Source organism: Magallana gigas, chromosome 5 (genome assembly GCF_963853765.1).
Source record: "Magallana gigas chromosome 5, xbMagGiga1.1, whole genome shotgun sequence".
Classification (NCBI taxonomy): domain Eukaryota; kingdom Metazoa; phylum Mollusca; class Bivalvia; order Ostreida; family Ostreidae; genus Magallana; species Magallana gigas.
In genome coordinates this window covers 36,933,420-37,077,598 of record NC_088857.1, presented here as the reverse complement: position 1 = coordinate 37,077,598, position 144,179 = coordinate 36,933,420, and the positions used below count along the sequence as shown (strand labels likewise).

The window sequence follows — 144,179 nt, the reverse complement described above, 5'->3', positions numbered from 1 at the left end:
AGTTATTGACTACCTGATTGAGAAAATTAAGATATATTACTGAAGATTTAGATTTATTCAGTGTATGCAGTCTTCTCTTTAAGGAAATGGCCAGAAAATTTGTTTGAATATTTTCCTTTAAGATACTGGAGATGAATACATCAGAGAATTAGTTTCCATAACTGCCACGGCATCGCTCTTGCTGTACCTCTGTGGAACCCTTTGCTATAGAGGATGAGTGGACTAGGTTCAAAACTGAACTTATAGCAAGGTTGGTCTCTAAGAGGAATATACACACACATCTGTTTATACTTGGATATGTACATATGTGTTTATATATGTCATGAGATCAAATTTAGAAATATCTGGTAGTTGACACTTCTTAAAAAAAACAAACATTTAATGATCATGAAATGTTACTGCATAGGCCAGGAATTCATATCTGAGTGATGTCCTGTATCATTTCTTTGATTAGGAACCAAAATATGAAGACAAGTGCTTTGTCCAACCTATTTACGATATATGGAGAATCCTTTCCCAATCTATTTTAACTGATGGATTATTTGCTAACTCTACCAGCATCATCAGTAGAGGCAGAGGGGGATTTTTATGGTTAGTCAGTTTGATTTTATTTTAATTGAAACATTTTGCAGTTATTTATTAATTTAAATGCTATTGCCATTTGTTTCGGGGGGTTTTTTAGCATAAAAATGGTAAAGACCGACTGGAGGAGTCGATTGGGGCAAAAAAAAAATCTATCAGATTTTATGATGGTTTCAACTGAATCAAAGGATATTGAATCCTTTGATCCATTACAAAGCATGAACTTGTGGATGTCTTCTGGAGAGAGGAGCAGAAGACCTTACGATAAAGATGAATGAAGGTACACAGGTTTTGAGTAGCTGCATGTCACAAAAATATTTAAGACAAGTCTTGAAGATGATAATCAGAACCTTTATTGCACCCTATTTAATGTTTACAGAGACCCATAAAAATTCCGGAAGTGCATGAAGAAGAAGAAGAAGAAGAAGAAGAAGAAGAAGAAGAAGAAACAGAAGAGGAAGGTGAAAATGACTCTGACCCAGATAATAGCATGCGTCAACAGGACTTAATCAGCATACAAAATAAAACATACAAGATGTTTCTTGACATAATGCACTACTGACTTAAAAGAAATGAAAGAAATCTTGGTATTGGTACTTTTTATTAGGCAAAATTCTTTTTAAGTAATATGCTTGCCTTTGTGAAATTTTTATCTTTCATTAAAGGAGAAATACTTTGTATTTAATTAAGTGACAAGTTTCCATTAAAAAACAGACAGAATGCAGGATTTTGCATGTTTATTTTCAAAAGTTTCCTGGGGTGGCCAACCGAACCCCCCTGCTGCTGGCGACTCAGCCATCAGCCTTCGGCTGATGGGCTACTAAACGAGAGACAGGGCTAGTAGTAATTAAAATTTGATAGCCCTGCAGACAACTAAGCCTTTAATGTTAGTGTCTACCCCTGTAAGACATCAGAATCCCCCAGATAGGGGCAAGATTAGGAAATTTTGTAGACATTTGAAAAGAAGTACCAGTGATGTACCAGAAAGGTTTACATCTTCAGTTCAAAACGTTTGTCCGCAGACAGCGGAGCACGAACTGCAATAATGAAGCAACAATTTATCAGGAGAGGTTAAAAGCTTATTAGAAAAAATGTTATACAACCCGTCAGACGTCAAGGATTTTACAGCACTTTCTACCTAGTTCCTAAGAAGGATGGAAGATTTGGACCAATACTGAACCTCAGAGTTCTGAATACTTACCTACATGAAGATATGCCCCATTTCAAAATGGAGATATTAGGAAGGGAAGTGTAGTGCAAGCCATGTTTCTAAGAGACTGTGCACTTTCTCTAGGTCTGAAGAATGCTTACCTTCACAAAGCCATATGTCCTGCACACCGCTGATTTCTGAGATTTGTTGGCAGGTTCAGCATTACCAAATCAAGGCAATGGTATTCGGGTTGGCCATAGCGCCAAGAATTTTTACCAAACTGATGGCAATTATCGGGAGTTTCTAAGAAAGAGAGAGATTCAATTGTTTATGTATTTGGACGATTTGCTGATCAGGAATCAAGACAGGACATTACTGTTGTGGCAGTTAGACGAATCTTTCAGTTAATTCAGAAGTTAGGTCTACTTGTCAACGTTCTGAAGTCGAACATGAACCCATCACAAGTACTTTATCTGAAGTCAGTGTTAAACACACGGATGGGCCTTGTTTTTCCTTCAGATGAGAGATACAAATAAATCGTAGAAAAGATTACTATAATATCAGAAATGAAGTGTGTTATAGCTCAGAAAATTTTACGACTCTAGGGATTGATGGCCTCGATTTAACCCCTTTGTCCAGATAACATATGCGCCCAATACAGTTTTACCTGATGTCTTTTTGACGCCCACTTAAAGACAGTTTAACGCAATCTCTTCCAATGAAAGAAGCATTACTTCGACACTTGGAAAGGTGAAAACAACCGGAAAACATTTTTCGGGTTGTGTCGTTACAAGAGGGCCAACCACACAATGTGAACTTGTCGACAGATGCTTCATCACACGGCTGGGCAGCCCTTCTAAACGATCTTCTGATTTCAGACACCTAGAGTTTTCAGAAGAGCAGTTGTTACTTAAACTGATTCGAAATGAGGGCTGTTCAGTTAGCTCTGATTCATTTCGGGAGCACATTGTTGAAAAGCAAAGTTCTATCGAGATGCGACAGTTGTGTTAGATTTCAACAGGGAAGAGGGGACAAAGGCCTTTCAACTGTGATGTTGGTTTGGGAGATATTTCAATGGAGCATTAGCTACAATTCATGCGGATCTGTCAGTTCTAATACAGACCTATCAAGTTTGATAAAAGGCATTTTTAACAGTAACCCATGTGTTGAACCTCTATATCCTAAACGGGACTTGCCTTTGGTTTTGTTAGCTTTATGTAAACCTCCATTTGAGCAATTGGAAACATGTCATTAAAAGTAATTGCAACTTCATGGGCCTTGTTCAATGCTTCCTAGAATTATTCAGGCAGCACACTGGGCTTCAAAAACAACGTTTACTGCCTTTTGCCTGATGGGTGTGGGCTCAGACGACAGCTTCTGTGTTGAAGACAGTTACTGGGTTAAAATAAAGAGGAGGAAATAAGCAGTGGGTGAGTGTTTGTTATATTGACTTAAAAACTACCCTCCTTCTTTGTCTTTTATTCTGCAAATTCTATTTATTATACCCCCCCCCCCAAACGAAGTTTGGGGGGGGGGGTATATAGGAATCACCTTGTCCGTCTGTCCGTCTGTCTGTCCGTCCGTCTGTCTGTGCAATCGTGTCCGGTCCATATCTTTCTTATGGAGAAACATTGGAAGTTCTTACTTCACACAAAGATTGCTTATGACCTAAGGGTCTGTCATGACCTTGACCCAAGGTCATTCGGGCAAGGTCAAGGTCACGCAGAAAAAAAAAATATATACAAAATTCGTGTCCGGTCCATATCTTTCTTATGAAGAATTATTGGAAGTTCTTACTTCACACAAAAATTGCTTATGACCTAAGAGTGTCATGACCTTGACCCAAGGTCATTCTGGCAAGGTCAAGGTCACTGGCAGAAAAAATACAAAATTCGTGTCCGGTCCATATCTTTCTAATGGAGAATCATTGGAAGTTCTTACTTCACACAAAGGTTGCTTATGACCTAAGGGTGTGTTATGACCTTGACCCAAGGTCATTTGGGCAAGGTCAAGGTCACTGGCAGAAAAAGTGCAAAATTTGTGTCCGGTCCATATCTTTCTTATGGAGAATCACTGGAAGTTTTAACTTCACACAAATGTTGCTTAGGACCAAAGGGTGTGTCATGACCTTGACCCAAGGTCATTTGGGTAAGGTCAAGGTCACTGGCAGAAAATGTTCAAAATTCGTGTCCGGTAATTATCTTTCTTATGGAGAAGCATTGAATGTTCTTTCCTCACACAAATATTGCTTATGACCAACAGTTTAAAAAAAATAGAGCAGTTGTTATTTATAGAAAATGGACGGTGAAATAGATTCATCCAATATTTTCTATAATTGGAAAAATACACGCATTATGATTTTTATCTTAGCGGGGGGTATCAATTGTGAGCTTGCTCACAGTACCTCTAGTTGTAAATGAATGACGCAGTTAAGTATTAATATTGAAATAAACTGTAGATTTTTAATGCGAAACCCTGTTGATAAGATATCAATACTTACCTGCATTCCAACACACCTCCCCAGTATAATAAAAGTATTCGCGATTTTTCAAAATGGCGACGTCATCGATATGCGATATGTTCGTAAAAAGGGAAATTTTTTTCTGATTAATGCCAGTTTATGCAGTGAAACTTTCATAGAGTTGTCTCTTGCTAAAAAGTGACGTAATAAATAAACTTCCGTCGTCTGTATTCTTGTATAATCGTAAACAAACATATCACTCATCATAACAAAAATTGAAAGAACTGCCAAACGATTTGATAAAATTGTTTGTGGAGATGAAGTTAGAGGGTTAGAAGCCATCTAAAATTGAAAATTTATTGGGAATATCGGAATCTACAATCAGATCAATTTGGAAAAAAAAACTAAATATGGTGGAGCTTAACAAAGCGAAAAGAAGCGGACGTCCTTCCGAAATTTCACAGTGGGATCAAAACCGGCTCGTTCGTCAAACAAAAAAAAACAGGGGACGTGTGTTAAGTGACATTACAAATAAATTTAACAGAAGCAGAGATGAAAACGGTCATATTCATCCACGGAAAGTACAAAATACAAAGATTTTTACATGGACTAGACGTAAAGCGACGAGTTCTGAGAAAAAAATGTTGTCACAACAGATCAACAGAAAAAACATGTTTCGTGGTGTCTTGCGAGAAGAAAAATCACTGTTAATAGTTAATGGAACACATTTATCCTTTCCGATGAAAGTCAGATAGTTTTAGGTGAAAATTACAGAGTTTACGTTTTGAGAATATAAAAAGTCCAAAACTAGCGCAATTTTTTGTGCGCCGTAAATTGCAGTTTTTTACTATGGGAGGCACTGTAGCTCCCAGGTCGTCCATCCGAATTTTTTCAGACCGGGAGCTACAGACCTGCAGCTACATTTTCTATAAAGTGTACTTTGCATGTTCCTATAAAAACTTGTAAGATGCTGTTTAAAAGATGTCTAATAATACTCAACTGTGTAGCTGAAAGAAACAGACAAACATCATTTCCTAATCGATGGGTCTTAAGACCTTCCATATCTCTTTAACTGCCAGCTGTTTCTTATGGCCAAAAAGGTTGTGACCGGATGAAACTTTAATACGTCTTATGAGGTATCACGAAGAAAATAAGAGGAAAGGGAAAACTGAAGTTGACTTCCATAACCAGAACAGTGCTTCGAAAAACGTCAAAGACAGCCGTCTGCTAGAACATTATCGGGTATCAGAACTAAAGTAAGGAACAGACCCCAGAAGTTAACAGATATATCACTTTTTTATCCAAAGTAAAATCCATGCAATCAAACACAACGTTAAGAAATCAAAAGATCGCAACTTAAATCTGCGGACATTTGCACATTCATATACTCATGCCCGGACTGTTGCGTTCACATTCGTTTGTCACCAAGTCTTATCAATGTCAAACATTTTACTGAGAGTATCATTATTCGATTCATTTCAAGACAAATATTGATAAATTAAGTCCCATTGTTTTATCAAATGCATGTGGATCTACGAACTAAGGTACTTATCATACCCCCGCTCCGAAGAAGAGGGGGTATACTGTTTTACCCTTGTGTGTCTGTCTGTCTGTCCGTGTGTCTGTCTGTCTGTCCGTCCGTCTGTCTGTCTGTCCGTCCGTAACAAAAATTTCTGTCGCATTTATCTCAGCAACTATTTATCGCAGATGCTTGAAATTTTAACACAGTGTTTGTTAAGGCATGCCATAACGTGGGATATATTTTTGTACCAATCGGATGCCAGCTTTCTGTTAAATGACGACTTTGTTTATTTTTAGCCAAAATTTTCAAATAGATTTTCCTCAAAGATTTCTCAGCAGCTATTTATCGCAGATGCTTGAAATTTTAACACACTATTTGTTTAGGCATGCCATATCGTGAGATGTATTTTTGTACCAATCAGACGTCAACTTCCTGTTAAATGACGACTTTGTTTATTTTGTGCCAAAATTTTCAAACAAATTTCCGTCAAAGATTTCTCAGCAGCTATTTATCGCAGATGCTTGAAATTTTAACACACTATTTGTTTTGGCATGCCATATTGTGGGATATATTTTTGTATCAATCGGACGTCAACTTCCTGTTAAATAATGACTTTGTTTATTTTTTGCCAAAATTTTCAAACAAATTTTTGTCAAAGATTTCTCAGCAGCTATTTATCGCAGATGCTTGAAATTTTTACACAGTGTTTGTTAAGGCATGCCATATTGTGGGATATATATATATATTTGTACCAATCGGACGTCATCTTCCTGTTAAATGAGTACTTTGTTTATTTTAGCCAAAATTTTCAAACAAATTTTCCTCAAAGATTTCTCAGCAGCTATTTATCGCAGATGCTTGAAATTTTAACACACTATTTGTTTAGGCATGCCATATTGTGGGATATATTTCTGTACCAATCGGATGCCAGCTTTCTGTTAAATGTCGACTTTGCTTATTTTGCATATTCACATCAGAGCGGGGGTATCACTAGTGAGCATTGGCTCACAGATATCTTGTTTTAATAGCATAACTACGAAAGAAGATTTGTGCACAAATTGAAAAGAAAAATATGGTGAGCTAAATAGTTAATAACTCCTACGTTTAACCGTGTCAAGGGAATTATTGTGACGAGGTTTTATTTTTTATTTTAATGAAAGTATTTTTTCAAATAGAATTCTAACCAGTTCATTTTAGAAATTATAAATATATGTTTAAGTTATCAAGTTATTTGGGCATAATGCGTAGTGTTCCTGAATTTTTAATCCCATATATGTCGTGTTTATATAATACTTGTAGAGGAGTATATTATAAAGGAACTGTAGATTATAAGGTTTTAACAGGAATACTGACAAAAACTCGTCAACATCGGGCCAAATTGGGGATCTGTAACGTCTCTATCACCCCTGTCCTTTTTCATGCGATTAATACGGAAAATTGAGACTGAGCGAATATGAATACAAAATTTGTAATAGGTATGTACTTGCTCATTTGAAATTTCACGAAGAGTTAAAATATGTAAATAAAAAACAATATTTACCTCCCTCCACAAAATGTATCGCCGCATTTGACCCAAATATAGTGCATGTAAAGGCTTAATCATATTGAAGGACACTCCATTTTCAAAGATTTCTTGTACATGTAAATGAATGTTTAATTCACATCGAATTTCCAGCTTTTCTTCATTCCTTAAAAAAAAGTTTCCTTAAAACAGAACATTTTAAATCAATGCCCGTTATTAGTAGGAAATATGAATGCAATCTCCTTAACTCATAAAGGCATATCCTGTATCACTAGTACTCCATACGCCAGCTGCGACCTAGTGAATTAAATCCGTTTAGACAGTATTTATCCTCTCTAATGGCAAAATTAAACAAAGTTTTTAAATTACCAAAGAGTTTGTCGTTCGTTTGGACTACAAATTTTAATAAGTTTAAATCAATTTTTATAAAGAGAGAAAATAATGTAAATCTGCTTATCAATAACTCGATATTGAAATGAACTCCTAATTACAGTCATTATTTCTCTAAATTTTCAGCTTAATGACTGGTTAGTGGTCAAAACCGTACGATATTACTTATTAAATGACCATCTGGTCATCGGCAGATAAGGTTATAAACTCAAAATTAAACAAAATGAAGTTATAATCGGGGCTATTATAAAGTCTCCCGACCGAACGAGACCATCATTGGGGGTAGGGATGACCCACATAGGTCATACTTTACAAGAAGATTTTAAAGGGGCATGGTCACGATTTTGGTCAAAAATTATTTTTCCGATTTTAATGCGTATGATGCTTCAGTACGGCATTTTCAATAAGCAACCAAAATTTGAGTGTCATTTGTTGAGTTATAAGCGAGTTACAGAGCTTACAATTCTTCGCTATGTAAACAAAGCTTTTGTTTACATTTTGAATGTTGAAGTGAACATTCCCGTTTTAGACCTACAGTGCATGTGTTAATCTTTAGGAACTGTTAACTTATGCTTAAAATGAATAGGAAAATAGACAGATCACCTTGAAAAAGAATTTTTACTGGTATATTGAACCTATGTAAATAAAAACAGGGCACGAGCCTTGTTTACATGACGAAGAATTGTGAGCCTTGTATCTTGCATAAAACTCATCGACTGGCACCCAAATTTCATTTGATCAATATGAATGCATTTCTAAAGCATTGTAAGTAATAAAAACAGAAAAATAAAATTTGACTAAAATCGTGACCATGCCCCTTTAAACTTTATCATTTCTATTTCTTAAATTTCATGATGTTCCACAGGGGTCATTTACTGTATATCAGGTGAATCGACGTGACCCTAGGAACAAGAATATGAATGATTCATAGGTAAAGATCTCGACCGTATTCAGGATATTTGGGCATTTCCTGTTTGAGGGGATCTGGACCACCCGGGAGTCTCATGACATCCATACCATTTGATGCCCCTAGAAACAAGAATGTTTAACGTTTATGTGTAACGGGATTTCCCGGCAATAATGAAGACAACCACTTTATCCAGATTTCTTTATTGATGTTATATTTTAGACTCAGTAATATATTATGATAAAATAAATATAACATAATTGTATAATATCAAGACATAAAATACATTTATACATTATTACAATAGAATTATCTTTAAATACATTTCCATTGAAATATACACATTTTATTATTCCCATATACATATAATTACATTTTATCCAAGATCAGAAAGACACAATTTAGGGAAATAACTCTAATCAATTTTAGAATACAAAAGTTATTTTTCTTTTACAATAAAATATTAAAATAAACAATTTTTAATTCCTACCAATTTATGGAATTGAGTCCGATTCCAAACACCGTTAAATTATCTTCTATTATTGATGTTAATTGATCTGAATATTAAATACATACATGTTCCTTACATATACTTCCTATTTACGATATAAAACACTTTAATATTTCCTTAGAAATATTTACTATTGTATATTAAGCTGTATTTACTGAATTTGTCCATCAGATTTATCTACATCTGATATAATTATAAAAAATACAATTATACTTATCAGATATATTTACATATGATATATACAATATTTACAAAGTAATTCCTTCTAAATTCTTAATCCTGGTAGTTCATATTATAAACTCAATTTTCAATAATGTTAGTAAATGATTAAAATAGGAACTTACATTGTCTGGATGTCTTCAGAATAAAATGAATAAAATATTTGGTAAACCATGAAAAGAAACTTCTCGGTTCAAATTCTGCGAGTGGTCTACCTGAATACTGTTAACTAGAAAATGAAAACTCATGACCAATTAAACCCGAGAATTTTCAATATCAACCAATGAATGTAAAATGTTTGAGTGTATGTGTGTGGATCTAAAGGGGTGGAAAGCTCAAACTAAATACCTTGTAAGTAGAAGAATGAATTAAAATTTATTTTACTTTAATTTGATAAACCTTTGTTTATTTACATTTATGTTTTATTTTATTTATTATTTTTAATTAGAAACACATCTACTACATATGGGTAGGGATCTCATCTGTTTACAATATATTCAGGCAATTCCCGTTCAAGTGATTTCAGGGCTACCTCAAAGTCCCATACCATTTGATACCCATTGACACAAGCAACAAGAAATCAATATATATGGTTCAGGGGTGGGAATCTCAACAATTTTCATGTTATTAAGACACCTCTTGATCGAAAGGGGTCAGGATCACCCCCGGGGCCCGCGGCCTACATACGTCGTTTTGGAAACGATTTTGTTTTTCTCTTGACCAAAACGAGTAACGTACATGTAAGAGGAAATGGAACATAAACTTCTGAAGTGCTAGACATGAACCAATAATTAAGATTGAAAGACTTTGTAGTCGGCCCAAATGCAATAATCTAACGCCAATAACATCAAAAGAAACTATTATATTAAAAATAGAAGTTACCATTGTTGATTTAATACTTATTTATAAAAAAAACTTCAATATAAATGCTTTGAGATAATGCTTTAATCATGTGTTAAAGGGAATTTAATGATACCATTTAGGACAATTTTTAACATGACAGACTCCGCGAACAAGAAAAATATTTACAAGCATATAGATGTGGCTGATATGTTCTATGTCGCTTGCATTTGTATATTTTATTATATATTTCGTAAATTTCCGGAATAAAAAAAACCATAACAAGCGACCTTACTTAACTAGTCACAGAAAACGTGCCAAAATATGGTATCGTCGTTGGCGTTTTCTTTATATTTTCGAAAAATAAAATAAAAATTATGATGTTTTGGGTAAACCTTTGTTCACCCCAAAATCGAAATTTACGGTAGGTATTATGCTTGAAAACTTCGTTTTTTAAAACAAGAGTTGTCAACCTAATTTAAAAAATAATTTCATTAAATATTGAATGATATAAAGTGAAAACCGATGATGCATGCCTAGTGGTGTAATTTTTTTTTAGTTTGGAAGCTGATGTAAACAAATACAAGTGATGCTGCTTTGAGCTTCAAGATCTAACAAAAATGTCGTCTGCATAATATATTATTGCATGGCTGATTGGTCTTAATTTCATACTTAATCTAAAACACTGTATATACGCATCACTTATATTGTCTTTTTCAACACGATTATAAATTGAAAACGGCCGAAAATCCCATAAAAGTAATAAAATCGGAATTTCTTAGTAACATACATTTCTACACATTGTGTCCTAAATACTTAAAAAGTTTTATGAAATTCCGAAGAATAAGATGGGTTGCAAAAAAATATTATAAACCAAAAGAAAACACAACACAAAGAATTTTTAAAAATGAGAGATTGTCTAGCTTTATAGACTATAACTTCATCTTTTTTTTTTTTTTTTTTTTTTTATTGAAAACAAAGAATTGTTTTTCATTTTGGGTCTAAATGTCCTACACATTTTCCAAAAAAAAGTTCCTTGTCCACCAGGACATCATCTATTTGTTTTTGCCTGTTTTGTTCATTCCATTCGTTGCAACATTAAGAAATTAATATATGGAAACCCGTGTCTAGCACCTGATTTACTGCCAGATGTGCTGCTTAAATCACCATGGAGATTCTTTAATTAATCAATAAAATTAGCGATGTTGCCCTGAAGAAATTTAAATCATTAAATTCACTTTAATGATGCATTCTAACAAAAAGTTGATTAACTGGAAATTACTTTCAGCTTAATCAAAATAAAGTAATGTTTTTATGTTCTAAAGACTTGAAATTACCGAATGACCCAAACCTTTGATAGAGTATTCTTTTCAGGCAAAACCTGGAGACAGTTACCTTTGCATTTTTATTTATTTTTTTTTTGGGGGGGGGGGGGGGGTAACCAAAATACTCCAGACCTTCGAGTTGGTAGCTCCCAAGAAAGGATAGATAGCCCAACCCATCTTATTTCCAAACATCGTTGTTGTTATAATCTACGCTTTCTTCTGTCGCCATTTTGTTTTCTTGTTAGTTTGGTTAGACATGCAAGAAAAGAATTTTAAGATTTCTTAAAATTCTTTATGTATTTTGATGTTACTGTCAAGTTTGTAAGAGTTATTTCTCTTGCAACACGATACCAAATTCTGTGGCATCTTAATATATGTTTATAAAAGTGATCTCGCAGCGTCAGTCACCACATGAAACTGAATGATACGAAAAGCATGCCCTTGTGTATCGAATTAACTGAGAAACAAAAACACCATATGCAGGTGATGAGCATTACCCAAGGAACAAGAATATATATATATAGCAAAGGGTTGTGGTTCCTAACCGTTTTCAAGATATTCGGGCATTTCCTTTTTGAGGGGAGGGGGTTAGCACCACCCCAGGACACATGACCTACATACCGTTTGATTCCCTTTTGCACAAGCATCAAGAATATATATGGTTAAGGGGCGGGGATCTCTACCATTTTCAAGATATTCGGGCATTTCCTGTTTAAAGGGGTCAGGATTACCCTCGGGGCCCATGACCTACATACCATTTGATGCCCCTTAACACATGGAACAAGAATATATATGGTTTAGGGGTGGGGTTCTTAACCGTCAAGATATTCGGGCACTTCCTGCTTGAGGGGGGTCAGGACCACCTCCGGGGCCCATGACCTACATTCTGTTTGAAGCCCCTTGAAACAAGGAACAAGAATATATGTGGTTTAGGGTTCTTAACCATTTTCTAGTTATTTGTGCACTTCCTGTTTGGGGGGAGGGGTGTCAGGACCACCTCCGGGGCCAATGATCTACATACTATTTGAAGCCCCTTAAGACATGGAACAAGAATTATTATGGTTTAGGGGTCAGGATTTTAACAGATAAATGGCCATTTCCAATTCCTGGGGGTGGGGATGACCCCAGTGAACAGATCTAATAAACCCTATATATTGCCTGTAACAGTTAATATATGATTCTGAGATCCCTATATTATTATCTTTGTCCGTTTTCAAGTTATAACCATTTACAATAGAGTCTACAATTTTTCCCCAAAAGGTTCAATGTTAGAGCCCACGACCTTTTGACCCCAAGAAACGTGGTTGGCCATCCCCAAATGAGAAAAACTAAACCATCGTGCACATCTAGATATGCAGGCCTATCGTATCCTAATGTTTTGTACAATTCTATTCAGCCATCTCCGAGAACGCGACAGACAAGTTCGTCACAATAGTGGCAGAGTACAACATACCCTTTTGTTTCTAGTTTTATTTTATACAGATGAAGGACTCAGTCGGTAAATATTACTGAAGGTGATTTTGGGACATTTTTAGTTATGGATAAATAATATTTGAATCAAAACTGATCAGCATATTGTTTTGGTTTTTTTTTTTGTTAATTTTTTTTTTTTTTGGGGGGGGGGCATCTTCGCTAGCCAAGGGTTTTCGGTCCACTTTGCTCCCCATAAACCCTTGGCGGATTTCATTGCGAAAACTCGGTGATGTGGTGGCGCTATCTAGCGAGCAACTTGAGTTGCGCCCCTTGCATATTTACATTTTAATCGAATTAAACAACGGGTTATATACACCATGTACACACTACGGCATTAATACAACTTGAAAACATGTTGACTACCGAATATCGGAACATAATTAACGAAGCTATTAAATACGAATTAAGTATAAACTAGGGAAAGCATGGAATGTTTTATTCGTAGTGTTTTGTAAGGACCCGTACCAGTAGTGAAAAAGTCGCCGATTTATATGAAAACTTTCATGTCATAAAACCAGGTATCGTTGTCGTAAATATTGTGAACCAAAGAAATTAAATAAAATAAATCTCATTGAGCCTTTAAAAGCAATAACCATAAGCAGGAACGTATATACTAACGGGATGGGCAGCTTCTACATGTACATTCGCCATGTTTACTTCCCATGCTATCACGCGAGCCTTGACAAGTATGTAGAACTATGTTCAATCCCAGTAAAATATATAGGTTTTTTAAGCGATCTGGTTAGACCATCGTTGGCGGCACTGTACTCGAGAACTTGTGTCTCAATTTGTTAAAAGCACCGAATGATTTACCTAAGAACACACACGTGTTTTCTTTTAAAGTTTATATTTACAAGCACTGCGATTGGATCAGCTACTCGCAGCTGCAGCCAATCATAAAACGGAGCTCGTCACCGAGTTCTCGCAATGAAATCCGCCAAGGGTTTATGGGGAGCAAAGTGGACCGAAAACCCTTGGCTAGCGAAGATGGGGGGGGGGGGGATATGTCGGCAATTTTTATTTCCAGATCTATTAGTAGCGTCGCGAGTCTCATAACGACAGATAATCTATCGTATGTGACAATCGTTTTATCACCACCGCACAATCTAATAGTAAGTGGATTGTGCATTTGCGATGGTATAACAGTTTGATACAGAAAAAACGTTCTACGATGAACGAGGGTTTTTGTAATATGTGTACCTGGATTTAAGTCTGTTTTGTTTCGTCTTTCATTGGGTATTCTTACCAGTGCTTGGTTGCCATATTATTTTTGTTCAAATGCGTTTCAGCAAATCTTTCTGTCTAATGTAACGTGTTCAGGTGAATATAATACCTGAATGCGATGAAGCATGCACAACGCTCTCGGCCTTATACGGGAGTGTGTAGCGATTAGCGTAACAATATAAACCGTGCCAACTCATAAAGAAAACATTTGCTTTGCTAAGAAAATATAATAATTCGAGCATTTTTTTTTTGAGAATTAATGAATGTATCAATTTTTGGGAGTTGATTTTAATCAACTCTCCTATGCACATACTCGGGCAAACCGAAAGTGAAACTGTTTGGACCTAAGCACAAATCAATACCGCTGACAACACTTAGTTTCTGAAAATAATCGATAAAATCGATGCAATGTATTCTGAAGCATTGTTTTTCAAGAACGCTCATTTATTAATACCTGAAAATTGTAAGATTTTAAATGGTACAAACAGTTTAGATATTTTTTAAAGTCGTATGCATGTATTCATACGCTAGACTTCAATGTTCTAGTCTCGTTCACCCAGACGCTCGGCTGTCTCCGTTAATATGCGACAAAACAGAGAGTCTCTCTTGCTAGTCGGAGATAAACGGAGACAGTCGAGCGTTTGGTTGAACAAAACTAGAGTTTAATCTTGCCTGGATCTATACAATTTCTCAGAAATAGTTCGATTACTGATACTACTTGCCATGCTAAATCACATATCGCTGATTTTAAAATAAACGATAATCTATAAAATCAACTTCCGTCAGCACTTCAGTACTTTGATTTTTATAGTGGCTTTGAACAGACACAAAAGACCAAAGCTCAAAGTTAACAGTTCATTAGCAATCTCTGTGTCAAGATATATTCTCTAATCATTTTTCCAATAGAAGATTTAATCTAGGCAGAAGTTATGCGGTTTTTTTAAAACAATGACCTTGAACTGGCACACACAACTGACCCTTGATCTTATTCATGACACACACCCAGATCATATGCAATCTTTTTGTGAAGCAGGCACTCCAAAACACGGTATTGATTAGACTAACCTGGTATATTATGAACTTTTTTCAGATGACTTTGTACTTGATCAAATGACTTTGGGTCAAATTCATGACACACCCCAAGGTGATAAGCAATCTTTGTGTGAAGTAAGAACTTTTATTGTTTCGATTCTCCATAGGAAAAAAATGGTCCGGACACGACTTTTGCATTATTCCTTCCAGTGATCTTGAACTTGCACAAATGGCATAAGTTTCTAATTATTACACATCCTCATGTTATAAGCAATCTTTGTCTAAGAACTCCCAATGTTCCTTTGTAAGAAAGATGGACCGGACACGATGGCACAGCTCAGTATTAAGCTTAAATCTTTTCCTCGTGTAAACCATTGAAATATACCGGCTAACTCTTTTACAGAGATTTTTATGGGGTAGCATATCGTCTAACACAGGATCCTCTGTGAATTTCGAGTCTTGTCTTATACATCATGTTTTGTACTCGTGACCTTTAGTAAAACACTAACTCTTACAGAAAGCAGATTTTTCATGGAACAAAATCAAGAGACTTGGGATTGGCATGTCCAGCATGTGTTCGATCTCTCCTTTAAGAAGGCATGTTTTTCGAGAGGGTAGTTTTCCTTGGATATAACGCTCAACGCTAGCACACACATTTCCTTAAATTCTGAACTATTCTGCAAAACTTGGAGAACAACATTGATGGGGGTTATGCATCAGCAAACATTCATTTCCATTGCAGTCTTACAAATAAATCTAAAGCGGAACTCAATAGTTTGTCTGACAGCATTTCTTCATGCTACAAAAAAGTGCTGATTCTTCCTCTTCTATCAAAGCGTCTTAATAGTTTATGAAGGGCCGTAACCCATGTTCCTACATTACTTGAAAATGCTATACATACATGGTATGCATTTTAAAAATATACAAGGTGCATCACTCCCTAGAATACAATAAAACCAAAACTTCCTGCAAATATCACATTTTCCCTTTTTTTTATTACTATTAAGAAAAAAGTTAACTGCTTGTCTGGAGCATATCTTCTCTCCCCTTGGCCCAATCTACCTCACACTTCACCCACAGAGTGCCTTTGGTTAAAGGGTGAGTAGTGACTTTGAACCATGTTTTTTAGATTTAAGGTTAAGGTCTTATACTTCACTCACATAGTGTCTATAAAAGTATAGTCTCTGTCCATTGCATGCAAGTGTCGTCCATTTAAAATTATTAAACTACTTCGTTTACACAGAGACAATAATTTTGAACTGTAGTTGTTTACAACTTCATCCGGGATGACATGTAATGATAGAATTTCATCTATTTCATGTTTACAGTTCAGACACTCCACTTAGTAATTTGCTATAAAATGGTTTTTTTGAGTTTCCAGTTCAGTAAAGAGATCACATTCGTGAAGCTGATATATTGATGAATCGTTTGAGGGAATAGACACATCAAAAGTATAGATCACTATTAAGGTCATATAGGAAACCACGAATCTTAAGCCATGTTATTGTGTCACATTGGTTGTTTACAAGTGAAACATGTTTGTGATTTATACTAATACTAATACGTAAGACTAATACGTATCACTGTTTCACCTCCTTGTACACTTTGCTTTTTAGTCTTGGGAAGGAACGATAATTAAACTCTTCATTATGCTCTTAATAGTCCTTTTTTAACTAACATTCAGTTAGGAGCAAGACCAAATGAGTACAGATAAAATGTTGGAAAATTTAATCGATAATTTTAGAAGAAAAATCATGATTTATGTTCCATGATATTATTTTTGCCTACCAATCAGGGGATTCTTCGGCTTGTCATGGTGTGCGTTCCTATTTTCTTCTCTTTCTGTATGATCTGGACAAAATTCTTCGTCATCAATATAAAGCCTGTCTTTGACAATAACAATAACAAACCGTGAACCATCTCAAAAATCCATAAAACGAAATACAAATTTAAAGCAGAGCAACTCGGACCTCCAAATAAATAGGTGTAGGATCAGGTGCCAAGGAGGAGTGAGCATCATCTGCTGACCAGTCACACCCACCGTGTGCTCTTTGTCTTAATCGGGGGAAAAATTGGAAAAGTCCGTAGACAATTAGGTAATTATGGTCTAACAATTACATGTAGTATGAAAAACGTCAGTCAGCATGCGACCCAGTGGAAGATTGTATTTGCTGACAAGGTCGTTGTATCGACCATAGAACTTAAAGCGAGACTGAAAGATAACTTCAAGCGAGACTGTTGATAGTCCATTTTTATCAACTTGTTTGTCAATCGCTTGCTTCGTCTTAGAAACTGTTCATACGAAGAGCATGCCCTTGTGTATTGAATCAACTGAGAGACTAAAACACCATATGCAGGTGATAAATGTATATTGCTACATATGTAAGGCAAGTTGACTGTAGAAAAATGAAGTCATCGCGTTTGTCATAAACTTTTGTTGCAAGGTTACCATCAACGTCCATGTACAGTAAAATATCGAAATATGTAAGAGATGACGCAGACTATGTGGTATCTTTTATTTCAAGTTCACTGAGATATATCGAGTCGACGTAAGTTTGGAATTAACAATTGTTAATTGATAATACGTCGTCGATATACCTGAATGTTGAGTTGAAGGCCACAACGAGCGATTTATTTTTTTCACATACAAGTTTTTGAATAAATTCTGCTTCTTAAGAATACAAAAATAGATCTGCTAACAATGGGGCACAATTGGTACTCATGGGAATTCCAACAGATTGTTGGAAGACTTGATTTCCAAAAAGTGCATAGATGTTGTCTATCCGAAACTCAAGCATCTTTTTAATGTCAACTTCAGAGTACTTGTGTGTGCAATCAGAATGGTTTTTCACAAAATAATTTTTTAGATTTCCAATGACAAGGTAAGCATTTTTAAGACTTCCATTTTTATTGAAGAACAACTGTTGATGATATCAAAAAGATTTTTATTTATCATGGGGAATGGTTGTATAAAGCGTTGAAAAATCGTACGTTTTGATGCTATTGATTTTGGTAAGATTTTGTGACCTCAAAGTTTCTAATAATTCTTTAGAGTTTTTTAATATCCACATCTGATTCACACCACTTCTGGAGTATATAGTTGTGCAGTACTCTTGAAGTTTCTCCTTCACTACTGTAAGATTTTAGTAAGGAGTAAAGAGAGAGGTTTGGTATAAAATTTACTGGAACCTGCTTTATATCTGTTTGTATGGACTTTTGTGAAGCTTTAGAATCCAGTATAAATAAGGTAAATCAAATTCATTTTGTGTATTGGGGATATTAAAGATATCCATTACAGATTTATGATTTTGAAGTATTTCCTGCTTGGAAAGGCTGCTATGGGTGTAGGTAGGATTACCATATGTAGAATCAAAACCTAGTTCTTTGAAAATGCAATTGATATAATGTGCCTTACAAACAAAGACAAATGTTGCCATTTTTTGGTTTTGTTTCGCTTCTTTCAATATAGGACACAACGTTATCCTTTTTTCTTGCTATTTCTTTTGGAACTGTTCCTGCTAGTTTCCGGGTTTGCTCACGGACTTTTTTCCTCACATCATGTATGACGAAAATTTCCTGACAATGGGTCGAAGGTGATCACTTTGACCACTCAGTGTTCCGATGCAATGCCCTTGTTCAATACTTCCACCTATATTTGAAATATACTTTTTTGAAACTTCGCAGAAGTCAAAACTCAATGTGGCGCACCTTTCTCGATGTTCACCTCCATATTCCCTAATCGAAAGAAAAGTACATTTTTTCTCATGCTTCTACATTGAATGTCTGATTCCTTTTCCTCCAATGATATGTTCTCTGTACTTTATGTAGGTAGTCGATCTGACCTTCGATGTCCTCTGTTGTTTTCTTCATCGGCCCAATAGTTACCCATATTTCCAGATGTTGTCTTTGGTTTTTTAAGTCTTTCTCTACAGTATCTACCCTTTATATATCATCTGCTTTCACCTACTTCAATGAATTGGACAACTTGGGGGGGGGGCATAAAGAAACAGTCGGTTTCTTATACTTGTTCACTAGCTAGTAAATGGCAAGACTCGCCATTTGCAACTTTGTTCATATTGTTCTCTCTATTGTAATCGTCCACGAACATTTCACTTGTGGCCATCTTGGATGGGTCCTCTTTGTTTGGGCTTTCATAGACCTTATACCTTACGTTTTCTAAATGTTTTTCTTCATCAGCTTGATTTTGGTACCATGAGATGTATGCGGCCTTGAAATTTTCATCAGAACATTCGGTGCATTTACTCACCGAGAAAAAAACCTACACCCGCCATGTACCATAGCAGATGACACATCTTTATCATAGCACGCGCCTTTACTGAGGTCACCTCCAAATTTCACTCCTCAATAGCCCCAAGCGGTAGAAATCCTTTCTCTGTTTTTACGCAAGTCCGGAGATCATCGATGCTAATATAGTGACTTTGAATTAAATCCGGTAAACAAAATCGCAGACAAACATTAAAGACCAACGCAAGACAGCGATTCAAAATTCTTCCTTTAAAAAGAACCACGTTACTTAGAAGACCGTCAAGACCTGTGGGCCTCTTGGTCTTCTTTGGGGGTTGGGGAGTGGGGGTTGGGGAGGCAAATATGGTAAAGTAGTGAACACGTTTTTTTAAAGTCACTTAAGTAATTCGGGTAACCTATTTGGTCGAGCGACGTCCGTCAACAATTTAACATTTTTTAACTTCTGACATCTTCAAAACGTTAAGGTAAATTGCTATTTTCCCGTTTTAATGATGTGTCACTCTGCTTAAAATTAGATCCTCGATGCTCCCGTTTTAATGATGTGTCGCTACGAGGATCTGAAGAAACCCGGTAAAGGGTCACCTCTTGGTGACCTTTACGATATAAATATTCATTAAAAATATAACCAATCAGAAACCTCGTAGCTACACATCATAAAACGGGAGCATCGAGAATCTGATTTTAATCAAATTGTACCATGAAGAAGTTTAATTTATATGTGTATTTAAACAGTTTAAAAACTCGAATGATAAAAATACTTCCATAACTCTTTTAATCATTTAACTCCTTAATTAAATTAAATTCAATGATTAATCACTAAATATGAACAAGTAAAGGGACATTATTTTATTATGAAGAAAACAAAGGAAGATAACTTCATTAACTGTTACAACCCCTTGAACTCTTTCAAAATCATTGATAGACAGATTCATTATTTCTCTTTTCTGAATATGAGAATTTTTAAATTGATGAACTCATTTCTTTAATTGAAATTCTTGAGTAGAATAAAACAATAAGGCATAAATGCAAATACTTCTCCTTTTTCCAGTCATAACCCTTGCCTTACAATGAGGTGACATGACATGTAAAGGTCTAAGCTCAATGAATTTTTTTTATTTTTTATAAATATGCAGTCAGTTTTTACTCTGGTTCAGCAGACGTAATTTTTAAACATCTCATATAAAAACTTACTGACCATTTTGACCCATCCTGCTTTAAGAACTTCTATCTTATACACAATATGAGTGTTTTGGTCCGCCCTAGATTCAAATCCTACATATTAAGAAATGAAATTTAGAATTTTAATAGATCTGAAGCCTTTATTTTCGTTCTTTATATGCAGTCAGTTTTTACTCAGTATCAGCAGAAGTAAAAAAGATGATTTTTACTTTTAGAAGAAAACCGTTTAATGCATTAACACTATATGGCTATTTTGCCCCCGCCCTAAAGTCAGAAACCCTACCTCGAGGACATGGAATTTATAATTTTGATAAATATGGCATGTCAAACTTTTCAATATTCGATCTTTTCCATTTGAATTGTATAAATAATCTTTGTATTGTATAATTTTCTATTTGTATTGTATAATTTTCCTTTTCTATTCTATAGTTTTCCATTTGTATTGTATAATTTCCATTTGTATTGTATAATTTTCCATTTGTATTGTATAATTTTCGTTCTATAATTTTCCATTTGTATTTTATAATTTTGGAAAATTATAGAATACAAATGGATAATTATACAATACAAATTAAAAATTGCATAATACAAATGAATATTTAAATACATGTAATATAAATGGAAAAGATCAAATATGGAAACGTTTGACATGCCATAAATAGAGGGCAACCTCGACTTTTCAATTATGAGTTCAGTTTTCCGTACAGGCGAGTAAAGAAGATAATTTTTTTTAAACATGAAATGCGTTTACACTATACATCCATTTTGGCCCCGCCCTAGATTTAAATCCCATACTCCAGGGGGGACATATGCTTCACAATTTTGGTACAGGACTTCCTCGTTAACATAATTATGAAGTCGTTTTTTAAACAATTTTGCATGAACTATTATGGCCATATACCCCCCCCCCCCCACGGTCTGAACCCCTGACCCAGGGGCCATGAATTTCACAATTTGGGTTCGTGGACATTATAACTATGAAAGCCATATGTGCATTGGCCCCGCCCTAGGGCCTAAACCCCTGTCACATTAATTTCACTATTAAGGTAGAAGACCTCATGGACATCATAACCATGCATTTAGTTTATAAAATATATATACGGCAGTAGAAAAATAGTTTGTTTTAAGATTTAATACATTTTTACCTTATAACCCAATTAGTCCCACCCGAAATCCTAAACCACTAACCCAGGGGTCTTGTCTTTCACAACTTTGGTAGAGGGCCTCATACACATAACCACGCGTTCAGTGTTTTTTTCCAGATGTGTGGGAGAAGGAAAGAAGATTTATGAATGTTTTTTTTTCATATTTGGCCCCGCCTTGTAAGCCCGGGGGTAGTAGAGCCATGAACTTCACATTTAAGATTCCTTCTACCATAGAAATGCATCTAACAAAAATAACAAAATTGGCCATGTAGTTTTCAAGAAGTTAAAAATGTAAATTTGTTAACGCTCACCGCACGACGCACACCTCACCACGACGGACGAAGATCCATTGCTATAGGTCAGGTTACTCTCCGACGTCTTACGTAAAGATTTTTTCCCCCTTGAAATAGACTTTAACTGATTTTAACCACCTCGAGAACGTTTTGAGATAAGACTCAATATGACTCCATGTCCGAAATTTCTAATGAAGGAGTTCGTCCAGGTCTGTCATTTGGTAATTTGTTTGCATCTAAAGTCAGCGCAATACCCGAGTCGTCAATATTATGTGGCAAGCTTCATGGCAAAATAGACGTGTTGTCAGCATTGAAAAAAGCCAATGACTTTCATCGCAACCAGCTGTCAGTTAACCCTTGTAATGAATTAAACAAGGTGAGCAGCATAACAGCTAACCAGATTACATGTATGTAAACATTGGCGTCGGAACCGGGGTGGATGGTGGGGGGTGGTAAGCCCCCCCCCCCCAACTTTTTGGCAAAGTTAGGCCTAACCATTAGGAACATAGCATCAGGGAGGGTCCCCCCCCCCCCCCCCCACTTTTTCTCGCAGCAAACCAAATTGTGCCTTGAAGATTGAAATATTAATAGTGATATTCAAAATGTCTGCCCCCCCCCCCCCCAACGGATTAGGAATTTCAAGATTTGTGAATTCTTGTCAAGATTTCTGATGTTTTGTCTAGCCCCCCCCCCCCCTCCCTCTTTCAATTTCCTTCCGAAGCCACTGTAATAAATACCAATAGGTTTTTACTATTTGATAAAATACATTTTTTTAGTATGCATCGACTTAAAATTCTTTGATAATTCAGATTTTGCACTGTAACGCTTGACTTACTAACTTCTAAAATATCTCATAAATTTTATGTCATAAAAAGACCAACCTATAAACAATTCTGATGATGTATCGCGTCTATAAGACAGATATTAACCAGTTAAAGAAATACCCATGGAAAAAAAGGTTAGGTACGTTTTCATTAAAATGATATTTTACCAGTGTGAAAATTTTATATTCTGGTAAGGTTCAAAACTTTAAAAAACACCAACCCAATGCTTTCATTACATGCATCTCTTCCGGAGGAAAAATACCCCAGGTTATATATATAATATATGGAGGTTTATAAAATATAATTTTTTCCATATATCATATAGCACCTTTTTCTATTACCAATAATTATTGTCGGTGGAATATGTTGCCTGTTGGGTGATACAAATTAAAAAAAAGTGGTTGTAAACTCTCTAGGCAATGGTTAATGCTGCTTTTTAGGAAACTGCTCCTTATACAGGTGAAAAAATGCTTCCTTAATTGGCACTAGCATAATCGCCCTTTTCCGTGTTCAATAGAAAATACTTCAAAAAAATTGCACTGAACCAGACTGAACGATGCGATTTTCTTCACGCTAAACGTCGTCTGCACATTGGACTTATTGAATAATGTTTTTTTCATTAGAATGTCTGCCTCTAACTGTCCATTTCCAACTTAATTGATATACAGTCAGAGGACTCGTTTATTGTCGTAGTGACCATTTCTTTCGTGGCTAACAGGATCTTTACAGGTCTGCAGGGACGTGAAATTCTCGTTTGTCTTTACGAATAATGAGCCAAAGACGAGTTTCATAATACGTTGAAGATATTATGGTCTTAAATACGACGCTCTGTAGTTATAAGACCATCCGTCCGAGATCACTTTACTTGAACAGCGGTTCTAGGTCAAGGTCGTAGCAGAATTATATGAAAAATCATTGGATGGATCTATCATTCACTCCCCATGGTCCAATCCGGCTCGAGCTCATACTTCATCCACAGAGTGCCTTTGGTCAATGGGTGACGTTCCTAGGTTAGTGGTAAAAGCGACGCAAAAACAATTCAGAGTGATCGAGGTCATATAAGATATTGCCAAAAAAAAAAACCCAGAGCATATTAACTACCCCATTAGCCTATCTTGCTCATACTTCACATAAACATCTTATGGTAAAACGACCTTTACCAAAAATTCAAGGTCAAATAGGAGGGTCATAGCAAATCTCTTAAAAATCAAGTTTTAGACCAACTGGCTTAATCTTGCTCATATTTAAAAGCCAAAAAAGCCGTTTGGTAAAGGGTAATGAGCTTAACATGAGATAACCAGAGAAAAGCTGTCAATGTGACCGCAAACCGGGTTTTCTTTTGTGTTAACATTATCTATAATCCATTTGTCAACCCTGAATTGATGAACACTACTTATCCATAAAATTGTGTACTCAGTATGCAGTACTTTCGATATATAAGCTGCTTCTGTGCATAAACTTCGGTGGATATCCCAAGTGATTATCCAGCTGTTGCATTTGCCTGTAAAATTAACAAAATTTTAATAGTCACTTAAACAGAACGATTTCCAACTGAACTGTTCGGCATATATAATGTTTTCCTTATTAAATAAAACAATGAACATCTAAAAGAATTTTTCAAGTATACTGAATAGATGTGGGGGGTTTAATATCAAAAAGATGATACTTGCGCACTATTCAGCATTAAACAAATCCTCAGAATCAACAAACCTTAATGACGGTGAAGCAGCAGGCATGATTCCAACTCCCAAATCATCAATTATACTTCCCATTTGTCCAGTTGCCTCCATCATTTCTTCATAAGAAACAAACCTACAAACATGTTCATACTAACATGTTTGTAAGTTGTAACTGTCAATTGTATAAAAACATTAAAATGATTAAAAAAATGCAAGCTATGTCAATGAAATACACCTAATCAATTTCTAGTCTGTAAGTTTCAGTGGTAGCCGATTCTTTGGATTGCTTTGCAGCCTCCTCCATTTTCTGTCCTGCTCGACATTCCATAGACTTCAGATTCTTTTGGTCAATGGGTTTAATATTCAAGGTAGATAAAATGTTGTTCTCCAGGTTTGGTGCGCCTAGGCTATCAATCATGACTATCATAAAAAATACTAGTTACTATAACAATGTATAAGTATTGTATACATACATTTATAATACTAGCCGATGATTTTGTAAACAATATTATAAAGAGTCCGCTCTCGCCCCAGATAGAATTTACTGACCATATATAGACCATTTTAGGTCAACTACAAAACCATGTAACGATTATATCTTACCGCCTGTCTTTTTTAAATGATCAAAAGTAAATAAAACAATGGAAATCAAGCTGCTATAATAATATTACAAGTTTCAATTTGAGTATGAAACCTGACGTCATAATGCTCTAAAATGACGTCATAATGCTCGATAGGGGTAATATTTTCTACTGACTATGTATGGAATATACATAGTCTCCACGTGACTACTGTTAGCCAAAGATTTTCTTACAATTTAGCAGGCGGTAAGATATCATGTTTCATGTTTGCAACAAAACTCACGGCATGCCTTTCTTCTTCTGGTGATGTGTTTTCCCATTTTGAACAATATTCACCTGTCCAGAGTCAGTGTTCATGCATCTTACATACAAATATTTCCCTAATCCTTTCTACATTAAACCCATAATGCTTTCAACAGTAAGTGGTACAGAACCTAGTCTGCCAAACTTGCAAGTCTTCAGACTTAAAAACAAGAGAAATAATTCAACGAGTCGGCGCCTTTCCTTCCAGCCTTCACTATTGACATGTTTTCCCATGTTTACGTCTTCAAACGTATCGTCACGACACTTTCCTGAAGAGGGCTGTCGGGGAAAATATTCATTGTGATCAGATCAATCTCGCATGACTGTTTCGCCTTTACAATAGACTTTGTTTGGTAAGTTTTCTCTTATTCAATTTGAATTTTTTTTTCTCCAACAGATTTACCGGTAATGTGAAGGGATTTTTCTTTAATTAAAATTAATTCTCCAACAGATATATCGGTAATAATGTGAAGAGAAAAGTTTTGCAGGAAATGGGAAAACTTTATGTTAAAGGTGGAATTTTATATAGAAAGGAGAAAATTTATGACAGAGAGAGATGAATCAGTTTGTTATCCCCAAGGTGTACCGGGAAGTAGTTCTTCAAGGAATCCTTAGAAATACAGGTCCTCCAGGTAAAAACAAGACTCTGTGGTCAGCGAGGCAAAGGTATTTTTGGCCAGGTATGGATCGGATGATTAGTAAGAAGGTTGAAGATTGCCCTAGATGTACAAGGTGCAAAACCCCAGCAAAGCCTTTCCCTGACTTAGTCCCAATTGAGAAAACACGTCCTATGCAGTAAGTGTGCATCGACTTTTTAAGACTTGAGAAAAGTAAAGGGGGACTGAGGATATACTGGATACAACTGACCATTTTACGCCTTTTGCGAAGGTCATGACTTGAAACAACCAAAGAGGTACGGTCACAGCAAAGGCATTGTATGAAAATGTTTTCCTGCATTATGGTTTGCGCAGAATAATATAATCTGGTTTATCCTTATGAGATTAACCCTATTAAACGAGACTCGTTATATATCATACTTTCTGGCATTCGGAAATTTTCCACTGCCTGATAAAATGATTATTAATAAAATCATTTCATGAAGTTTAGCAACTACCATTTTTTCAATTGAACAAAAATACAGACAAATACTTTAAGCTGACATGAATTCATAAAAGTATTTTGTCGCCATATTACTTTCGATCGCTCCTCTACTTTGTAGTTGAACAAATATGGTTTATACATGGTCAGTAAATTCCATATATAAACCATATTAAGTCAACTACAAACCATGTGACGATTACATCTTACCGCCTGTCTTTTTTAATGATAAAAATGTCAATAAAACAGTGGAAATCAAGCTGTTATTATAATATTACAAGTTTCATTTTGAGTATGAATCCTGACGTCATAATGCTCTAAAATTACGTCATAATGCTCGAAGGTGGTAATATTTTCTACTGACTATGTATGGAATATACATAGTCTCCACGTGACTGCTGTTAGCCAATGATTTTCTTACAATTTAGCAGGAGGTAAGATATTAAACTATACTCTCCATGCGCGGATCCAAAAATGTTTTTTTTTTGGGGGGGGGGGGGGGGGCTCTGACGATTATTTGAGTTAACCGGGGAGGGGGGCTGAAACACATTTAACTTTGGTAATTTTATAATGTTAATTTGAAGAAATTTGAACACCCCCCCCTTTCAGATCCGAGTCGTGTTCTACAACTCGAGCGCTCGCCTTGAAACAAAATGGCGACGAACTCGTAATTTATTATTTATATTAAAATTTTTGCAAGTATGTAGAGAGTTGCGATTTAAAGACACATCGATGATGATTACGGAATCATAAACCAGTTCTGATTCTATACTTTAACTATATGGGGGAGTTCCTGTTGGCATTTCAAAACAATTAGAATCTTTTCTCCGAAATATATCCAAGTCGTCATATGGAGAGATTTTGGATCAAAGGTAAGCCAAATCAAGAGATGTAATATATTGGGCTAATTGTAGTCAGCGCGCACATCTTATCTTTTTCATTCCAAGTAAAATCTTCCCGTAATAAAACACCCAAATGACGTCGATTTTTCTTTATTTTAAAGCATTATCGCTTAGTTTCATGTCAAGAAATGTCGACCCCGATAGTAATTACCTTGACAAATAGGTTTGATTCACTTTTATAACGGTAGGCGGTACAGCTTTTATAAATCGAAGATTTATTCTTTTGTGACACAAACCAAAGTTCTTTGCATTTTATTTTTAATTCATAATTTGACAATGGATATTGTCTATATTGCTATAACTTTGAGCGGTTAGAGCTTTTGCTTTTATTTTCGGCTTTGGACATCAACTAACATTTTTTTAAATCTTTGATATGACATTGATCCAGGAGTCCAGTCTACTTTTGTAAGACTAATCTTCGCAATAAATGCCAACAGAGACATAAATAACATAAACAGAATGTTTTTTTTATATCTCTGATGCCAAACCTGGTATCGGTGTTTTACAAACACATACTGTCCGTATTTATTAATACCAACTTAGAATATATAATCGTGTAGAAATTGGACTTGTTGACTCAATAGCCCAACTGGCCTAAACATTATGAGCCGGGGTATGGGGTCGTCCAGTATATAAATTTACATGTATAGCTAAGTGATTAAATCGCAAGATTTGTCCATACTGTCTTTAGTTTGAATGATATCAAATATAACTAGAACTGTCCTAATGGGACTAATACCCCCGCAAGGCTAATTTCAAATGGGACAAAAATAGAGGTTTGGAACACATACAAAAAAAAATTCTAGAATTGTAAAAAAAAAAAATTAGTTAAAGAAAAATTAAAATCAAAATTGTCAGAATCTCACTGTAAATACATATCTATAACAGTAATACATTTACAAATGTATGTATCTGATGATATATTTTTTTAAAATTTAATTGATTTAAAGAAAAACCAACAAAATGACAATAACCCCTCCTTTTGCAGTAAATGGAAATACCGGTAGCCAAGCAATGCTCATCTGTTGATAAAACTTTCAATATCTTTCTAATAAGAGTCTTGACACATGCAATTAGTTGCTTCAAATTTTCCTCACTTTCTCCTATGGCAAAATGGAACTCCATATCAGAAAATTGATCCCATAGGACTATGATTTTCTTTGATGAGCTTGTTAAATTTAATAAACTCCCAAAACATTACCATAATTACCATACTATGTAAAAATATGTAAAAAAAAAAAATAAATTTAAATATTACAAACAATTTTAAAATTACCAAAACACTACAATCATATCAGTAATTTTGAATTTCATTTAAATTAATGCCCAATAGGGTCACTTCATCAACTTACTTGACAAATAAATTTAAACAACCTCTAAAAATAGTTTAACTTCTTTATTAAAAATGATATAATTATTTATTTCCTTATAATGATAGAACTTTTTGTTTACATGAAACAGTTTTATAATAGCCCCAAAACCATCACCCATTTTACAGATTATCAATTTCCCCTAAACACATGCTCCATCTGAACCATGGCTCAGATAATGGCTCCCTTGGGACAAATGAATTCAGCCACACTTGTCTTTGATGTTCTTGTTAGCTCCTAAGAATTTATCACTGACAAACAACAACTTTGCATTGTCAGTTGATAGAATACTTATAAAAGAAAATTTTTTTTTTATTAATTAAGACATAAAGACAAAAAATCTCCATCTGGATGTATTTATATAAATATATTTTAGAGTGTTTTCTATTAATTAATTAATAAAATCTGTAAGGATTACCTCCCTTACTTTTCAACATCAGTGTACAATATATAGAATAAGGAAAATGAAAACTGTCATAAAATCATTAAATCTTGTCTGATCTAAAAAAAAATTGCAGGTGCACATCTTCAGATGTTGTTCAACATATGTACAAATTTTCAAACTGTTCCATGCAGTAATAAAAAATTCTATAGAGGGGACAAAGTTGCGTCTACAGACAGACAGACAGACGGACAGGGTGAAACCAATATACCCCCCTAAACTTCGTTTGCGGGGGTATAATTATGTTTACACACGGCTAACCGTCGTCTGAGAAATAACATCGTAAGGTTAATGACAAGAAGGCCCATGGCTTGTACAGACATTTTCTGTAATTTCAAATTTTCTCCCGCACCTATTCCCGATGTATTGTTATTTATCAAGTAAGATCTTCTTGCCAATTTAAATAATAATACAAAGTACTAGACTACTACACATAAGCGCACAGGATAACCAAATAATATTATGTTTATCTCTAACATCCTTGAACCTGTGATGATAATGGTACGATTCCACCGCGTGTATGGTGGCACAGATGTCTGACATTGTAATATTCATTTTAGAAATATGATAATTTTTTGTATTACAATAGTAATTATCGCAAGAAATATTTTTTACACCATCCATGCAGCTGCTTGTGCTTCCCTCTCGAGAAATAATAACGCTATTTCTAGTGGTATTTAGCATTATATGAAAATAACATGAAGTTTGATGACAAAAAACAATTTTACTTGATGACAAAAAACGTAAAATTGTAAAATCGTCAGTTCTTCAGTACTTTGATTAGATTTTTCTCTCATTCATTTATCATCTCCACATTCTCATATACTAAATGGTTCTAATAGATTTCTGTTGAAAAGGGCACCAAGTGCCCCATTTATATCAAACTCATTGAAATCACTGACAGGATATTTTATTACTTTATGCATCAATTACCATCGTTGTTCACTACTCATTCCGGCAGTGAAACATCGCGCCCGATGAAAATAAAATCGTATAATCGATAATCTAATTTACAAAGAAAATCTGTTGCGCGGACGCGCCGAATACGGTTTAATATATTGCACTATTTTTTGTATCTGTAATCATACGTTAAAATTACAGGGTAACATTTTAGTGGTTCGTCTGTTGCATCTCAAAATCGCCTGCTTCCATCCATCATGACTTCGAGCAGTGGTTCTCATAGAGTGGGGTAAGTATATGATTTTAATAGTATACCATCTAAAGAATGATTTAAAGAAATAGTGTTTGTGTAAATCAATGCTCTACAAAACTTTGTAAGTGTACCTCAAATAAGTTATTTTTGCAGAGATATTCTGTACTATAAACAGCACAGGCCTCTGAATTCTTATATGTAAGTGTGGGAATTAGAGAGATGTTTATACCATGTCTATAAATTGTATTTATATAAAGATAGGAAACACGCACATTTTGAAACACAATAAAATCCACAGTGGTTGGTGATTAAGTTTATGTATGGATGTAAAGATATAAATTTAAAAAAAACATGAAATATGTTCTATTTAGCTTAAGCACTTTCATTGAAGACATTGTAGAGGCCATGTCCCTGGAGTCCTTCAAGGATCCAGAAATATAAAGCTCCCTAAGGATGCAGTACACGAGGACTCCCCCATCCTGCACACGTCTTTTAATCAATGTAGGAAAATGCCGCAGCAGCAACCCTTCACCTCAATGGAGGAAGAAGAAAATATCATTTTTACAGATAATTCCATTTTGGTTTAAAATATGGATAAAATGTTTTTCTTTTTCCATGGTCTTTGAACATTACTCTCACTCAACAGTTGTGTTAAATTGTTTATTGCTACAGAAAACTCAAACTGTTATTACTGGTTCACTATTTAAATGATGTATTACTAAGGTACTTACATTCACAAATTTATTGCATAACTTAGAAAATTATCCAACTTTCTATTTTCAGAAACAACTAATGCTTATTGGGCCAGAAATGCTGCTAACTAAAACAGCGTCACTGGAGAGAGAAGAACATTGGCCTGTATATGGTATCTTGGAAATACAGAGACATTCCGCAGTGTTTTAGATTGATCTGGTGTAAAAATTCACAGAGGTCGTGCAGAGGCATCAGATTCTCAAAAATGATGTCCATGACTCTAGAGTCTGCAGAAATAACCCTCTTCCTGATGCTCTCCAGAATCTCCCAGGTATAGGACAAAATTGATTCGTAATCTTATTACACAGACACTGATATATATAGTCCAATAAATTCAAATGTTGCATTGTTGGGTTTGCATAGTTATTCATCTAATGTTAATTGTAGAACTGCTGAAAATTATATAAATATAAGAAATAAGGAATCATTCTCTTTGTGCTTCTTTGGATTTGATCACGCCCCGACCGACATTATCACCTCATCATGCTCAAACTATGTACTTGCATGGTTTGTCAGATATAAGACAATAATAGAAGAAACAGTGACACTGGATATGACTGCCAAACCATTATAACCAGATGGATGATCTATTAAGAAGTGACCCTGCGGTAAACCCCGTAAGTTTGGCATCATCGATGCAAGCTGAAGGTAAATAACCAACCAAAATGTTGCATGTTCAAGTTCATTTCATTCTCTCAATGCATACAATATACGTGAGGTACAATTTTATATGCCCATACATCCACACAAAAACATACCACACACAAACATTGTGTATCAGAGAAACAAAAGCAGCTAGGATTTGTTCATTAGTTACTGTAATCGACAGCACTATGTTCACATTGGAGAACCAACCACTAAATGATAACGCCAGAAAAAAGACGACAAGAAGAACCATCATGGATGGTGGCATAAAGAACAGAGTTAAAAGCCATGCACACAGAGCGCATGAAGTTAGAGAGGCCTCAGGGAGAAACTAAAACTAGAGGAAAGGAGGATTTACAAAAACTTGTAAAAGACAATTAAAATTCATAATAACTGATGTGTTCATTTATTTATATACCTAATTGATTATTTTTTTCTTCATTTATTTATTTTAATTTTTATTTATTTATTAGCATACATTTAATGTGTCAAATCCTCTCGTTCATATGATGTCATTGATAGCTACAGTTTACGTATCTAGAAAAAAACTAGATTAAAATAATAGACTCGAATTTTTGGGCTTCAATACAGAGAATTTGGAAGAGTACTGTCTTTTGTTTTATATATTTTAAACATCATTGGTACTTGAAGATTACCAATTTGTTTTTATTTTTTCTCAATCAAGCTTGGCTAATTAATAGTCAACGAAAATTTCTTTAAAAAATTCTGGAAATCATCTGAATTTTTTTGGTTTTACAATATTGCGCATGCGCATTACATTCAAGCTTAATATCACATTTGCATGGATAAACTCAGAAACGATAAAACAAATGCGTGTAAATTTTCATTGGAATTTTTTTTTCTGTTCAACAAAGAAAATACGGGAGATAAATCTTTAAGAGACTTTGACACGATTTGAGATCAAAAATTTTAGTTTATTATGTATAAAATAGTTAACTTGTGCATTTTAAATGATTGACAAAAATATTGAATGTTAAAGTCAAGTTACAAGCAAGATACAGAAGTAAGAATTGATTGTTACGTAAACAAAGCTCGAGTGTTGTAGATGTTTACAAAAAATGTAATGTCGAGAATAACCATATCTTAGACAAAATGGAATGTAAAAACAATTTAAACCAATTCGATATCCTCATAAATACTACTATCACAAAAGAAAGTTCCATTTGACTGAAACTTACACCAATGCAACACATATGTAAATCAGAGTACTGAAAGAACTGAAAGACGGGGTCAAATTTATCAATTTTACGATAAATTTTCTTTACCCATGCTATCTGGAAGTAGTTTTACTCCTTTTCATATATTCCTACGCTTGAAACTACTCGATCATTGTTCTTTTGTTCCGTTTTTTGTGATAAAATAATTTAGAATATTACATTTGCGAATCAAATTTGACGAGACTTCTAAAAAAAAAAAAAACCCCAAAAAACTCACTGAAATAAACTTTCATAGATAAAATCGTTGAATCAATTTAGAACTATTTCTTATGAGTCCGCGAATACTCCAAATGCATTCGTACATCATCGGGTCATTCCGTAGAAAGGCCGGGTGTAAATAGAGTAAGAAGTAGCATCAATCGCCTCATTCGTTTTTGTTTGAGTGAAATGTTAGACTAATCTTAGAAGCATTAAAAAAATGATTCAACTATTTTTCAAATATTGATTCATATTTATCAAATCTGTGTACAGAACGGTCATAGCAATTTCTGCACTATTTTTCTTAGCGTATATTCAATTGATGTGTTCTACGCGTGCCATCCGGTTTGAGTCTCCGACTGACAGTAAACTAATAGACGAGGGCACGTGACCCCGTCTAAAAATGACAATATTCGAGCTTTGTTTACAAAACAGAAATTATGAACTCTGTATCTTGCTTATAACTTGATATTTGACTTTCAAATTTTGAGATAGCATTATAATCCTCTATATTTATCATTATAAACATTGAAATTGGAAATATAAAATTTAAAAAGAAGATGGGGGGAATAAGATGGCGCAACTGCCTATTTGGTTTAGTCGTAAAATACAATGTTAAATTTAACATTTCATTTTTTCAATTAAATATATTTGATATGTTATAATACAAGTTTACAAAAGGGTAATTTCTAATTATATTCGATTCAGTTTGAAATATTTCAATAAACGATAAGAAAAAATAATAAACGTTAAGTTTTGGTGGTATCGAACCAACAACCTAAAAACCCAAGTTCTTAGAAGTTACCTAATTTCTAGTGCCATTTCATTCACAACAAATTGCGTTCTTTAAATGCTATATGAGACGTTGGCCAAGAATTTAAGGACTTGTATTATTTTTCTAAAACCTTCAATTGTTGAACTACAAAATGACATTTTTAAAGTATAGTGGGTCATCTCTCCACATTTTTGTTGATTAAAATCGGTTTAAATTCCATTTAACCGCATTTAAATATGGAGCTCAGACCCACTCTATAAAAGAAAAGGCAAGTTATAAAAATGACACTATTTCGAGGTTTTGACACCCATACGCCAGTTTAAATCAACCTATTGCAATTATTTAAAACATCTAAGAGTTACAAACCGATGTTACGTTAAATATCCATTGTTTTTTTTTTTATTATTTTTAAAAAAAAGTATCAGATTTAATGATATTTTAATTTTGCAGTATCTAATCATTCCTCAAATGGGTATTTTACACGCCTTATTCACCCATCTTCTTTAAGTCAAATCGTGTCCAAGTCCCTTTAACACAGTGCATTTACTATGGAAAAAAATCCCGAGAGTTTCGAATGTCAACATTGTGTGTAAAACTTTGTTGAAAAAATGTTGAATTCTGCAATTATAGAATTAAACTTTTCGAAGAAAGGTATTTACAGCTTCAAAATGGTTTGTTATGAACAATTTAACTGTTATTTAAAATGCATCTTTATTTTCTCAAAAATCGTTTTGGAGCGATTCTGCAATTTTCTGCTACATTACGGGTCAATGGGATGCATTTTTTTCTGTGGTGAAAGTCTTTTCCGAGCACAGTTAGATTATTCCAACTCAGCAGAATGTAGTTAAATCAATAGCATTATTGTCTGCATGGTTATGCAAATGTCAACAATATACGGTGTGTCGATGTATCTATTTCATAAATGTCCGATATTATATGCAGTGTCAACCACAGGTCAAAGTCTAGTTTAAAATAAAATTCTTAAGCGAATTTACAAATTCAGATATTTAATACATACATATTGTAGAGAAAAAAATACTTTACCTACATATAACTATCAATCAATTAATTACAGTGTAAAAAGATCATTATTCATGTATTATTTTTTGTAATTAAGTTAAGTTTTTGTAATTGATTAAGATGAGTGAGTTTAAACAATCGTTAAATTTGTTATGAAATTTTGAATGCAAATGATCAAAATAAAATAATGTATAAAGCCCTCTCGTATCCAATATTTTCATCTGATATTGTCAATTTCTGTTGTCACAAGTTACAAAATATGCTCCATCGATACAATTTTGATTGGTTCCGAAGAAAATAATAAATATCACAATGTTACTTTTAATTTGTTAATGTCTGAATTGAACGACCTCGTGTGGACAGAATGGCGGCATTCTAAGATCTATAGGCCAATGCAGGCATTTGACGACTGATGGTCTACACAGCCAATGCAGGCATTGGACGACTGATGATCAAGAGTCAATGCAGGCATTGAACAACTGATGGTCAACTAAGCCAGTGCATGCATTGGACGACTGATGATCAAGAGTCGATGCAAGCATTAGACGACTGATGGTAAAGAGTCAATGGCAATGCAGGCATTGGACGACTGATGGTCTACTAAGCCAATGCAGGCAATGGACGACTGTTGATCTAGAGTCAATGCAGGCATTGGACAACTGATGATCTAGAGCCAATCAGGCATTGGACTACTGATGATCTAGAGTCAAGACAGACATTGGACAACTGATGGTCTAGAGCCAATGCAGACACCGGCCAACTGATGATCTAGAGTCAATGCAGGCATTAGACGACTGATGATCTTGGGTCAATGCAGACATTGGACAACTGATGATTTAGAGCCAATGCAGACATTGGGCGACTGATGATCTAGCGTCAATGCAGGCATTGGACAACTGATGATCTAGAGCCAATGCAGACATTGGACAACTGATGGTCTAGAGTCAACGCAGGCATTGGACGACTGATGGTCTAGCGTCAATGCAGGCATTGGACGACTGATGATCTAGAGCTAATGCAGACATTGGACAACTGATGGTCTAGAGTCAATGCAGGCATTGGACGACTGATGGTCTAGCGTCAATGCAGACATTGGACAACTGATAGTTTAAAGCCAATGCAGGCATAGGACGACAGATGCAGGGGTGTGCAATTACAAAAATTGGCTACTAGCCCAGGGGCTACTGGCAGTAGCAAAGTAACTAGCCCAAAGTTAAAACTTACTAGCCCAACATTTTCTTCATATCAGTTGAATTAAAACTTTAAACAATGTCAAATAGATAATAATGCAAACTATAAAAAATTAGGTACTGTTATTTTATTTTTAATCAGTTTTATTGAATTACGATCAGTAGTATCCAACTGCTGATTATTGTTATCATCAAGGCGATCAAACGAACGTTTACGCTTACTTATCGTCAGGTACTTCTCCATGTTTAAAACAAAGCGTCATTGTCATGCGGACCAGCGATTAGTACGCACAATGAACATACATTAAAGCTAATGAGAAATCTTGATTTTGCATAACAGTTAAGTCGTACATAAAATCAGTCGACGTTATAATGACACTTTGACTTACGGAGTTCTGATTTCGTTTATCATCGTTATTATTTACTAGCCCGACGGGCTACCACAGTGAGGATTTCTGCTAGCCCGACCCCTAAAATCGGTAGCCCGGGCGTCGGGTGATGGTAATTGCTCACCCCTGAGATGGTTTAATTATTCTGGATTTAATGCAGGATTGTTTCACCTGGATGACATTTTGTTTGTTTAGTGATGTTTTTAATGTAGATAATCTAAGCATGAGATGTGCTTTTAGGGATATTAAGAATTAACGAAGAAAATGATTAGAAAAGTATTTTGAGTCATTGCTTGCTTTGAACATCCTATGCATAAAATAAGAAACTCCTACGTCTAACGTCCTTGTACATTTGTCTTTTTTGCTCAACAGGATACTGTATGTAACATAACGTCAACTTCTGAAACAGAGCTTGATTTTGATTTTAAAGAAATCAAAACACTTGTTTTAATTCATCGTTTTTAATAAAGTTTTCTATTACAAGACCGGACCATTTCATTCCTGGTGTCTACTCCAATTACAGTTAGACCTTTCTTCACTCCAGCTTGTGGTGCTTCACCTGAAAGACATAAATGTAATAAAGAAAAAAAAGGTTTACATGTGTATGCTGCCTTTAATGCACAGTTCCAAACCAGGTTATTACATGTATATCTAAATAGGTTTGTTTCTAATATGCTTTACCTTTTCCACAGTGAAGTACCATTAGATTTCCATTGTTTTTGGTGATGCGTGAAAGAGAAGCTTTTCATAGAACGCTGACTTAATATTTCCTTCGATCAGGGCTGACAAACCTTTGATGCCTGTTTTGCTGGATGTGATGCAGAGAAATTGCTGGGTGTAGTTACCTTTAATGTGTTTGCTCATGTTAAAATATTCAACTTAAAATTAGTTTCAGGTTCGAAATTACTTAATTCTTTTTTTTAAATGTGATGAATTACTTAAATAAGATTGATAAGTTTCATGTTACAAATGATTACAGATACAATGTTTTAATTGCAATGAATTGGGCCTATTTTATAGTTTAAAAGTTTGATGAAATGTTTTGTCTTCAAAAGATTTGCAACTGTACTCCCTTTTTCTGTTGAAGAGGACAACCACCAGTGTAACTTTGTTTGGATACATTAATTCTACTCCTTTCTTTGTGTCGCTGAGACTGGCCCACGATGTTATTAATACAAATGTGTGTTCCTCATAGTGAGGGGAGGTCCATACAGATTCTGAGAAGTGTTTGCCACTCGGAATTAATAGGTTTAAATAAAACATTTCTATAGTTTTGCATAAGTAAATATCAGTAAGTTGAATAAAAAAATTATAAATTCACAATGTAAATACCAGCAATTATTATAATCAATATATACAACTACGAGCATTAAATTAAAAAAAAAGAAGTGCTTATATTGCATGCCTAAAAAATCTTGTACAAAACAATATGTAGTTTACTGTTACAAAAAGTACTTACTATTTCCTCGTTGAATACAATGACATCAACAGGATTTTCTAGGCTGCCCCCTTTTAAGAAATTTAATGGATCACCTTGGAAAACCAAAGGTTTCGCCCTTAAAGAGGGATCTTTCAGTCTTCTTTCCACAAACTGGCAGAGCCTTTCTCCTGGAACACCCCTTTTAACATCACTGAAAAGAAAGAATATCAGGTGGTAAAACTTATGTAATTTAGGGCTATTTTTTACATCTTTCCTTCACCAGATTTGGAAGTGGACCTAATACATGTATACTTTATGTAAAATTATCTGATTAGTTTATAATAAATTTATAAAGACATGTATCAACTAGAGTATCCCGAATTGTTCTCCTATGTATTTAAGCTTTAAAAATTGGTCACATTCAAGCATATTTGCATGAGGTAAGATATGACTTTGTACCTACCCAATGAACTGACTAAGTTCTTCAGCCTCCTCCTCTGTTGACCAAAATATATCTAGCGGTTTTTTTCCCACGACATTTTGGTCAACTTACACAAAGCATACTCTATGTTCCTAGTGCCCCTTAGATATTCTGCTCCCTGTTTAAAATCATTTTGGAATCAGATGGTTTTTAAATGCCTTCTTTAAGAGGAATGGACAGTTGTGACCATCAAATTAGACTATAAAAATCCGACCTTAAAAAGAGCTTTGGGTAATGATATAGAGGGATATGTAATTCAAGGCTATAAATGAAATCTTTATAAATAACTAAAACTAAATAGCAGTTAATATGACTAAAATGATTCCATCTAAAAGGACTATATATGGTTTGAGCCTAAAATGGCCCCCTAAAATGAACAATGTCATTTTACTGTAATTCTTTGTTTCATTTGTACAAATATACATTTGAAGTTTTTTCATAATTTTCATTTTCATTTTAGTGCCCACAATTTAAAAAAATGACATCATAAAGTTTACCTTTTCCCGCCATTTTCTCATTTTTAGCATAAAGTGGCTTGTTTTGAGGCAGTTTTTCTTTAAGGAAACATTGAGCGACTGCTTGAACAAACAAAATATTTTCAACACAGACGTATCTCTCCAATACTTATAAGTGACTTAAAGTTCGTTCTTGTTCAAAGAGTCGCTCTATATTTCCCATTCGAAAAAAGATAAGAAAAATGTCAATTTTTGATTGATTTTGATTGAATTATAAAAATAGCGTCACTTCTGACGTCATATACAGCCAGTAAGTGCATATAAATCAAATAAATAGGTAAAAAACATATTTCATGTCAACTCTTTTATAAAATAACACACCAAAGTAATGTACCTGAATCATTTTAAAAATAGCGAATTTTGGGGGCCAAATTTGACTAATATCATATATAGTTCTTTAACAATTTAATTTGTTGACAATCACGCCACGTTGGAATACAGTAACATATATTCATGCAATATCAAATATTATCTTCAATATAGGTTTATAGGAGGAAAGATATTTGCAACTGTAAAATTAGCATCTTAAAAATATGTACCTTTGTCACTTCATCCAGATCATACTTTTACTGGTAACTTTAGTTACCATCTGTACAACAGTTTCCTCTGGTAAGGTCATTAAAGCTATCAAAGTGTCATATATATATATATATATATATATATATATATAATAGGCACAAACATTGCAATAACTCTCAAATTGACATATACCTGCCCATTGTGAATGATAAAGATACACATAAAGCACAGAGATATTCACCTTTTTGGAGCTCCACCTCCGCCCCGACCGGGGCTTGAACTCACGACCTCTGGAACCCATTCTCCTAGCAATGAACGGCCACCGCGCTAACCACTGGGCCATCTAGGCAAGACAAAAATCAAAAAAATCAAAAACTAGATGATGATGAGCTGACATCCACGGTTATTGAAACAACTGTAGTTCGTAAAAATGCATTTACAATTTTGACTTCTGCAGCCAATCATGCCAAATATTTACCAGATAAAAGAAAGGAAATCAACAATAAAACACGTATGTAAAACGATATTATAGAATGGCTGCGTAAAATGAATGTTGGATTCACATTAGTTAACATAGACACTTTTGGGATAGGACTTGTCAATTCCATGTCTCATGGTTTGTGGTACATACAAAGGAATCATGACACATTAGCAGACATGAAGCCCTGTTCTTGCACCACTCAAACATTCTAAAACTTATTATTGTTCGGAAAAGCGAAAGAGAAAAAAGGTAGACTTCTCTGTGTTAAATGAAGATACACTCCGAAATCACTCGACAACAATTATGATGCTGGTTTTTTTTTTCAAAGAAAACAGTGGGCAGCTGTTAAACAGGTTTGTCACACCATTCCATATTTGTTAAATTTTTGAAGCTATAAATATAAAATCCTATGTTTTTCAAGTGGCTCAAAACTTTACATATACTTATTTAGGTACAAATGCATTAGATATATTGATTACCTTTTTTGAAATGGTATATAAAAACATTCACAAATGTAAAAAAAAAAAAAAATACCATACACGAACAATGAGAAGAGAGTTCTTAAGTATGGTTGGAAAACAGATATATGGAAAAATAGGGTTCCTCAGGGAAGAATACAAACGTTTAACTGGTGATAACTTTTTGAAGTGTGAACTATTTTGTAAGCGAAATGGACAAGAGAATTACAAATATTTAAGAAATGAGCGATTCTGATTTAATATGTCATATGAGAATCAACAACACTGGTAAGCCAGAGAAATATGAAGTTTCTTGAAGAATGTCAGAATTAACATCGGTTCAAAACTGGAAACAGCTGGATAGGAGACATGATGCAGTGACAAAAGATTATGATGTTGTAAGTTAACACATTTAGCAAATACATTCTCAGTAAAAGATTTTTATGAACAGGTTGTTAGCAAGTGTCCAGAAAATACGCCTATACAATCTAAAGAACGGCTAAGCCTACAGTTCTGGCCCAGAAATTGTCATTTTAAAAGTTCGTTCAGATATACTGGTATCCTTAAAGTGAAACTTATGATCAAGAATCGTCAGTTTCCCAAGTCACACGAGGACATGCATTTTGCATCTGCTTTATTTAGATATGAAAAAAAAAAATTCTGTTTACGTTTTAAAGAGCACTGTAATTTACTTTGTGTAGATGATAAACATAAAATTAAAGTTTGAAAGCCAGGATATCCAGTAGCAGCAGCTGAAAGATGAAAATCTGTTCTAGTAGCCATGGGAAAACGATTTGAAGTTAGTGATAATGACTTTACAAAATTTTCTATCACTCCAAGGATTGCGCTTTCTATGAAAACTCCTGATTCTATCGAAGAAACATTTTATGTTGGTAAAGTTTCAGTTATCCTTAAAGAATCTGTATTTGAACTGTCTTCTCCCTAGAGGCATGCCGCTGAAATGCTTCCAGTTATTGATCACACAAAGCCAATAGTGATTTACAGCGATGGTGGCCCTGCTCACCATGTTACCTGTGGTAGTGTTCAACTTTCTTTTAAAAATGTGTTTTTACAGGGTTACTTTGATATGATTGTTGCAGTGAGAACACCCCCTGTAATAGCTCGAAAAACCCTGTGGAGCATATAATGTCAGATCTAAATCTGGGATTCCAGTCGGTAGGTTAAGTGCTTTAAAAGCTATAGACTAAAATCTGTAACACTATTGCAGTTTTAAGGCTATAGCTTTAAAAAAATAATGATCTAAACTTAAATTTATTTCATTCTACAAAGAATATAATATAGCAAGTTTTATAAAAAAAAAAATCATGATATTAATGATCATTTTAAATGCTTATATGATGTGCATATATAAACATGATTCTATTGACTTAACCTCCTTCTCTGATTCCCCTGGCATCATTCTTGTCCACTACAAAAGTAATGTCTTGATGGGAGTCATCTTCAAATGTTAATATCATATTTTCATAAATCCCTAACACGATCAAAACTTAAAGTCAAAGTTAAAAAGAAAAATGCTAATGACCATCTCCTTGATCAGCCTTTGTCTCTGGACCACTGAGTTTTCCCTTAGACTAATCGAGGTAACAGACAATAGAAATGACTTTTCCTGTAAAGGGTTTGCTCGCGAACATTAGCGAGCGCCGCGTTGTTGAACACGCCTCCGCACTTGTCCTCCACTTAAAGGGGCATGGTCACGATTTTGGTCGAAAATTATTTTTCCAATTTTCATTTTACAATGCTTCATTAAGGCATTTTTAATCTGCGACGAAAATTTGAATGTCATTTGTTGAGTTATAAGCGAGTTACAGAGCTTACAATTCTACGCTACGTAAACAAAGTTTTTGTTTACATTTTGAATGTTGAAGTGAAAATTCCAGTTTTAAACCTCAAATGAATGTGTTAATCGTTAGGAACTGTTTAATTATGCTTAAAATGAATAAGGAGATAGACAAATCAGCTTGGAAATGATTTTTACTGGTATATTGAACCTATGTAAACAAAAACAGGGCACGAGCCTTGTTTACATGACGAAGAATTGTGAGCCCTGTATCTTGCTTAAAACTCATCGACTGGCACCCAAATTTCATTTGATCATTAGAAATCCATTCCTAAGGCATTTTAAATAATAAAAACAGAAAAATAAAATTTGACCAAAATCGTGACCATGCCCCTTTAATCGACAAGGTTTACATCGCCCCCACCACCTAGAAGTTTCTCATCAGTAGAATTATTTTGAAATCCGCTATGTCTTACGATCGGTACACTCCTTCAACACCTTAGCTAACAGCCAATTCAATCAAAACGGTGCATTACTCCTATCATTTATAATAGTAACCCCCCCAATCTGCATCTACTGCCTTACATATGCGGTAAATGTCTTACGGGGGGACGGAAGATGTCGCCTGCATGTAAATGTCAATACTTCAAAATATATGCAAAATATAAGCTTTGTTAAGCTACTGGCGTGCGACCAGTTCTCGCCACTTTTTAAAACAATTTAATCTCACGTGGAACGTGACTGCCTTATCCCATGTGGTACCCCTACAATCGATGACGATACATCTACTCGACATATGCCTAAAATATCTAGAGGAATGATGCGCATGCGCAGGATTAAAGGGAGGTAATTGTTTACATCGAAAAAGCACAAGTTGCGTAATCACAGTACCAATTCTCGCCACCTTTCAAAAGGAATGAAATCATGCATTAAAAACTTCTTAAATTGCGCTGTCATTGCAAACAAAGATTTTCCAGTGAGTATTTTATAATTATGATGCATAAATAATGGATTTAAAATATAATTAAAATGTATAACAGGTCGATATGTATACACCGGTGGAGTCAACGTAAGTCCGAGTCGAACCGACGTCCATGGTCATGTAACATTTTGTAAGATCATTTTCATACGGGATTCTGAATATGTTTTGCAATTTAATTTAATCAAGATTACAACTGACACTATCGAACGGTAGTTATTATTCAATTTGATGATAATATTATCAGTCAGGAAGTCAAATAAAATATTCTCAGTGTTCACTGTGTTTGAGTTCATTAAATCGCTAGCTGCTCTTGTAACAGCTTCTTAGCTGCGTGCATTCTAGAATAAATAAATAGGAAAACATAATCGTTTCAGCTTCCTTCATTTAAAAATTGAAATTAAATAAAGTGAAAATACAAACTTTTTTCCTGATATATTACATGAAGATGGACAATTAGATAGTTTTAAACATTGTAAAATTAATTAAACATGTTAAATGTTTATTTTTTAGGCGATTTCATTTAAAACCATTTCAATCAGTATATGAACTCATCAGATCCTGTATGAGAATACATCACAAAACATCAAAATTATCACAGCAATTCATGAAGTCATTTCAATCATAATTTTATTCCTCCATACAGATTAAGCAGGAATATGGTACGTCTCCAAGATATTTGTCCTCCTCTATTCCAGAACAATGGAGATGAACCCAGTTACAACAGGTGTCGCACTGTACCCAAAGTGTGTCGGAACCAACCCCCTCACTTGGATCTCTTGTACCACAGAGATTGCACAAAACCAATTCATCTTCATCAGATGCAACTTCTGCTTTTGCTTTTCTCTGGCTTTTTCTCCTTTTTTCATTTTGCTCTCTTATCTTTTCCTCCTTTTCAGTCTTCCTTTTGATATTCCTCTCAGCCTTCCTCTTTTTAGCATCTTGCTTTCTTGCCTTTTCCTCTTCCTTAGCCTTCTTTTTTCCTCCCTCTCAGCCTTTCTTTTTTCAACATCATCTTTCTTCTTTTTTTCCTCCTCCACCTTCTCATAAAGTTTCTGTACATGATCATTACCGGTGATGACTCGTGCCTCGGTTACCAGCTTTCGCCTAGCTGTCATCGGTTTTGCTGGAACAGGTGCAAAGATTGAAGAAAGGTGTTCCGGAATGAGCCCCTCAGTAACCAGTGGGTTTTCTCCTACGAAAGACCCACAAGCAGAGCAAAGTGTAGTTGACTGTTTAGGGGAATGGTCCTGGTTCAAGTTGGAGTTTGTTTCTACAGTGCTGATGTTATGAGTTTCTGTTAGTTGAGATTTGTCTATGGCATCTGGATTAAAAGGTGATATCCCGGTCTTTCTGAATGCTTCCTTAACCCTCGCTGGGGAACAAATTTCATCAATTGTGTGGGACAGCACAGATGGAAATTTGGCCTTGTTTACTGTTTGATGTTTGTTCATGTGCCCCAACTGAGTAGCTGTTGAGCTAAATTTCGCCTTTAGAGGACCATTGATACTAACAGCCAAGGGCTGAAGTATGTGGGTAGTATGGGGTGGAAGGCCAAGCAGCTCTACCTGGTTTTCCCGCGCACATTCAATCAGGTCCAGTGTTGTATGGGAATCATGGTTGTCCATGATCAGAAGGACCTGTCTTTTTGCACCACAGTTTGGGAGGAAAACCATTTTAAACCAGAGCAGAAACAATTCACTATCCATGTATCCGCTGTCAGAATATCCAAACAACCAGTTACTAGGAACCCCGTCCTTATATGCAGTACGAGGCAAACTCTCCTCAAAAATGATGAAAGTTGGAAGCACCCTTCCATCGCCACAAATACAAATATGAGCTGTCAAATGCCCGGAAGAAATCACTGACTGCTGATAGCTGTGATGCCCCTTCACTGCAATTACCTTTTGCCTGGATTTCTCCTTTCCGCTCCAGCCTGTTTCATCACAGTTGAAGATTTGGTTAGGCTGAACTCCAAGTTTGTCAATCGTATCTTGAAGTAGACCAAAATACTGCTGCATTACTTTAGGATTTGACATTCTACCCCTGCTTCGATCTTGTGCCTCTGGGGTTCGCTCTGTTAATTCAGCGTGTCTGCTTATGAATTTTCTGAACCATTTATCACTGGGACCCTTCTCCAGGTTAAACCTTGTTGTTCGGCCACTCCTTTTCACAATAGATATAAGATATTGCCGCATGATTGATCTGGTCATCAATCCACGGTTTGCTAGATATTTGGCATACCCCACTAACGCCAACTCTTCCTCGGGAGATATCTCTGAATCTGGACCAGGTTTAGAATTTAATTGCTTCTTCACATGATCATCAAGAGTTTTTCTTGGAATGTGATACTCAACTGCTGCTTTGCTCACAGAAAGATCTAAATTGTGCACAGCAGTGACTGCTAAGCATAACTGTTTTGGTGTGTATTTTCTTGTTTCTTTGCTATACCTTTTTGACATATCTGAAATATGATTATAATTCATAAAATGTTGTTTTCATGCAGATTGAGGTGCAAGGTTTTCATGCATTAGACAAAATTTGTTATAGCAATTATTGTACAATCAGTAATTCCTTTTTTTATTAATTAGCCACTGGTGTCAGTTTGGTTTGTTAATTTGATTGGTAATTATTTTTTTAATTTCTAATGACAGCCCATTTCCTATTATAAAAAAAGATTTTTTTTAATTTTCAGAAAATCTTCTGCAGTAAAGGGAATATTTCAAAAATATATTATTAATGATTTTATAAATAAATTGAAAATTGATACCCATAAAAATGTTCAGAATTGAATTTAAAATGAGAAAAATCTCAGAAACACCGCACGTTTTTAAGAAATATAATGATAGATCCGCCAAAAAAATCAGTCATGTGACAAGTCTTGACGTCACGGCAAAAATTGCAGGAGACAAAAAAATGGCGTGCAGCGTGTGTATGGAGGAACAAGAAGAAAATGCGGACTTATCAGTCGCATTATTTATTTCTCGGAATGTGATACTGTTATGCTTAGGGTATATGTCGTCTGCAAACACTGTATACACATTACAGGCGGATGTATGGCTGAAATATTTTTAGAATGGAAATCCCCCGACACAGTCTTTACATTCATTGGGGTCTCTTAGGGGAAATTTTTCTCTAATTTCGTTCATGCTTCAAATAACACACCAAAAGTCTCAGAAAGTGGTTTTCTGGCGTCTGTCAAGAAAAGAAAAAAATCACGAGCCGAAACATCGCGATTTAACACACGAACTCGAGCGGTGGCGAGAATTGGTATACGCGGCGAGAATTGGTCGCACGCCAGTAGTGGTACTGTGAGCAAGCTCACAAAGGATCCCCCGCTAAGAAAAAATCATATTTTTCAATTATAGAAAATAATGGATGCTATATATTTCACCGACCATGTTCTATAAATAACAACTGCTCTTTTTTTAATTGTTAATGCTAATATGAGTACGCAAATCAATTTCTATTCTTTAAATTCCATTTAATTTCAACATAATTATTAATGCATGAAAACATTAACATCCTTATGGTAATAAACATGATTGGAATCAAACGGTAATTCACTTGAAATTTCAGTATATCGAGCCCGATTTTTCTCTAAGAATTTGTTCCAAACCTCCCCCCCCACCCCCCCTCCGAAAAAAATATAATACATTTGGAGCAGGCCATTTTCAGGGAGGCGGGCAAGAATGAGAATTAAAGTTTTTTATTTGGCCTGGCACAAGCAAGCTTTGTGTCAAAAGTTAGCTTCTAATCGTTTCCATTAACATTCCTACATGTATTTAACCTTTCAAGTCACATTACACCCTTTACTCAAACGCTTTGTTTATGTGAAGTATGGGCCAAGTAGGGCTATGTGGAAAGTTTATTATATGCTCTGAAAAAAGGATTTTTGCATGGTTTCATATAGTATGAAATAATAAAAAATAAGATGCAATTTTTGATGTATGTCGAGATATAAATACAAATTCCGTTGGAAACGGAAGACCGTAATTCAATTCATAGGCTAATTCTCTAATTCTTTACCTTCCTCGTTATTCGTCTGTGCGAACCTTGATATCATTGTAGGATCGTTTTATTACGTAACTGGCAAAGGAAAGTCACTCCAAATAAATCAAAAATATGGTTGAACGTTTGTGTAAATAATCAGCTCAAATAACGTTACGCCCGCCATGTTGCCGTATAAATTTTGACGCCCGCCGTGTAAAGAAATTTATAAGGCAATCACGTGACGCAATTCATCCAATGACGTCGAGGCATTCTAGTCCGAGGCAAAACAAAAAGTTATATTTTGATCAATTTCAAGGAAGTTGGAGTTATCCCGACAATGGGAGTTTCCTTTCTGCAATATTACGCCAAAAATGTCTTGAGTTAAACAGCTGGTATTTTTGCATGCGTTACATTTATTCAAAACCAAAATTCAAGTAGCAAGCATATATCTGATATATGCACAATTGATCTGCAAGACAATAACGCCTTATCTTTAAAACACCTGGACAAAAGAGGTTTCCTCATATGCAATATCATGACAAAGTTAAACAGCTGGTTTTTTTGCAAAAGTAAAAATCCAAGTAATATGCAAATCTCTGAGATATGTACAATTATTTAAAAGCTACACTTTATTTTGCAAAATTCAAGGTTTTCTCAATAAATGGTAATAAAGTGGACACCAAAGACCCCATATTCATATTTTATGAGATTTATAAATCTGCAGTTCTATAGCTATTTCAAGTGATAGAAAAAGGCATATATTTGCTAAAAATGAAACATTTTATCCAAGTTTTCACTGTTGCACAAAATATGTTCTCCTTCTCCTCTAACACTACACACATTTGATCAAGATATTCCCAGTAAAGAAGTGAAAATGCATGGTAGACGAAAAAAGGGTAACTTAATAGAGGCGGACAAAACCGAAATTTACAGGACCCACTTCAGACCGGTTTGTAGACGGCTTTCTGCCCAATCTTTAAATTAAAAAAATCCTTTAAATTACATTGTTTAGCTAATTAAATATCGCATTTAATAAAATTAGCTTTAATTGTTTCATAACTTATTTTAGGTCACCTGAGTCACTCAGGTGACCTATTGCAATTGGTTTTCGTCCGTCGTCGTGCGTTAACAATTTTACATTTTTAACTTCTTCTTGAAAACTACCAGGCCAATCGTTACCATTTTTGGTGTGAAGCATTTCTATGGTAAGAAGAATCTAAATTGTGAAATTTATGGCTCCACCACCTCTGGGGTGCCACAGGCGGGGCCAAATATGCAAAAAAAGGCCAAATTTTCAAAAATCTTCTTCTCTACTCCTACACATGTGAGAGAAAACTGGTTGCAAGGTTATGATTTCCATGAGGCCCTCTACCAAACTTGTGAAATTTATGGCCCCTGGGTCAGGGATTTTGGCTCTAGGGTGGGGCCAATATGGCCATATAGTAAAAATGTATTAAATCTTAGAAAATCTTCTTCTCTACTCTCATGTATATTTGTTAAAAACTAAATGCATGATTATGATGTCAATGAGGCCCTTTATCAAAATTGTGAAATTCATGACTCCTGGGTCAGGGGTTCAGGCTCTAGGGTGGGGCCAATATGGCCATATAGTAAAAATGTATTTAATCTTAGAAAATCTTCTTCTCTACTCCCGTATATATTTGTTAAAAACTAAATGCATGGCTATGATGTCCATGAAGCCCTCAACCTAAATTGTGAAATTCATAACCCCTGGGTCAGGTTTCAGGCTCTAGGGTGGGGACAATATGGCCATATAATAAAAAAGTATTAAATCTTAAAAAATCTTCTTCTTTACTCTCATATATATTTGTTAAAAACTAAATGCATGATTATGATGTCCATGAGGCCCTCTATCTAAATTGTGAAATTCATGACCCCTGGGTCAGGGGTTCAGGCTCTAGGGTGGGGCCAATATGGCCATATAGTAAAAATGTATTAAATCTTTAAAAATCTTCTTCTCTACTCCCGTATATATTAAAGCATGGTTATGATGTCCATGAAGCCCTCTACCTTAATTGTGAGATTCATGACCCCTCGGTCAGGGGTTCAGGCTCTAGGGTGGGGCCAATATGGCCATATAGTAAAAATGTTTTAAATCTTAGAAAATCTTCTTCTCTACTCCCACACATGTGGGCAAAAAACTGAATACATGGTTATGATATCCACAATCTCCTTTACCTAAATTGTGAAATTCATGGCCCCTGGGTCAGGGGTTCAGGACATGGGGGGGGGGGGCAATATGGAAATATAGTGTTAATGCATATAATGTTTAAAAATCTTCTTCTCTATTCTCACATCTGTATGAAAAAATGACTAATAATTACGTTAACCAGGAAGTCCTCTACTGAAATTTTAATTTTCATGTCCCCTGGGGTATGGGTTTTGACTCTAGGGCAGGGCCAAAATGGATGTATAGATGTCAATGCATATAACGTTAAAACCATCTTCTTTACTCACACACACCTATAAGGAAAACTGAATTCATGATTTTGTAGACCATTTTTTTTTAGTTTTTCACCAAAATTATAGGTTTCACAGTTCTTTTTGAAATGTGGTCGTCATTACAAATTTATAATTTTTCTACTCCAGTATGAAACCTAATTAATTAAATGCCTATATGAGACTCCATGACAAGTTTGTGTATGGGAAATATGCTACTCAAATGACCGTTAAGGCCAATTGGCCTCTTGTTTAAATATCGTCCAATGATGTTTTGAACTTTTGATGTCGACTTTGTTTCGATAATTTCTCAATTTATCGAAACTTATGATACATCGAGAGTACGAACTCAATGGACTTGCACGGGATGACCTAATACATCCACGTGATTGGAGTTACTGGAGCTATAATGGTAACCTTCACATATGAGGAATCACGCACTGATAGACAATAATGATTATTGACCCTCTTTTGCTCGCTTTTTTCATAATTGATTGAATACTTCAAAGACAGAATGGTGTAAATATAAACAGTAAAATGCTTTATTTGATGTTTTTCATACGGGCTGTAAATGAGTTGTTTGTATACTTTTTCCGCAATGATTGATACCTTCATATGAATCACCAAAGAAAGCATTAAAATATTTTATTCAAAAGCAAAATATAGAAAAAAAACTAGTCGAACCCAATGAGAACGAGAACGAAGCAGAATGTTAAAAAGGGATTCTACGAAATATCCAAACGATCAAGATTATGGTAAATTAATACTTTCTTAAATAATGAATTTCTATGAATCTTTTGATTCTTATCACAAGTTCGTTTTATATTTATCATATCGTATCCGTGTTTATTAACACCCTTTTTTCATGCAGAATGTACATGTAGATTGTAAATGTTTGTGGCTTAGCTTGAAATATGTTGCCGCAAGATCATGCATGGCAATTTTACAGTGTTACGATTCTTTCAACTTCCAATCTTTCTTTGGTATATAATCAATATATTTTATCTACCTGGTAGTACATTTCAATGTTATATGTACTCCTAATAACACGGTACTTTGTCTTTCAAAGAGAAAATTTAAAAAGACATACTAATGAATTGTAAATTAAATTTTCGTAAACAGCAACTTTCCTATGAAGTCACTGGTAAAACGGTAGTGAAACAGTGTTTGAACCTTTACTGCTTAAAAATAATCGATAAGTCTATGTAATGTATTGTTTTCCACAAAACCTATTTATAAATACATTGAGAATAGACAGAATTTATAATGTACGAACAACAAAGATATTTTTATAGTCGGATGTATTCCTACGCCATAGTTCAATGAGACTGATTTGCTGTAATTACAATAGTGCCATTTCTGCAGCAGTAGCGTTTAGAATCAAAGGCAAACTATCTAATTTAAAGATAGAACCAGTACTGGCGTAGACTAGACTTTATATTATGAATTACTTGATTGCTTACATACAATTCTTCAGAAATATTTTGATTACTAATACGTTATGTATCGTAGAGTTCAGTGGTTGTGTTTAAATATTAGACAACATGATTCCTAAGGGGGTTTCCGTCTATAGCTCGGAATTCTTGTCAAAAATTCAAGTAGAAAAATGTACGCTTAATTATTTAGATACTGCAAAGAAATTACTTACCATGCAAAATTACATCTCTTTTATTTCAAAATAAATAATGATCAATAAAATCAACTCCCGCGTGCCATTACTTCCATACTTTGATATTTAAATTAATATGGGATGCCAATGTCCCCGTATAATACACTTAGAATATGGTTAATAAATTAAGAGTGTTGTTGAGTTCTCAAATTTGGATTGTTATAAAGTTCAATTTAATGAGTAGAATTTGTTCTAAACACAAAAAGTATTTAATGAAAGGAAGTATTATTGACATAACATTCGATATTTCTACTATATTATGGAATTTTAGCCAAACAGAGGAAATTCGGAATAAATTTTGCAGATATTGTTTTCCGCCAAAACATTTTTGGCAGATTTCTAATATTAAAAGTTAAGAATTCGTATTTTAGTCTATATAATTTTGCATATTTTCTGTTGGTTTTACAAATTGCAAAATATTGAAAAAATCTAAAACCAAAAGAAGACACCATATCACAAAATTTTGATCATTGACCTCATATAAATTCTATGCCAAAGGAATAAGGTCAATATAAGTAGTTAAATACTATAAATGTTTTCGTATTATCATCATTCAACTTTTTGTAAAATTGAATAAAAAATGGGTAGGGATTAAACTGATAAAGGAAATTCGGACTGGAATATTTATTTTAAAATGTTGCTGAAATGTTAGTGCTTTGTATCTGTTTATTGCCAATATCATTCATAGACTGCATTTCATTATTTAAAGTGTTTTATTATTTGTAATATTTTCACAACTAAGAAAATCTTTATGGGATTTTTCTTGATTTTATCAAAATATATTCAATGGCCATTAACTTTAAAAGTAGGTCATTGACCTACTTTTTTGAAAGAGAAAAATAACACTACAATCAAAGGTTTATGACATACAATTAATGGCTTTTCGTTATTATCAGTGGAATTTTTTTTCATTCTGAGTAAACGTCGTCCTTAAGTATTGTAACCGAAATATCCATCTGGTATGAAGTCTGTTTAAACAGGTCTTGTTTTACTATCAATCATAATTATATTTTGATTTGTAAGCATTACAGAATTTCATAAATACAGGTACTCTCCAAATTTCGTCATTCAAACGGTTTCTATATGCTCTATACTATCTTATTCATCTTAAACAAGCAAGTGGCTGCAGCTTGAATTATTTCATGTTTTTTCGCCATCTAATTATGACACGAGTAGTAGCTAACGCGTATGCACGTAGAAACCTCTTCCGTTCGATAATTACAATAAAACTAGATATCCAATTAAGTTTACATCTTCAACCGAACGCTGAAAACGCAAACTCATACAATGGCTTCAAATACCCCATTATACGTTTGAAATTATCTACTGAAATTGTGTAACGTAAGATTAAAGTCAATAGAACCCATAGAGAAGCAAGAATTGAAAATTAACGCGAAACTTTGCCAACAGAAATCGCATTTCGAGATCGATTGCTGGTGTGATCAATAGCAGATAATTGGCGGAGATGTTTTTAAAATGGGACCAGATTCTGTTTTTCAAAATGACACGTTGTCGAACGAGGTATTAAATATGAAGTGATACATCATTTAGAGAACAAATGCCTTAGAGTAATTTGGGACTTCATGAATACAATCCAGACGGTGATCGGGCAATAAAAGAAACGTTACAAGATATAGATCATTCTTCGGAATGTGATGGTAATGGTGGGAAAAGACGTAGATATTTACCGACCACTGCAAGGAATTGTTCTTGTTTAATTGGGAAAGAAATGATCGAGTTCTTGCACAAAGGTAGGGTTTTCTTAATTATTTAAATTGTTTAAAAATTTATATGTTCTTCCATACGAATGAAATAGCCCATACTCTTTTGCGTACACGTAGCTAACGTGGTAAATATGCTGTTAAACAGGGATTCTGGAATCAGTATTTCAGAATTTAAGTGCTCAGTAGAATTTTTTTGGTTGAGAAAAGAAAAACACACAACCAACTAAACAAACAACACAACTAAACAAATTAAAAGAAAAAGAAAACATAGTCTTGTATTTGTGTAATGAACTTTGCTATTTGTTTAAATAACAATTATTTCAAATGATTTAAAGACAGCCATTTGTTAATAATTCATTTAAAGACACGTATGGCGTATTTATGCTTAAAATGATTATCTGGAATTGAGTGAACATCTGTAATATGTTTTTGAAAACTAAACTTGTCAGTGAGTGGAAACAAATATTCATAGCCGTTCAACTAACAAAAATCATTGTATTTCTTGTTTAACTGAACAGGACAGGGCTTTAACATCAGTGCGCATGGGCGCGAAAATGACATCCCAGAAACTATATTACGTGTGTTTATATATCAAAATTAAGTATTGACTTATAATTTTCTATCTTACTTGCTCTAAAGATATTTCTGACCAGATTCATTACATTTCCTTTGATATTGTCCTCTTAAACCTCTTTAAAAATTTCCATTGTTGTTGAAATTCCAGAAACAGAATCACGTGACCAAAAAATTAAGTATTCAAAGCATTTGCGTTTTTCCCTTTCCGGGAAATATTTTTTTGTATACAAGGTAGTTTTAACGCGATTCAGATCAAACGCCGTAACAATCTTTACAACAGTCATGAAATGATGTAAAATATTTCCAAATGTTTGATTTATAAAAAGGACGTCATATCAAGATATTTTAATGCAAAAATTCACGTTGTTTCGAGTTAAGCTGCATTTTGACAGGCTCGCAGGGATACATGTAAAAATATATTTATTTGTTAGCTTTATAGAACTGTTACTGCTTTGCATTAAAAGGGTTTTTTTTCTTTTTGTCAAAATGAAATAGAGTTTTGAAGAATAACTCACTTTATTTTTGTGCTTTAATGGGACTTGGTCTCACCTTTTAAATTTTAGTTTTCCGTTTGTTATGTTTCGATTGGTTAAAATAGGTATTTTTAATGCCTCGTCAAAATTTGAAAGTCATACATTGTATGTTACAAGAAAAATACAGAGTTTGAAATTCTTTGTTCTGCAAACAAAGCTTGAGGTTTGTCATTGTTTACATTAGTGTGGTTATATTGGACAGGTATAAGTTTCAAACAAATGTTATTTCTACTGTTGGTAATATTTTTTATGAACAAATAAAATCAGTTCATCTTGTTTACCACGAGTCATTGTGGCAAAGAAATGATAATTCCTTACTTTACGTTATCTGCAAACATTTATAAGCATCGAGCTTTGTTTACTTAACAATGAATTCTTACCTCTGTATCCCTCTTACTACTTCACTTAATGATCAGATTTAGGTCAATCATTCAAATTGGACCATTTTATGCATAAACAAGTGAAAAGCTGTCATTGTGACAGCAAACTGGGTTTTCATAATATTTGAACAGCATCCATAATTCATTTGTCAACCCTTAATTTATAAACACTACCTATCAAGAGAAATGGGGTACCCTATATGTAATAAAAATAACTAAGTTCAACAGGTAGAATTTTTGTTATTAATTATCAAAAATCAAAATTTTAGTAACAATCTGATAAATTTACAAATTTATATATATACAATTGATCTGCAAAACATTAGCTTTCTATCTTGAAAACTGTAGGAGGAGTTATCCGTACAATAGGGTACCTTATATGCAATATTCGGTGAGAAATTGAATTACGATCATCAGCTGGTATCTATTTGATAAAATATTTAAAGAAAAACCAAATTCCAAGTAAACTGCACATCTCTGATATACATGTATGTACAATTGATCTGCCAAACATAAACTTTCTATCTTGAAAACTGTAGGGGGGGGGGGGTATCCGTACAAAATGGTTACCCTTTTGGCTGCAGTCCGCCATTTTCACCATTTCAATAACCTGATTTTTACTTTAGAAGACCTGGTTAACAATGAAAAAAAAATTTCATCTCAAATCGTGTCTAAGTCCCTTTAATGAAAATCTGCAATACGTTATGGGCAAAATACACGTAAATGTCATAAAGTAAATACGGATTTTTAGATTAAAGACTAAATCACGTCAAAAGTGTATGCTAATGTGATAACCATGATTCAAAGACCCCGTGTCCCCGACTTTGTATCAAACAGTCTTTTGTTAGAGAATGCACTCAGCAAATTGATAAAAGCAGACTTATATATCAGCCATTAGAAGTCGGAAAATATGGAAGCTTGAAGGCATTAAGAAAAAATTCTGTGAGCTGGAAGGCCATTTCAACACATCTTAAATATTAGAATGCCAAGAAAAGCCTTAATTGGAAATTAAGAATCATAGATATTTTTTCTAAGAGCTAATATTTTGAATATTAATTAGGAGACTTCTTGAAGCAATTCCGGAACCCAAGTATTGCAAAATTTCATTAGTTGGAAACCATCTCTCTGAAATTGTTTCCGAAATATTTTGATCTATAATAACGATTTATATATCACCCAAGGGACTCAGAGGGAGGGCAGTAGTCTTTTTATTTAATTGTTTGTACTTTAACCCAAGTGGCGTCTGAGGAAAACCGCCTGATAGCTTGTCGTAAGACAACGTTTAGGAGTTAAGAGGGAGATTATTGCCAAATAAAAAAATATTTTCGTTTCGAAAAGATTTCAAAAGAAGTATAAACGTCAAGATTACATGACAACAATTATTGCATTCCTACTATTAAATTGTGCATGTCTGGCGACTGTTTTAGTTAAACATTGATAGAAACTGTTTATCGGAGAGCTCATCAGAACCATCCCATAAACTATGTAATATTCTCTAGGCAGATGTTATCTTCATTTATGTTACCGTTTTCACGTTGGTCTGAAATTTATGGCCGAACAGGAAGATTAAAAATCTTCGAGGGTAAATTGTAATGCAACAGAATGATGTTTCCATTCAAACCTTTCCTACTTTAGCAACTGCTATCAATAGCAATAAATTTAATCAGTTGTCCTTACAGAACGGAAGAAATAGTTTTAAACATGCATTTACTGACAATTTCATAGTTATGTGAAAAGATGTATTACGAGGGGTTTATTCTGAGAACGTTTTGTGATTTTGTTCGATTTAATTTTAGTTTTTTTTTTAAAGTGAAAAAAATTATCGAAGTATAATTGTAACGCAGATAACTACTGCATGTTTCCTAGAGAGAATTTATTCAGACTAGCGGCTTATGACCGGAGGTATATTTCCCTCTTTAAAACAATTTTTTTTTTATATTTATACATGTAAAATGTAAAGGGAAATCAAAGAACTGACGGGAGTTGATTTTATCGTTTATTATTTATTTTAGAATCAACGATATATTATTTTGCATGGCAAGAAGTTTCCTATATGTATTTGAATTATGCACATTTAAAAAAAAAATGAATTATTCTCCGACAAGAATTTCGCGAAAACCCCATATGAATCATGTTGTGTAATATTCAAAGAATTAATTCCATCAAACTACGTATCAGTAATCAATATTTCAAAGAAATAGCATGGATCGAAGCACTATTGAACTCTAGTCTCGTCTGCCTCCGTTAATCTACGATAAGCAATTAAGAGAGACTATCTGCTTGTCGGAGATTTACGGATATGTTGAACTCTGGCGTTGAAATACATACAATGTACACCTACAAAAAATATCTAAATTGTTCGTACCATTTAAAACTTGAGTATTTACAAGGCATCTATAAATAAGTTTCCTTGAAAAACAATGTTTAAGAATACATTACATAGAATTCATCGATTATTTTCAAGGACTAAATGTTATCAGCGGTGTTAGTTTGTAATTAGGTCCAAACACTGTTTCACTTTCGATTTGCCTGAGTAACTGCAAAGGAGAGTTGATTTAAAATCAACTCCCAAAACCGCCTTTGAAAATTTATTGTCGTCTCTCCCCATGGTCTAATATTGGTAAGTTATTTCACCCAAAGAGGGCTCGGTGAGGGCTGGTGAGAGGAGTATGTAAGTCTAAGTTTTTCCGTTCGATGTCAAATTTTGATGTTATCCTACCCTTGAACTTTTCTGACCAATACAATGCACATAGAGTATAATGTGTATTAAAAAAGGATATGTTATCCAATTTTTTAAAGGTCGATTAAAATAATCTCCATTTTAAATCTTTGTTGGGAGCACATTTTTTCGCTTCATTGATCCCATTTGGCTAAAACACACCATAATCCTGCTTGATTGTGATGATGTAAGTCAAGGATAAATATGTCATTTCATTGAAGATTTTTTTCGGGGTTGAATTATGTTCTTGGCATATTTTCTCTTCCTTCCTCCAATCAGTTTCGTGCTTCATTCTATGAACCCGGAAGTAAAGTGTATTCAGTGACTTTTATGAATAAAATGTCTCTTCTCTTTTTTGTGCTGAAAGTAGAGCCCATTGAAGTTGGTAAAAAAATCAATTACAGCTATAATAGGTTTATGAATTTTCATAATAAAAACCGGGTTAACACAACTAACTATTGCAGTATTCTTAATTTGTAACACGTAATTTTTCACAAATTTTACATTTACATCTAAAAATGTATTTAAAACTAGATACGATCTCGTTACGAGTAACGAGTAGGTCTTCCGTTCAATTTTTAAACGAAACGATTAAGATATCAATGAAATTTCAGAATTTCCACCTCAACCACTCTCTTTCAGATAATGCATACGATTGTCAATATCCCTTGAAATGTTTTACAAAGAATTTTACTTTTTCACATACAGCACATTAAAGATTTAAGATTTTATTTCCCTAAAATCCCTAATTACGTCATCAATTGATTTGGCAATGAGTTATACAAACTGATATTGCTATGACCACCAGCTTTGTTTCAGTAATGCAATACAACATCTTGATCGTTTTTAAGGTATGTGTAATAGACTTTACGATTGTCTTGGCCCCTAATTTAAGGGGCCAGCCCCTTTTTCTTGAGTTCATTCAAAAGGTCTCACGGATACTAACATTTTTTGTTCTTACACTTATCTAGAATTGTTGTTCATTTTTTAGATACAAATGATTGAATATTATAGGGGCCAGCCCTCTAGATCCTTAATGGGGACAGACAGTGGTGTTTTGATAAATGGAATCGATTAGAATCATTAATGCAAACATTTTCTCTTCTACAATGCTTAACAAAATATGTCTCCTTTTCTAGATATATTGCGTCAAAGTTTAAGTACTTTCACCCCTTAATATCCCTAATTACGTCATAAATGGGCAAGGCAATAATTTTTTCTGATAAATATTGATACTATCAACAACTTTGCTTCTATAATGCATTACAAAATCTTTATCATTTTTAAGTTATTCGTTATAGAGTTTACGAGTGCCTTGGCCCCTAAATAAAGGGGCCAGCCCCTTTTTCTTGATTTCGTTGGAAAGAACGTATGATTATCTACCACTTTTGTTATATATGTCTTAACAAATCATCAACTGATAAAAAGATACAAATCAAAATGTATGAAAATTTTGAATGAAAATTCGTACCCAATTTTCGTGCCTAGGCGAGCTCAAAGAAATAGCGCCACTGGCGTAAAACAACATAATAGTGCACAACTTCAGACTATAGGCTACCTATCCTGAAAATCTCATAGTCATATCTTTGATAGTTTCTGAGATCAGCTCTGCACAAAATAGGTCGTAAAAATGTACAAAATTGCCGATAAAGCGGTACCGGAAGTGACGACAGGAAAAATCTCAAAAATGTATGAAGTTTACATCAAGTCTCATCTTCTGTGAAAAAATGGTTGAAATCGGTCGAATAATTTTCGAGAAATCGCGTGCACAAAATTTGTGGAAAAAAATAATAATAAGAAGAAATCGTACGAAAACTATAAGGTCTTCCGTTGGAAACGGAAGACCTTAATGACTTATTCCTTGATAAAAACGCAAAATCGATAGGAAAACAATACATCTAGCCGGTTAAACTGACAGAAAACCTTTTCAATTTCCATTTTCACGTCCTAGACACCATAAAATAAACAATGCAAGCAATGTTATACACCAGGTTGTTAAAATACCAGTTAGAAATCTGCCTAAAGCCTTTTTTATTTCAAAAAAATCTTAAACGTCATGTATGATTTTAATGTGACAGGAAATGTCTTTATATCATAATATAACATTGTTTTGAGATTTGCTCTGACATTTAAAGTTTTAAGAACAAAATAAAAGCTAGATTGAACTAAAATTAAACACAAAAAAATTAAAGACTAAATGATTTTAATCAATATATTGAATACTTCTCAAAATATATCCGGTTTGGTATCAATTTGACGAAATCTTGTGTAGATCTATTGTGACTTGATTCTCTTTGTCTGAAGAATCTCCATGTAATTATAATGGTTTGCGAAATATATATGTTTTGGAAATACAAACAAACCTGAGTGACTCAGGTGACCTATGAAGAGGAAAATGAAATTTTAGATAATTTATCTTAACTTCCTGTGCGTCCTTTCTGTGCATTCCAAATGAAAATGTGGATATCAGAGATAGTGAGCATTAAAGGCTTGAAAGTTTATCCTTACCACAGGTTACATTTTTTTTGCCCCCAAAACTAGGATAAAGATAATCCGACTCCCCACCCCCCTTCTTTACGAATTGACCTCGTCAATCATGAAATAGTAAGAGCGGAATTAAATTAAGAGTCAGAGAAGTCTCGGATAAGGATTAAGACCTTAAATGGAGCTGAAAATGCAAACTTGAGACTTCTCGACTGGTCCATCTGAGGGTCTTGGTACTCAGGTGACCGTCAAGGCCTGTGGGCCTTCGTCTTGTTCTACCTAAAAATACTGGAATCATCTATGTGGTGAAATTAGCACCATCCTTTTACTATAGTAACATTAAATTATGATAAATATTTTGATTTATCAGGCAATCGTCGTTTCAACAATTTGATACGCTTCTTTTGAAAATGAATCCATACGTGTTTACAGAATCGTCAATTGTCACCTTTCAGACATTATTTATAACTCCATTGATGGAACAGACAATGTAATTGTACTGAAGCCAAAGCAAACCGGACGTAGCACAGACAACGCATAGTCCGGGTCGGAGTGATTATTCCATTTGAATGAATTATTATTCTATTTCATTGATTAAGTAATTGAATGGTCGCTAAAAACCGCCAATGCAGTTAAGATGGTATGGGACACCTGTCAATATTAATGCGGATAAAAGCATATTATAACAAGATATCTGTAAGCCAATGCTCACTAGTGATACCCCCGCTCTGATGTGAATATGCAAAATAAGCAAAGTCGACTTTTAACAGAAAGCTGGCATCCGATTGGTACAGAAATATATCCCAGGATATGGCATGCCTAAACAAATAATGTGTTAAAATTTCAAGCATCTGCGATAAATAGCTGCTGAGAAATCTTTGAGGAAAATTTGTTTGAAAATTTTGGCTAAAATAAACAAAGTACTCATTGAACAGGAAGTTGACGTCCGATGGGTACAAAAATATATCCCACAATATGGCATGCCTTAACAAACACTGTGTAAAAATTTCAAGCATCTGCGATAAATAGCTGCTGAGAAATCTTTGAGGAAAATTTGTTTGAAAATTTTGGCTAAAATAAACAAAGTCAGTATTTAACAGGGAGTTGACGTCCGATTGATACAAAAATAAATCCCACAATATGGCATGCCAAAACAAATAGTGTGTTAAAATTTCAAGCTTATGCGATGAATAGTTACTGAGAAATCTTTAACAAAAATTTGTTTGAAAATTTTGGAAAAAAATTAACAAAGTACTCATTAAACAGGAAGTTGACGTTTGATTGGTACAAAAATACATCCCACGATATAGCATGCCTATACAAATACTGTGTAAAAATTTCAAACATCTGCGATAAACAGTTGCTGAGAATTCTTTGACAAAAATTTGTTTGAAAATTTTTGCTAAAAATAAACAAAGTCGTTATTTAACAGGAAGTTGACGTCTGATTGGTACAAAAATATATCCCACGATATGGCATGCCTATACAAATTCTGTGTAAAAATTTCAAGCATCTGCGATAAACAGTTGCTGAGAATTCTTTGACAAAAATTTGTTTGAAAATTTGGGTTAAAAAATAAGCAAAGTCGTCATTTTACAGGAAGTTGACGTCTGATTGGTACAAAAATATATCCCACGATATGGCATGCCTATACAAATATTGTGTAGAAATTTCAAGCATCTGCGATAAATAGTTGCTAATAAATTTTTGACGAAAATTTGTTTGAAAATTTTGGTTAAAAAATAAGCAAAGTCGTCATTTTACAGGAAGTTGACGTCCGATTGGTACAAAAATATATCCCACAATATGGCATGCCTTCACAACACTGTGTAAAAATTTCAAGCATCTGCGAAAAATAGTGGTTGAGATAAATGCGACAAAAATTTTTGTTACGGACGGACAGACACACAAGGGTAAAACAGTATACCCCTCTCCTTCGGAGCGGGGGTATAATAAAAAAAAAAACCCTCGACGGCTAGGAATTTTCAAATTATACAATATTTGACCAAAAAACATGTTTTTGGAAACACAAAAATTATAAATCCCCCAGCATCTTCGCTAGCCAAGGGTTTTCGGTCCACTTTGCTCCCCGTTTACGGGTGTTGCTAAAACGCGGAACGGAAAACGGAACGGAAGGAAAACGGAAAATCTTATCTAATGTTATTTACCTCATAGATTTGTTAAGTATGCTAAAACGATATACTTTATGTACCTTTTTAATTTTTTTTTGAAAGATTAGCAATATTAGATTATTTATTCGAGAATATTTATTTCCTCAAAATTAACAGTACATGCATTGACCACTATATTCTGTCCCAAAATATCCTCGATTCACTTTTTGCTGTATATTTATATATACCTCAGATCAGGGTTCAAGCGATTCTCTTTTAGAAGCATTAAACATTCTCATTATTCTTTCTTTAAAACGTCCTCTCTAGCTTATCAGCTGGTATAAATACACGGCTAAAAATAAAGAAGTCTACGGGGTTTTGCATTTTAACAGACCCGGATGATAGTGTTGAAAAATTGTGCAAGGTCTTCTATGTGACTTCCAAATGGAGAAAAGATGTTAACATTTTCCATAATAAATCGTCCAAATGTGCTGCATGAATATTTTGGGATCGACAGACTATAGTCCCAATATATAATAGGACAATCAAACCAGGCAACGTCTAGAGCTCTCTATTCGGATCATATGTATATAGCTGCTGGAATAAACAACTGCATGCTTTGTAATGCAAACGTAAACAAAATTGCATTGCTAAAAATACTAGTTTCACAAATTACTAGTTTCACAAATTACCGGGTATTTTAATGTTTACTGTATTTTAATTTTTAATGTCGTCAGTCCTACGGTTTTTTTCTTCCATCTCAATGATACTGTATCGTCTGTATGATAAAAGATCGTCTAGAACACCGAAAATTCAATTTTGATGTAAGTATATACATGTACATCATATTTGAAAATAATATAAAAATACTCAAAACACGCATAAAACGCTTTCACTAACTGCGTACGTTACGCTAATATGCCAGCAATACCATATAAGAGAAATAAGTAAAAAGTTATAGCTAATTTGCTCGTTTAATCATGTTAATGTTTCACAATTCGTATACATTTGATTTTTCCGTTTCGTACTCAACTAAAGCCGAATGAATACAATGCTATAATTGATAGACATTCATATGAATATTAATAAGATAGCAACATGTTGATAATCATTCATTAGATATAAATAAAAGATACAAAGTAAATCGTTTCTGGCCAGTCTATACCCTTTTTAAGCAATAAACGTGATGATATTTTCCATTTCGTTCCGTTTTCCGTTCCGCGTTTTAGCAACATCCCCCGTTTACGGAGTGCAAAGTGGACTGAAAACCCTTGGCTAGCGAAGATGAACTCTCAGCGGGATTCGAACTCATGACATACATATTCGAGGTTAAAGCTCTATTCTTACACTATTAGGTTACAATTTCGGGAAAGAAAACATTTATAAAATTATGCTTGATTTTATATAAAATGTATAATACATCACGCACACTTTAAATATTACGTATACATCAATCAATTCTTTTAAGGACTCATTTGAAAGGATCGAAAAAGATTATAGACACTGTAATTAATGCAAGGATGATTAAATAAAGACATGACATAATGTAAATATTGATTGAAAACCTGCACTTATATATATATATATATATATATATATATATATATATATATATATATATATATATATATATATAAACACACTGACATTACATGGTTATCGTGTAGTCCAATGAGGACCATTTTAACAGGGCAGTTATGTCAAACAGCAATGTGACGTAAGCCTGTCTATTACACTGTAGGCCATTCAGCCATGAATTCAACAAAATTTCTCTGGCTTTTGACCAAATACAACACAATCTGTGTATATTACTTTTTTGATGCAATATAAACATAGTTACATTCTGCCGAAAGTCAACGGTTTTGTAAAGATGGTTTAATGTTTTGTAATGTGATGATGTCTATTGGAACCTAGTCCTAGTAGCAAATGTTGTTGTTAGACAATATTTCGGATTTATCATGAAAACTATCAGGTGGATGATAAGTACTAGTTTATATTCTAGCTTTATTTAATATGGGTGAGTAGTCTGATCGTCTACTTCACATATAATAACGATATTCTGATCTTTAAGTACCTACAAAGAAAAAAATACGTGGATATTAAGAAATATTTACTAATCTCTGAACTGCATATAAAATTTCGTGTAGCAGTGTTCAATATGATGAAAAAAATTAATATAAATTTTTAAATAGCAAACCTATTTCATTTAAATGCGTATATACAAATTTGCTACATTTTCAGGTAAATCATCTTTGAAGGCTTTTAGACTTACGCGAGTCTTTGATCTGCTCTTCTTTTTTAATATAAACTCGTGACAGTTTAAGTTTCCAGTGCCGATGCTAACGCCATCTATGTTCATTCGGTAGTAAAAGAAATTGTAAGACGAGTGTACGTACAGTTCGCAATCGCAAATCTATTCCAAAACTATAGCTACCAGCATTAAAATTTTTAAACACCCGCGTCAATCTTTCATTTGTTTACTTCCATGACGAAGAATAATCTCTGAAATTTGAAAATAATAAGTATTGCTAGTATACACTCGACCAAACTCAAGTGTTCATCTAGTAATGTTTTTGATTATACAATTGGAAATAAACACAAACGATACGTCAAGCTAATGATGCATGTAGGATGCTGAGGTTGTGTGAAAGTATATCATGAAAACATCTTGACATAACACAAACTTAGCATAAAAAAGCACAAGAAAAATTAGCAAAAAATTATTTTCTTTTGAGAAGTGGACAGCCTACATTCACTTCTCTTCGCAATCCCTTATATTTTGATCCTGAAAAATGTAAATGTTGGAACCGAACGAGGGCTTGCAAAGAGAAGAGGATGTAGGATATGTCTGTCCACTTCTCAAAAGAAAATAGTAAAATGTATGACCACTTTTGGCACCTATCTCTGCAACATTGCCTCATGACATAATGTGCCTCTAAATCGTGGGATACCCTATCTACTGTCATTCACTTATCTTGCTAAATCGAAACCCCACCCCCACCCCCCTCTCCTACCATTGGGACTTTTTGGTTTCATCAACAGGACATTTGCCCAGTCATCTATGGTAAACCTGAGCCGTCTTCGTACGATTCAAAGTCTCTGAGTCAGTAATTAAATTGTTAACTTGTGTTGGATGTCTGGCTTGTTCATGAATCTCTTTTATGCAATCGCAAATATTACCCAGTAATGGAAAACATTTGTTTTTTATTGTTGCTGAGGTGGCTGATTTCCACCTATCTCTCAAGTGGTAAAAGCTCACATGAATTCTTAAAAGTATTTGGTCTAGGGGTGTGCAATTACAAAAATTGGCTACTGGCCCAGGGGCTACTGGCAGTAGCAAAGTAACTAGCCCAAAGTTAAAACTTACTAGCCCAACATTTTCTTCATATCAGTTGAATTAAAACATTAAACAATGTCAAATAGATAATAATGCAAACTATAAAAGATTAGGTACTGTTATTTTATTTTTAATAAGTTTTATTGAATTACGATCAGTAGTATCCAACTGCTGATTATTGTTATCATCAAGGCGATCAAACGAACGTTTACGCTTACTTATCGTCAGGTACTTCTCCATGTTTAAAACAAAGCGTCATTGTCATGCGGACCAGCGATTAGTACGCACAATGAACATACATTAAAGCTAATGAGAAATCTTGATTTTGCATAACAGTTAAGTCGTACATAAAATCAGTCGACGTTATAATGACACTTTGACTTACGGAGTTCTGATTTCGTTTATCATCGTTATTATTTACTAGCCCGACGGGCTACCACAGTGAGGATTTCTGCTAGCCCGACCCCTAAAATCGGTAGCCCCGGGCGTCGGGTGATGGTAATTGCTCACCCCTGTGGTCGACATATTAGTTTCGATCGCTCCTCATCTGCCGCTGGGGGTATATATAACGGTCGAGGGGGTTACGGTTGGTTGCATTTCAGGTTGCACGGACTTCTAACTGCATGAACTACACATTGCAGTTACATGTTTAAAAAAAAGAAGAAAGAAAGCTACAATGAATAAAAAAAGGGAATAGTCTTTGAAAGAATTTCCAATGTATCCGTATTATCTCGCACAGATACATGCTGGTTTATTTCGCGTACACATCGAACATGTACGTCATTCATAAAGAGAGCATAATGTCTACATCTCAATGTAACCCTGACCACACTGCATCCAACAAAAAAGATAAGTGATAGTATCCGTTTTATCAGTTCCTATGGAAACGATCCGTTTTCTATAGTCCATGCAGTCACTGCACGATCTTCTACAGTGTGCAATGAAATTCCGCAAAGATCGAGGGTTTCTGAAATTTTGTTTTGTGTCGTCTTTTGTTGGATATTTCTTACCAGTGCTGTGGTTGACATATCATTTTTGTTCAAAACGCGTTTCTACAAATCTCTCCGTCGAATGTAATGAAAATACCGGCATGCGATGAAGCAAGAGTAATGCTCTCGGCTTTATATGGGGGGGGGGGGGGGGGGTTGTTGCAGCGATGAGTGCAACAATAGAAATCGACAACTAATTTGGCGGCAGTCGGAGATAAAAGGTAAACAGTGGGTTTTTATAAATTCATGTCAGCTTTAGAAGGATGTTACGACCTTGACTCCTGGTTGTGTCTTGCTGGATATGAGCTTGCCGATGGAAATGACGTATCATCTACAGCAGAGGAATTTTTTATACAGATTGACAAATATTTAGAACAATGTCAAGGACTAAATGAAAATGAATAAAAACTGGCGTTGAAAAGTCAACATGCCAACATTCCAACGGCAGTTTCTCTATCCTCAATGGTCATTTTGACCATTAAAGTGTTTAACATTTAACCAGATACTATTATATAAATAGTGCCTGTTTGGGAGGGTAACAGTTGAAATTGACACCCCGAGAAAACCATTGTCAACCGACGCGAAGCGGAGGTTGACAATGGTTTTCGAGGGGTGTCAATTTCAACTGTTATCCTCCCAAACAGGCACTATTTATTTTGTTATACTGAATGTCTTTTTTAAAATTTTTAAGAAAATTTTACTGCTTTTATATAGGAATAACGTGAATTCTACAGCGAACCGTACGCGCATAATTTTCGCGCATGTAACATTTTTTAATGTTACCCGTTGCCAAGTGCGTTGCTAACGCTGAGGGTAATAGTAAATATTATTAACTGCGTCTTAACCAATCAGATTTCAGTATTTAACATGAAAGTATAACAAAGACTAATATCAACCGCAGAAAGAAGCCATTTACATCACTGGGACCTGTGTAGAAAAAAATATGAGAAATTGGCTGATGAAGCGAGGTGGTATCCAAGATGGTGTCCTCCCTCGTTATTTTTCTTCCGAGGTACCCATTTTTTAACGATGTTTTTTTTCTACACAAGCCCCTGTGTTTACATTAATTAAGTACGTGCTGCAAAATATCAATTTCTTTTATTGAGGTTTTGGAATGGGTGTTTTATTGAAATCGGCATGTCTCATTTTATCTTTGTTATATTATGAAGACCAATGTGGTACAATATTTGAAAATTTTCATTTCGTGATTTTCAAGTTATTCTATGTACATGTCTAAGAATTTATAAAATGAACACACAGATGTTTTGGTAAGTGTGTAGGAATACTAATGAAAGTTACAAATAATCCATGATCCCCTCGTATGTTCTTTTCTTATCAGAAAATGTCCCGTTGACTGAGGTATAAATTGTTTATGAAGCGATTGTTTTCACAAATTAAGTGCCGGGCTAATTGAAACCAGAAAATTAAATTGCATGTCATGCGGTTGGCAAATTTTATCGAGGAGAATTGATTGCTTTAATTTTGGATTGATTTATTCGTGTGAATGTATAGTTTGCAAGATAAAACAATTCCCGTTATTTTGATACTACAGAGTTATGATATGTTGTAAACCCTCAAATTAAATGAAAAGTTGTGTTGAAACATATATGAACTTCTGTTTCCTCTCAATGTATATAGGAAATTTGTGTCTCATTCAGTGTCATGATTCCTATTTAAAAGCAACTGCACGTTTTGGAAAAGAAGATTTAAGGCGTATTTGACATTTGCCTTGTAAAAGCAACAAGAGACGGGTCGATATGTAAAATCGTAGAGTTATTATGGATTGCGTTGTCTTTTCTTCTCTAATTTGTCAACTGGCTGGAAAATTGATATGGACTATCAATATTCACTTATTTGCTGTTAACATCGTTCACTAACTAATGTACCGAGGCGAGAAAGACATTATTGCAGGTGTAAAACTATTGAATTATCCATTGAAACTTGTAACAGCAAGGCAAGTGGTTCACACCAAATGGCATTAACAGCAAACAGGCTTTGGAAAAAAAAGCCGTAGTTTCATGTATTCCTGCGTTATTTTATAAACTACATGTATGTACTTATAACTACAATTTGTGGATAATGCGATCAAAATTGAAATGATTTTCCCTCCTCCTGCTTTGTATTAAGCTATTGTATGAGAATTGCCTTCGAAAATCTGTGTACACTAACTGCAGGTCAAAATTTTATAAATGACAAAACAAACTCGAACTGATCTCACACTATGAATACATGAAAAGGAACCCTTGTGCAGTCTATTGATTTCACAATAAACGTGATGATTCTGGAATAGCAAGTGTATATGTTGGAAAAATCGGATTCAATATAATAACATACACCGTATTTGTACAAAATGTAGTAGATTATTAGATTTTGACGGAATCTAAATCGAAAATTTAAAAAGTAATACACCAAAAATCCCAAATACACTTTTTCTTTGTTGTGTTTTCAAAAGAATTTGAATGAAACGTTGTATTAATAATCGTTTTGGAATTAAAAATCACTACAAAAAAATAGTTAGGTGCTTTGATAATATTTTTGTAGGTTTTGTTATACCCTATTTCTCTTTTTTTGTGTCCAACTGATTTGTCTATAACTGATTTTCACCCATGTGTGAATTAAAAGTGAAAACAAAATATCCCTTTATATACTAGTATTTCCTTTTGCATCTTAACATTGCGTAATTGGTTTTGGTGTTAGTACAGGGTTCTTTAGTCATTTAGTGAAAGTGCATCCATACTTTAAAAACCCTTTTCTCTGTTATTGGACATTTAGCTGTATGTTTAAATAATCATGGCATCGTCTGAAACCCATGGACTAACTCGTATGTTTATTTTGTTTACATACTGATTTTGCATCAATTTTTTTTTTTTACTGATATCGATTTTTAAATCACACAGTCTATTGAAACCGATTGAAATTGAAATAAATAGGATTTTGAAACCCCGTAATTATTTAAATAGGATGTTGTAAGGCAACTTCTGCTTTTCGAACAGTCCACATTCACTATAACTTTCATTTTTAGATACGATGTATTTTCTCGAGTCGAAGGTCTTTTTTTTTAAGAAATCAGCGTATCTATTCTCTGACGAATGTGTTAAAAGTACTATTACATGTGTACCTTGATATTTTAGTGTAGGTGAAATTTTTATGTCTCATCAGTAGAATAATGCCTTGCGGTCCTGTGTGTCTTAGTCTGTTGGGTTCAGTTCGGCAGCTGACAAACTAACGTGTGGGATGGCTTACCACAATGACTAAGATCGGGTATCAGGAAATGAAAGGTGGGAGTCATTCAAAGATTATGCAAGGGTTTCCGTGCAACACTTGCATTTTTACTACGATGATGTAACAACAGCTATTTATACTAATATACTTAATATTTTACTTATGTTGAAATTGTATATATACCTCATCTTTTAGAATGTCTAGTGTTCAGTTTATTTTTCATTTGTTATAAAAAATTGGTTCAAGGTGACTGCACACCCCTATTGCATGCAAACGCGGGCACATTTTGTCTTTAAGAGGGATGTCAGCCATCTTGTACATTTGAGGGTAAAAATTTCCTGAACTGGCTTGTGTCTGACCAAAACTGTTGCCAAAAGACAAATAAGCAACAAATATGAGATTCTACATGTTGTTTTGTTGCAAATTATGCATATAAGAACAGGGCAATGCTTTGTTAATCACTAAAAACAGCTGTTGAACTGGGTAGCTACAGACTTGTTTTGAAGATTTAAATATCTCAAAAAATATGAAGGGGATTCATTGGTGTCCTTTCTGCAACCATTTGTTGAGAAAAAGTTTGAATCTTGCACATTTACTGGTATGTTGTAACAATTATTTTGCCTCAAAATAGGGTTCTCTATTTTTATCACTCGGTATGGAATCTACTTTTAGAACAAAAAAAATCCAGTATATACTTATAACTACTGTGGCTATGGAGACATATTGACGTTACATTTTCATAGAAAATATTAATTTCAATTCCAAACAACTCCTGTTGAATTTGATATACATCTCTATACCTGTTCCATGTTTGTTTTATGGTGTTTTTTTTTAAGTTCTATAAGTATAAATCAAAGTAAGTGTGGTAGGGGTCCAAAAAGTGATTGTCTTAAATTAAAAAAAAGTATACATTATATTACAATAAAAATATATTTTCAGTGTACCTCCATAGACACAGACAAATATAATATCTTGTTGTTTTTAGGCCCATTTTAAGAATAGGGTATCCTACTTTTAGAAAAGTTACAACTTAAATAAGAAAGCTTAGACCTTTTTCTCAAATAATGGTTGTAGGGAGGACACCAATGAACCCCCTTCATATTTTTTCAGATTTTTAAATTTTCAAAATAAGCTTGTAGCTGCGCAGTTCGACAGCTTTTCTGAGTGATTAAAAAAGGCATTTCCCTGTTCTTGTATGCATTCTTTTCAAACACAATGACACGTAGGACTTCATATTTGTGCCTTTTATATCTTTTGGCCACATTTTTGGCCCGTTTTGGGCAGAAACAAGCCAGTTCAAGAAATGTTTACATTTTTATCCTCACATGTACAAGATGGCCGCACATCACCCTTAAGTCTATGAAAATGGAGAGAAATGTTGGATAAAAACTATTTTAAAGACAATTGCTACAAGTAAGACCTTTACTTTGACCTAAAAATTGGTTCAAGGTCACTACACACTCTTCACCAACAAACACTCTTTCTGTGAGGGTAAACTAGATTACTGAACTGAACTTTGTTTATTTTATAACGATTGATAAACAAGTTCTACAACTTATACTAATATCTCTCGTTGGCACGGATGTTAGCGCGAGGGGGTATTTGATGTGGGAGCAAGCCGGCGTGCCCGGAGAGAATCCACGTGTCCAAGCGGGCGATCACCATACCCTGTCACATACAACCACTGCCGATCACGGGGATCGACCTCGGGTGGCAGCGGTGATAAACGAGATTGAATCCAGAAGATGGAATATAGTTGAGACAAATAGCCAGTATATACATGTAGCCTAAACATCAATACTATCTAGATTTTTTCTGCTAATGAACTTCTTTAACATTTTGAAAGCATTTGAATCTGCATCTGCAATTCTGTTCATACTAAGTCGTTCAACTTTCTTCCCTTGCAGGAAGCATATTTATCCCCTGCATTTCTCTTTCTTGTATTTTGTTTCCACAATTCAGGGTTTTCTTCTCTAACATTTTGAAAGCATTTGATTCTGCATCTACAATCTTTTCTGTTTATACTACGTCGTTTAACTTTCTCTCCCTGCATTTCTCTTTCTTATATTTTGTTTCCAGAATTCAGGATTTTTAAGTAGATGACGAAATCTAGTTGTTTCTTCTAACTCACTCCCTGATTCAGATGTATTGTTATTTACATTTTTGGTACCAGACCCTGTGTCAACAATGTTGTCTTCTAACACCTTATCAAAGACCCCCCCCCCCCCCACACACACACATAAACAATTATCGCAGCAAAGAATTCAATTTAATTTACATACAAAAAGTAAATTATCAAGGGGTTATCCTGACGTTTTTGGGACCCGATGAAAATCAAAGTGATATTCAGGAAAATGATGAGCAAATTTGAAGCTACAGGTATGCTCCCCCCAACAGATTAGGATTTTCATGATTTTGGACTTTTTTATGTCAAGATATTTTAGATGAGTCCCCCTCCCTCTAATTTAAAAACCAAAAAAAAGTTGCTGTCCTTAAAAAAAGGACTACAATACGTGGACCATTTGTATGTGTTTTCAACGAAAAAGTGAAAGCCTTAAGATTATCAGAGATTCCACCGACTCTAGCCCTCTGCTTTTAACCACTAAATTTGTACGTTGTATTACGAATACATGTGTGTATAGCCCGGGTTTTTAATCTCAGAATTTAAATGATTCATACTTCTAAAATAATTATGATCTATCTATGAATGAAGTTTGCATGTACAGTATCAGGCATTCGGTGAATTCTACTATTTGCGCACACATTACGATTCGCACTACTTTGTAAACTATGCAGCGACAGCTTTGTGTAAATTAAAAATTTCATATTCATTTATATGATGCATTTTTCTTGAGATTTAAACTTTTATACAGTGACATAATTATTCAATCATACTTAAATGCTTAAAAAATTTAATCGGGAAGTTCTCTAGCCTCGCCTACTATAAAAGTAAAGTTACTTGTGTATTCGGAAAACAACAAAACATTGCAAATTATGCTATGTGATGCATGTTGTAGTTTCGGCATAACATTAACTTATTTCACAATACCGATATTTATAACACATGCCAATCATTTTTTAAAAGGAATACTTTGTTTCTGTACTGTTTACTGACAACTTTACAATCACAATGCCTTTGAACTTATGTGTGCATATGGCACGGAATCCCGATTCAGATAAACGTGTGCTAGCCTGGTTCCCTGAGCTACCCATTACGCACAGGAACCAGGCTAGCTCATGCGCAGGCTGGACTTTCCCCATAGCATCCGGTTTAACCTCGCTTATATATTTTCTGCGTGGACCTCAGGGTCCACGCAATAAATGACTCACCATTTGTCACATTTATAATTTTCCTCACAGGCTGCAGCATCCATGTAAACATTTTGTTTGCATCAGTTATGAGTTATGAAAAGTCGTTCGTGTCACATACGATGTTTTTGGAAATAATTTGCATTCTAACACTGACGACCTCTAAAACGTCGATATGATAAGTTATGAACGATTTTATTCGAAGATCCGTTATATCTGACGATTCGTTTCATGGGAAGGGATATTTTTCAAATAAATCAACGACTTCTCCATTCTGGCTCAAATAGAGTCCTTGATTATTAAACTAAGCTGCCCAAGTAATTTAACTAAACAAATTAAGAGAATCGTAGAATTACTGGAATGCAAAATGTATCATTTTTGAAGCTGGTGAAGATGTTTTTAATAATAAAGTAGATAAGAGGCCCTCGGATCATAAAAAAAAGAAATAATAACGGTTTGTTCTTAATTGACATATGACATTGATAACATCAAAGTTCGACCTAAATCTATGCTTCAGCGTCTGTGGAGCAGTCGGTTGATTTAGAAAATATGTTTGAGTGCAGTTTACACCCATTACCACCCCTTAAGAACAATATAAATGTTTGCTTTTGATTAAAGCATCCGATGCTGCACATTTTGGCATGTGGTAACGAGTCCATGGGGAGAAACCCAGTATAGAAACAGCGATCTCCATCCAGATAACACGGAATATCTAAACAAGATTTCATTATTCAAGGACTTTCAATAGAGCTTAATTTGACATGTACCGGTTAGACACGCAGCTATCTTCTTTATCAGTGCAAAATATGCCAGACTCATATAAAGATTTCATTGCTTTTGGGAATTTATTTATTTACGGCTGAAAGTTCGTGTCTATTGAAATCCATTTGAACTTGGAACTCTTGTTATCAGTGATGGATTGTAAGGATTTGATGATGATTAGCGGGAACTTTGATTTTGCGGTAAATCCTTCAAACAATTCACTATTCAGATAAATGACTCTAAGAACAAAGATAAATAATGTGATTTGATGTCTTTCGATTGAGGCAGGAATTAAAGACAGGAATAGATTCCTGTTGGAGAAATAAATCGAACTCTATTTGTTGGAAATCATATTTTGACAGGACGTGAAATTGAAGTCAGCCAAACAATTAGTCAAGAATTTAGTTAATCTTCTTATCATGGGGTTCTAAAACATCTTCCAGGTTTGCAAGGTTATCTGCAAAGTTTAGAGTGTTAGTGCTGATGTTCAAATATTTTTAACAATATCGTTTTGAATTGAAATAGACAAAACAAAATATCAGTGATTAATGACACAACCAATATGGCGTCCTTTACATAAATTATACGGGAATTTAAATTTAAAAATTATTGAAATACAGTTCACACCTTACAACAGTTCTGTGCGAAATATATATATATATATATATATATATATATATATATATATATATATATATATATATATATATATATATATATATATATATATATATATATATATATATATATATATATATCGTGAGGTGTATACTACCTGCGGATAAACCTTTGCTATGTGCTTTGTCAGATACTTTCGGTCAGAACTATTTATGACACAACCCGTCGCCCCAACGCTTCAATTATCTACTTCTTTAAGTTTTCCTATCTATTCCATTTCACTATTTCTACTTTCTACTACCAAACAAATGCCTCACAAGACTTAATTAGCAATCAGTAAGTATTCCTTATCGAACATTTTAACTTCGAATCAATAGTACTTGTGTTTTAAATCATAAATAACTGTTCTTCGAGTCAGTTCAAACTAAAGACATTCGCAACTTTGGGCATGTCAATAAATAGGACTATTCAAGTTGTCCGTAAGTGATGAAGATATAAAAAACATATTAAGAGATAAGAAAATTTAATTATTTCAATGTCTATTTCATTAAAACTTAAAATTAAAACAGGTATATTTATCTACGAAATGACGTACTAAATTGTCTTGCCCAAGGTCACAATATCCGGATAGCACGGCGTTGCATCATCGGTTAGGCTTAAAAAATTAATGGGGCTGTCTCGAAGGCTTTATAATATAGGACAATTTTGATAAGAGCATGACTGTTTAACAGCAATGTGACGTAGGCCTGTCTATTTCATTGTCAGACACTCAGCCATGGCTATCTGAAATCAACAAGATTTGGCTTTTGAGCTAAACCATCATTTAAAAAAGGGTACATAATGGAAAATTCATACTTACTGCATTATTTATGTTTAAAATGTGGAGGATTCAGTTAGAGATCCGCTCCTCAATTTTCATTGGCTGTTCCAAAATAAAAGAGATCAAGGTCAGTAAACACTACTGAATTCAAAATCCACTGATATTCCCAAAAATTGACTGACATTGTCTGACATCTACTGTATAACCACTGTACCCTACTGTAAATCCACTGTACACCCACTGTACAGAGCTACTGTACCACACTGTATCCCACTGTACCCCACTGTACAGAGCCACTGTACTCCACTGGACAGCACAGTACCTACCCACTGACCAGCAATGTACCTCACTGTACACCACTGTACGGGGCACTGTCAAATACTGTACACCACTGTAACCCACTGTACCTAGTATGTTTTTATAAGTTATTATGTTAAAACAATGAAATGAATATTTACTTTATTTGAGACCAAAATCTGGATTTGTTTTGATTTATCCTAGTGCTTACAAGAGAGAAAATGGGCTTCTATTTCTTTAAGTTCATATAAAATTACATGCGCGGTCAGAATTCTTTCCAGGGAAAGGGCAGGGATACTTGTTTTTTGGGGGAGCTTAGACATATTTTGGATAGTTGTACTATGTAAGTTTAAAAAAAATTAAATTATCCTCTGACCCCACCCCCCAATCCGCCGATCCACGCATGTATTTATCTAAAAACTTGGAATCCAATTAGCATACAAAATATATAGCAACTTTTTCAATAAAAATGGGAAAATATTTTTAAATATTTCAAAATCAATATTTTAGTAACTAAATATCTAGTTGATTTTTTTTTTACAATGAATTTCATTTAATCAAAATTGTCAAATAAATATTAGTACATATGTTACATTAAAGTTTTTTAGAATTAAGAGAATTTAAAACTATGAATTACAATTTATAGATAGCTTTAAATTATCTGAATTTTAAAACTTTAATGTAACATATATGTGGAGGAGGGACAACTTTTTTAACGATAAAAAAAATTCCACTATATTGCTCAACATACTGACTTTTTTTCAAAAGAGAGAAGATAACTGGACTGGACTTTAAAATGTCTTTGAAGTTTTACTTCACAGGAAGATCAGCGAGTCAGTATCTGTGTATAGTATACATACTTTCTGTAGATCAAAAGGTGTGAATGTCCCAATATTCAACCTTGTAAATTGTCAGTCTGACACCTTGTTCAAGATATTATGTAATTCCCTTATAAGGGTATTTGTGGTCTTTAGATTATTAAATCCATTTGAAATATATATTTTTTGAAAACATGAATAAACGAAATAATCTTTATATCAATCATTTTAGATGCGTTTTTTTTTATTATTTAAATCAAGTCGGATATTAAACATGTTAAACATTTATAAATCCTCACCCCCCCCCCCCCCCCCCCCCCCACCAGTCGCTAGCTGATATCAAAATAAGTATTTTGTTAAATTAAAAATGAAATACCGGTATGGTGATAACGAACAGTGTTCAAATAATATTTCACCCTATTACGGTACTTTTAATTATATACTTTTGAAATTGAACACTGTTCATTATCAACACATGTAATACATCTACATGTATCTTCTCTTGCACACAGTAAAATAAAAAAAAAAACCGGGCAGCTAAGATTGTTGCCATGATATACATGTACATGTAGTAACAGTTTTAATAAGAACAAATATACCCCCTCCTTCCCTCCCCCTCCCTCTCTCTCTCTCCTCTCTCTCTCTCTCTCTCTCTCTCTCTCTCTCTCGCTCTCTCTCTCATGTAACTATTCTCCTCCAAAGTCAGGAAGGCATACATAAGCCCCCCCCCCCCCCCCCCCCGCGTGCGCAATATTTTTGCTGCATCACAATTTAATTTTAGCATCTCTTCAATTATAAGCGACACCTTCATTAATAGGCAAACATGTTTATTTTCTCTAAGTGAATTGTGTAAGGGTCGGATAGATGAGAAAAATAGTTTTATTATTCAGTAGTTGAAAATACGCAATTTATATTTGAATCATGTTGAATGTATATGACCTAATAAATTTCACGACGATGAATGAGCATGCAGCCCAAAACAAGCATACAAAATTTTCTTTTTTAAAACAAACTTTTAAAGCTGTATTTACTGATTATACACTCAATTGGAACTTGTTGCACGAAAACGTCACTCCATGGAAAACGAACTCCATTAGTTGTCATCGTATAATGGCTGCCTTTACATTCAAGTGAATATTTTTACTGATCGTATGGTTTTCTTATACAATTATATTTGTTAAAATTGACGTCTTAAACAATGTCAAGTGCTAAACACAATGAACTGAGTTAAATCTTTAAAGCAGAATTAGTTTACTGAATTTTTTTTAATTGTGCTTTACACACGTGCTCGGACATTTCCGTATAAAATCGCTTCGTATGGTCATTAAAACAAAAAGATATTCAAACTATGACGAATTCTGACTAATTATTCATATCTTGTGTAATATTTGCTTCATGTGTATATTGATTAGCAGCGTTCACGATCGCAGGTAGACTTCTAGCCCCGGAGGCTTTCACACCTCTAGAAATTAAGCCCCGTCCTAACCTGAGATTTACCACCCGGTAAAAAAGTTCGGCCTTTAAAACGATCTTTCGTTTTTTCTTCTGTTTTTTTTTTCTTCATTTACTGAAACCAGTATATTGTATCATAGCAAACTTTTCAAATCTTCTATAAAATCTCTCTCTCTCTCTCTCTCTCCTTGCTAACGTACGAATATTTTCGTATTTAAATAGAGTACTACGGTAACATGTAGTAATGTTGACAGCTGCTAAATCTACATATTGGCATTAAAACAATTAAAGTATGTATTTATCTTTAGTTTCGGGATAATGTCCATGGATTCAAATGATTTGAAGTTCGTTATTCAATGATTGTCTTAAAAAATCTTAATGATTGAAAGTCAACGCTAAAAAGTAATATTTTATATCGACAGTGTACTGTCTCCTTCTTTGTGTATGTCTACAGAAAAAAAATCTTTTGTCTTTCTGGGAACAACGAAAAAACCCGGAACTAACAGAAAGACTCAGACTATACACACGGCCGGGTGACTGTGTCAAGGTGTGAAAACTGACCACCTGTGTATATGTGTTGGGGCCTAGGAAGGAATAGATTTAACCGCGGGGAAATACACTGTTAAAACAAAAAATCTTAATTTTCACTTTTGATTAAAAAAAATCATTATGGTTGCCGGGTGCATTGGGATCATAATCATTTAAAATCTGTCTTAAAAGATTATTATAATTTACTTACATGTAGGACTAGTTTCATGTAATGTTTGCACAAAAGTGGGATTTATTATATCTATCTAATAGTGATTACACATCGAGGTCAAAATTTAAAAAATGCATTAATTTTTATAACCGATTGCTTAACATGAATCGTTTCGACATAACACAGTACTGCAAGGGGTATCAAGTGGATTCAGGGAGAAAAAGGGGGGGTGATATTATCCATATAATTACATTTCATTTTTTGACTTAAAGTTTGCAGATATTTTTCTAAAACCACGGAGTTGGTTGGCAAAAATAAACGTAAGACATAAAGAAAAATAATCGATATGTAAAAGAAGCAGATTAATAGACAATCAATTTCTTATTATTCTAATCGATTTCTGATAAATGGATCTCTCTCTCTCTCTCTCTCTCTCTCTCTCTCTCTCATGAATTTTCTAGTGCTAAAACTTGAGGCCCCGAGTCAGAAAGGTATAAGCACGATAAAATCCCCTTACGGCATCATAACCGCCACTTCCAACATAGATTTTATTGTGAACTTTTCTACGCTTGCAAATGACAACAAACACTGTGCCGGATAATTATGCCAGTGCCAAGGTGGCATTTTTGCGCCCGCTTAAGGCGCATTTCTCTAAAATTTCATTTATGTCAAATGATAGACCATAGCCTAGAGAGTTAATAACCACCTTTGACTCAGGTGTACCTCACCTGACAGGTGAGATATTCACCTTTAAACATAAATATCCCATAGGAAAAAAAAAATTCCCCTAGGAGAAATCATGTTCCTGTGGGAATTTTACAAAATCCTATAGGATAAAGACAATTCCTACAGGATTTCAAAGTTTTCCTGTAGGAAATTTTCCTCCTGTGGGATATTTATATTTCCTATGGGAAGAAAAAATCCTATAGGATAAAGAAAATCTCCCATGGGAAAAAGAAATCCTATAGGATATTATAATTTCCTGTAGGAAAAAAATCCTCTTTAATATTTCCTCTAGGATTTTTTTCTCTCCTACAGGAATTAGTTGGCCACAGTAACATTTTTCTGTACTCCTATAGGAAAAGAAAACTCCCATGGGACTTTTTGTAAAACATTAATTATTGATATATTTGTCAGGCTGTTTTACTCTACAAGATATATTAGCCTCTATAATTCACAAAAATCTTCAACAAATATATTATTTCCAAATTTCATTTTGATGTGGCAATTATTTATTTTTTTATAAAGACGATGCCATTGGATTTATAATGATATAGGGTATTTACACCATTTGTTTAAAGGAAAAATTATTAATATTTTGCCTTTCAATTAAAATACTCACAATGCTGACAATTTAAGGTGGTGTTAACTAAACTAATTCAAGCACATAAATCAGATTCTCAATGATAAGTTACTCGAGACTGACTTATAAATGTTTGCATTAGTTCAATGTCTCTAGATTTTCTCCAACCTGCATTGAAGAATAATCCATTGATGGTGGCATTGTCTTCCAAAAACATCTCTTTTTCTTATGACAAGTGTGACAGTCAGCACAAAAAGGTATGCACTGTCTCTTTAGTGTGCCTAAAATATTATAGAAATTTTGTAGGTAAATCATATTAAGAAGTAATATCTGAATTAAACACGATCCTTGTCCTGCTTAGTGCACAACTCTTCAAAAACTGACAGGTTGTATATAAAATTGACAAATAATTAACTGTTTAAAAACAAAAGTATTGTTTGTATATACCAACATTATATAATCTTATTAAATAAGACATAAAATTATGATTGATCTATATGCGATCATAAACTTGAGATTACACATTAAATCTATTAGACAGCTCTCCGACACTGTAATTCGAGAAAATTCGGACCACAAATAAATCTCGCTTTTTTTTTTACTATAAGTATCTATTTTTCATTTAGCATTCAACAAAGAACAAAAAGATGTATTTTAGATTTAGAGTGCAACTGAGTTGCAATCAGTTGAATTACCTTTAAAACTGGACAGATATACAAACTTCGCAACACAATTTTGCCCGAGTTGAAAACCGGATGTAATAATTTATTATTACAGACAAATCGGGGCACAAACGTTTCGGTTAGAACAGCCGATCTGTGTGGTGTACTATAAGAATAATGCCATTCAAAAAACTTGAAAATCTGAAGAGTTACTTTCTTTGTCCATATGAACACCGTAATATTATCAATTTTACATCTATAATTATGAACACGATGGATTAGGGGTAGATCGGGGGGGGGGGGGGGGGGGCTTTAAAATAGCATATAACGTTACATGCAGTACCAGAGTGTGTAATGCTTCATACATCTTTATAGTAAAACCAATATTTAGTTTTAATTGACTTTAGCAGGAGGTTGTTACATGGCGTCCGCGGCAATATTAAGGTATAAATATCGGTTAAATATGTTGAATTATCGGGGAAAGGGTGTGTGTGTGGGGGGGGGGGGCAGGGTACTTAATTACTTGATGGATTTTTGCTTTTCATTAGAGTGTTACGATGTGAAAATAGATAATAGAATGCTCAGAAACTATTATAAATAGATTACTTTGAATATAAAATGTTTGAAGTGAAAAAAAAGATATCATGGCTGAAAAAAATTACTTATATACAGAGGTGAAGCAAAGAAACAAAGCCGATCCGAGGCGTGTGACAATTTAATTTCAACACGTGTATATCTATACGAGGATTGTTAGAGAAGTTCGTGGACAAAGTAATTTACGGCAAAATTACTGTGCACAGGATGAAGTATGTTTTATGAACTGCCAAATGAAAAAAAAAAGTCTGCAAAAAATCACACGAATTTTTTCACACTTTTTTTACTTTGCATGATTTAGATTTAGAACTTGTCTGCGAACTAACAATCCTCATGTGTATATATATATATCAACGGAAGGCTGTGTATACTACATATTTCAATGCATGCTTGAATTTATTTGTCAAATTTGTATCGAGCCGAGAATTGGGAACTGTTACTGGGCATTGCTGGATTGATATAATTCTGCTTTTTGTGGCATTTTACAGAAGGAAGATTTGGAGAAAAATCAACGCCGGCAATGAGAATCGAACCTACGACCCTTGGGTCCGTAGGCGCACGCGCTACCATATGCGCTACGGCGCAGTTTATTAAGGAATATGTAATTAGATATTTGAATGATATCATATAGGACCATTAACTGATTATTGAAAAAATGAATGTTGTTGGGTTTTTTTAACTAGCAGATTTTAAAATCCCCTTACCTATTTTTATACTCATCAGTTATGATTTATTATTTTATAATCGTTTCTCGTTTAATTACCCAGGGGCGTCGGAAGGTACATGTATTCATACCCGGGCGGTAAATTTTAGGGGGGGGGGGGAGGTTAAACCGAATTTGACTGGAAATGCATGCATATATTCTGTATTCTTTTTTGCTTGTTAAGATTTTCTGGATGAGTCTGCCCCGATTTTCAACTACGATGCTACGAGTACGTGTCTGTACTTTTATGAATATTTTGTGAGATCCAACAATTAAAAAGACATAAATTAATTAAATAATGGCTCTGAGTGCGGAATTATTTTTTAGAGGAAATGGGTGCACTGGTCAACAGCGATACATCTTTGCAGAAAAAATCCGACGAAGGCCATACAATAGATGATCAACATAACATGTCGTTCAACCATTCAAATATCGCTCTTTTTAAAGTCCCTATATCAAGAGGGTGACCAAAAGGAGAAGAAGTTCAACTAAATAAATACTGGAATTAATTTCAATCGCATACTTGTACCAAGTACAAAATTATTTTAAAATTTAAATCTACTTCCAACCCCCATTGCCTTAAGGTGGAATAACACACCTTGAAAAAGTCATTCGAATTAACTTTAAATTCTTTGATTATGAAAGATATAATGATAAATAAACTATACATATGTCAAATAAGCGAACAATTTGCAAATTGGGGATAAAAAAAGGAATATCTTAAAAAATCAATTCAGTAAGTAACAACAAAAGCCCCTAGGTGCGGGATTCGAACTCGGTATGTACGGATCACAAGCCCGACATTTTATCCACTCGGCTGTGAAGTAGGTTACATGTTGCCGTCGATAAAATCCTTTTAATAAAACAACATGTCGTTTTGATCAGAGGTCAGCCATTTTATGACGATGTGTTATTCCACCTTAAATCCCAATCCCCAATTCAGAAGTGATATGCTTACTGATCAGAGCCGTTTGGATTTGTTCACAAATCAAGATTATATGAAAAGGTCAAAGTGTGCATATTTTTAATATCCATTATGAATGCAAGTCTAGAATGCGTCGCCCTTTTCATGCCTGAGATATCAAAAGCTAGAAGTCCATTATAAACTACCCAAGATCACGAAAATCTTAATCCGTGGGGGAGGGGGGGGGGGGGAGGGGGCGGTAGCGCGTAGTCTCCCTACATGTATATAACTTCATTTTCTCTCTTAATTTCTTTATTTTAATTCAATGATTAACATACCCCCCCAAAAAAAGTGGGGGAGGGGGCGGGGGGCAACTCCATGATAATTCAATTTTAACAAAATCTTTGCTGCGAGAAAAAGTGCCCCCCCCCCATGCTACGTGCCTGATAAATAAATTGGTGATGATGACATAATTGTAGTAAATTAAAATTGGAAGAAGGTGGTCACTTTCTCTTTTCTCCGTTTATATATGTACAACAATTAATTCAATAGAAGCGTATAAATCATTCTTTTTTTTACAAAAGGGTGTTGTTTGACATCCAGAGTAATGGCAGACCCCCCCCCCTCCCTTCGATTACTTCGTTCCTGCTTTCACGTGCACTGCTCGATCGGACACCTGTTCTCACGAGTCGTGTGTATGTACCTTTGCTCTGTTGATTGTAGCATTAGGAGAACAATAGGGTGGTTAATTGGTATACACAGAACGTGCCCGTTACAAAGACACTTAATAATTCTTAGTTAATTGCAAGGTCTGTGAAAGAACAATAGGTACTAATGAGGTATTCACAGTGTGTCTCCTTGGCTTATCTCAGGCAAGCCCACTTTCATCTACGTAACAAAAACACCCAGGGCTACTAATTAAATTATTCAATCAAACACAATATTGAAAGACAAATGTAATATTATCAAAACGCACATGGAGCTATTTCTTTGCTGCATTTTCCTTCATTTGGGAAGGGTCTATGGATTTTTTTTAACTTGTTTACTCTAATTATTTAGATATTATAAAGGTACAAACGCCAAATTCTGCACGTTAATTTCACCTAGGTCCACTTTTCAATGATAGAAAATCTTAGATTATTAGAATATTAGACTATTTAAAGCAATATGAGCTGTATTTTTTAGAGATTTATTTTACTGCAAAAACCTGTTAGTATAATAAGTCTGCCTGTAACTTAAACTTTTATGATAAATAAGATTTGTGAATATCATTAATTTTGGTCAGGAGAAATATTTCACTTATAAGGAATATATATGGCAGAGCAATTTTTGTACAGGACGACAATAATTCAATTTTGCTCCAATTAAGGCTTCTTAATGGCTTTTCCTAAAAAAACAGAGCTTACAGAAATTTAAAAACCATGATATTTTTTTTTTCATCTTTGATACATGTATATGCTATCATACAATGCATTAATTTGTAGTGATGAGGTTATTTCTTAAAATTATTAATATTTTCATAATCTAATTATTTATACATAATACTAAACTGACCAAGTTAAATTTTCAAAAGTCTATAAACTTGATCAGCTATAATTAACTAAGATTTGCATGTATCTTTAGCTTTATTTGGGTCACACAAAATTGTAGATCATAATTAAACACACACTTTTTGCAATAAAACAAAACCTCCTATATGCTATTATGTCAGGTAATCAGTAACAGGCTATTGGTGAATTTGGATGGTACATGTAGATGAACATGTACATGTATTATCACAATAGAACTTCATAATAAACTAAATACTTGTCACTCAGATTTATAAAATTGATATTCCTGATTCATACCAGTAGGATTACTAGATAATGAAATTCAAATAATGACTATGCATGGTTTTATCCATTAAGTAAACATACATGTAAATGTCAAGGAGAAGGAAAATACATTCAATGACATAGCGGCTAGCTTTTTTATCAATCTTTTTAGTTGTATTAATACCAATCAATTTAAGGTACTTCATTTTTTTAATATGAAGATTGAAATTTGTGACTACCGGTTTTAGAAGTTCTTGATCAGTTAAGTTGTATTTGATAATTTAAATATAATTACACCTCAGAATATATTAAAGAATATAAAGGGTTGTCTGAAGCAATCTACATGTAACTATACAAGTATATAGAACTAGTTGTACTTTTTTAATACAGGTATAATTTTATCACATACATCATATATACATATTGAGATACAATGTATGTAAATTTTCTAAATACCACTGTGACAGTTTTTTCTGCTGATTAAAGAAATGTCAATTACATATACATGTAATGGCCCGGGTAGTGTATTTCTTACATGTGGGTTGGGGGGCAAGGTTGTTAAAAATTGTTAAAATTGTTCTGCATGCAAAGGTAAACATAGTCCTGACTCTTAAGATTTCCATATGATTACATTTACTAGAGGAGCCCCATCTCAATTTGTTTTCTAAAAATTTTACATTTTTTACCTTTTCACTGGCAGGCATCAGAACAAGCCCCAAGCAACTGCTAGAAGCAACTGTTCTCTGGATATTGTCTACCCATGCAAAACCTATCGATTATTTGAGGGGACCCATGCATCCTCTTTTTCAAGCACAAATCCAGAAGTGAAAATTTTGACAACATTGTTAGAGTAGCATTTTCTTTCCCTATTTGATAAAAAAAACTACCAATTCTAAAGTGTAATTATACCGGTATATTGATCAACAATGGACATGTGCCCCACTCCCCAACAAATGATTGCAATTTCAATTTATATGTATGTTTTAATGTTATTTTTTTCCTCATGTACCATATGTTTGAAATGGTTTTGAGCGAATAAATGAACTGAACTGAACAATAATTATTCTGACTATATATGCCCCTAAAGTAACCATTCAAATGTCAGGTCCTCCCCCCCCCCCTTTTTCAAAAATTTGACCAGTCTTTCACACAAAACTATAAATATCCACTGCCACCTTTGACATTTAGTCTGGTATTTATTTCTAACAAAAACACTTTACAATCAGAAAGCTAGGTTGTGCAATTTAAAGTAGAATTTTTAAATTTGATCATATTTAATTGAAAAATAAAAAAGTTAATTTAAATCTGATTTAGTAACACCCCCATTCCCGGCTGAACCAATCACCTTGTATGATTAAACTGTTTCTGTAAGGTTTTCAGGATAATAATGACCACTTTTAATTATTCAAAAGTCATTTTTATTACAATCAGTTATATCAAGAATTCGTAAATTCCTGTAAAAATGTAAAAACATTGACTATTCCCCTTCAAATGAAATGTTTCATGTTATATTTTACCCCTTGTCTGTAATTTAATTGCAATGTCACTGTGTAAAGCCAACACAACAGAAGACATCTCTCTAACTAATTATAATCATTAAAAACTATTTCATGACTTTTAGCAACACTTATACTTCACCAAATACAGTCATTAACATGTATAAATAATCCGAAACTGACCTTTGCTACCTTTACTTTACACTAACATCCTATAAAAGGGAATTTTGAATAGAATAAGGAAGCATATGCAGTTCTAAGAAAAAGTAAACACCATAATGCCAATTTCATTGAGGTTTAAGAAAAAATAAAACCATTTAAGTGAACCCACCATCTCCACTTCACTAGTATATATAAACACAGATTCATGAGGCTTTCCTTCAGTAAAACATTTTTAATTAATAATCGTTAAGAGGTCAATTGCCGTTCAGTCTCCTCTAATAAGAAACCTGCAATACTGCAAGTATCTTCATGATATCATTATGATAAAAGCATCACATCACAAAGAAATACCCTTGCATCAATACCCTCCCTGTATCTTTTGATTTTCATAAAGTGCAGTTTAATAGTGGTTAAAAATCTTTCACATATAGTATCATAAAACCTATGGCAATTAGTTTCCTTGAGTCAGTTCTCACACATTTTTGAATATGATCATCAATACTAAAAATTTACCATAAATTTTTAATAAATTGGATGATTTGTAGCATTTTCAGTGAAAAATATATATTCCATGAAAGGTGAGCCAACAATCATATTTATTGGATATGTTATCGATCTAAACTCTGGTTTCTAGTACTTAATTCAATTAAAACTCAAACACACCCCAGTAGCCATGGTAGCTGGAGATTTGGATTGGGGGTGGGGGGGGGGGGTGGGGCGCTGACGATTTGGAATGGGGGGGGGGGGGCTTTAAATATTTTCATTTGGGTTTTCCTCTTTCCTTTCAACTTTGGTATAAATACATGCACTTACACTAGAGTGGAAAGTACGTAAAACAGGGTTTTAAAGTTGTAACCTCTTGCTAAAAAGTAATTAAGAGAAAATTTTACACCTGATCAAATAACAGAATTGCACGAGTGCAGTTATTGCTAAAATATATCCAATGTGTAAAATACCAGGTTATACATAATTGTCAACATACGCTAACGAAGTATGACTCCCTCTTCACGTTTGTGTATACACGCATTTTGCTGCTCCAGCCCTGAACAATGAATACACTGCAATAGTATTCTATAATAAACACATGTAATTTATGTAAAAAAAAAAATAAAATAAAATAAAAAAAACAAAAAACAACTGTTTTTCATTACGAAGACGACGAACGCCGCTGCTCTCCCGACGCCTTCGTGACAATTTGTTGATTGATTATTATGATATTTTAAAAAACGAAATAACTGCAAAACAGATAGTATCGTGCATTAGCTCCCCCAATTAAATGTTCGGATTTTAGTCAACACCTGTCGTAGTCTTTTAAGCGCTTACTGTTACGTTATTATTAGTCTGGAAAGAACGATCTGAAACAAACACGATGCAATCTTCTGACACACTGTTTGGACTGAATCATGCATTTGTAAATTGTTTCTCGTGTTGATGATTTTCCGAGAATTTAATTTTCGATGTCGTGAATCAGTTCTCTAAACATCACCAAATATAACTCATTTGCTGTAAGTATTTTGGATCTTATGGTATTGTAAATGTAAGACACCTGTGTACTGAATAATTTGCAAACTTTGCTTGAAGGATTGTAGAAACTTGGTTTCGTAGTTCATTCTCATAATATCATGGGTTCATCATCTTGATGGACAGAAAATCTCAGACACTATGAGTAATTCCGAAATATCTGTTGTTTACCTGGCCTTTTTGACGAAGTTGAAATTTACTTTCCAGGTATTCCTGACTATTGAAATAAAAAAGCCAGGAAAATGTAAGATATTTCGGACTAACTACTAGTATCTGACTATGGGTATGCTGTAGTTGAACATTGCATAATTGACCCAGTTTCTTTTAGGATTAAAAAAAAGTGTTTTCCTTTAGAAATATTGTCTTCTTTATTTAATTGCCAGCATACTTTTTTATTGCAACACTACAGACTACATTTACTTAGACAAAAACTTCAATGAGATATATAAATTGTCCAATTTAGGACTAAGTCATGCTAAGGATGTATAAATTAACCATGTACATCGTTGGATAGTATAATAATTCCTATAGGAATTTTTAATTTCCTAAGGGAGAATTTACTCCTACAGGATAATATTTTTCCTATGGGAGAAAAAAAATCCCTTAGGAGAAAATAAAATTCCTAGAGGAAATTATTTTCCTACAGGAATATTTAAATATCCTACAGGAAATTATTTTTTTTAAACTTCCTATAGGATTTAATATTTTCCTACAGGAGAAATATTTCCTACAGGATAACTTAAAAATCCTGTAGGAAATGTCTTTATCCTATAGGATTTTGTAAAATTCCCACAGGAACATGATTTCTCCTAGGGGAATTTTTTTTTTCCTATGGGATATTTATGTTTAAAGGTAAATATCTCACCTGTCAGGTGAGATACACCTGAGTCAAAGGTGGTTATTTACTCTCTAGGCTATGGTCTATCATTTGACATAAATGAAATTTTAGAGAAATGCGTCTTAAGCGGGCGCAAAAATGCCACCTTGGCACTGGCATAATTATCCGGCACAGTGTTAACAATACAATATAAAGTGATATACCTGTAATCTCTCTTTCTCTCTCACACACACACACACACACACTCTCTCTCTCTCTCTCTCTCTCTCTCTCTCTCTCTCTCTCTCTCTCTCTCTCTCATTATACAAAAAAGTGTGTAGCATAGGGCATTTTATATATCTTATTTCTTAAACATTTAAAAGTAAAACATATATTAAGAAAACTGTACAGCTACGCATATTAATTACAACATGTTGCAACCTTCCTTGATTTAAATCGTTCCTTTCATTTCTTGCTGAAATTAATGATACAGTTAATTACCGTCCGTTTAATATGCAACTGATTATTTTTAAAATTTATAATGTATTCTGCAGTAGGTGTTATTTTGTAAAATTAAAACCCAACATTTGCAGTGTATGTTTAAATATTTTAATCAAAAGAAATCAATTAACAAATGAGCTAGAAACTCGCACGCTATCTTCAAAATGTACCTGTGTAGTCAAGCGGGCGGTCATGATATGTGGATATGTGTACAAAAAAAATTAAGCATGGATATATTTTGTGGATTCTGTGTTTAATTGACTGTTTTAGTGGCAAAAACACAGCTTATGAGACACAGAGAATTAACAACCCGATCATATAAACGAGGGCTTGTCATATATCATCAATAAGAAATGATTATGTAACCTTGCTGGTTGGGGGGGGGGGGGGTATTTTCGAATGACTGGCAGAATGAACATAATGACAGGTGCTTTTTTAATAATCAGATTCAACATGTTAAATTCAAAATGAATACTTTCACCTTATAGCTAGGGGAATTATCATAATTTTATGATCGTAACATTCAATAACAATAGACATTTATTAATAAAGAAAACGTATTAAATAATTTAACGACCTGTTGCATTCTTCTGTCAAGTTATCTGTATACATAATGATAATGCTATATACAGCATATTAAAAATAAATATCGAAGAAAAAAAATACTGAAGATTTAAAAATCTGATTTTTTTCTCAAATTAATAGTACAGTGCCGTACAGTGGGGTACAGTGATGGTCAGTGCCCGGTACAGTGGCGTACAGTGGGGTACAGTGCTGGTCAGTGCCCTGTACAGTGGGGTACAGTGGAAGTCAGTAGGACTGTACAGTGGTGTACAGTGGGATACAGTGCAGTTCAGTAGAAATGTACAGTGGGGTACAGTGGGGTACAGTGGGGTACAGTGGAAGTCAGTGAAATGTACAGTGAGGTACAGTCAATGTACAGTGGATGTCCGACAATGTCAGTCAATATTTGGGAATATCAGTGGATTTTGAATTCAGTAGTGAAACATGGCGGACAAATTCAACTTGTCTTAACCTAACGCTTAACTTAAGGTAGCAAGGGACAGTTTCGAATAAAGTACCCGTCAATAATTTTGTAAAATTGAGAGTTGCTGTACTTGAAGGCTTATGAGTGTTGCTAAAATCATGAAATGATTTTTAATGATTATCATTAGTGAGAGGGGTGTCTCTTGTTGAAATTGATATGCAATATGTCGGCCCCTTGTGTTAGGTAGCCTACACGAGAATCAGAAGTAAAATGCGAAACATGCGGCTGTGACTGTTGTGCTGACTTTACACAGTGAAATTGCAAGTTACAGACGGGAGGTAAAATAACACGAAAAGTAGGTGGATGGGACATTGTAAAGTATACACCGGTAAGTTTCTGACATGTGATAGTGCAACATGCACGCGGTACGGAAGGTCAACCCTCTGCAGGGAATTAGCTGGGGGAGGTCTAAAAAGCTGAAAAATCATGAAAAATTAGCAAAATATGAAAGGGTCAACATCTCATAAAAACCAGTATGTAGAGAATTTTACAGGTTTTGATTAGTAATTTTCTTCAGAAATTGGTGATTGGCCTTATAAAGAGTGAATTAAAGGTATTTATGCTGAATGGGAACTGAGGAAATTCTAGTTACAGAGTTCCGAAGACATGCATCCCTTGGCTACAATGAATTGTATAAGAAAAACTGTCCCCTGCCACCTAAAGCGTCATAATTTGTAGTAAGACTTCATCATGTATAACTAAATATTTATTTTTTCAACTTGTATGGGAGTGTGTGGTGTAAATGAATGGTATAGATGTATATGTAATGGTAATGAAAAAAATCCAGCATGCATATTTTCGAGAAAAATGTTCTTTGTCATCGATCAGTTCTGATTTACAACAATTTCAACAAGTTTGTCATACTTCAAAACGAAAACATGCAACAGATTGTGTTTACAGCTGAAATTGACTCGGTAATAAATGTATATAACGTGCACCAAAGTTTTTTTTTTTTTTGGGGGGGGGGGCAAAATTTGCATTTTATTTTCACAAATTTCACACAGATTTCCACAGATGCGTGCGTTTAGAAAAAAAATAAATATGAATTTGAAAATTTATGCTTTCTAAAATGTCTCGCAATTAAACTCTCAAGTTGTTTTAGTTTAAGACATCTTTTTGATACAAATATACGTTTTACGATTCTGAAGTCTCGAGATCGCGTCAAGTTTGACAATTGGTAGAAAGATAAGTGAGATTTTAAATATAATAAAAACCACTGTAAAGCATAAATTTTATGAAAAGTCACTTTTAATTTCAGGGTTATCAAATGTGATACGGCGCTGATATACAGCTCATGCAAACGAGTTAAAGAAAAATGTAAAAAGCCCTGACTTATTTTTTAAGATAAAAACCGAGAAAACTTTAACCACATTTTTTTTTCAATGTGCTCTAGATCTGATCTGAATTTTGAAACTGCGGCATCTTTCATATGATATATTTATCTTTATTGCTTCATTATTGCCATGATTTTGTTTATTAGTTATTACATTGGAATAAAACCTAGTATGCTCGTTTTACGTTTGAATTTTCACATTTCTCTTTCATATTCATAAAGTTTATAAATAACTTAAACGTTTTAACTGATCCTTTTCTCAAAACAAGACTGGGTTGGGTCAAATTTAAGATATCCAAATCTGGTTTATATATTATTTATCTATGTGTAACCTATATTTAACAAATCGCAGATATTTTTCGATAGATTTAATTTTAGCATGAAATTTCCGTCGCGATCGGAGGGCTATGTTGTAGATTAATATATTTACCAATTTTAACTCGTCATAATGAACATTTTGATGACTATAGCATTGTTTTAATGACCAATGTACATTTATTGTACCCTTTTTCAATATTATTTGATTCCTCTGTATACCCCCGCAAACTCGTTTGAAATTTGTTGCTTAAGGAAGAACATTTATATACTGATTTGACCTGGCGCGACAATCAAAAGGTACAACATTGGCCAAAAGTTATTTTGTTCTTTTTAACTGATGTTTGATATAAAGATGGGCCGTTTTGATAAATACTCGTGGTACAGTGAATAGAAATCAAACCTTTTTAAGATTATTAAAGTCACAGGAGTCATATATATAAGCCATTAACTACATATATGTACAATGAGAAAAATTGCGGTTGCCGTAACAATCGTAGGAGAGATAGAGACAGACAGACAGAGAGATTCAAACAGGCTATATAACTTTGAAACCCCAAATGAACTCGCCATTAAGCAATAAGAAAAGGACGTTGACCTACTTTTGAAGAACACACGTCGGCAATGTGCGACTCATTAACGCGTCAGAAAAAAATACACTAACGGAATGTCAATACAATCGATTAATGTACATAGGGACACAAGTATCTAACTACACCTAAAAAAAACCACTTGCTTCCACTGGTCTATTCTAAGCATCCCCCACAAATTAAATTGAAAAAGGTTGTTAACCATACAAGAAATTCTTATTCCGCCAGTCGCTATAAATCCCAGACACTAGGGACATTAATTGCTGTCTGTTTTCAGCATGACCGGCCTTGAAAACGCACCCAGGATCAAAACAATGTACTCTTGAGCATTACCTCTTTTAGCCGTATTTATACTCAATTGAATATTCCTGTAATGAAATATGTAGCCTCAATCAGATAATCACAGTGAGAAAGCATTTAACGACCAAAGGACGAAAACAAAAAAAACTTACATGCATGTCAACGATCCATGGTGCAACGATGCAGTTCGGTTGCAATTCAATTCTCTTAGATATTTGATTCATCAAACTTGAATGAATTTCTAAATTTGCTGAATAAAGATCAATTATTCATTGATACATGACCCTATATTGACAATTTTCGCAATATTTCTTTGAGCCCTGCTCTGCACATTCCAATACGCCCCATAATCATTTAGTAGCGACGTGATATGTATGAGTGCAGATCATTTCCCGTCCTCATTTCCATATTTGTTAATGAACTTTTTAGACTTATTTATGTTGATAATCAAAGCCATCAACCTCAAACCAATTATTAGGCATTCAAACAAAGGATGTTCTTGAAATCTCCACGTTTCCGTCAGCAAGATTCCAGATAAAAATTCTGCCTTAAAACATAACGACCAAGCGCTTGTCAAATTAATGAAAATGACTTTATTTTTCTGTGTCTAAATTACCGGTAAAAAGGGCTTCAAACTATATTCACGTATTAACGGACTACTTGAATGATAATTGAAATAGTCGCACTCAAGAGTTCAGTGTCAGGATGTAAAATTTCTTTTGTTAGTCATGGAAGTTACTTTCAGCAATCAGGTTTACTAGCCTTCAGAATTATCTTTATTTCTTGGGCTATGACATCGCACACAGAACAAAAGCACTTAGTATCATTGAGGATTGACTATTTTTTATGACTACATGTGGGTTTGGTATCTCATTTCATAATTCCCATACAGTCATTATCTTAATTTTTGATATTGTACATATATTGTTAAAGTGATTTTTTACACCTGTCGAAGGGAAGCAAATCTTGGTTTATGACTTCATTTACGTGCAAACGTAAATTGCAAAATTACCTCGTTAAAAGAGTTTTAGTTATATTACACGACATGAATGAACACTTCAGGTTTTGTGAGGAATTAGATAGTTAGAATGCAATAAAAAGTTATCTATTTGAGAAAGCAAAGAACTTCTGTTATATTATGTTCAACATGTACATGGATTGTAATACACGTTTACATTGAAATAAATGTGGTTTAACGTGGTATTCATACTGAAATTAGACAAATATTTTAAATAGTTACTTTTCTGAATCGAAACATGTATGTATAAGGCAAAACATATTGAAGAGACAAAAAAGTTTGTATTAAAGTTTGTATTAAACTCAGGTTACCGTTAAGGCTTCTGGAGGCAGTTTCTCTCTGCTTTGTATAACGTTCTTACCGGTAAAAATGATGTAGTATCTGTTCTATGCTTGCGACCCTTTGTCGCTTGAGAATAATTCCTTGATTCATGTATTGCTTTTAGGTTCTAAGTTTTTGTCAATAATTTAACGCCTCTGTGCAAGGTTTGAATCTTAATCGGAATAACATGGTCTTTTAGAATCGCCATAGTCTTTAAATGAAAGCAAGATTTACAGATTTATATCACATTGCTATCTACTATAGGTCTGTCAATATTACCTTATATAACTCATTTATAACAGTCTCTGAGGGTTGTGAACAGTTGATGATGTCTAAGACTGATTCCATTTTGCAATCCCTGACGTATTCAAGCAAGAGAAACAATAAGAAGTCTATTTAAAAACTGTCACTGATTTATATAACGTCATCAATCATGAAAAAAAAGTAACCGACTTTTAATTTGTTTTAATTGCGAATTTCAAAAATAAAGGTAATTAACTAAAAAGCCACTTTTAAAAACAAATGTTAATATAATACAGTATATTATATGCCTTTTATTTATAGAAGTCAAAGGGACACAATTAATCAGCCCTAGAACTGACTGATGTGGCTCTGCACAACACTCATAAAACAGCAATTAACAGCATCCAAATTGCAAAAAGTGCAATTAACTCAGTAGTGGAAATTAAAAGTACATCTTTGTTCTTAACAAACGCAGGGTATGTAGAGGGCCACGACCCACTGATCTATTTTAGAGATTATGTAGATTTGGGATAAGAACAAATGTAAAGGAAAATCGGTGAAGAATGCTTTTCATTTCTCCCCACTTTCTATACAGAAAGTCGGCCTATTGGTTCTTTATGTTCTCTGTTCCTGTAGCATATCTAGTGCACGAGTTTTTCATCCCCTCTGCGCCACAATTAAATAAATTCCTGTCGTTTAAACTATAAAAATATTATTCATAAGTGTAAGATTTAATTTTATATATTTAATGTACGTAACGGAAAATATAACAAATTAAGAACAACACACTATTTGTGGATAAATTTTAATTACGCATAGAAAGCTTACACGTAAATAACGTTCCTTTTGAAAATCTTCTAAATGAAATTAGGAAACAGCTTGATAAAAAGTGAGAAAAGTTTCAAACGGTTTCAAAATATGTCGTATCAAAGTATTGATTATAAGTATTGATTGTACCACCATCTAGATATTAGACATCTGGTGCATACATGTTACTTAAATTTCTACAATAACGCAATTATATCTAGAGAACATTGGTATTCTTAAACGGGGGGGGGGGGGGGGGGGGGGGGGGGTTAATGCATTAGTGATTAGTAACGAGTGAGACCTTCTGCAGCTGCTGTATTCAAAGAGACAAAGCATGTTACCAGTGTTGCAAATATTTAAATCTCGTTTATCTATAAGTGTACTCCAATCACAGTAAAAAAAAAAAAGGAAACCTGAACTGACTAGAGAATTATGTGCTGCAGTTTATTTATAAATCACTCTATACCAAGCAATAAGTATTGGAGTTTTTATCGACAACTGTTGGTTAAAATGATGCAATTTGCATCAAGGACGCAGTGGAGGTCGTGAACGCGATCATAATGCCTATTGTTAACTTTGAACGGAAATGTCTGCAATTGGCACTGAATAAATCCGAAAACGTGTGTACTGGCCGACGCTACGATAAAATCAGCCATAAAAGCGTTATTAAACTCCTATCCGAGGCCCAATTTGTAGTTCTCTGAGTCCCAGTAGCAAAAAGTAATGAGATCAATCCCCCCCCCCCTGAAATTTCGCTTAACACAATAACGATGGTCATGTTGGACTGTGAAAAAACCTTAAAATAATCTTTGGATCCTCTATATATACACTTAAAACAGCACATGCAGTTTTGAAAACAAATGTATTCGTGAATGCAGTCTTAATAAAAACATGACCGAAAATAATTGATCTTCTCAGTTAGCTTATTAATAAAAGATATGTTATTAAATTTAATATACAGTTTAGAAATCTGAAAATCGTATTTGTAATAAGATTTATTTTAAAACAAGATCAAGTATACTTTGAGTATATTATCACATAAGGATTTTTAAAGTTAAATTCTTTTTAAGTATGTTTTGCTTTATGAAGTAAACTAAACTTCATCGCATTTCAAAACGGATCTGCATTTGGAAGAGAACTACTTGAAGTATATCTATCATGTGAAAAAAGTGGTTTCCTAACCCAGGATAGCTAATGGGGTTTTTTTTTGGAAACTTCAGATATCTAAATGGTTTCCAATTTGGAATAATTGTGTTCCCACCGGATTTACTGTGAAAATGACTAAGCTCCAATTGCCAAGTTTCCATAAGCGCCGAAACCATTTTTTTAACCATGTTGTTTACCCATATGGTAATGTCTTCGATTCCACATCTGGAAGCAACAAAGAATCAAAGCATAATTGTTTCCATATTGCTCCTTACATGGAAATTGCAAGAATTTTTTATGGTACCATACCTTTTCTTTTAAGCTCATTAAGTGAATAATATTCCGAGACAAAAAGACCACCGGACAAACAAAATATCAGATGCAATGACCTTTTGTCTTGTTATTTTTTTTCTCACTAATATTCTAAAAGATGCAACACTTTATTTCTTTTTCATTAATCTTTATCTGAATGTTAGAATTTTTTGGGGTGACCTTTTGCATTAAATAGATCATGGCGCATGTTCCTTAAGCTTCAGAATGATACTTAACTCGCCTCTATTACAGCTACGAGACACTCAGTTACATTTTTCCTTTAAGCGTAATTTAATTGCAAAACAAGGAAGCCATATTTCTAGCTAAATGATCGTCATAGCAAGGAATACCATAGTTCAGTATGTTAGAGATACAATTACGATAACAGCCTTTGGGTGCTTTTCAAACTGTATACGTGTAAACTCGGACAGGTTATGTCTTCCTTGCAATTTGAAATTCCTGAACATCCCTAATTGATTGATTTTACCACGCAACACAGTTCAGAAAGTATACAGAAAATCATATCGTCTACAGCTGGTTGTTCTTTTTAAGACTTTCATACACCAAAACCACCTGCTCCAATGGACCTGCTATGACATTACGTAAGATTGTGTCTTAAAATAAACAACATGATTTTTTTCAAATTTTATATACAGGTTTGTATTATTTGTACAAAAAGGGCATTCCTTGTTTTTAAATAGGTCCAACTGGTTTTAATTTAGAAAATTAATTTTTCCCTTGATTTTAACATTTGGTTTTAAAAAAAAAAATATTAAAATATGCTTGTTCAAAGCTGCGCTCTTTGTTTCCCGAAAAAAATTGTTTTAACACATTTTGATCTATCTGCATTTATGGTAGTGTTTATGACGTCATAAACTACCTGTGAATGGTTTTAGAATACTTCTCATAATTAACAAAACATTCTAACATATCAGATGCATTATAGCTAAACTTGGTCATACTTGTGCCATGATAATTTAATTATAACACAAAATCGCTAAGCTAAAACTCAACGACAGTCCCCTAAATTTGGTTGAACATCATAATTACTTTAATAAAGCATTTTAAACATCAAAAATGGAAGAAAAATGATAAAAGTGGCTCAAATTGTGATAATGCCCCTTAATATTAGTATAAAAGGTTTGCAACGACTACTTTTTACTCATGACAATAAGTTTTTAGAATTAGTGTGATCGCTTTTATCAGGTTTTTATCGTGGGCAAACCTTTGAAGGACGCTAAACAGTGGACGGAGGGAAACGTTAAACGTTTGGTCAGGTCAGCTATGGGTAAAAATAAAATGAGGATTTGTTTAAACAAAATTAAAATTCAAGTGTTTGACATAATCAGTCTGGTGATTTCGAAAACGCTACATTCATATGCATCAAGTATTGTCTGGCGTTGCAAGTTGCGTATAGTTACGAACACTCCTACATGTATATGTTACTTGTCTTACAAACATCCTGAATGACTATGATTAGTTATTTGGTGTCCGTTTGGAGGGATCATCTACTGTTTATTACACAATATTTTGCTGTGAGCGGAAATGATAGAACCAAATTAGTATATTTACATTCTACTGTGTTTTTCCATTAAATTTTGTGATCTTCAAATGCCTCTAAATGCAACAAGTAGTCAAAGGTCAAATCGACGAGTTTAATTATGACGTCACAAACGTTGAACGCTGTAAACTGCAACGTCACAAGCGAAAATCAAAGTTCACGCTTGTGGCTGTTACTGTGGCTCTTCCATTAATATTAACTTACCCTTAGGATAAGATAGGAATGTTAAGGTATGAATCACATTTGCAGACAAGGCAAGAAGTTAAAAAAATGTAAATATAAGCATTAAATCATGATTTTTTTGAAGTATACACTCTCATAACTGCAGCGGTGTGTGCATACAAATTTTCTTAACGCGCTAACGCGCGTTACTCAATTTGTATGCACACACCGCTGCAGTTATGAGAGTGTATACTTCAAAAAATCATGATTCAATGCTATAGTAACCAGTATATTTCATAATTTACGTGTTAATTAAAGGGGGAGGGTGTTAATATAAATTATATTAAAATGAAATACTGGTATGTGTTAAATACAAAGTATGAAAAAAAATACTGTTATAAATTTTTTTATTACATGTTTATCTCAATATGCGGTAGATATCAGTCATGGGATAAATTTTTGATATTCAACTGTGTGTTCTTACGTCACGTGACGTCATAATTAAACATTACGTTGCTTGAGGGGATGATTGACATAGAGTGGAAAATAAACAGAATAATTAAATTGAAAAGTGACATTTTTTCATAAATTAATAAAAATATGTTAGAAAATTTATACTTGTGTTAATCTTTAAGGAACTTTTTTTCGTGCGTAAGGTTTTTGACGTCTTGCAGAAAATGTGTTGAGTTGCTCACAATTATAATGTTTACAGAAAAGACGAAGGCTTAACAAAATACGTGGTAAAACATATGATGAAAAGAACCTCTCATGATTTGCAATGATATATAGGGGATATCTGTGTTGTGTGATTATATATTTGCTTTATCCAACGAGTTGAAATGGTGTATTCATTCGCGAGGCCTGCCGAGCGTATATAACCATTTCAACGAGTTGGATAAAGCAAATATAAAATCACACAATTACAGACGCTCTAATCATCTCATACAATTTGATATATATTATAAAGCTTTTGAGATAGTCCCTTATATGACCCGAATTGATTTTTTTTTCAAAGATAAAAAACGATGATGCAGCGTTGTGTTATGCGGTTATTGTGACCTTGTGCAATACAATTTAGTACGTCATTTCGGAGATAAATCTAACTGTTTTAATGTAAAGTTTCACTGAAATAAACCATGAAATAAATTGTTAGCTCTAAATAATTTTTCTTAGAGCTTAATCACTTGATAAAAATAAACATACTGATCAGAAGACTTGAATAATCAAGTTTGTTGACATACACAAAGTTGCGAATGCTCGTTACTTTGAATTTACTCGATCTCGAACGAAAAACAGAACTTATCATAAATCTTGACCAACAAAAAAAGGTCTTCCGTTACGTTTTTGTATAACTGCCAAAAAAAATGGGGAGGAGGCTATCCCCCCCCCCCCCGGTTCCGACGCCTATGCTACACAGTTATGTGTTTTCCTTCATAATTGTAATTTTAATCTTTGACAAAATCTTATCAAAATTTTATATCATTTTTGTAGTAGATAAAGTTATGCTTGAGGTACTAGAAAATATTCAAAATAGGTCACTGAAGCGTTGAAGCGAGGGGCTGTGTCAAAAATAGTTCGGACCGGAAGTATTTGATAAAGCATCACCCGTTTGATAAAGCAAAGATTTATCACACGGGTAATATACACCACACGTTTGAGACAAATGATTTTTAGCCAACTCTTTGTGTGTTTTCTATCCCCCAAGCCTTACAAAACGCATAACTCGTTGAATAAAAATCATTTACCATCGCAAATCCTGAGATCCTTTAGATTTGTAATGGTTGTTTAAATAAAGGACGGGGTGCGGTAGGGGAGGGTTTTATTTTTTTTATCGGTCTAAAACGGAAATTCATTTTGTTAGGAATAAATTTCAAGATTTTAGTTATTAATATTTTATGTAGTTTATAAACTATTGCAATTGAACCTGGCCTTGACTAAATATGACATCTATCAGTGTTGAATACCTCTTAAGATGATTCAGCAAAAATCTTCTCGGGGGCGTGGAAATAAAATCCTCGCTTTGCGAATGTGAATCAAATTGATCCCAAAGGATGTGTTATCGGAGATAGTTTAAATGATTGTGAACACGTTATGTCTGATAGCTAAAAAATTAATTGAACAAGGCCGTGTTGAAATTCAAGCAACATGTATAAGTGGACACTGTTAAAAACCAAGTTAAACTCAAGTTTAATTTCAAAGCAATAAAACAGCAATATGTGTAAATATTAGTGTGTTAAAAACGCTAACTCATTTAGTGGTTTTCCTTCCCACCCAAAGACCATTTCATCCTAACATTTTGCGAGAGTGCAATTTGCGCTAAGAAATAACAAGCAATGCACAGTACAATAATCGAATGGCTAGACAAGTCGGCAAATACCAAACTGATTAGAAGACAGATTTACGTAGCATGTGCAAGAAAACATTTTTTTTCTACTTATTGCTTGTAAATTTGCTGGATCGTGATATGAAAACATGAGATGTTTTTCCCTCGAAATTCTGAATCGTACATTAAATATCACTACAATGCATGCAAGTGATGTTGCTATTAAAAGTGTGAACGGATGAAACTAAATTAGCCTTTAAGAAGACAGTATATCTAAGATATCCCAGATCACTCTCATAGATATCTACAAGCATCTCTTGTAAATTCATTTGATACGATAGACATTCAGCAACAGTTGCTTGTTACAACCAATGTTATGCGTTTTGTTAATTTCTTTAACATTTTTATCTAAGAGGATGAAATATTTTCCTCCGAAAATTAACCATAGTAATCTTTCACGAATCTATATCTTGATTGATAAAATTTGCCAAATGTCGGTGAAAAATGTTGATTGAAAGTGGTCTGATTTTTTTAAGTTTGCGTGCTTCAAAAACTGCAACATAATTCATTTTGATATTTTTCTCTTTTTTGTATATTTTTGAACAGATCATTTTGTATTATAAATTTTGAGTTGTATACTGAATATTTATTATCATGGCTATTAATACCTAGGTTTAATATCTGGGTCATCAAGTACGTAAGTTAATCTTATTTTCTTGTTAAAAAAAATATCCAACGAAAAATTATTGATCATTGAAATAAATATCTTTTCAATATAAATATATGAATTTAAAGAACAAATACAATCGATTCCTAGATTTTGTTCTATTGATAAATAAGCCTTAATATAAAAAACGACAAAAATAGTAGGCCTACATGTACTTGTAATACAAAAACAAAAAAAACCTGTTAGGACAGGAACATTTCTGTATTTAAAATTAGGTATTTTATATTGTGAACCTTTTATATTAAAGTGGCTTGACATAAAATAAAGTTTTGTTTTCTTGAATAACTTTCATTTGAATTCAAAATCGCGTTTCCAGATTGTAGGAAAGACATCTCTCTGTAAAGCTATTTAACGCCATGAACTTTGACAGCCTTATTTCCGGTGCCATTTAAACATAACTTCTCTTAACTGCCTCTGATTAACCTATTGTCGAGTCGGGCATAGGTAGAATTGCTGGTATCTGTCTGAACCATAATGTATTAATCAAGTTATATGTTAAATACAATCAGTTCCATTTCAGGCAATCAGACAATTCTTTTGCAATTATTTCGAACACCGCTTGAACTCTATTCGTTGTTCTAGTTAATATTGCCGCCTGGACAATGTGTGCGTGTACTTTTGAATTAGCAAAAAGTACAAAATAACAACTTGAGGGGCAACTATGTACATACTTACTTTATGATGACGACAGTTCTATCTTAAGGCATTTTTATTTGGTTAAAAACTTGTTCAAAACACTCCTTTCGTAACGAAGAAAAACATAAAACAATAAATAAATTTTCCAGACAAAAAATAATTGACCACATCTGATTGCTGTGTGCATTGTCCAGACCGACAAATTCGATGAAATGGAAATGTTGAACGAAGGCTAAGAAATAGCTGTAAATGAGATGAAGTAATCTTTGCATCTGACATGTAATCAATTGGCAATATTCTTTATGAGTTATCAATTTGGCTGCATATGAATGATTATTCCTCACTCTTAATCTACATATGTATGAGGCTTGTGCTAAGTATGCCTACATAAATTCGATGTTTAGATTGTTCTGTTTCACATCACGCTCCAGAGGTTACCTATATAATAACAACATACCGTTGTTATTACCGTTTCGATATGTTGCCGCTAGGTTAATGAAGAAACCCGGAACTTGATCGCAATGTCATCATTAATATAGGCCATTCTACTGTCATTTTAAATTAGCTCTCCATGTTTTTGGATCAACTTTTGTTCACCTGGGACCTTTCTATAAACATCTGCAAGCTGTTTACCATCACGTGAAATTATTACGTGAACCTGCAGTGGTTACCAATACATGTATGTTTTATGGAGTTTATCATTAAAAATTCATAACTATGCTTCTCTTTTGAAACAACCATAAAATACCTAACAATATGGTTATGCTAATTGGTATATCTAGCAGAAAGACAGGCCAGGAAATTGAAGACCTATATCAAAACAATTGTTATTTTTATGCAGAGTTAAGTAGCAACTAATTGTCTTTATTTAAACAAAAATCAATATAGGTAAGAGATTCTTTCTACCATATAGCGCATATCATAAAACAGCAGGCGGAAACATATATTCTTTTCTTCAATTTATTGATAAAAAAAAGATGGCGTGTCCATCCCTCGCAATGAGTGTTATCTGCAGATATCTGTAAATATTTGAGCTTTTTATTCCTCAGGGTACTCTCAGTGAAAATACGCTGGTCAATTATTGATGCATGCCCTGGGTTGGCAAACCGAGGTCACAATCATATACTACCAGCAACAGCTAAAAATGATATCCGCTTATTCGTTTCTGTGGTGTTGAAATGGAAACTACCATAGTTATCACGAAGTGAATTTATCGGACGGAAAAAATATATGAACACAATGTATGTTTTTATTTCTGATCTACAATTATTCTCCACAGACTGTCACAAGATCTAATTGGAAATTCAAAGTACGACTACAGCTTGCGTAAGCCCCCCATGTGTTCCTGCCTCTTCGTTTGTACAGTGCACTTGTTTTATGAAGGAAGGTACGGACTGAACATCAGGACATGGGCTCCTAAGGACCGTGATATGATTTACAAGAAGGCATGGTGAGTGAGTGAAATTTTACTATGCAAATTCGTTTGATCTTTGTAAATATTTATATTGATATAGATATATCAAGAAGAAAATTTGAAATAATTATATACTAAAGACAGAAATGTCTTTAGCGGCAAAAAATTTCAAAAATCAGTCATAGTAATGTTTCTCCGCACGTCAATAAAATGACATGAAATCATCCGTATACAAACAAAATGTGCTGATTGATTTCTTCTGTGTTAGCCCATTTAGACAGCATCACCCGCTCAATGTAAACAATCTTAATTTACTGTCTTTTGTCACGCTATTTTAATATGTTTAACCTTATGCTCGCTCCTCTAAAAGTGTACGTAAAACATTGAATATGACACGCGAATGTGTGGAAGAAAAATGGACAGATATATATACATTGGGTTTTTTTTATGAAAGAAACTCAGTATTCTCATTTTTATATTGTTTGGAAGATGAGGAATAGCTATCTCAAATACTTTAATATGTTTGTTATTGGTAAATACACAGAATACTCAGCATATTTTAGATAATTATAGTCAAAAGCAAAGTACGGGAGATTAAAAAGTGCAACAATTTTTAATAATCTTATAACTTCTTACAATCAAAATTTAATTTTCTTCTATAAACTAGGATATACAGACCTGCACGATTTAACGCTCATGTTGTATTTTACAAATCACTCATTATAGAGAGCAGGAGAAGCAATTCAGCAAAATGCTGTTAAAACAGACATTTTCAGTGTGTGAGCATATACATATGTTGTGTAAGGTTTTCATCAGGATGTTTTATCATTGAATTTGGAGAAATTTGAAGATTTAAATAGAAGATTTTCAAGTATTTAGATTTTATGGGGATGAATGGTTTATATTTGCATTTTTAATGAAACTTTGTATTTATTCTAATTTTCGATCACTTCTTTCCTAAAGATGTTGATTTCTTTTTATATCTATCGGCAAATACTAGCGCCAAATCAAAAAATATTCGTTTGATTGACTTTTTACTGATACTTTTACTCTTTTTGCAATTCTGCAATTTCCCCTCTCTTCAATAATAATAGTAAATTCTCCTGGAGGAAAAAAACGTTCCCAGAAAAATAATTATTTTCAGAAAATATTAATAATCATAAATATGTTATAGAAATGGTAGAGAAATCAAATTTTATAATTCTGATATCGATCTGCTTATAAATCATCACTGTCAGTGCTTAAGTACAAAACGCGCTAGGATTGTCCCGGTGTTTCGCTGCAAGTCCTCAAACCATTCAACCTAATGATTAAGACGAACCTCGGAAAAGTACTGGTAATATTTAACATCGATAACCGAAGACATTCTCCATAAAACGACGGATACCATATGAAATAAACCATATATTCTTGAAGGAAGTGTAAAGGCTTGCGTAATGAATATATTATTAGAACTATATTTCCTCATTCGTTTTAAGACAGTTTTAAAAATTGGAGCAAAAAATTAGGCCAGTTGTATAAGTTGTTGCCAAAAGAATTGTTCAGAACAAGCAAGGTTTGTTAGAATGATACACACCTCTAAAGTAAATGGACCGTGTATACATTTGTATTTAGCGGTAAATGAAAACTGCAATGTGAGTACATGTATACATGAACTAGCCTCGTATCAAACTCGTAAGACCAAAAGATTTTTAATACAACATCAATAACATTAAATTCTATTTTTTCCATTGAAGCAATCAGCATTCAGTTGAAAACATTTTTTGATGCGACACTGCTGTAGGACACAGCTAGATGCCAGTTCCATCAAACGTCTGTGTGTGCGACAGTGACAACTTTATAACAAACTGAAACAAATAATTGGGTTGATTGATCACTGTTTAACGCCATCTATTTCCGGTGATGTGCATCTTGTTTTAAGTGACGCCTATAAACGGACATTTATCTCCCCCTTGATCTGACGTGTCACATCGTCAAGATTACCACAAGGTCTCAGTCATTGTGGATCGTTTTCATGCAAGAACATCGATACTAGGTGTACTAGTTGAATACAAGTTTGTCAGTCAGAATACTAACATATGCTGATATCTTTGATAGTCTTACTCGTTTTACGCACCCTATTAGCATCATATTAAGATCTTTTGAATGTATTGCCTCTTTGATACCCCCACCTGAACTTTTTTGGGGAGTCCCGTTTCACAACACTAGCTTATGACTTAAGACTCTATTTGAAAACTATATTTTTGCTGCATCACAATATTCTTAAGATATCTTGTGATAATTTTAAGAGCTTTCTTTACCTTCAGATAACCAGACACATGTCGGAAATCTAAAATTAACAGAAGAGATCTAGTTTGAGAGATAAAACGATGCTTTGAAATATAAGCATTAATAATGTTTGACTTCCATGCCTTTATTTCGAAACCTTTAAGAATACGATATTTTTCACCACTTACTCAGTAACCAAAGTTACATGTAATATTAATGGAATTTGGCCAGCGTTTTATGATAGTCCTCGCAGGTTATTCTGATTGCAGGGACTTTGTATCCCTACTGGTAAGACAACTGAATGCATATCATTTTAATCGCAATTGTTAATTCATTACAGCCCTAGGCCCTTGAATGCAACTCTAAATATGCAATTCATAAATAAGAGAATCCACATTTCAAAACTTATTTAATTAAAAACCACTTGCATTCTTTAAATAAAATTCAAACTAATATAAAAATAAGTTGTTTGTAATGTCAGCGACAGATCTTAAAATAGTCGTAAGACCAGTCTTAAACGGGTCTTAACGACAGTTTTGTAAAACTTTGCCTTGTTATGATATATGGATTTGAGAAATGTCGATAGACCGCTCAGACTGCGCTTCATGCCAATTTTCCATTCTTGACTTCTAAATCTCTCACTGACAGCTAATTAAGGAGAAAGGTACGTGACTATGTTTAATAATTTAAACGCAAAATGTGCGTTGCACAATGCTCGAACATTACTTGACAATTATTGTAGGGCATTTTTAAAATATGGAGTGTAAACAAGGATATTATATATTAAGAAGCAATTGGATGAGAAAGCTAGCGCTTGATGCGTTTTTAATCGGGTTTTCTACAGGAAAACTGGTGAAAATAACGCGTAGACGGGTGGGTGGCTGACAAACTGGTGCCCTATTGTACAGATTACTCCTACTACAGTTTTCAAGATAGGAAGTTGTTCTTTTGCAGTACATACATCAGAGGTGTGCATATTGCTATGATTTTGATTTTTGATAATTTATGCAAAAAAATACCAGCTGTTAAACTTAATCATTTTTTGCATAACATTGCATATTGAGTACCCCATTTCTCTGTTCAGGGTTGACAAATTGATTATGGATACTGTTCACGGAAAAGAAAATCCGGTTTGCTGTCACATTGACAGCTTTTTTCTGTCTCGTTTCAAGAACCAGAACGACATCACATCGTAAGGGAATCTAGAAAATGTAAAATTAAGTCACTTTAAGCCCAAAATGAGTTTTAGCATTCAAAGAAAGACTTTACGATATGAGTTGTCTAGACTTGCCTAAACTGTTTGTTCTTATAGCCGTAACATAGTTCCAGAGGGGATGAACATGAGACGGAGGGGTAAAAATCAATAATATTATATTAGTTAATCATCTGATTGCAAAGATATCATGATATAGGAAGAATACCTTGTAATATCAACAACTATGTCCAAGCAATTCTATCTAATTTTATGTTAGTTGAAATTTCTTATGTACCTAAGAAGAAAAATATTTACTTTCCATAATGAATAAATTGCAACAAAAGAATTCGAAGAGTTTTAAGTTTAATGACAGAAAACTTTTTCAGAAAAATTTATATATAGATTAAGTAACAATCCCCTCGTAACTATATATCGCAACCATCGCTTTTTGTCTAATACTAATTCTTGTAGAAGATTCTGTAATGAAATAACAACAAATCATAGCTTTAACGTTAGAGTTCTATGATTTAGCCTTTTACACTTATTTTGTTTTAATACACGGAAACCATTTCAACTAGAAAAAAATCGGTACCCTACTTTCAAATCCATAGCGACATTACACACACAACAATTCATACAATTAAGACCACTGGTAATTTGATTGGATTACTTTAATGTGTCGTTGAACGTGCGTTGCATAGCAGCTTCTTGCTGTTTTTTAAAACAAATTTAAGATTACCTTAAGCAAATGGGCATTGATTGTAAAGATTTCAGAGTTCTGCGAATGTTAATGTCTGTAAGGATCAGTCATAATGAAGAATGCCACATGATGTAAAGGTTCTGGACATTTCAGGTGAATGTTACGATCTTTGATGTCTTTCATGCAAATTGAGTTTGAAACAGTACGGAAATTGCACAAACTAGTGGGGAATGACTTATTTTATGCGTGCAATTTGATTTATTGTACAAATCTATGCATTTAATGGTAATGAAAAATAAAAACTGGTTGGGGTTTCTTTTATGTTTGCAAAGTTTAATTTGTCAAAAGATGTCGTATAACATTACAGCGAAACAAAACAAAAATCAAAATAAACATACTAGTAATTGATCATGAAGTTTAGGAATTTTTTGCTTATCTGCAATGAGAAAAACTCTTTCCTCGTAAACAATTTACGAATATTCAAATTGATTGACATTAAAAAGAATTAAATTACATATACGTACAATTCCTTAATTTGATATTTTTGGTATTTCAAAAATAGTTTACCGATCATTGCCGCTGATTATCCGCTCCTTTGTCCACGTGTTAAGATATACATGTAGCTGGAGATCTGTAGCTCTAAGGAAAAATTCCGGTTGACACGCCATAAAGCTACAGTAACTGATCTGGATTAAGTGTTTAGTTTCATTTTTTAAAACGCGGTATTTTGCCTTTCAAACTCCACCATCGTAAATTTATCAATGAAAGAATCCATAAATTGAACATGATTATAATTATTTCTTAACACTATAAACAACCTGAGTAGGTTTTCACGTAATTTTTTCATATATTCCAGCACTGGCCAAGAAGTTTAAGTGGTTTTTTTAATGAGTGACAAAGTCAGCTCTCGCAATTCGATTACGCACAGTAACTATGAAACCTGGCTGTTGAGAAATCAATGAAATATATCTAAACACGTGTTTAATCTGAGTATTATTTTCCCACTTGTGTAGCTTTTATAAAATTAAAACTATAATGTAAACATTTTATAGTGTCTATTGCATAAAAAGTTAAATGGATAAAATAAACCGTTATAAAGATACTTAATGGTAAAAATCGAAGTTGATATCCGATAAGTATTTCGAGTTGAGATGGCACTTATAGTTTACATTGCAGCATTAAGCAATACATTCAACAAAATATGGCATATGAAGCTATAAACGTTCTGCAGACTCCCATTACTCAATTTTATTACGCGGAAACCATATATGAGAACGAATGTACCGTTCACACGCATAAACCCATCCTTTTGAGAAAAAATTCTGATGTTTAAGCAATCGATGTCCATATTTGGCAATTTAATTTTCTTGCTCAAAATACATATGTACGCGAGAGAATCGTACTAGAGTCAATTGGATACCTGTAGGAGTTAATATATGATTAACAATCTGAATTAGTAAATTATAGTATGCAATACATGTAGGCTGCAAATGAAAGGTGTGTTCCCTATTTTTAAAAGATGCTATCGACAAAAAACACCTTCAAATCTAGAAGAGACAAACTAATACTATTTTACTAAGTATGATTGCCTTTATTGGTTGTACTTCATAGCTCTATTAAAACTGACACAAATGAAATCTACACAATCCAGTTCTAACAAGTTTATCGATTGGTCTAAACCTTCAGCAACCAAAGAAAAATCACGGGCTGCACAAAATAGTCATGATGATGTCAGACTCAAATTTCCATGTATATGACGACTTGGCTATTTCTTTTATCGAATGTCAAATATACATTAACAATAATTCAGAAACTCTTACTTATTCTTTATAATCATTAATTTGTAAAAAGAAACATCTAAATATAAACAGTACAATACTTTCTTTGATGATTCATGTTGGTTATAAAGATAGCGATCATTGCACAAAAAATTAACATATATTAATTCTCGTTTCATCTTTTCTGCAATGTCGCTATCTTCCGCATGAATCACAAAAGCCTGTATTACATAGTCGGTTTGTGATTCTATTTGAACAATAAAATGTTGGGTTTTTTTTTCAGATTATATAACATTCTTTACTCGCGCAAGCTCAATTCCTACATTTTATGTACTTTCTTGGAAGATGATTGCTCATATGTAGAAGTAGATGTACCTGCCAAAATCTATACTCTAAAACATATAATGCTTAAACATATCAGCGCGGTCTACGGGTTCGACATAAGATTACACAATTATACATTTTTCCGACTAAAGATTGGATTTCCTGAAATATTGTTTATACAAATTGCATTCTTCTGGACCTCTTTTTTTTTGGCTGATTAAGTTTGTTTTTTTATTTAATATTTTGTACGTTATGTGCATTTATTACTTTTCTATAAAATACGTTTAAGTCAATTTAATAGTTTCACCTACAAAACCGGCGTGAAAACGTATACTTTAAATATGAGCCTGTTTCTGTTGGTGTTACTGGATTTCCTTGCGTAAATGTAAGAAGGTATTTCACATAAAGGGAGTTAGACAGATGTTTTCATTGATACAACAAGAACAATGTTTACACGATCGATGTATGATATACTACCTTGACCTTTTTACCTTCCGTTCTGCCATACAATGGATGCCTTTGGTTCACGCCTTTTTACCCTGTAGCTAAATGTGATAAAGCAAGTTCGGCCTTTCTTATCTGATTATATTAATAGCTGTTTTAATATCAGAAAACATACACAATTTATAGACGCTTAAGACAGAGAATCACCAATGATTTGTACGGAGATAAGATTAACTACACTCAGTTGTTCCCATGCTGGGCAGATGATACATGTACGTATCAAGTATACATACCCCCTTTCCGGACATCTAAGAAAATCGCAAAATCATGAGTTGACGTCATAAATGATAGTGTTAATCAGCCGCTGTGATTTAGATTGTCTGGTAACTTAATCCCCAATCCTTCAATTATTGTTAGCTAACGGAAGCAGTTTCTTATGACAGAGAGTTTGAGAGAGATTGTGTTCTCCTACAACAAATTTTTACGTTATTTATTAGTTAATGTACATTGTTATTTTTTAAAGCATAACTTCATAGGCGTTTCCCGAATACAGATTTTCTTAAAAACCGTTTTTTAAATTTCCTTGTTTGCATGTACTGTATGTATGCAGTTTAGGTTTAAACTAAAGAATTTGAGATAAACCTTTACAGAGAATTATTTATTTCTCTCTAGCTACCGACGTTCTTATCGACTTTCCAGAAATCTCAATATTTCAATTTCTTATTATCAAAAAACAATTTATAGAATGAATTAAAAACATATTTTACTATCTTTTCTCACAATATTCTTTTCATTATTAATGCTGTAAATGTCCATTGGGACTTTGCCCCCTCAATTATCACCTATTTCAAATGCAACTCGTCCCCCTCCACTCCGTGGAATTATACGATTACTCGTATATTTATTGGCGTTTTCACAGTTACTCAGCAGTATCTGAGATAAATAATATTCTTCAAAAAGAACGTTAATGACTTAAAGTTTGTATTAATGGATTGCAAACCAAGGTCACTCTTGGACATTAAACATCAAGTACCAAGGTCATCTTAGCAACAGGGCTGGAAAACGATGTAAAAATGAATTTCTCATGAATCAAAGTTGAAACGTTTTATGTACAAAACTAAAATTGTTATACAGAAGTAAAAACATATTACGTCCTTAACTACACTTTATTTCTTCTTTAAAAATCTATGTGTTTTTATACAAGGACAATTCAAACTTGGAAGATCTCCAAGATTTCCAAAATAAAGATATGTGCATACAGAAAAAAAAATTTCTGAAAAGTGTGGGAGAGACAAAGAGTTACTAGTAAACTAAATCTCATCAAGTTCAGGATTTTACCGTTTTAGGGACTATAAACTATAATGTGCATTTTGTAGTGTATCACTAAGTGTGCTTAATTTAAAAATCAATTTTGATGCCTGTTTTTCCTTCTATAGATCATAGACATGACGTTGGTCACGTGACTTTTGTTAATCATATGACAGTTATTACAGAATGTATTTCTTTGAATTGTTTAATAATATAGAGACATGTAAAGAAGACATGTAAAGAAGACATCTCCATTTTAAGTTGTGCCTCTCAAAATAACAAATCTTTCAGTTCTTTTCATTCATTTTTTTCTAATGGGTTTCCATGTGCTGTTCAGTTGTATTATGTAAAGTTTTCTAGTAAAAGTACATACGTTCGGGTAATTTTGACGTTTTAGACGTAGATGTAAAAGTACAAAATTTTAAGTGGTTAATATAATCATAGATACATTTTCAATACTATTCTGCAACTGTTAATTAAAAAATCCTAGAGTGTATTACGCAGCACAGTTAAGGCTGTCAATAAACTCCGTTCAGACAAAAAGTACGGGAAATGTGCACTATGACATCACAGTATATTACAAACCTCGAAAGTACTTATTAATCTATTTATTAGTAAAATTAACTTATGCTAATCTTTTAATTAAAAACAACAAATGCTATTACTTACAATTTTGATGTCCGTTATATCGTACACACTGAAAAATAAGCGAGATGTCGTTCTCGCTGTACTACAAAATATGACGTCATATGCTTCAAAATGACGCATTAAGTTAAATCATTGAAGGCTATCGTGCAGTTTTGTAGCGAAGAAAAATAAACGTCATACATTAACGGAAAAGTATAAATGAATATTTTGTTTAAAATTATTATTAGTAAAATGCTACCTATATAGTCTTATTTTCATTTTGTTAAAAGTATGCATCGTATAAAGAAGCCACCTCGGTTTTGTATAAAATATTGTATATCTAAAATCTGAGTACCTAAATAAATCACTTAATTGCAAGGGCATACACTTACCTGATCCCGACAAACTTTTACATGTGAATTTGAAATATGCTATGTAACTTAAAAACTTCTACGATCCTTGTAAAATCTTACAAATTAATTATTTTTTAATGAAATTAACCCTGTGACCTTCAAAATTATTCAACATATGCATTATAAATTACGGTTTCTACTAACAAATATTCTTATCCTAAAAAGTTCGCACCGTTTTTCAAAATCTACGATATAACATCAAGTTATTTCATAATTCAGTTGTGAATTTTGACATGATTATGCCCTTGCAATATTGAATTTTTTAAATGACCTCAAAACCACAAATACATCTGCTTGTACCATGCGACTGTCATATCACGTGACCACTATGAACATAAAATAATTTAATTCTGGTTGTAACGCGGCATTTGATTGGATAGAAAAAATTAGTTAAATTTGTATAACCTGGTTTGCACATCACAAGACACGTCACAATGCACCAACGTACTAATTCACTTGACGTTACGTTTAAATTTTGAACAGATTTATATCATTTTTAAAAGGAAAACGGACTCAATTTGTACAGCAAATTCCAGAAAATTAAATTATAAGGAATGAACTCAATATCTACCCAAGTTATACTCGTATAACCTGGGTTGGAGCAATTTACGCTTTTTTATAATCCGCTTCGCGGATTATAAAGCGTAAATTGCCCCAACCCAGGTTATACGAGTATAACTTGGGTAGACATTGAGTTCATTTCTTAAATATTGTACTGTTATATATATATTTTAGAAATATATTGCATTTGAGTGACTGTTATTGATTTTAAAAAGGACATGCCAGTTTAACTAAAGTATACGTGTTTTCATCACAAAAATTTGCCCATATTTTTATTGACCGCCTTAACTGTACTGCGTACTTGTTTGATGATTCATAATATAAGTGCCAAGAAAAATGTCATGAAATATTTATATGATTTAAAGCATATGCTAAGATTGAAACGTGAAATTCAAAAGAAAATTCGATTTTTATTTTCTTTCACATTTCTATTTAAATTAAGAAAAAAAACCTCTAAAATTTGGAGTATTGGTTTTAATTTTCGTAAAGTTATGATAATGCTACGTAAAAAAAGCCAATGTCGTAATTAATTTTTAAATTATTTTCTGTTCTTAAAAATTAATAAAATTTGCAAATAAATTCCATTTAATAAATGAACTATTTCAAAAATTAAAATGTCAAATTCATATATGTCAGAAAAGGGGTAATTCATATTAAAATAACTCCCTTATACGACATTGTCCAAAACAAACTATGGTGTCGATATCGACGATATCGTACAAAAAATGATGATATCGATATCGAACCTGATAAGTTGCATTACATTCATGTTGACATTGACGACTAGTACCCACAATTACGATATCGAATCCAAAATAGGGTGCATCATATTTAGGTTGTCGATATCCCTAACAAAATGACGATATCGATATCGTCGATATTGACAGCAAGGTAGTGAAACGCCCCAAATAAGACATTTAATATGCAAGATGATGAGGGAGTTTTACGATGATGAAATGATATTGATACGACATCGTCGATATCAACACAAAGAATGGATGTGTAGAGTACAAATGTGCAATGTGTCTAAAGCTACATTACAAAAAATTGTACACTGTATCGTCCTGTTCCCTCCTAACAAGGATTTGCAACGTCGATGTTATGTTGTATATCAGCAAAAAAGCATTTTTAGAACGATGACCCAATTCATCCAAAAAATGGCATGTCTGTGACCTATCCTCAAAGGCAGACATATATTTTTATAAACAATATCATAATGAAACATTATCTAAACAGCGGTCATTAATGTGTCGAAAGCCGAAAGTTACACAGTGTAATATTAGCTCTAGGCCGAGTTCTTAGTATAATGTATAAATTATCGATGGAAGCAAACAGTTCTTCAAGTGTGAAAGACGTCTCTAAAATGTAGAGTTTAAAACCTTTTCAATGTTCTACCGTGTGTTCTTCAAATTCATGGCCGTAAGCTGTCAATGCTTTAAACTTTACCACTATTGATTCATTGATTATTCAAACCAAGGAACTTTTTTGTGACTTTTCTTTGAATTTTGACTTAACGTTTTACAATCGGCTGGGAATTTGATAGATTATTGTGTGTTACTTTTTGCTCCAATGGTAAGTTAATACGATCTGCATTAATGAATGAGGTAATTGGATTTCTTATGTATGTTTACCTTGGATTTCTTATTTTTATTTACCTTTACCATTAGCAGGATAATTATCAATGAAGTCATATTGGAATCGCATTGGAATCAATTATTAAAGTGATTTCATATTCTTCGTTAAAATTTTATTTGGCTCTCAATACAAATAACAAAACAAAATCCATGATATTCCGACTGTGCTTATTACATAAGTTTTAACATATTCATTTCATAAGTCAGAACAATAGGCATAATATACTCTAAATAGCAAAAATATCCGTGGGTCCGGATATCTGTAAAAGCAAAAATTATAATACTTTTTTTTAAAAATCTTATTCTTTAAATTTTAAAAGTCCTTCTTTCCATTCCCTAGCATGGCATGTGTAGGTGCAGAAACGATATCAACACATTTTTTTCTGATTTGCAATGGATCCATTAGCAAAAAGAGAGTTGTCTTTCAAACAATTCTAATGGGAACCTGTCCAGTTGTTTGAGACCTTCCACGCAATGTTAATGTTACCAAAAAACTGCACAATTCGAATCCTTCGTTCCATTAAATGTGTCCAGTCGAATTAAATAAGATGGATAACAGTTTTAGGATCAGAGGCCTTGATAGTTTGTATTCTTTGATGACTAACCGAATATTCGTTTTAATGTTTTATTAATATTGTCAAATTGTTTAGTTTAATGTATATAGAGTATGGATTTGAAGGCCCTACACAATAAAAACATTAAGAATCTGATCGGGTTTCCTTTTTAGTTATGATATTATTAAAAACATTAGCAGAACAAATCCCTGCTTTTAGATTTTTGAGAAGATGGTAATATTTGTAATATTCTTGACTTAATATAGAAGAAAAATGCTGTGTTTTGATCTAAATTTATTCAGTATTAATATTATAAATATATACATAGCCGCTAGAAAATATTAAAAAATATGCCCAATCCTTTAACTAAAAAAGGGAATTGTATGAAATACATCGAATTCTTCTTTAATTACAAATAAGCCTATCAAATAGATTTATTTAAAGAGTAAACGTTAACGGTCATTTGGTGTAATTTTATTTAGGGTTTGCTTAAAGCAAATCAATAATATTTAACATATTTGCTATAATAGTTTATTTAGTGTGTCGATAGGATAAAATAAATGTAAAATTATCATACACCACGCAAACAATTTCAACCTACATTTCCATATATATATATGCGCACTAACGCAAACGATGTCAATCGACTGTCACCTTTTGGGGAAATTTTGGTACCATTGAAAAAATAATGCTCACAATACAATGCTTTACCACAATATACCCCCCCCCCTTTAATCTCAAGAAAAAATAAGATAAAATTCAGAAGTAATGTGAAATATACCATCGAAACGAAAGTTACAGACATGTCATCGAAATTAGTGATATTTGGCTTTTATAAAAAAAAAAATGGTTGATTATGTCAAATAATGGCGTTTTCAAAAAAACAAAAAACCATGATATCTTTTGTTTTGACGTAAATTGAGTATTTAAGTCTCACTACCATCTCCTAAACTAGTGATTGGTACTTTGTTGGGAGTGTAATCATTTATCAAGGACAGGTACTTTTTATGATGGACCTATTAAAAGCGCTTTCAGTATCCACTACATTCCAATCTGTCTCAAAAATTGTCATTCAGTTTTAATAGATCACCAATTTCACCCCATTGGTATCTGATTGCATAAAATGATCGATTTGATAGTTGATAGTCAGGACATTGTGACATTGCTAACGAAGCAGTTTTTCTTCCAAGGGACAATTTAACAGCGCTGACGAGATAATTCAATTATTATGACAATTCCACAATGTATGGACACAGGATCTTTGTCAGATAGGACCATTTTTCAGGAATATATTTCTAAATATATATTGAATTTTTAACAAAATTGATTTGAGCTGAAAGCGATCGTCCCATTTGACCCTTTCTGTTTTCTGATAGATAAAGGACGTCAAAATTAAAACATTAATGTTATTTTTGGGTTTAAGCATTCATGTATTGGACATTGACCCTTTGTTGTTTGTGCAAAATGAATTTGCATATTAAGGTAGTCAAACATACATGCAACATTCAAACTAAGTATCTATAAACAGTATTCTTGTGGTTTAATATTTCAAAGGATACATTATTTTAATTGATACATTAAAATTTTCTGAGATCGTTTTTTTTAATTTAAAGCAATATTTATTATCAGTTTTTATCTAAATAATACCTTTCATTATCAACACTGATATGGGAATTTCCAACGTGAATTTTGGTGTCTTCAAGTCTAATCTTTTAATTGACAACATTTATCTCAGAATTTCTAACTTTTGTAGAATTTCCACTTGAAATAAATAACTATAGGCTAAATTAACGTGTTACAAATTTGATTTGTTTTATTCCCAAGTTTTAAGACCCTATCTGAAATAGATTTGCAGAATTGCTATCTTTGAATAGATATTACCTTTCCTGGTGTGAAAGTCGAAAGTTACATGTACCTAGATTTATTGGATGATTGAATTCTAAAGTATTGAAATCTTCGAAATGAACTTATGCAAATGGAGATGTACTTTGCTACCTTTGCTTTCGATGCGGGCTGTGGTCTATAACTGTACTGTGGTCTATAACTGTATGAAAAAATTCAAAAAATTTACATACGTAATGGATGCTGAATAATCTTTGATTTAAGACAAATGAACATATTTTAGTTCTCTCCGGACCCCAGGGTTACTAATAATAGGTCCCCGCCCCTCACCGTGAAACAATATTGTCCATCGTGGACCCTCCCTCCCCCTTTCGTTAACAATTCCTCATATCCTTTGATTGCTAAATGTGTCCGTTACCTGTGAAGCAGATCTATAGTGACTGTACGATTTCCGTGTCACTGTTTGAGTCGCAGGTGGGGTTTATGGCTGTCCCTTTTGTAAATTAACATGACATCTTTCTTTAACCATATGTGACAAATGCAGCAGACATTTGATGAATCCATGATAACAGTGTCGGTATCTGGTCAATTGATGATGTTATCATAAAAAAGTGGGTTTATGGCTTATGGCCTTGTTGTTAATAGAAATTTTATTGGTTTCCTCATAATAGTTTACATCTTCCGTCCACATGTTTCATAATCAACCCTTACCTACAATACACTCTTATGAGTCATTTACTTATTGCAGTAGACACTCTTCTGCTGGCTGTATTATTGCTTCTCAAAACCCATCGATGTACTTAAACATAACACAACACAACGCGGAAGAGGGGGTTGTATTGAGTTTTTTTTTATCTGTAGTCCAGTTAGTCCGTCAGTCCATGGAATTTTTAATCGCAACTCCTCTTAAAGGCCTCAACAAAATTTTGTAACTAATGAGGATGCAATGTGTAGACATATCATCACAGGGCATTCTTACACCTTCATTTTTTTTTTGGGGGGGGGGGGGGGGGAGTGGAGGTATGCCTCTATGAATTTTCGTGGTCTGTTCCTACACGGGCCCTAGGACTTGAGTTATATGTATACAGGTAACGATGATAACCTGCCTTTTCTAAATTGCCGGGATAAGAAAAGAAAGACATCTGGAAAAAATAACATTTAAACGCGTAAAACAATTCCGTTGGTTGGCTTTCATTAAGAGGTCTAACCGTAGTTATCTTCTTTAAAAGAAGGGCTCTATATAATTTTTAAAAAAAATAAAAAAAATATCTAAATTTAAAAGATAAAATCCCTTGACTTCTTCTATCATCCAAAAAATAGCATAAAGTTTAATAAAATCATATCTTATAATTTGAGGTTAATTTGTTGACCATCTAGCCCCCTTAAAGCTATTAAAACACCACAGTGTTGATTTTATGGTGTATGGCTTGTCTAAAATATCCACACACAAAAATCCGTCAAGTGTATCTTTACCGATGTTCTGCCGTTATGGTCTTAAAAAGATATAAACTACTTAAAGGGGCATGGTCACGATTTTGGTCAAAAAGTATTTCTCCGATTTAAATGTTAACAATGCTCCAGTAAGGTATTTTCAATATGAAACCAAAATTTGAGTGTCATTTGTTGAGTTATAAGTACAATGTTGAAGTGAAAATTAGTTTTAAACCAAAAATAATGTGTTAAATTTTAGGAACTGTTTGTTTATGCTTAAAATGAATAAGAAGATTGACAAATCAGTATATTTACATTCTACTGTGTTTTTCCATTAAATTCCGTGATGTTTAAATGCCTCTAAATGCAACAAGTAGTCAAAGGTCAAATTGACGAGTTTTATTATGACGTCACAAACGTTGAACGCTGTAAACTGCAACGTCACAAGCGAAAATCAAAGTTCACGCTTGTGGCTGTTACTGTGGCTCTTCCATTAATGTTAACTTACCCTTAGGATAAGATCGGAATTTTAGGGTATAATTCACATTTGCAGACAAGGCAAGAAGTTAAAAAATGTAAATATAAGCATTAAATCATGATAACGCGCGTTACTCAATTTGTATGCACACACCGCGGCAGTTATGAGAGTGTATACTTCAAAAAATCATGATTCAATGCTATATTGAAAAAGATTTTTACTGGTATATTTGACATATACATGTGTATTTAACATATGTAATCAAAAACAGGGCAAGAGCCTTGTTTACATGACAAAAAGTTGTGAGCTTTGTATCTTGCTTATAACTCTACGATTGAATCTCAAAATTCATTTGATCATTATAGAAATGCAGTCCTAAAGCATTGTAAATAACATGATATCATAACACTCCCCTTTAACAATTCCCAATTATATGTATTATTTTTCTTCAAACTTTTGTATTCACATTCTGATCATCTTACCACCCGATGAGGCACTAAATTACCTTTGACGTATACTAGAATTACCCGACAGATTATGTTTAACAGTAATATATAGATTTTGTCATCGATAATGGAAAACTTAGGATGCATTTAAAAAAAATAGGATTAATCTATGATAAAACGATGTTAAGAAGATGCATTATTTTGTATTTTTCCCCAATTAGTTAACGACACGTTCATTGATTTTCTGATAAAAAAAATAATTCTATTTGATTCCATACAAGATTTCAAGGTTTTTTGATATTCAAGAATCTTCCGTAATTGATAGATAACCATCACAAAGCAAAATTCTGTGCAGCTGTGGTTGAAGTCCTTAACAAAACGAGAATGAAATCAAATGACACCACGCTTAGACCGTTATAAATTAAGACATCCAAGGCTATGTAAGCATTCATTTACTGAACCCGATCTTTCATTCACATTACATCTCACCAAAAATATACATAAGTGAAAGACATCAGAAAAGTAACTGCTGTTTTGCAGGTACAATTGATATATCTGATAAAAACTGTTGTTTAACACATGACATTTTAATTTGCTATCAATTAAACGTCGATGACCCACATGAACATTAATTTGCCTTGCTTAAAGGGATTCAGCATATATCGAGAGAGGGGTTTAAAAGTGAAAATCTTGAAAAAATTCGGTACAAAGTAATAAAAAATAGTCCATTTGTTTACATGGTTCAGTTTATTTTGATTTATGAAATTGTTATTTTATTAATCCTCTTTTATTACCCTCTGAGGACCGTTGAAACCTATTAACAATTCGAATCTATTATGTTTATGTTTCAGCGTAAATATTCTTTTTATTTTTCAAAATTCCTTAGAATATTTTGATCCGAGTTCTAAAATTTACCTAGCTTGCCATTCCCTACCAATGTCTTTAAACCCTTTACTTCTGGGATTAAAATTTTCTTTGGTTGTCCTTTTACTTTAGTTTTTGACAGAGAGTGTACAAGAGTGTTATAGGCAAGTGACGATTTTTGTACTTTTAAAAATGTCCAAAAATTTTGTTTTGATAGAATATATGTACAAACTGTGTTCGGAAATAGATTAATCAGACCAAAACTAGTTTTTGAGTGCCGTAAATTGCAACTTTTAAATACGTAAGGTTACCAGGCCGTCCATCCGATTTTCTTAGACCGGGAGCTACAGACCTGCAGTAACGTTAGTTCGTGGTCAATGCACATTCTTTAACTACAAGCACTTTGTAAAGTGTATTTAAAATTGAGCGAAGAATAGAGAATGTATTTTCCAGGCAGGGATTTTGCTCAGGTCTTCAACGTCCTTGATCTTTGACGTAAAATATTAATTCAAATCACAGCCTACCCTTTACCTAGAGGCCCTAGCTTTCTTGGTAAAGTATTAACCAGCTTTGCCCAAAGAGAGATGACAAATGGTCTGAACAAGAATTTTAAGACTCTGGGGCTATAAGCAATGATAAAGAAACACGATGCAAGGTCAATGTATACTCAAAGGGCACCATTATGGCGAAGTATGACCCTGTGCCTTTTGGAGATAAAATAAGTGATGTCGGACGGACTTGTTGGAGTAAATTCAATCATGAATTGAGAAAACTGGAAGCTTAGTGAAATTATTCTTAGTCGAGGTCATTGGTTCGAATGTATGCTTTGAAATGTGCAAGGACAGATCATTTAAGTAAAAGAAATAACGAGCATTTAAGATGGTACAAAAGTGATTAACCTTAAAGTTCTATATCGTCTGCTTCTAATTGTCATGTGTATAAAATTGGATTTAATATTTGATCAAACAATCATTTCGCAATTAATAAAGCGAGTTAAGTAAATGTATCGTTTAAATTGATTTATTTTGCGTTTGAATATTTTTAAATTCAATATAAAACTTATCTTTGAACTGTGTTTGAATAGCGTGAATAACTGGAAATATTATTGAAGATCAATACAAATGCTACATTATATAATAGATACAAACTTTTGCAATTGAGTAACTTTCTCTAAACAAGATACAATTAAAAGTTATCGTTCTTAACGTCAAGATGCTAAAAGATTCTTATAAAAAAACTGTTAAAAAGATTTTAATCAGTGATAATAAAGGTCTAAACAAAAACGAAGAAAATACTCAAAGATAGATTACGTGAAATAACAGAAGATTTTTATTGTCCATTGATTTTGTATAATCATAAACAGTTACTATACATACAAATGTACATAACTGAGTGTTGCAACGAGTCATATGACTATTGACGTAATCACCTTGCTCTTGTCAATCTTATGTATTTTTAATTAAATCAACAGGTTGATGACATTAAAATTACGTATAAAATTTCTTTACATTACTTTGCAGGTAGTTCACTCTTGGTTACATTTCTATAACGATGTCACAAGGCAGTAACGCTACAGCTTCTGTCAACGAGGATTTCAAGGAATTCTACGTCCAGGCTCGCTTCATCACTGGCCTTATTCTCTACCCCATCTTCTGCGTCCTCGGCTTAATAGGCAATGGCTTGGGGATCGCCGTTATGTTACAGAAACAGATGCGATCATCGACAAATGTGTACTTACTGGCACTGGCTATTTCAGACGGGATCAAAATCATCTGCGATGCCTTATATTTCTTGGTGGTGCTCTTCTTAGAAATTGATCCCAAAATTGGAAATCGTTTGTACATATTTTTGTACCCATACGCACATTATGTATTCAACGCGTCCCTGTGCATATCAGCATGGCTAACGGTGGCGGTTGCGGTGGAGCGTTATGTGTATGTATGTCATGTACATAAGGTCCGAACGTACTGCACGTTATCGCGGGCAAGGGCCATTTCCTTCAGTGTCTTCATCTTTATGAGTTTAGCCTGCATACCATATGCACTGCGATACAAAACTGTTGAAAGCCAAAATAATTCAACAACTTGGATTAGTTACGACCTCAGTCTAACAGACTTATGGGCCGATCCAAAGTTCGCCTCCATCTTTACATGGATACAATATTTCATCCGAATCATCATTCCGCTTACCCTCTTGATAGTTTTGAATATTTTCATTATGTACGGAATAAGGAAATGCCGTATTGGGAGGAAGAATCACAGAATTACTGTCATGTTAATTGTTGTGATCATTGTTTTCATTATCTGTATTATTCCGGATGCTATCATGTCGACATTCCTTGGTTTTGGATATTACGAGGAGGACTACTTAGCACGAGCTATAAGAGAGATCACTGATTTATTTTTGCTCATTAACACTGCTGTTAATTTTGTTATATACTGTGCATTTAACACTATTTTTTGGAGAAACTTTCAATCCTTGTTCTGTTCCTGTTGTATTTCAAAAGGAACATTGTTAGAGAATTCTCACATGAGACAACTGTCATTATGTGGGAGGGAAAATTCCAAAAAGACAATAATACGGGCACACGATGTAAATGAAGAGAGACTTCTACCAGAGCCAGCAGCAATCTGAATGAAGCGTGTGAATAACAACTAAAAATTAACTTTACATGACTAAGTAAATGTGGTGTATTTTCAACCATTCCCGCAAAGAAACTGCATTGTTCTAGCTCGAAATCAAAACTAAACAAATTAGTACCGGTTGGATATGTTTACAATCTGAGTAATGTGTAGATTTGAGTGTCTGTATTGAGATAATTTTGTAATAAATTCGTGTGTACCCACCAAGTGCACTTACATTGACATTGAATAAAAATAAAAAAACCAGTAAACATGTAATAGTTTTTTTTATTAGTCTCAACATCTAAATGATGGTACATTGGGTCCCATTCTAGGTGGACAGACTGGAACGTAAATTTTTGGCAGGAATAGCTCTTTGAATTTTAAAACTTAACTGTTTACATCAATTCATAACAGTTTTACGTATGCGACCTTCACAAATAAAGGATCAAAGTATATTTTACATATATGAATGTATAAAAAAGCATTACTTTCTAGCACAAAATGCATTTCGTCTATCTGATTTCTATTACATAAGGTATATTATCATCTTTTTATGACGAATTATGTCTAACAATCTGACCATTCTTAAGTCCCGGATTATTTTAAAATTATAACATTCATAGACACAGCGTTAAGATTTTATTGATTAACTTTATAAAGGGCGGAGTCCTTACGTACTTACCGTACCAAAAGTAAGGTATACATGTACCTATAAACTGATCTTTGGTTAAAGCAAGGAGATCACTGCCTCTTTCCCTGCTATGACCTGCGTAAAGGAAAGCTGCTTCATGTCAGGTTTCTTGTTCCTCCTCATCATAGACTGGGTAATACAACATACAGTCAAAGAAGAACGTACCGGAATTCGATGGGATTTCACCACCATGCTTGAAGACCTCGACTTCGCAGACGACATTGCTCTGCTGTCATCTATTATGAACTATCTCCAGTTCAAGACAACAAGGCTGTATGACAACTCAGCTTAGGTTTGAAGCTTGATGATCAGCTTAGGTCGGTTTGCAGCTGGATGATATTCAAAGTGCTGAAAAGTCAACACTAAGAGTGAAGTCATCCTGAACGTCAGAAACAGTAAAGTTGAGGAGGTGGACAGCTTCACGTGCCTGGGCGCCAATGTCACCAAAGACGATGGAGCCACAACAGACATCAGGAAGATGATAGCAAAAAGTTCAAAGTCTCTTTTTTCAAAAGCCTAGTAATTTCCGTATTGGTATATGGATGTGAGATATGAAAACTCAAGAAGATAGAGAAAAAGAAGATTGACTCCTTCCAGACAAAATGCCTAAGGAAGATCCATAAGGTCAGATGGCAACAACACCTATCAAACCTGACTATACTGGAGATGAAAGAAACATCTAACATCAGTGAATAGATCCCGCGAATGAGATGGAACTGGAGTGACCACATATTAAGAAAGGACCCAGCAGATAACTGTGCTGTGGCTTTATCGTGGAAGCCTGAAGGAGGAGGGGACGTCCAAAGACAACGTGGCGTCGAATGATGAGGGTAAAAAGAAACAAGGAGGGATGGAACTCCTAATTCACAGCGCACCGAGAGGTTTCAGACAGCAACATGTAAGAGGCAAATTACCATGCCTAATGTGCCTCCTGGCACGGAGAGAGTTAAGGAAGGTATAGCGGGTTCCATGACTACAATGAGATTAAAACCGTCTATACTCTGTCTTGCCAAGTTTCTGCTTCCACCATATAATATTTTAATAATCAAAATACCTTTGGACTAAAGCTACATTCAACCTTCATTTTTGAATGAAAAAAATCCAGTTTTTTATTTTGAAGTGTCCACTCGATAACGCTTTATGTTTCAGTACAACAACAAAAATCTACAGGGATTGCAAACGCCATGAAAAAACCTGGATGATGTTGAAATATCGTTCGATGTATTCTGATTGACTCCCAAATTGAGAATAGTTATGAAAACGATAACCTGGAAAAATACAGTACTATAATTGTGAAAATTAAAGAAAGAAAGACTGAGCTATATTGTTTTTTCTTGAAGTTTCTGTTATAAAATTTTCCCCATGGTATAATTACATACATGTACTATAGGATGGACGTTTATCATAGATACAAGCGTCTGTAGTGAATATTAGTGAATACTCGTTAATGTTCTCTACTTCTTGACATTTAGCCTGCAAACTTTGTGCTTGCTTAGGATACATTTAGGTCAAGAAAATTTATGACCCATGGTTAAGGCCACGGGTTTTAGCATAAAAGCTTTAAGTTGGCATATCAATCACGTCCACCAATCATCCAAATAGAAGAAAATATTGCATATAAATACTAATACGAGTTATCAATGATAATTGATAACATATATTGACAGAATCATCCATCTACTTCAGCAGGAGTATATAGTTACAATTTTTTATTATATCTGCTCTTATCTATAAAGAGTTGTTTCCCGTAGTCTATAATATTGTAACATATTGGGTAACAATTCGCCTTGTTCTAAGTAAACGGTTCCATTATGCACGTGTCATAATCTTTATTAACAGGTGCTTGTTTCTGTTTTAAACGTTCACCCTATAGTATAATAGTGTTGTTATACTATCGTATTTGGTAAATCATATCACAAATGCCGGTTAAGATATCATCTTCTCCCTCTATTTGATCAGCCTTTGCCGATTCGATGCGGATTGTCGAGTGAGTTTACCTTCACCTCTTTATTTTTTCAATTCACTGTTTAGAAAAACTTGTATTTGAAAGTTTAAGACTTGAAGTATTTGATTAACGATGATGTTGTTGCTTTACTATTAATATTATAGTATTTGATTAACGATGATGTTGTTGCTTTACTATTAATATTATATTCCTAATAATGGATTTTGAGTTTATTGATCAACAGTAGAACAGAAGGAAAATCGTATGATTAAAAAGTTGACAATGTCTACTAAAAGGGTTACAATGTATTATATATATTTTACCCTCTAGTTAATTTATTGTTAAAAGCGTGCAAAAACTATGTAAAAAAATTAATATGACGCAATTGTTCGTCAGACAATTCGCGTACCGATATTTCTTGCACCAATTATTTCCTATCAGTGGGTTAGTGACATGCTATAGCAAAAAAGAGCCATTCTCCTCCTTATTTAGAAACAATACGGTGTTGAATTTTATCAGTCTTTTTCTTGATTTGCTTATATAGGATGTATCGTTCACATCATAGGCTCGAAAAAAATGAAATTACATGTTTCTCACAAAAAATCGTCTTTATTCACTATTATTATAATCAGCTACAGGCGAAATTGTTTTGGTCTTTAAAAACAAATGAAAAACAATTAAGTTACTTACTATTTTGTACGATAATGAAAAACATTATGCATATTCAAGAGGAAGCTGGTTGTTAACGGTTTGCTTTGAGGAAATGATAGTTAGCTTCTACGCATATTAAAATAAAAAATTGAAATTTTCATAAAGCAACAACTCATTTTGTTTTATTCATTGATGTGTGTTTACTTTCTTTATCTATTTTTTTTAAAATCATCTAAGAGTATCTGAGAGTATTGCATAAGCAATATGCGTCCCCTACCGGTTTGTATTATTCTATGAAAGCTTCGAAGCATATATTCATTTCAAAACTATTATAAACGAGATGCTATGCTTTAATCAGAGATAAAAGAACAGAGGAAATTCAAACTACATGGTTGATATAGAAATTAAATAAAAAAGGGTAAAATAATACACTTTACTTTATCTCCCGTAATTTCGCCAGGTCCATTAAGTATATACTGGTAGAAATTTGTGAAAACAATGCACTGTTATGCAGAGTATCATTTCTTACCGTCTTCTGTGCCCCGAATCAACAGACCAACCCGATAACGAACCCGATTGTAATAATACAAAAAAAACCTGTCGATTACCGGTTAATTTACAACACAATGCTTGACACTATTTTACAGGACTTATTTGTTTGTTAGAAACAATAAAAGGAATGGTACAAGTAATGCACGATATTATCACAAACTACATACTTTCCTCGTTTATTCAATACACACCGAACCCGATAATGAACCCGAACATTAAAAAATTGGAATATAAAAAATCAATTTTCTTGAAAATATGTCAACCAGACGCTACAAAAGTGTAAACTTGATCTGTAGTTCGATATTTTGAAGCTGTTCAGCAAATTTCATACTATCCCTCAAACGCATAAAGAAAAAAAGTGTGGAAAACTGAAGTGGAACAGACAGACGGACGGACGGACGCAGAGGAAAGCTATAGGGTCCTCCGGTGAAAACCGGTAGGGGACTAAAAAACAATCAACCCATCACAAAACATTTTATTAAAAGCATTTTAGAAATTTTTTTACCCACCATAGGTAGAAGTAGACATACATTTTTGAATTCAGTTTGAGCTTATGAAGTTTTCCGATGTTCTACTTATATGTCCAATAATATCAGGCTTGAAATGGTGCAAGCATAGAATCGTATATGGTAGAGCCATTCCTTGACCTTTGACTTTCTCCTTCAGAATATTTACATGGATTTGTTATCCCTGTAAATGGGGCCGTACAAGTCAACTGATATATTTATGCCCTTTCAGTGACCGGAGAACCCAAATAGTCAATTATGTGAACTGTTCAAATGTGAACTATCTGCTTGTTATTCAATCCAAGTGCGGACATCGTCATTTACAGTCCTCGTTCATCATTTTGACTGGAAGGTACTCAAATATGCCAGACTCTATGTATTTGGTGACAAAATACGCTGACAAAATACGTTCTCGACTAATATAACTTTTTATTCTTTAATTACGCTCCAAATGTAACTCTTTTTTAAACATTTACGATAATCAACATTTCAATCAGCAGGTTCAATACGAATAGAATCTCATATAACCGAAACAATAAACTTGAACTCACATCTTGTACTAGTCTTAATACCGGTAAGTAACGTTCGATGTACCCTTTCCAGAACCAACAATAATTTGTAGCAAGAGATCATTTTTTTATTATTTGTTCTACAATGACGTCTTTTATGACGTATCTGTAAAGAAAATTATTTTGGGTATATTTTACGCATTTGCAAAATTAATATTTGTTATCGGTTTATTGTAGTTTTTTTAAGCTTAACGATATAATATGCTGAAAATTTATCAAGAAATATAACATCATAAAGTGAACTCCCTCCCGCTGTTTTTAGCATAAAACGGCTTTCAAGCAATTTTTCTTTTAGACAACATTCAGTGCAGGTTAAAGCAGATCGGTATACTGTAGTTTTTTTAGACTTAACGATACAAAATGTTATAAATTAATCAAGAAATATAACATCGTGAAGTGAAATCCTTCCTGTTATTTTTAGCATAAAACGGCTTTCAAGCAGTTTTTCTTTTAGACAACATTCAGTGCAGATTAAAGCAGACGAAAAATATTTTCATCAAAAATTCATATGTCCAAGACTAATTACTGACAAATATGTTTTGCATGTTTAAATGTGCGTTTTATGTTACCTATTAGAAAAAAGGTGAGAAAAATCTCAGTTTTTGACTAATCTTAATAAAATTACAAAAACAACTTGAAAGTTCGCTTGTTACGTCATATACTGCCAGTGAGTGAAAATAAATCGGATAAATCAAAAAGAACCCTAATACCAAGTCTTCAAAAATAACATTACAATTCTATGTACTTAAATCACTTTAAAAACGGGAAATAAAGAGAACCAAATGAATTTATAGTCCTTTAAGCAAACTATCCGACAACGTCAAGAGATAGAATTCATGGATGAATTGATGTCGTCCAAGCAGTACCTCCACCACTGTACACACAGGAACGAATGGAATAGTACACAGTCGAGCATGCGTAGACGATGTACAAGGTATGCTATGGATAAAACCGAACAGAAGTTTTCAATCCTAGAGCTGCGTCAGACTGTGCTGTAGACTTTGGTATTAGAGAAAAAGGAAAAGACTTTATAACAATGAAATAGTATTATAACTTTATTGGGAATTGGCCTAAACTACATGCTGTTAAAACAACAGGGTTGTCGGACCCACGAGCAAAAGAATCATATCTAGTATGTATTTCCAAGTACTTTAAAAAGCTTAAAACCAGCATTGACAAGCATGGAGTTGAGGATAAATTTCGACTTATACTTAATGTTGATGAAAGGAAATAAATACAAGTGGATCGAAGCACAAAACCATTGTAGAAACGTCAGCAGAAGTTGTAACCATGAGATATCCTAAACTATTATTGGTTTTTGTGTGGATATGCTGTGGGGACTCAAATATTTGTCAATTTCTGGTGTTTCCAAACACACGTTATTTGTCTGAATTATTAGATTGGTTGAGATGGAACCATAAATGACAAGTTATTATTATGATCTGTGCACAAGTTCTTAACAAGAATCACACCCAGGCCTTTCTTCAAGGTAACGATTTTAGTTTAAAGTAAATAATTTCATTAAAATACCTGTCATATCTTTAATTGTCAGAATTGTTTATGTAATAAAAGTTTACCCAATAGCATAATAATAACTAAAGTGGTATATTATTATATTTTGTTTTCAATTTTATTACAGAAAAAAGTGCCCGGTTGTAGTTTCATTTTACTGTTTGGAAAAGACGAGCATTTAAAAGTTGTATTTTTCTTGTTGTTATTTTACTATTATTATTATTATTATTATGCCCTTCGAAGAAGGGATGGCATATTTCTTTGCTGCTGTCTGTCTCTCTGTCGGTCGGTCCACCAACAGCTTCCGTTCATTTTCTTCGCAGAGGATGAATATATTGAAATGAAATTTTGTGTTCAGGTTTATCATAATAATATCTAGGTCAAGTTTGCAGTTTTCGTTCATTTTCTTCGCAGGAGTTGAGGATATTGAAATGAAATTTGGTATACAGATTCATTATGATAATATCTAGGTCAAGTTCGATATTGGGTAAGATTGTGCAATTGTAGACAGTTATGCTCCTTGGACTTAAAAAAAATTCCAATTAGTGAAACACGTATGCCCTCTCCCTTAGAAACATCCACAAACATCTCTTGTTTAACTAATAATGGTTTTTAAATGGGTTAAAATTAAATGATTCACAGTAAAACACAGTAAAAGGGCGTATGAAATATGATAGAATGTAGACAAACGGGGGTATCTTGTGTATTTTTACCTACTTGTTTATTTATTGATATAAACGTGCAATTTTGACGCAATTTCTTCCTCTTACAAATCTTGTACCGGTTATCTCCTTCTTGCACAGGTTGTTTACTCTGAGTACTCAAGTGACATGCTGATGGAAAAAGTCATTCTCCTCCTTGGAAAGGATACGGCGTTCAATTTTATCGGCCATTTTTAGCACTAGAATGTACCGTTCACATCATTGGCTAGAAAATATGAAACTGCGTGTTTCTCACAAGCAGTCTTCTGTATTCTCACTTATGATAAACAGCTAATGAGGAACTTAATTTGGCACTTGAAATGAAAAACAAAAATAAAGTGACTTACTTTGTACGATAATGTAATTATATTTGGCCTCTTTAAAAATAAATTAAAAATAAAATTTACCATCAGTAACAGGTGGTATGTTTACATTAGCCAACCGCATTTTGTTTGTTAAGTGAATGCGTCTGGTCTGGAATATAAGACAACTTCTGGCAAATAAGATAAACAAAGATAGCTGCAAAGTGTAGCTCCACGGAAAATTCGGGTTTTTATATAAGTCCTTCAATATCATAATTCACTCTGTCATTGAACATTTTCTGAATTACAAACACCCTACTTCGGACTGCGGACGTTTTGTTTGAGGGAACATGTCAAAATTTTGAAATTTGAAAATACATATGTAATACTAGTTTTTATTGTTGTGCTAAATTGATTTTTAACCTTAGTTATGTTAACTGTATTTATTCTCATAAATGAGATAAAGTATCTGTATATAATTTCTTTCAATATTTTATTTCGATTTCTTTCTATGTTTTAATTCATTAGGTCACTGTAGTTTCGATATATATATTTTCTCTTCTATATTCTTTGTAATCTCAAGATAGTGTTACCTAACGACAAAAAGAGGACGTGAATGATTGAATTGTAATATATAATCGAGTTTTTTTTAAATAAACCTGAAAATAGTTTATATACTTAAATTGCACCTTTGTATCCCAGTTAGTGAAGTTTAAATCGCCTTTTAAACCAAATGCATGTAGGTTTATATCATTATACAAATTCCTTACTAAGTGCACAATTTGTGAAACAAAAATAACCTTAAACATATGCATTGATTTACATCCACTGTATTCTCTTCTATTTCTTAGTGTTTGTATTTGCTTAAAACACCACTCAAAAACTTCGTTTAAACATGTACGATATATATTTAACATAACAAGAATAGAATTCCTGGGTCCCCCGCCGGTCAAGCAGTATACTAGTATACTGTATATTGGAATATTTTCAAACATTCAGGGCTGTTCCAGAATTAAATGTGTTGGGAGGAACATTTTTTACTCCCACCACCCATTTTTTTTTCTATTTTTCCTGTCGCAAATATATCCAAAATACTACAATCTAAAAGAACTTGACCAAAGTATTAGTGGTATAAGCATTTGGTATAAATTTAATGAAAATCCGTCAAAATGTGTAGGCATGAGAGCGCTTACAAAAAAGTGTGATAAATCCGTCACAAAGACCCATAACTCCAACAAAAAGTATCAACCAATGCTGATTTTCGAACTTGACCAAGGTAATAGTGGTATAAACATTTGGTATAAATTTAATGAAAATCCGTCAAAATTTGTAGGCATGAGAGCGCTTACAGAAAAGTGTGACGGACGGACACACGGACGGACGCCCGGCATTTCTCTGTTCCCGCTCCGCGTTGCGGCGGGGGACAAAAATCGGTTAAACAAGAGCATATGCCCTTACAGCCCAAAACACTAGACTTGAACTCACAGCTTGTACGAATATTTATACATGATTCCAATATATACCTATACTTCTATATTAAAATAATAGACTCGAATTTTCGGGCTTTAAAACCGATAAATCTGAAGGGTACTGTCTTTTGTTTTATATATTCTAAACATTATTGATACTTGAAGATTACCAATTTGTTTTTATTTTTCTCAATCAAGCTTCGCTAATCAATAATCAAGGAAAATTCCTAAAAAAAATTCCGGTAATCATCTGGAATTTTTTTGGATTTTACAATCTTGCGCATGCATCCGCATTACATTCACGCTAAATCACGGGAGGCTCTATATTTTATGTTTCCACAATATCACATTTGAATGGATAACCTCAGAGACGATAAAACAAATGCGTGTAAATTTTCATTGGGTTTTTTTTCTGCTCATCAAAGAAAAAATACGGGAGATAAATCTTACAAAGTGCTTTTACTATTAAAAAAATCCTGAAAGTTTCGAATGCCACCATGGTGTGTAAAAACGTTGTTGAAGAAATATTTAATTCTGCAATTATAGGATTAAATTTTTCGAAAAAAAGTATTTACAGCTTCAAAATGATTTGTTATGAACAATTTGACCGTTATTTTCAAAGCAACTTCATTAATTTTCTCCAAAATCGTTTTGGGGCTATTCTGCAATTTTCTGCTACATAACGGGTATATGAGGTGAAGGCCTTTCTCCAGACACAGTTACATTATTCAAACTCAGCAGTGTAGTGAAATTAACAGCATTATTGTAGGCTTACAGCTTGGTTATGCAAATGTCAGCAATATGTATCTATTTCGTAAATGTCCGATATCATATGCTATGTCAACCCGTGCACGCACGGATCAAAATCTAGTAATCATTAATCAGATAAGAAAACAAAGTGTCTGGTTTCGAGAAACACTCTTTCTACAATAATTACAAAGATCGTTCAATAAATAATGTCACTAACCAGATTGCACAAAGACATGGTTAAATTGACCTTTGACTTTGTTTAACGCATGATTTGGTTCATATTCTACTTATGGCGTCCTCGTTTCATCTTTAAAAACTACTTTGAGAAACTTTCTGATATATATATATATATATATATATATATATATATATATATATATATATATATATATATATATATATATATATATAACACCCCTACTCCAGACACTGTATGAAAATATGACTGGTAAGTCATCATACAATATGACTGAAATTAGAAACTATATAAAAGCATATGTCAGACCAGGTAAAGACAAACGAAATTTTCAGAATTTACAGTTTTTTGTGTATATATGGAAACAAGTGTATGTCATTGAGTCAAGTTTAAAAGTAAGCCAGCAAATTCAAAAATTGCCAAAAAAACCTTAAGGATAAGCAACCGATGAACGTCCTGGAGCACATACAACGAAAGCAATACTTGCAAAAATAACCGATATCATTTTTAATGATGATCGATTTAACAAACAGCAAATTTTGTAGGCATTTAATCAAACCATAGTCTGGAATTCGCGACATTCGACTTCATGACAACGCCCCAGCACATAAATTCCAGATTGTGAGATCATTTTTGGAAAAAGAAAAGGTTCTTGGTTTGTAATATCCTCCCTATTCATCCGAATTGTCTCCCTGTGACTTTTTTCTTTATCCCAAATCAAAGCGCTTGTCAGGAAGAAAATATGCTTCACGAAATGCTTTGATCTCTGCCATTTATAAGTACTGTCGAACCATCATTGTTCGTAGGAGACCAATGCTAATGGCTTTCTTGGGTTATTCTTGCCCACGAATGTACATCATAAGGAGTATTTTGTCTCCTTCTAAATCATTTCAAATATTGATCAAAATTACATCATGAAATCCATTCTTTTTTCAATTGCATTTTCAATAAGTTAAAGTGAAATAATAAAAATTAGAGTTCATTAGGAATGTTATCAATTTAAACTTTGTCCAATCATTATTAAACTTCTTAAAAGACTTTCATGTGGATACAAAGTACACCATCACTTATTGACCAGAAGAATCTGTTTCTACCAACCCTGTGCGTGGTTTTGACTTCCAAGTATTTTCTCTTCATCAACTGACAAAATAAGGCCTAGATATCCTTTGCCATCATACTTAAATTGCCTTTCATTTTTTTAATAGGTAATGTGTTTTCCTTATTACTAAAATAAGGTAAATTGTTTTGGCATTAGGTTACGAAAGGGGTCCTGAACCCGATCGGAGCGTGGTTTTAATAATCTATCATAAAGCCCCTCGGGCTTTATTGGATTTGACCACGCCCCGACCGAAATTATCACCTCATAATACTCAAAGAATGATTCCTTATTCCTTAATTAAGATAAAAACTACAATTGCCCAACAGCATAAAAGTTGCAAAATTTGTTTTTTTACGGATTTTTTTCTCAGAGTCTACTTGATCTACAGCTTTTAAAATGAAAAGAAATTCGTAAACATAATTTGTTTATCAATATTTTTTATCGAAGATATCATTCCGTAAAATATATATCTATGCTAGTAAGAAAATACTTGAAAAAAATCCTGACCTGACCTTGAGAAAATCAGTGTATGTTGTCGTTTTTATAGCGAAATATCCAATTTTAAAAAGCGTAGTTGTTAACCATAAACTACGTACAAAGAGTGATACAATATAAAGCACTCAGAATTTTGTACTACATTTTGTGTTTTTTGTTTTCTATTCATCATTTTATGATAAAGAATAAAAGGTCTCTTCATTCATAATATTCATGTAAATGTCAAAAATTTGCGTAGGGATACATATTGCTTTGCGGTGATATATGGGCGGTGGAAAGGATAAAAAAAGATAATGCTAACGAATAGCAAATGTTTATGTTAAACATACTGAAATACGAAACAGACTAGCTTAAAAAAAGAATCAAATTGCTCAAAAGCAAAATCAACAGACACCGAAGCAAAACAAACGATCGTGGTTGCAAAACCAACAGTCATTAATTGAAACAACGCTACATGGCGTGCAAATCTCTCTACGTCGTCGTGCGTTGTCCGTTAACAATTATACATACTTGACGTCTTTAAGCCAAAAGAAATCTAATTGGCATTATCACCCCTTAGCCCCCTTGAGCAAGGCCAAGTCCAAACTAATGAAACTCATGGCCACTGTGTCAGGGGTTCGACCTTTGGGCAGGATCTTTATGGGCATATAGTGAAAATATTTTTAAATCTTAGAAAATATTTTCTCTACTAGTACTTCCATTTTAGTGGGATATAATCTTATCCAATTATTATATTGTTTTTATATAGCTAGAACAAAACGAAGTTATGAATTCATGGCAACTGAGTCGATATGACCATAAATTGAAAATATATTTAAAAGTTATCGAACTCTACACCTATCTATATTTGAAAAAATTAAACGCATGGCTATGATATCCATGAAGCCCTCTATCTAAATTGTGAAATTCATGACCACTGGATCAGGAGTTTAGGCCCTCGGGCATAGCTAACATTGGCATATAGTGAAGATGAATAAAAATTTATTTTTTCCGTACGTTCACAGTCGTTAGAGATAAAGTCAGTAGATATAAATAGGTTACCACAGATGACGTCATCACCTGGTCTATGTCAATCTTAATTAATCTGAATTAGCATGTTTGTATTACACATGCTTCCTTTATATAGAAAAACAATTTTACAATCTTTTCTTAGACCCTTTAAAGCTGGAAGGAATCATTTCAGATTTCTAAAATTGAGTCTAGTGATTTTTGGGGTGAATTTCAGTGACTTTATATTATATAAATTTTGTAGAATTTTTGTCTCGAGTAAACATGTCACGAGGTAGTAACGCGACAGATTATGTCAACGAGGATTTCAAGGAATTTTACGTCCAGGCTCGCTTTACGACGGGCCTGATTCTCTATCCCATCTTCTGTGTCCTTGGCTTAATAGCCAATGGCTTGGGGATCGTCGTTATGTTACAGAAACAGATGCGATCGTCGACAAATGTGTACTTACTGGCACTGGCCATTTCAGACGGAAGCAAAATCATATGCGACGCCTTATATTTCTTGGTGGTGCTTTTCTTAGAAATTGATCCCAAAATTGGGAATCGTTTGTACATATGTTTGTACCCATACGCACATTATGTATTCAACGCGTCCCTGTGCATATCAGCATGGCTAACGGTGGCGGTTGCGGTGGAGCGTTATGTGTATGTATGCCATGTACATAAGGTCCGAACTTACTGCACGCTATCGCGGGCCAGGGCCATTTCCTTCAGTGTCTTCATCTTCATGAGTTTAGCCTGCATACCATATGCTCTGCGATACAAAACTGTTGAAAGCCAAAATAATTCAACAACTTGGATAAGTTACGACCTCAGTCTAACAGACTTATGGGCCGATCCAAAGTTTGCCTCCATCATCACATGGGTACAATATTTCATCCGAATCATCATTCCGCTTACAATGTTGGTTGTTCTGAACATTTTAATCATGTGTGGAATAAGGAAATGCCGTATTGGGAGGAAGAAGCACAGAATTACTGTCATGTTAATTGTTGTGATCATTGTTTTCATTATCTGTATGATTCCGGATGCTATCATGTCGACATTCCTCGGTTTTGGTTATCACGAGGAGGACTACTTAGCACGAGCTATTCGAGAGATTACTGATTTATTTTTGCTCATTAACACCGCTGTTAATTTTGTTATATACTGTGCATTTAACAGTATATTTTGGAAGAATTTCAAATCAATATTTTGCTCTTGTTGTATTTCAGAGAGAGCAATATCAGATGATTTTCAGATGAGACAACCTTTAAACTATATGGTCATAAAAACTCCAAATCGACAATGATGTAGACTTATGATGTGAAGAAATAGCGTTTTACAAACAGCTAATAGCAAATATGAGTTGAGTTACCAAACAGTTTATATTTCTATGATTGTGTGATGTTTCATCGCTTTCTCTTTTCAAAGATGTTTTGCACTGGTGTATCATTCAAAAAGATTATACATGTTTTAATTTTGTTTTTTTGTATTTATTAACTTTGTTAACTATCAATGCACTTTGATTAAGTAAGAAATTAAAAAAAAATGGTTGATTAACTTTTATTTGTTGTTTATCATTTTTGTCGAATAAGTCAGATATGACCAAGAGGCGACAAAATGCGGTCCAGTCAAATAACTTGCATAGAGATTTGGCATGACCTTTGACCTTTACACTTGGTATCATAATGATTCCTGACTCAAAAGGCACTCTGCGAAGTAAGAATGATGTAGCGATAATTTCAATTTCGAGGTGAAAATTTTTAAGAACCATGGGTACTGTTTTGAAAGAATCGTACCTTCTTGGGCCTTTCCGGCAAGCTCGAAAAACATATCCGAGTTTGTTTTCCGAGCTTAAGGTAGTTAAGGTAAGGCTAGCTATTTGTTATAATATTTTAATATAATTTTGCATAATAAGACCTAATTAAGCTACTGTTGCTTTTTGACATTTACAATAAGACACAAAACTTCATGTGAAGATGATTAAACGAAATTCAAATGGTAAAGTTTATTTACAGCAGTACAGTATTCCCAGAATCCCCTACTGTAGAGTCGAGCATGTGTATTTCAGGGAAAAAGACTAATGAAGTTGCTAGCGCTCGAGAGCGCTAGCAAAACACAAATCATTTATTATCAAGCTACTAGATTATTTAAACAATAAAATGCTTTCTTTGGTGATTCATTCGGGATATAAAGGTAGCGACATTGCTGAAAAAATTCATAACCCGCTATGTAAATTTTTTCTGCAATGATCGCTACCTTCATTACCCGAATGAATCATCAAAGAAAGCATTTTATTGTTTATATTAACATCTTTCTTTTAGCCAATTGATAAATTGATTATGAAAAGTAAGTAAAATTCACTAAATTACTGTTAATGTACGTAACTACGTTAACTAAAAGAAACAGCCAAATCGTCTCCTGTGAGACTTTGAGTCTGACGTCGTCTTGGTTATTTCGTGCAGTCCGTGATTTTTCCTAGGTAGTTGTAGGTCTCGACCAATCGATAAACTGGGCGTGTCAAGTTTGGTCCTGTCACTTTCTTGTCAGTTTCAGCCGCTGTAGATTTCGACTAATCAATAAACGGGGCGTGTAGATTTCAATCTGGCTGTTTCTATAGAGCTATGAATTAACTATAAGTTTCCGTAAGAAATAGAGGGAATAATACTTGGAAGATGTAAATATATTCATATGTTTCATTATTAAATACTAGAAGTTACAGATAAGTAGCAATTCACCTGTTTGTAAATATTTAACTAAAAAAAAACTGATTTTTTCAGTACAAGTGGGATTGTACATGAAATTAGCTTAGCATACTAAATCATTTAGCATTCATTCTAATTTTTCATAGCATAGCATGTAAATTCCTTAGCATTGCATAAGAATCTCAATCGACATTGTAGAAAGAACAATTAAAAAATTAAATCCTTTACTGGAAAACGTAAGTTAAACTTACAACATATAATCTACTGTAGCAGTAGAATGAAGTTGTGTGCAAAGTAAGCAATTTTGTTCCAAGTAAATGTTACAGGTGAAACCATTGTTATTTATTGAATAAAAGCTATTTCACTGTTTTGAAAAAAATCTAAGTGAATTTAATCTGAACCTAGAAAAAAGAATAGAAACAAGATCAATGAAAATATACAAAATGTATGAGAAAATAAGAGACACCACTCATTCTCGAAAATGACAAATTGAGAAAAATACAGTGCAATACGATAGTCTTTGATTCCGAATATAGTTAATGAATTGTTAAATAATAACTTGAAAAAAATGTGCATTTAATTGTAAATAATAATGATGAAAGAATATAATTATAGTAAAAGGTATTTTGAAATTGCCGCCAATCATGGCTGCCACGAGGATCAATGTAAACAAATTATTTTTGTACAATGTTATATAAAAAAAAATATGTACGAATATACAAAACATATAAATTCAATTTTGTGCCGGGTTCCATGTGCGTCCTTCAGTTCCGTCCATTAGTCAACCAGTACCATGACCACCGCTGACACGTTCTGCCATTCTTCGACCTTTGGATTTCCAAGCGTCTACCTGGAACAATATCGTCTTTCGGCCTCGGCTACCTATGATTAAGCGACCAAGCCCTCGTGTATCCGTCGTCTACTAATTTGCCACCGCCTTCATCGCAAAACTTTTATGCCATATAGTTATACACTAAATTTGTTCATGTGATATTTTAAAAAAAACTCGTCGTTAAATGGCTGTTGTAAAACGCTTGAGTGCTTGGACCTATAACCATTTCATATATCTTTCATAAATCACCCTTTCATACGTAGTTCCACTTTTCATACAGTTCGAACACACTTACTATCTAGTAAATGTAAATTCTCATACAATTCGAACACACTATCTAAATGTAAATTCTCATACAATTCGAACACATTGATTATCTGGTAAATATAACTACAGCAAGATAAATGCATCTTGCAGGAAAAAAGTTTCACTACGACTCACATCAATAAGTTTGTTTTACTCGACTGGAGATTCAGCTACCATGGATATAAGCTAATGTGCCTTCAAATTAACATTACTGAGCCAATCTCTCCGATACAAGAAAAACCTGCGCAACCCAAGGCAAATATGATATCTCTTTATATAGCCATTGGCCAACTGACCGGAACAAACGGGCTCCCAAAAGGATAATGTAATTAAAATACGCTTATCTTTTAAAAAGATTGGTGAGTTAGCGCTGTAGCCATCATAAAACAAAAGAGATTTCTAAACCATTGGTTTATTTTCCTAATCGAATAATTATTAATAGAAGGGCCCAGTGTTGTACTGGAATTGCGTTGGGTGGGGTGGGAGGTCTCAATTTAGAATTGCAAATCCAGAGTGGGCTTCACATCACCAATGGCATGGCTCATTCACTGTTCTTTAATAGTTGTGTTTACTAAAATTTCAATTTCGAGGTGAAAGTTTAATTTTGTAGCAATCGTATCTTTTCAGGCCTTTCCGGCAAGCTCGGAAAACATATCCGAAGTTGTTTTTCGAGCTTTGGGGTAATGAAAATAGAGCTGGCTACTGTGTATTTATAATTTTAGAATTAAACTCGGCAATATAAGACCTAAGCTACTGTTACTTTTTGACATTTACAATAGAACACAAAATTTCAGATCATGTGGAGATAATACAACGAAATTCGCATGGTACAGTTTATATACATCAGAACAGTATTCCCAGAATCCCCTACCATGAAGTCCACATGCGTATTCCAGATAAACAGACCAACGTAGTTGCTCGCGCTCGAGGGCGTTAACAACAAAAGAGGGTGAACAAACTCATGTCATAATCATATATTAACATCTACCAAGTACTATTTTCTCTATTTCTTACGGAAACTTTTAGTTAATTCATAGCCAGACCCGTTAACGCGGGTTATGTATTTTTTCTGCAATGTCGCTTCCTTCACACTCCGAATGAATCACAAAAGAAAGCATTTTATTGTTTAAATCAATGACAAATATGTATCCCGATATTTGCCAGAAGAACAGATAGTCTCATAGTTCAATGAAGTCTTCAGGGCTGTGGTTAATATATTACACAACACATTTTGTCAACATTTTACAGTGTATAACTTATTTTCGAAAGCATCGCGAGGAGATCCGCTTAACGGTACGCCTGTCAATAAAATCTTTATTTGTTCTTTCTACAGCATTATTGTAAAAAAAATAGCATTTATGTAAATTGTGATATGTTATTTTTATGCCAGTACCAAAAATAATAGTCTACTGGTACTGTACCAGTTATCGGCTAAGACCAGTTATCGGCTAAACTGAGAGTTCGGGTTTATAGCACGCGACAATCCAAGATTTTTCAATTCAGTCGTCTTTTTCGAATAAAGAAAAGTAAGTTTGCTTGAAAACTTTCTTGAATATGTTTTTTACATGAGCTTAAACGATCATTGTTTACCGCTGATTTTACATCTTTGCACTTTCAGCAGTGGGGGAAGTGACGTAATAAGTTAAAAATAGAATATTACCTCTTTGTGATACGTTATTATATCCCTTCTTTGATTTGACATATAAAATCAATACATTTAACATGTATAAACAAACGGAATTCACGAATTTCCGAGAAATTTGTAGCGCAATTGAACGCTTGATTGCACAATTATGTATTGAATAGTATACGATTTGGTGTATTACCGTATGATAATAAACGAATTCTTTTATGAGTTTTGTTTATAATGTATCATGACCCCAAATACTTTAGTCTGACCTAGCAAAGGGGCATAATTCAAACTACATTTAGCAGAGTATAAAATCAACATGAACACGGATTTTTACTATGTTATTATCACGAAGCCGATAACTGGTACAGTAAATCGTAAAATCTCGGCAAATTCGGGGCGTGCTTAAAAGCACAAAACAAGATGTTTTGGGTTCTATATAATGATATAAACTAACAGATTGATAAATAAGGAGTTCACTTTTTAAAGTATGTCAAGTTTTATCCAAAAATATCAAGAAATAAGGAATTACGAAAAGAAAACGTTAAATTTTAGCCGATAACTGGTACAGTGCCAGTAGTCAAAATATAATTGTAATTCTAATTTTTGGGTATTTAGCTGATCTTCTTTAATTGTCTACATTAGCCAATCAGAGTGCGGCGTTTAGTCGCGCGATGTTTTGACTACGTCATTTTAACTGTCAGCTGTCAACAAGTTTGTAAATACCGCATAGTAAGTATGTATTTCTGTATAAAAAATTAAGTCAAGCGTTTACTTTTTAAATAATGTTTAAAACAATATTTTCAAGTGAGAGAAACTTGTCAATACAGAATCCTAAGTATCTGACACTGTTAGAACCTTTAATAACATGACCATCACACAAAATTTTAAAATCTGTAACATTGTTAAGTTATAGTTACATGATGACACGAGAGCATGTACGGAATATATCGCCTCACTTTTTGGCACGAGGGGGCGGAGCCCCCGAGTGTCAAAAGGTGAGGCGATATATTCCGTACATGCTCGAGCTGTCAATCATGTAACTGATTTGTCCAATGGTTTTGGCACATTTTCCCGCCATCCGGTGATATTTTCACTTTTTCCCGCTCTCTGGTACAAATTAAATGCGCAGTTTCAGAAATTCGGTGGAGGAAGATGGACGTACTCGGCGACTCCGATGACTTGATTTTAAGCCAAGCGCTTGAATCTTTTGAAAACTTTGATGAATTGGACGAAAAAGATGTTGAATTTGGAAACTTTACTTTCGACGTTGATGAATTTTTAAAGGAGTTAGAAAAACAGGATAACATTAAAACTAAACAATATGACGTCAGAACCGACCCTCCGGAACGTTTCGGCAAACCAGTGAATTCTACAGAAATAAAGGAGCTTCACAAAAGTCAGGAAAGTACCAATACACGACGCAATACATCTTGGGGAGTTCAAGTTTTTGACGACTGGCGAAAATCGAGAAACGCTAATTCAGGTTTAGAAATGCAACTTCCTGATTTACTATCGTGCAGCTCACAAGATTTAGACCATATTTTGTCCTGCTTTGTGATCGAGTGCCGCAGGGCTGATGGTAGTCCATATCCACCTAAAACCTTGTACCAGTTGTGTGCTGCTATTTTAAGATTTATGCGAGATAATGAAATCGACTTAAATTTTATTGACGGTAAAGATATGCGTTTTCGGAATTTCCGCAAAACATTAGATGCCCGAATGAAACAACTCGCCACGGAGGGAATAGGTGTGACAATTCGACAGGCGGATCCAATTTCCCCCGAAATGGAGAACGCGTTATGGGAAGGCGGACATCTGGGTATGAAAACTTCAGTTGCACTTACCAACACAATATTCTTCTACAACTGTAAATTATTTGGGCTCAGAGGTCTTGCTGAATACCGTTCATTAGTGACGGAGCAGTTCAAGCTCGACAAGATTAGTGACAAAATGTTTATTACATTTTACGGTCGTACTTCCAAGAACTTTGCGGGGGGATTAAATCAGCGAAACCTAACTGCCAAGGAAGTAAAACACGACTGTGGACCCGACGGACCTCGTGAGGTGAGGGACTGAAGTATTCCAAGCAGGTCATGGGAGTAAACAAACTCGGGAAAATCATCAAGGATATGTGTAGTGGGGCTGGCTTCCATGGGAATTTCTCCAACCATTCGGGCAAACGAACATGTGCTACAAATCTATTTCAATCAGGTAATATTTATCTCTCTCTCTCTCTCTCTCTCTCTCTCTCTCTCTCTCTCTCTCTCTCTGGCGTAGTTTTTTAATTTTCTTTTGTATTCATAAATTTTTATTTGTCAGGAATAGAGGAACAGCTTGTAATGTCCAGAACAGGACACAGAAGCACGGCAGTTCGGAACTACAAACGACCAAGCCAGGAACAACTTAGTGCAGTAAGCATGGCGCTAAATCCACCGAAATTGGGCTCGGAAGAAAACGAATGCGCGGCAGAATTCGAAGCCAATAATAGCAAACTTCCAAAGTTAATGGTTGATCCAATGCGCACCCCAATGATCAACATTACAAACTGTAATGTCCATATTTTTGATGCAGGAAACAAGTAGGCCTAATGTGTATATTGATCACGTAACATTATAAAGAACTGTTCAGTTTTTGTTTCAAACTGTTAAAGAAACAGAACATTTCAATTTTAAATTTTCATTTTTTTTTTTCATGTTTACAATTTGTTGAATAAAGTTTGTTGCCAGTATTGTGTGTTTTCTTTAGCCAATCGCCATGAGGGGGCGTATCTAATTAGTATGCAAAAATATCACATATGTGATATTCAAATAACAAAATTGTATGCGATATATCAGTCGAGAAACATCAAAGAAAAAACACCGCACCATTGGACAAGTTTTCTTGCTGGACCAAATAAAACAGATTCCGTCTTACCAAGATAAAGTGACAATTTGTTGTCAACTTACCATGAGGAACACTTTTCAAGAACACTGCCCAGTTTTTGTTCAATAATATCAGGATCTCTGTATGCATAAAAAAGAGCACTATCATCGGCATACAATATACGTTTGCAGTCATCTTCAACACTGGTGGCCATATCGTTTACATATATTAAAAAATAAAAGAGGGCCTAAATACTACCTTGAGGAACACCAAAATTTATTATACTACATGTAAAATCAGATGAAATGTTATTGACAGGGACTTGTTGTTGTCTGCATGAAAGATAAGATTTTAACAATTCAGTGGAAACTAAAACTTCTAGTATTGGTCATTCATTATCACATCCCAATATTAGATTTTAGTAATTTATCCTTCAGTCATTTGACATATTGGACATAACAGTTTTCAAGAAGATCAAAATCAAATGGGATATAAACCTACATCAAACTTGTGAAGCCCAACAATTGTCCACGGGCCAATAAAAAATGTGTCAAAATGCTTGCATATAAATTAAACCATATATCATAACATTTTAGTTTTTGTGAATTTAAATGTTTTCCTTTGTAAATTTGGCCCCCAAATGAGGCCCCACCCTACTCCTGAAAAATTTAATTTTGACAAATTTGAATCTACACTATCTACACTTGCTTTCACTAAAGTTGACCTTTACTAAAAAATGGTTTTTTGGTTTTTTTGAAGATTTTTCTGTGCATATTCCAATATAAAAAATTTAAGCCCTCCCCATTGTGTCCCCCTCTCTACCCCGGGAATCATGATTTGAACAAACATGAATCTACCCTACCTGAGGATACATCACACAGAAGTTACAGCCTTTGTGACCAATTGTGTTCTAAGTAGAAGATTAAAAAAAATTCATTTAATTTGGACCACCCCCCCATTGT

General features: G+C 33.7%; 3 protein-coding genes, 1 long non-coding RNA gene and 1 pseudogene across 5 annotated transcripts; 3 read left to right on the top strand and 2 right to left on the bottom strand.

The window, feature by feature from the left end:
- The first annotated feature begins 533 nt into the window (after positions 1 to 533).
- On the top strand, positions 534 to 1,219 carry LOC117681715 (VID27-like protein; annotated as a pseudogene).
- A 36,459-nt stretch (positions 1,220 to 37,678) lies between these two features.
- Positions 37,679 to 38,679, bottom strand: LOC117690869 (uncharacterized). Its single transcript, XR_010714204.1, has 3 exons — positions 38,485 to 38,679; positions 38,061 to 38,232; positions 37,679 to 37,818 (listed from the first exon to the last, which is right to left on the bottom strand). It is a non-coding gene; the product is annotated as an uncharacterized lncRNA (long non-coding RNA).
- Positions 38,680 to 43,652: 4,973 nt separating this feature from the next.
- Positions 43,653 to 45,714, bottom strand: LOC117684701 (tigger transposable element-derived protein 6). Its single transcript, XM_034457900.2, has one exon. It carries the CDS (start codon positions 45,712 to 45,714, stop codon positions 44,131 to 44,133), a length of 1,584 nt encoding a protein of 527 aa, XP_034313791.2. The 3' UTR covers positions 43,653 to 44,130.
- A 6,975-nt stretch (positions 45,715 to 52,689) lies between these two features.
- On the top strand, positions 52,690 to 122,468 carry LOC105328911 (sex peptide receptor). 2 transcript variants are annotated; one of them, XM_034475668.2, is made up of 3 exons: positions 52,690 to 53,125; positions 102,824 to 102,998; positions 121,346 to 122,468. In XM_034475668.2, the coding sequence occupies exon 3, from the start codon at positions 121,377 to 121,379 to the stop codon at positions 122,457 to 122,459; it is 1,083 nt and encodes a 360-aa protein (XP_034331559.1). In that variant the 5' UTR covers positions 52,690 to 53,125; positions 102,824 to 102,998; positions 121,346 to 121,376; the 3' UTR covers positions 122,460 to 122,468. The 2 variants fall into 2 exon arrangements, with proteins under 2 accessions (XP_034331559.1, XP_011428253.1); XM_011429951.4 differs by having other exon boundaries at positions 52,693 to 53,125; positions 102,824 to 102,994.
- A 12,597-nt stretch (positions 122,469 to 135,065) lies between these two features.
- LOC105328940 (sex peptide receptor-like) lies at positions 135,066 to 136,421 on the top strand. Its single transcript, XM_011430012.4, has one exon. It carries the CDS (start codon positions 135,160 to 135,162, stop codon positions 136,186 to 136,188), a length of 1,029 nt encoding a protein of 342 aa, XP_011428314.3. The 5' UTR covers positions 135,066 to 135,159; the 3' UTR covers positions 136,189 to 136,421.
- The last annotated feature ends 7,758 nt before the right edge of the window (positions 136,422 to 144,179 follow it).

Bases quoted from the DNA above. Each gene is read 5' to 3' on its own strand.
- LOC117684701 (XM_034457900.2), bottom strand. From the start codon at position 45,714: ATGTCAAAAAGGTATAGCAAAGAAACAAGAAAATACACACCAAAACAG.
- LOC105328911 (XM_034475668.2), top strand. From the start codon at position 121,377: ATGTCACAAGGCAGTAACGCTACAGCTTCTGTCAACGAGGATTTCAAG.
- LOC105328940 (XM_011430012.4), top strand. From the start codon at position 135,160: ATGTCACGAGGTAGTAACGCGACAGATTATGTCAACGAGGATTTCAAG.